At 36.9% G+C, this 144,179-nt stretch overlaps 1 pseudogene; it reads right to left on the bottom strand.

The window, feature by feature from the left end:
* Positions 1-40,485: 40,485 nt before the first annotated feature.
* Positions 40,486-109,622, bottom strand: LOC127235093 (60S ribosomal protein L9-like; annotated as a pseudogene).
* Positions 109,623-144,179: the final 34,557 nt, after the last annotated feature.

Genomic DNA, 144,179 nt, shown 5'->3' with positions numbered 1-144,179 from the left:
AGATGTTGTTCAATGGTGCCATTTTCTCTTTCTTGAGAAAGAAGAAAGAAAAGAATCCTTTATTTGTAAAAGTCATGAATTATCTGGGCAGTCATGGCACACATCTCTAATCTCAGCACTAGGGAGGCAAAGGAAGGCAGATCTCTGTGAGTTTGAGGTACATTTAATCTACAGAATGAGTTCCTGTACAGCAAACTCTATACATTTATACAGAGAAACATTATCTCAAAACACTACAAAGGAAATTTTAAAAAAAAATATCATAAATATTTAAGAAATGAATTATCTATGAATGGAAACAAAATAGATTTGAACATAATGCTTTTCTTTCCATACAGAACCATCCATTAAAATAGGAGAAGTGATTCAGATACTCTAGGCCACTGATGGATATATTAGATTTACAGCATCTCCAAAGAAGTTTAGAGATCCTGAATTTGATGAAAAACAATCATGTTGTAGTCACTAATGCACTTGTTCACTCATTTACTTGCCCCTTACTCAGTCCATTCATTAGAAATGCTTTATGAGAAGATACAGTAAAACATTCCAATAGGCTCTGGTAGTTGTTTGTTTGTTTATTTGTTTTTGTCATCTGTATTCATATATATGAAGAGAGAATCTAAACTGAGGTATCACATCCATCTGATCTACCTATAGGCATCTTTATGTGGATTTTATCTTATTTTATTATTTATGTTTAATGTTTGGTATCTGGTGACTTGAGTGAGAATAATCCTCATAGGCTCATATATTTGATTGCAAAATCCCTGCGGTATGGAACTGTTTGAAGATTAGAAGGATTAGGAGCTCTGTCCTTGGTAGTGTAGGTGTGACTTAATACAGGAAAAGTGACTGGGGATATACTTCGAGGTTTAAAATTCCATGTCAAGTCCAGTGTAGCTCTCTGACTTCTGCCTCAGGGTAAGGATTTTAAGTACCATCCAAGATAATCATGGATTAACTCTCTATAACCCTAAGCAATCCCCCAATTGATATTATTAATAAATGCTACCTTGGTCATGGTTTCTCTTCACAGCAATAAAACAGTAACTAACACAGGGATCTAGTTCACCTGAACAGGTAATCCTTGCCTGTAGAAGAGGCAGGCTGTGTAAACCATTGAGGACAAGCCAATAATCAGCACTCTTCCATGGCTTCTACTTCATTTCCTGCCTCCAGATTCCTGCCTTGAGTTCATGCCCTGATTTTCCCCAATGGATTGTGACTGTGAATATGTAAGACAAATAAGCCATTTCCTCCTCAAATTTCTTTCAGTCATGGTGTTTTATTACAATAGAAAACAAACTAAAACAAGACTTTAATGAAAATGATAAGTACTTAAAAAAAGAATAAGGAAGTCTGAAAATGAGAAGCAAAAGAAAGAGAAAATACATACTGGAGAATATTTAAGTGTGTACATTTCTGGTCTTGTAAAGTCTTTGAGAAATTCCTTTGTGTCTGATAGGTCTTTGTACTTTAAAACTCTTAGCTCATTTATTCATAATAAGTGTATTTGCTTTTATGAAATAAATTATGAAAGATGCTCGGTAAATTATGGGCTAGAATGTGATGGGTTCAGGATTGTCACCTGGGTTCCTCTGAAGTTGATATGCTAAGTTTACAATTGCCAGCTTATACATGTTAGACAAGTAAAAGGGAGGGTATACTTTCTCCCCAACCAAGACAAAGTTATTTGCATTTATTTTACAATCTGCATTTGCAGGATACAAGATGGCAGATGATATGTGTGAGCTATAGTGGGAGAGCCTAAGGGGCTCCATGAAATAAGATTGGGTGTTAAAGGTAAAGTTTGCCAGTGTACTGATATCAAATACAGTTATCCTGTACTCCCTTTTCACTCATTTGCCTCCATTCTGCAGGACTCACCCTTGAGCTATAGTTGGTAAATTACTACTCACCACTCACTCAGGTTCTGAACAGATTCCCTGGATAACTAGCATTCTTGTATATTTAGTTCCTTTGGATGACATTTTAAGAAAAATAAATGCAGGCTAATGTCAAGCATGAAGGCTGAAAGACCAGGTGTGTATAGCAGTTCATAGAGACATGGGAATGAAGGTGAGAACTTCAAACATCTTGTTTATCATCATACCTTAGGTTACTGGCCTGGCAGTGAGAATTCTGGCTCAAATTCCAGAAGAAGAAATTTTTGTTGAAAATACAGTTTACAAGATGTTTTCAAGTTTTGTCTTATGGTTATGTGAGAGCCTTCATCATTGTCATCACGATTGCTTTCTCCAAGAAAGGAACCTAAGCAACCTGTCTGGCCTGGGGTTTAATTAACTGAGGAGAAAAGACCAAGGCCAGATAGCAAGTCTTCTCCAATAAATTTGCTGACCACTTTCCTTTTGAATATCCATTTTGTTCTGGACTTCCCTCCTCCATTAAATATACCTGCTATACTCATAACTCCAGTTCATAAATTAGTTGACACTTCTTGGAGGCATCTGTTGAATAGTGATACTCTCTCAGATGATCTCTTTATTCTCCTTTCTCTTGGTTGAAGATTCCACAATTTACAGAGAGACTTGGAGATATACATAAAGAAGGGTTCCCTAGTATGATACTAGTACTGCAGGAACATCTGTTACTCATTAGTCACACAAGTGAGTTCACCTGGCCGCACCATCCTCCCTTGATTAATGATGGCTGCTCATTCTATTCCCCAATCAGGATAAATTGAGAATGAGCATCTGCCAATTAGAAAAGACAATGGACATGCACAGAAGATATGGGCTGTCTCTTGAGAATAATCTTCAGAACTAGGTGACAGATGAGGTTGAGGCAGGAATACAAGAGACGGAATGATCAGAATGAAATTTCAGATAATAAAGAAGGGAAGATGAGTTTGGGAGCATCTTAAACTGTGCCACCAAGAATAGAATCTATCTCTTATTTCTAAATATATTTGGAAACAAATCATCTAGAACCCAATCAGTGAAATGAGTTCAATTTTCTGTCATTGATGAATTTACTTTGTGTCTTTGTTCTATGTTGAATTCAGTTTTATTTAGGCTGGAAGCCCACTGAACCGAGACAGGCATCACCCAACTACCATGCAGAGCTGAGTGTACTGTCACCTGCATAAATCGCCTCCTTTGTCAGGATAATAACAATATAGATCTTCTGTGTCTTGTTGATGGCAGATCTCATATACATTTATAACATCTTGGACATCTAATTTAGTCTGAATGTTCATATTTAAATCCTTTTGCTTTTATAATTGCAGTGATAATAAACTAAGATGCAACACATAATTCACATATGGGTTAGGAGCTCAGAAATTCTAGGAGACTTTCATTCTGACTTCTGTACTGCGCACTGAATCTACTACTTTTATGGGTTGCTGAATGGTTATTGCTTATTTTAACCAACTGTTGTTGTTACTTATCTATTTGGAGGGAAAGGGTCTAATTAAATTCTCAAATTCAGTTTGGTGTATCATGTCTCTGTGTGTGCTAAAAATGTTACTAGAGAAGTTCCTTGAGTCTCAAAATAACTCTTATTTTTGAAGTCTTGCTAATACCCTCAGGTTGTTTGATTCCTTGGATTATATTGAAAGTCACCAAGGATCCCTGTGTATAAAAACATTGTGATGTAAATGGTATTGTTATTTTCTTTATCTTAGCAATACACAACTCCTTTGTGAACTACTGCAAAGTGTTTGAATCAGCAAATATTAAATGCATAAATTTGTGTCTTTATGAAATCAGAAGTCTGTTGAAGAAGCCTTGTGATTGATGACTAAATATCAAATAGTTATAAACAACCACTCCAGCTGTTTTGCTGTTTTATTGAATCAAGTGATGGTTTCAGTAATACATGATGTTGGAATGGAGTCACTCTGAGGGTCTTAAGTAATATTGTCTTGAAGGAATATGTTCTAAATTTCCAGGACATTCTGTAAAAGATCAAATTACCAGAGGATGATGTTGGAAGCACTAAAAATCTATGCATACATCAGAATATGTATGTATGCATATACCAATGGTTTTAGGAGGAAATTGCCACAATTATTACTATAATTGTTTGTATTACATATGTGAGAAATTGATATGAAAATTGATTGATAATAACAAAACTTAAGTAGGTTTAAGTTTTCTGAATGATTTTGTCTTTTCCCCATCCGTAATACTAAGAAAGAATGCCAATTTGGAAAACTAAACCAAATTGTTTTCTTTCCCTCATTTTGAGAATTAAATCAAATATGTATATATATATATATATACATCACAAACACACACACACACACACACACACACACATATATATATATATATGTACTTTAATAAGTAAAGATAAAATGTATTGAGGCACATCTAAGAAATTACAATGAGGAGATATTATGTGTAGATTTCTGAATCCAGATTCAGCATTATAAATTTTCATTTAATTTCCATTAGAGAGAAATAATTGTTCTCTTTTATTTTCCATAAAAAAGTTAAGTTCTGTTATATACAGAGTCATGGACAGAACATCACATTGCATGAGCAGGGCCACCTTAATGCACGATGTTGTCAGTTTATAAAATTACATTTGGCATAGTCTCACCAATGACAGTAAAAAGAATGGAATCCTTATTGTCTCCAATGATTTTCCTTTCTATTTTTATTTTAAATCTTCCTGTGAAAGGGAGTAGAGTAGGAAGAAGGACACCTGGCTCCATATGACACAAACTTACTTATTGGACACATGGCTTTATGGCATGGCTATGGGAAGGAACTTTTATATTTTGAAAATTAGAAGAGGTAAACACTTAAACACCATTTATTTATCTATTATCTTTTAGGTATCTAAATATCATATTTATTTCAATCATATATAAATCTATCCATAATTTCCTCACCATCTTTTTCTCATCTATCACCCATTTCCCATTTATCATCAATCACTCAGTATCTATATATTGCCTGTCTAATGCCTCTATCTATCTATCTGTCTGTCTGTCTGTCTGTCTGTCTGTCTGTCTATCTATCTATCTATCTATCTATCTATCTATGTATGTATCTATCATCTATCCATCAATTGTCTTTTAATTTACCTAAATATCAACTGAGAGAAACTCAGTGGAGGAACATGTTAGCTGCTTTAGATCTTGGCATGTAGGTTCATTTCTGAGGTATGAAAGGAGACACTACCATATTTATTTTTGTGTAATCATGGTGCCTGAATTGCCTAGGAATTTAGAAACACAGGTTGACAGAGTAGTCTATTGAGAAAACTGCTGGGAGTTAGTTCAGCTTTGTTTTCTGCTTTTCTGCCTAGAAATGCCAAGAGGTACTGGATGATCTGTCAAGTAGCCAATAACCTCACAAAATGTGGAGAGATTTTCCCATTTTCAAAGTGATTCTTCCTTTCCTGACACCTAGCAAATTTTAATGTTTCCCCCAAAAATGATACTTTTGATACTGTTTAGTTTGATACTGTATATTTTTGAAAACTGTTGGCATAAAATAAACATATATGTTGTCAATAGTAACAACTGATTATCTATTAAATACTCTGGGAATTGATATGTGGATCAGACACCTGAATAACTTTGGTGCCAGAAGTGCTTTTGTTCTACATACAAGAATATGTAATGAAGCTTTATACTTTCTATTGGTATTCACACAGCTATGGTGTATATATTAATATGTATGCATTAATTTGTGTACATATTAGTTTGTATGTATTAATTTGTAAATGAAGAAGTATGCATAATTCTTTATTTATGAACATATTATAGAAATAAGTTCAGCCTTTTATTTTCCTTGAACACAGGGATCACAATTGGTGACTTTCAAGGTACCAATGACAGACAAGAAAACCAGAATTCTGGGGCTGGAAGTGATTTACATACAATTAATTGTCTAAGATCAAATTTCTTAACCAGTTTTGGAGATGGGTAGGCAACTGGTCTACATATAGAGAATAAGCTAGTATAGGAAGCTCAGCATTAAATAGGTCATCTATATGACACTCCTACACTCAAGACTAAGGGAACTTTAGGAAAGGTTAGCCAGAAGTTGTATCACAACAAGGAATCTAGAGTGATCATGGTGGCACACAGCTCTAATCCAAGTACAGGCAAGGAATTTCTATAAGTTTGAAGCCAATTTACATAGTGAGTTATAGTAGAGTCAGAGCTACATAATGAAGACCTGTCATAGAATACAAACAAGACAAACAGACAAACAAAAACAAGCATAACAACAATAGCAAAAAAAAAAAAAAAAAAAAAAAAACCAAATGATTGGTATTTTCTAGATACATAAGGCAACAGCCATGTAAACTCACAAAGACTGTAATAGAAGGCACAAGACCTTTCCAAACTCTAGCAAAACAAAAAGCACAGCATTGAGGAAAGAAGGTGAATATCAAGTTCCACCCTAGCAGAGGTGAGGGCAATAATGATTTTTTTTTTTACTGCTCTTACTCATGATAAGTTGGCCACAGGCCAGAATAGGCTCCATTCTCAAGACTAGATGAACAACATAAACAAGACTCAAAGGAGATGGGAAATTGAAAAAGAAACAACAAAACAAAGAAAGAGAAATAATATCAAAGTTTGTTGGGAAGGTACACTAGCATGGAAAGAATGGTTGGGGGATGTGTTGAGGAGGAATGTATTCAAAAAACACTGCACAAAATTCTCGAACAATTAATGAAATATTGCTAAAAATCAATTCCTCTCTTATTCTGTTTTTCTCCAGGTTTTCTGTTGCCATAAACATTAGGGTGTATTTAGATAGAGAATTAACTTAGCTTTCTGAGTCTCACCATAGTATCCAGTCTCCTCAATAAAGACTTCTGAATAGAATAGCCAGTGATATCAGTAAAGTACCCACCTGGGATACAAACTTTGATGCTTAGGACCCAATTAAAAATACACAAAGATGAGGATTGATGAGTAGACTCCATCAGGAAAGTGATTGCCTTGCATACATAAGGAACTAAGCACCCATATGAAGCCTCATGCTTGGCAATATGTACTCCAATTCTTACTGGTGTATGTTGGAGAGAGGAGGATTCCTGTGCTCACTGACCAAACCATCTAGCAAAGTTATTGACCTCCACGTTTCAATGAGACTGCTGTCTAAAAAGACAAAATGTTGTATGGCTCTCAAAGCAGTACTCCAAAGGCTGACATATCCTCGACATGTATGTGCATATATATACAAAAAATTATACACAGAGGTGTACTCACATATATCCACATGCACACAGGTGCACCCACATACATATGCCTGTGCACACAGTTGCACTCACATACATCCACTTGCACACACGGGTGAACTCATATGAACACACCTGTGTACACACAGAGAAACTAAAATTATAAAAAAAATAATAAAATGACATGCAAAAAATAAACTCTGTGTAACAGTTGTTCCCGAATATTTGGGTATGATCAGACAGTAAGATCAAGAAAAAGAAGATACCACTTCCAGGCATCCTCAGTTTTAGATCCTCTTTGTTCCCCTGTGGTGTTGATCTCCCATGTCTGCTTTCTTGTTGAATGTTGTCAAGGATGTCTAGTCTGTGTGCTGAGTGAAGGAAACCACAGCCTAGAGATTATAAGACGGTTATGTATTGGACTGTGTCAGTTCCTTTCATAAGTGAGCTTGAAAAAGGCCACAAGGAATCCAAGGGGAATCTGTAGCCTATCTCCCCTTACAAAAGTTACAGGATGTTCTTATAGTAAAGCCTGCTGTCCTGAATGGTCACTCCTTAGGTTCCCCCCACCCCCAAGTCAGATCAAGGAGTGACCCTTGATCTCTGTAATCTGCTGCGGTTAAACACAGTCACTCAAGACATTGAATGTACAAACCTGGAAGTTTTCAGGCCAAGGTGACTACAGCAGACAGTAACACTTGTCACCATGGAGGCATCATACCATCCTCCCTAGCAGCCATAATCCACTCCTTCCATGTGAGCTTCTGTTTGCCTATTTCCACTAAGAAGTCAGATGCATTCCTCCCAACTCCTTTCCTTTCTCTTGACAAGAAAATATACTAAAGGGCCGTGCCAGTCCAAATCCACTTACTAGTCATCTTGGAAGGCAGAAATTGTCAAAACATCTGGGGCCTAGATATTTTAAAAGGTTTTAGAACTATTAAAACTAAATCTGTTAATTGGTTATATTTAAAATGTCATAGCAAAATATTGTTATTCTTTTGTGATATTAAAAATACACATTTACAATGTGAGAATGCTTTTAAACTGTTGAGCATATACATGCTAGACTTTCTTTGTGGCTAATTATTTCAAGTATTGTAGGTGTCAAAGGATCTTGTGCTCTTAACATCAGTTGTCTATAGAGTGGCCTTGATAATCCAATGTAGTCTTATCTCAGCAGTATGTTTCCTTCATCAAACAAGCCCCAAGACCTACACTGCTTTAGAACACTCAACTGGTGAAGAGCTCATATTTGTTCTTTTCTTCATTTTCCCCAACATACACACACACACACACACACACACACACACACACACACACACACACACACACACACACTCAAATGATTGGCCTTTCTAAATGGCCACAATGGAATGACAGGAGACAGAAATGTTCCTGAATGGCAACAAGCATTCTGCTAATTCCTCAATGACAAGAAAGCTGATTATTAGACCATGCAGTTGGGAAGCAGTCCAGGGGCTAAACACCCTGAAGTTGTGGGCTTTCCCATTTGAAGCAGATGACTTCCTATAACGTTCAATTCCCTGACACACTGCCTGAATTCGTGGGTCAGGTGAGGGTGTCATCTATGTCAAAGCTCACTGATACCCTTAGCAGGTGACTGCCTACTCTGATATCAGCTCCCATTCAAACAAACAAGGACTCCAGCGCATCTTGAGCTCAGCATGACCACAGTGCTTCAATTCTCCTCGGCAAGCATTCCTTCCATATGTTCACACTATCTGTGCATAGGTGACCTCTGTACCTTTGTTTCTTGACATCAGCAAGTGTGGTTCCTGACAACTCAGCCATAGCATACCCTGTAGCCTCCTGACTTGAACAGGAGTGGCCACTTTCATTGTGTTTATATAGAGAGAGCTCTGAATCTCTGTGAAGATTACAGTGTGGAACTGAAACCAATGAAGCAGGCAGAGGTAAAGACTAGGAGCCAAACCTAGAGATTCCCAGGGTGTGACGGAGCCCATTTGAAGCTTTAGTGTATCTCTATACATTAGTGTTTCATTAATCAGAGAAGGTCAGGAAGAAATGCAGCAGAAAATCGGATGTTGTGATAAAGCCTATTTTCCTAAAATTGGCTAATTACAAGAAGAAAAAACACACTGAAGTTTCAGTTCATGTGCTAGAATTACTAGCCTGAGGTTTATTACATATCAGGCAGGAAAATCACACAGGGAAATTGAAATGTTCATGATCAACACTGACAAGGTTTGAAATTTATACTTCATTTAATGTTTGTTTGTTTGTGTGTGTGTGTGTGTGTGTGTGTGTGATGTTTAGAAATGTACCCAATTCACATGCTCTTTTCCCTATTCTGTGTAAAAATTTTCTATGAGGAAGGAGATGGCTTTCAACTTGTTGTTTTGTGTTTTGTTGAATAGATACGTAGAGCCAAGAACTACACAAAAATGCAGGCACAACAGAGCTAAAAGACACTTAGACAATGTCATCATTGAGAGCCCTGCCATAACTTTTCGGGAATATCGGTCTTGTTTACATGTCAAAACATAAAGGAACGCGATTTAACTTTCTACTTCTTAGCCACCAAGCCTAGAGTATACAAAAAATTCTTGGAGAAATGGCTAAGGGGGCGTAAAAAAAGAACCTTTATTATATCTGGAAGCATGTATACTTGCTACTCTGGGCAGCTCAACCTACTCATCAGAGGAGCATTTCACGTATCTAGACTCTTAGAATATTATCCAGGCCATGAGTGCCACATGTTTCCCATTCCCAGATGTCAGCCTTCTCACAGATTTGGAACAGTCTTGAGGGGTTCATTTGATCAATTCTCAAATTTATTCACTTGTCTCCTCCAGTACTTCCATGGAAGTGTAAGTCCCTATGCCTCTTATGCCTCTCATGCAGCTCTTTCTATATTCTGGCCTTGGATTACTTTTTATTGTCTCCTAAATTCACAGTCTCCTCTTCTAGGCTTAAGTGATAGGTTCTATGTCACTAAGAACTGGAGGCAGAAATAACTCTTTGTATAGATCTTGAAGGGTAAAATCATTCCCAGATCCCTTGAACAAAATCAGAGTTTCCACAAATCTTTCTGTGTATTAATAGAAACCACTGACTACTTTCCTAGCTCACAGCTCATAGTACAAGGGTCAGCATGTTTGGTCAAGAGAAAGAAATCTGCTATCCCCACTCTCCTACCAATTCTTGAAAGAATATACAGTTACTTAATCTCTTTCTTATAAAACCAAATGCATTTACATCATCTGTATTTTCTCTCTCCATACCAATCCTGGATGGTAGTTTCAAAAATACCATGAATGAATTCCACAGTGCCTGCTTCACTGTTTTCTCAAATTTTCACTAACTCTTCACTACTCTCAGATTCTCACCAAGATTTCTACAGAACAGCATACATAGCATTTCTCTCCTACACAGAGATGGCTGGTCCAGTTCCCTGCCTTGACTCATATTCCTCTCACACACTTTCCCCATCCCTCACTTTGTTCTGGCCAAATGGAATTCCAACACTTCTTAAAAGAGAGTGAATTATTTCCTACTCCAGGGCCTTAGCAGACACTCATTAAGGAATATGCATTCTCTATTCACTGGTTTTGTTTTTATTTTTTTCATGTCAAGTAATGATAATAACAACTCTTTCTCCCACCATATATTTCAGACTTTTTTTGGAACTGCCACATCCACCAGAACCTGCTCCCTGCATTTTTCTCCCCTATACTATTACTTAGCATTACATTTATTGTTCCCATCTGCATACTCAGTAGGAACAGACTCATTGGTTCTTTAGTGTTATGCCATCTCCGAATAACACTTGACCAGTTATACTATACAAGCATTCAGTTAAAGGGGCATGGGTGACTGAACGGACACAATTAAAATATAGTTGTATTTGTGAAATATTTATCTGGTTATCTCTTAATCTGTATAATGCCTTCTTTTATTCTTTACATTTCTAAAACAAAATATAACATTATCCTAAGCTGATTCTCCAAGCTATACACCTTTGATAATTCATCTGAAAAACCTCTCTCATAAGATTTCATACCTTCCAATGCTTTGTGTATGCATTATTAGTTCTGAGTACATGGCTTGACTAATTAGTATAGTATATTTTGTCTATATATAATAATTATAAAACATTAAAGTTCCCTTTCTCAGGTGTCTCATTTACAGAGAAATAACTCAGAGGCCAGAGCAATGAGACAAATTATTTTTCAACATTGTGTGTGTGTGTGTGTGTGTTGAGTAGGAAAATTGATCTTTATGGGTTTTTTCAAAGATAAAATGTGTATTATAATTCACAACCATATATAAAATATGTGCTGTACATTTGGCTCCTTATCAATCATGTATTTTCTTCCAGATACATAGATGAGCCTGTATACTATAACATGAAGGTGAAGAGGAAAAGGAGATGACAGAAGAATGGGAAGAGAAGAAAAAGGTTGCTTCTTAACAAATTCTCCATTTAAAATCCTAACTGAGGGGTATTTTTTCTCAAAGCAGTGCTTGGCTGTGGGATTTTATCAGCACCTACCTCCTTGAATTTTTTAATAAGTCAAGTGAAAATATTGAATAAACAGTGACTGATACACCCGAATCCCTGTTCTACTGTGAGACACATTGCTGAATTATCAAACCTGGAAAATGCTTTTTTTCTGACAAAATCTTGATATCACTCACACCATGAAACATCATTGAGGTTAAGGAAGGGAACGATTTTCAGGTGGTGACTCATCTCATTCTTCATTTCCTTCCTGACCTTAGTTCCTTCTCAGCTGTTTGTATGTAACTACAATCTAATTTGTTATCCCCAGTTTCACAGCTGTTTCATGTATAGAACACATGACTCACCAAAGAGATGTTTTTGATAGTGCTAGCTAAACTTCTTAAGAAGCCATATACTTAAACACGTGGGTGCACCAACATTGACCACCAGTCAGATTTCACAACTAAGTGATTTACTTGGAAATTCCTACTGGAGTGGTAAAGAAATGGTTTTAAAAGTCTGGTGACCATACATGCAAATATGTCTGAGAGACTGTTGTAACTTATACTTTTAGTATCTCTTAGTAGTCTTTTGAACAGGGAAACACTTAAGAGTGGCATTGCAGGGATAAGACATGCTGTCATTCATTTACAATGTTTAATTCAAAGTCTGTGTTTGTACTTTATCTGTTATTCTTGGACCCCAGGGACACTGGGCACTGTGAGGTTCTAAGTCACAATTCCATTCACTAAATGTGTGCTCGAGCTTGTAATGAGTTTGTTTAAAGCCTCCACACCTTTGCTTTCCATAGAAGGTTAATTTACCTTTCTGAAACAGAACAGAGCTGTTTTTAGATTTCCCTGATTTCCACAGACAAGTCACTCCTGGGAGCCTGATGTAGAAAATGTTCGTTAAGACACATTCTTAGCTGACTGGCTGATGGGTGAATAGGGAAAACCAGCCAAAAAGCCTGTGTCCTCTGTGCTTCATCCCAGCCTAGGCGTTATTAATTGTACATCATAGCATTCTCTTTCCTCTAAATACATGTCTGAGTCCTTTATTAAAACTTCATACTAATTACTTCAATCCCATCCCTCAACGGGTGATTCCATATGCAATGTATTAATTACTCTGTCTGCAAAGGCTCTCACATAAATTCCTCTGGTACCTGTCCCTTATTGCTTCTCAAAATCATGTCCCTTCACTCCTTTATGTGGTGATAACTTATTCTAGTTGATTTCAAGCTTCTCTACCTTCTGCTGATTGCAGCAATATCATTGTTGAGAGATAATTATCATAGTCCAAAAAAAAAAGAGATTCTATATACTTTCAAATATCTTTTGTTTTGAATTTGACAAATTCTGAGCTCTTTACAATTTTGTGGATGGGTTACTATCTTTCCTGGCCTTTTAAAGCATGGAGACTGACTGCATTGGTAAAATCTAGATAAGCCTTATCTAGCCCCCTTTTCCAGCAGTGAAGAAAGAAAGAAGGTTAAGGTTTTATGTGTCTTTAGAAGAGAAGATCTCCCTGATAACTAGTCTCTTATGTTACCTTATTGAGTCAAGAAATAGCTAAGAAAATCTATGGCATTTCAGCAGCCTCCTGTACCAGGACACATGCTACCTGACCAGGATGATGATGATGAGGATGATGATGATGATGATGATGATGATGATGACGTGAACTGGAACATACAGAGTTAGTGAGGACCAGATCTATTTCCAGAGCTTCAGACAAAGGTCATCTCTGTGAGGCAATTCAAGTCCTTAACACTTGAAGATGTTCTTGGATTCTGATTTGGGTAAAATTATAGAGGTGAGCTAAGCTGATTTATTACTTTGATTATGTATCAATATTCATTTGAAAACAGGAAGGATGAGCTGACTTTTAACCTTTATTGATGCCATGTAGAAATGTGACACTGTATTTTATATTTGGAGAATTGAGATTGTTCTCAACAGTATTTTGCTGAAGACTCAACTGTTGTTTTAACTCCTGGCAATACATATAGAGTTGTAAATATTGTGCTAAGAAACAAATCATACATGTTGTTAAGCATATAGTTAAATAGCCCAGTGGTTAGTCTGCCAAGGTTATTGTATAGAATAAATCACACCTGATAAAAATATGTTGATTATAGATTACGTATACTATCACCACTCATTGCTGTAGAGAGCTGAGATGGGAAGAGAAGTATGGAAAGCTGCTTAGTATAAACACCTGAGTTAACTCTTTCAAATTTATAACCTTTAAAATTAAAAAGATACAACAAAACCTGATTCTTTACAGTTCTTGCTTTTCAGACATATTTTAAGTGTGTGACAATTCTTTGGCCTTAACTTTGCCTCACCTATTGTTTGCTTACTTGACCTCTGCTCATTGTACGAAGCACTAAGGTTTCTAAAGACTCTTTCATGCAATAATATGCAACACACATTGACATCAAATATTTATGATCACAAAGATTTAGCACTTAGGAGGTAAACGATTATCACTGTTGTTTGCATTGATCTAACTAGGCACCACCTACTTACAGGTTAATCTGATATCTGTCCCCTTCTCTTTTCTTTTTATCTTGACCGCATTGTTGCAAATTGTTTAGTTCCAAAAAAAAAAAAAATCAATTCTTTGAATCTTATTCTAATCTATTTTACTTTATATTTACTTGACAAGATAACTAATCTCAAGCCTATAAATTAATTCTGATAATCCTAGAAGTGTTTTTGAAAGAACCATGATGATCACATTTAATTACATGGGATGTTTTCCTAGCAAACCCTCTGAAATAACCACATTGAACCCCCCCCCCCGAGCTACCTTTCAAAACATGGTATTGCCTTACAGGAGCCCTTCATAAGAACTTTTGGCTAGAAATGGGATCTCCATTGCTTTATTGACGTTATATGCCCAAGGCAGCCTTCCAGGGAGCTTTTCCATGTTGTATTTCATTATTATAACTCCATCATGGTCAATTAGCAAGACATACTCTGGGCTTTTATGCTTGAAAATGAGGCTTCCTGATTATTTATGTTGCTAAGATGTTATTGAGTAATTCAACTTAGTAAAGACCTTCAATGTGTACCATCCCCGTGACTGTAAATCCAGGTGTTAATACCCTCTGATGACTCATCATCTCACTAGAGATGCCTAATAAAGCAGCCATTAACTGAAGGGATATGGTGATGTAAACTATACTGCTGGCTGAATTTCCTATTATCAAGAGTACCACTGTGGTGGTAGAGAACATTACCTAAGTAGAGACAAACCATGATCTTAATGAAACCACAGAAACAAAGATGTTACCTTTAAAAGCAAGAGGGAGACTGCAGACAACAGTAAAGGTGAAGAAAGATTTCAACCAATGCCTCTAAAAAGTAAAGGGATAAACTATTCTCACACTACAGACAAGAAATAGGCATGGATTTCAACCACTTCTAAAACTGCTGGTCCAACAGCCTTGAGTTTGCTTTGAGGCAAATCTAGTATCACAGATGAGTGAAAATCTGATGCTCAAAACACAGGGCACTTGTGCTTCTGTGAGTAAGCATACTTGAGAGACCTTAATTAACCTGGTAAATATTTGCAACTAAAATTAACATTTGGATAGTGTCTTCTGGGGAAGGAGAGGTATTTCCTTTTTAGTATATGTGTTAGTATGTTGGCCACACTCTTGTAGATAATCTCTCACTCATATTTCTTTAATAATTCTAGTACAATTCCCTGAGTCATTGTAGGAGAAAGGACATGAGGGTAGTAGAACACCTAATTGGGAAGTAGAATGGGACAAGTAGAGAAAGAAAGGACAATGGAGTGAATGTGGCCCATACTCATTCTCTACAAATATGTAAACATAATTAATATACTCCAATAATAATAAAGAAAAACGTTGTTATTTGGTTTTCTATATTTCAGGCAGAGAAGAACCTTGTTATCTTATACTCATTTGCATGTGGGATGTTGGGTTGGGAACAAAGGTGAGCCTCTGACCCTGTACCCTATGTTTGTTCTTCTTTGCTCCAGTTCTGTGACTCATCTCTTTACTCTGAATCTGTCTCTTTCAGTTAAAGAAAGATAGCAAAGAAAGTTGAAGTAGACAAAGCTACTCTTGCATTACTTCTGCACTAGGGAAGTCAGTATCAATCAAGTTATTTAAAAGTGGATCTCAGAGGTATATCTCAGTACTCTAACACTATCTACTTCATAGATAGAGCTCCATCTAGCTATGGGATTAGAATTGCAGAAGGTGATGAGCTCACTGAGCTCTACTAGATATACGTGATTTTATCATATCTATAGACTGCCCAGTTCCCAGTATTTGTGGTTGAAAAATTCAATCTTCCAGAATACATAAGGAAACAGTGATTTTCTAATAGTGTTGAGTTTATGACCCAATAACCAGGTAGGGAAAATCTTGCAGTCTGGCTGACTAGCAGGAAGAGTTCTTCTTTATACAGAATTCAGTAAGTAGGGATACATTCATGTTGTTCCAAAACATAGATCATATCACTTTTGTTATTAAACATATGTTTAATTTCCTCTTGATCATCTTTCTCCTGTCATTAATAAACTATAAAAGAACAGAGTTATCATTTCCAATCATTTTCTTTTAAGTTTTGACATCATTGATAACATTATCTTTCATGACCATTTTTACTCATCAACCACATAGCACAATTTTTAAGAATCTAGACATGTAACATCCTAATCTCAGGCTGGTAGCTGACCAAAATGATCTTCAAGACATCCCAGGCATATTGCCATGTCCCTAGCAGGGTATTATGGTCAAAGTGCCCAAGAAAAATCCTCAGGCCAAAGCTGCTACTGTTATTGTTAAAATTCTGGTATAACTCAGTTTTCATATTTTATATAATTATAGAATCATTTTATCATCCTTCTGTGTCATTCTTTGCCCATCAGTATAAGTCTCTTTGTAGGACAGAGGTAACATCAGCTAGTCTGACTTTACTGCTGTTTATGCAGCCTGAGTGTATAGTGGGAAGAAGCTGGCAATCTGATCTGTGGCCAACTCCTCTAGCTCTAGCCCATCAAATCTTGTTGACCTTTTTGGGTTACTTTGTTTTGAATATCTTGTACATGTGTAACTACAGGGACATAGAATCAGATGTTTCAAGAGTGTCTCATAGCCTCATAAATAGACTTATGGCACCATTATGTGTGTCACAATATCCAAGGCTTCAGGAATACCTTCAATATATCACTAAAGCAGCAGGGCGTGGGGGTAGTAATTTCAGAACTTTCCTAGGGAAGCTTAAAAGCAATGCACCCAGGAGAAAGCATAAATTATTCATAGGAAAATTTTCAGCACACTAATATCCCTAAATTATACAAATATTAGGAGTCTCCCAAGTTTGCAACAGGTGGAGATGAACACCAAAGGTGGACTGGCAGACATCATGTGGCTCAGTTTTGCTGGATCTTTGTCAAACAGCTGTGCTGGCCTTATGACTTTTGTTACTCTCATCAGGCATGGCTGTGTCATGTAGACCTCTAGGCAGTAACCACCCATTACTTTTCTTTTCCTCCGAAACTTCCATTTCTTTAAAAATAATTTCTCATGGCACTATAGAGTAATAGCTAATATTTTTGATCCAGAAAAAAGCACATTATTTTAATTTACCCTAGAGAAGAATATAGTGTATTATATTGAGGAGTCTGAAATATTTTAATATGCTTTGTCACTAAGTAGCTTTTCTAATCGTCTAACCATCAAATCATACATTAAAATCATACATTAAACAGAGTGGGAAGTAGAGTCAGCTGGAAACATGGGCTATGCCTTACAGGATTTTATATTTAGGTAGAAGATCAAAAATTATATCCAAAACAACCCCAAGGCAAGATAAAGTACTGTAACAATACACAGTCTTTCAAGTAGCATCCACCTTGCACATTGACAGATTAATCTTCCACAAGCATAGCTTTTATCATCTTTCTGCCTCTGGACAACATTCTCAGCCTTATTTCTTCTCACATTAAGTCCAAACTCTTTGGAATTTACAGGATGCCTTACATAGGGTACCACCTGATTTATCCAAATTTATGAACTTCTTCATGTCCACCAAGCAAGACTGTCTCTGAATCTATTATCCTGATGCCTTTCTAAGCTTGTTTGTTAGCAAGTTGAGTTCCAACACAAACACACCTCAGTAATGCTACCCACCATTGTGTATTTCCACTTTTTTTTTTTTTTTTTTTTTTTACATAGCAAGCACAGTTCCAACTCCCCCCTCTCCACCTCCCTTCTTCTCACTCCTCAGAAGGGGCAAGTCCTCCCTTGGAGAACTAACAAACTATCAAGGTTGAGTAAGGTATTCCATTGTAGGGAATTAGCTCCAAAGAGCCTGGTCCCGAACCCTGGGTAAGTTGTGGTCCCACTTCCAGGGCTTCCCTACCCAAATTATCAGGCCACATAACTTTCATCCACATTTAGAGGGTATAGTTCAGTCCGATGCAGATTCTCCAGCTGTCATTCTAAATTCAATAACATTCCACAGCATTTTGTCAACTATCTCTGTGGTTATCATTATCATGATCTTTACCCCTTTGCTCATATGTTCCCTACTTCTTTTCTTCAACCAGGAGCACAGTCCAGTGCTTGTCTGTAGGTCAGTGCATCAGCTTTCAACAGTTACTGGTTTTATGTGTTAGAGAAATTTCCAAAAATCCACAAGAATAACTCCAGCAAAGGCCCTAGCAATAGTGGGGAAGGTGCCTGAAATGGCCTTTCCCTGTAATCAGATTAGTGACTACCCTAATTCTCAGCATGTATTTCTTATGGTTAAATCGGCTTTTTTCCTGAAAAAACAATTTGATGATGTATATCGTATTATTATTTAACTTATCTGAAACCAGAATGGTACCTATAAACTTTTAAATATTTTTTTTCTCTTTTACAATTATTTTTCTTATTTTACATATAGATCGCAGTACTCCCTTTGATCCTTCCACCCTTCTCCCCCTGCCCACAAAAAAAAAAAAAAAAAAAAAACCCTTCCATCCATCCACACCACAAAAAGGGTGAGACCTTCCAGAAGAGATCATCTAATATGTCCAGTCATTTGGGGTAGGGACTAGGCCCTACCTCCTTTCTCTAGGTAAAGGGAGAATCCCTCCATGGGGAATATATATCTGGAAATCCATTCATGCACTAGGGTTACATCCTGGTTCCACTGTCTCAAGTTCCATAGACTGCCCAGGCCTTCTAAGTGAGATCCGAGTTCAGGGAGTCTGAGTCAGTACTATGCTGGTTTCCCAGCTGTAGTCTGGGGTCCATGAGCTCCCCCTTGTTCAGGTCAGCTGTCTCTGTGAGTGTCTAATGCCTGGTCTTGACTCTTACTCATCACTCCTCCCTCTCTATAACTGGATTCCAGGAGTTCTGCTTAGTATTTATCTGTGGGTGTGTGCTTCTGTTTTAATCAACTACTAGATGAGGGCTCTAGAATGGCATATAAGGTAGTTATCAATCTCATTATCAGGGGAGAGCATTTAAGGTAGCCTCTCCACTATTGCTCAGATTGTTCCTTGGGATCATCCTTGTAGGTGTCTGGACTTTTCTCTAGTGCCAGTTTTCTCTTCAAAACATTAATGGCTCCCTCTATTATCATATCTCTTTTCTTGCTCTCAACTATTCGTCCCCTTACTCAATCTCCTTGGTCCCTCATGTTCTCTCCCCTCTTCTTCTACCCTCCTCTCCTCCCCTTCCCTTTCACCTAACTTCCTCTCCACTCACTGCCCCACCCCATTCCCAATATGCTAAGGAGACCTTATCCCTTTCCCTTTCTGTGAGGGACCTTGTATGATGCTCTTAGGGTTCTCCTTATTTTCTAGCATCTCTATGGGCTGGTGATTCTTTGTTCTACCTCTAAAATCCATGTAAAAGTGAGTGCATACAATGTTCACATTTTTATGACTGAGTTATTTAACTCAGTTTGGTTTCTTCTAGTTCCATCCATTTGCCTTTGAATTTCCAGATTCCATTTTTTTGTTGTTGTTGTTTGTTTGTTTGTTTGTTGTTGTTATTGTTGTTTTCCACTGAGTAGTATTCCATTGTATAAATTGTCTTTATTCGTTCTTTAATTGTGAGGCATTTGGATTGTTTCCAGGTTCTAGCTATTATAAATAATGCTGATATGAACATAGTTGAACAGATGTCTTTATTGCACGGAAAGTGCATCTTTTGGGTATATGCCTAAGAATGGAGTTGCCAGATCTTGATGTACACTTATTGACATTTTCCTGAGGAACAGACATTTTGGACTCCAAAATGCTATAGAAGTTTGCACTCCCACCAGAAGTGGAAAAGATTTCCCCTCTACACATCCTCTCCAGCATAAACTGTCATTGGTGTTTCTGATTTTAGCCATTCTGACAGGAGTGAGATGGTATCTCAGAGTTTCCTTGATTTGCATTTCCTTGATGGTGGTTTCTCAGTTGTTTTGGTTTGTATTTCCCCGATAGCTAAGGATGTTGATCACTTTCTTAACTGTCTTTCAGCCATTTTGGATTCCTCTATTGAGAATTCTCTATTCAGTTCTGTACCCCACTTTTTAATTAGATTATTTGGTGTTTTGGTAACTAGCTTCTTGAATTCTTTGTATATTTTGGAGAACAGTCCTCTGTCAGAATTGGCTTTGTGAAGATCTGTTCCTACTGTGTGGGCTGAGTTTTGTCTTGTTTACTGTGTCATTCTCCATACAGAAGCTTCTCCTTTTCAGGAGGTCTCATGAATTAATTGTCGAACTCAGTGTCTGTGATTCTGGTGTTATGTTCAGAAAGTGGTTTCCTGCACCAAGTCCTTCAAGGGCACCTTCAACTTTCTCTTCCAAGAGGATCCTTGTGGCTGAAATTATGTTGAGGTCTTTGACCCACTTGAACTTAAATTTTGTGCATGGTGATGGACATGGATCTATCTGTAGTATTCTACATACCAGTATAAATTATTGCCAGAACCATTTGTTGAAGATGATATGATGATTTCCTCCTTCTACTATATAATATAATGTCAGTTTTTCTGTTTTTTTTTTTTTTTCAAAAACCAAGTGTTCCCAGGTGTGTGGGTTAATATCAGGATTTTCAATTTTATTCCATTGGTCTACCTGTCTATTTCCCTGTCAATACCAAGCTGTTTTCAGGACTATGCCTCTATAGTAGAGCTTGAAGTAAGACATGGTAATGCCTCTGGATGTTCCTTTATTGTACAGGGCTGTTTTGGCTATCCTGGGTCTTTACTTTTTCTTTATAAAGTAGAATAGTATCCTTTCAAGGTAAATGAAGAATTGTTCTGGGATTTTGATGGGGATTGCATTGAATCTGTAGATAGATTTTTGAAAGATTGCCATTTTTACTATATTTATCCTACCTATCCAAGAGCATGGGAGATCTTTCCATTATCTGGTATCTTCTTTTAATTTCTCTCTTTAAAGACACAAAGTTCTTATTATATAGGTCTTTCACGTTATGTTGTTTGTGGCTATTATAAAGGGTGATGCTTCTCTGATTTCTTTCTTAGCCCCTCAGACCTTTTATTGTCTGTATACAGTAGGGCTATTTTTTTTTTATTTTTTATTTTTATTTATTTATTTATTTTAGTTAATCATGTAAGCATGTATCCAGCCTTATGGGAGATGTCATTCTGTATATGTTTCTTATACTGGTTAATGAATAAAGCACTTTTGGCCAATAGGAAAGCAAGATAGGCGGGACTAGGAGACAAGGAGGAAAGAGAAAGTAGTAAGAAGGAGAGCGAAGATGGAGAGTCGGGAGAAAGCAGTATGCTGACCGGCTCCCTGGTAAGAGAAATACATATATCAGCAGAAATGGTTTAATACTTAAGGCAGAGCTAGCCGATAAGAAACTAGTACTGGGCCAACAGAATTATATCGAATACAGAGTCTCTGTGTGTTAATTGGGGCTGGCGTGGTGGCGGGACAAGACCAGGCAGCAGGCAGAAAAACCATACTTCTAACACCAGCCACTTTGCTGAAGGTATTTATCAGCTGTAGGAGATCCCTGGTAGAGTTTTAGAGTTTTATGCATCACATATGTAAACGATCATATCATCTGAAAATAGTGAAAGTTTGACTTCATCCTTTCCAATTTGTATCCCTTTGATCCCCTTTTGTTGTCTGTTGCTCTAGCTAGAATTTCAAGTACAACATTCAAGAGATATGGAGAGAGTGGAAAGTCTTTTCTTATTCCTGATTTTAGAGGAATTGCATTAAGTTTCTCTGCATTTAATTTGATGAGGTTGATTCCAGTTCCCTCTCCCTACCTTCCTCCCTCTCTTCCTTCTTTCCTCCCTCCCTCCCTCCCTCCTTCCATCCCTTTTACCCTCTCTGCCCTCTCACATGCACTCTAACCACCCTCCCCTCCCATCCCCCCACCCTATTCCATATGTAGGGGAATGCCATCCAGTTGGGGTCATGTAGATCTGACAGGTCATATGAAGTAAGGGACTAGGGCTTCTCTCCTGTCTCTAGATTAAAGCAGTTATCCTTCCATGGGGGATGTGTTTGCAGTCCTTTTGTGCACCAGGGATACATCCTGGCTCCACTGTCTGAGGTTGCTTAGACTGCTCAGTCCTTCTGGCTGAGACCCACATTCGGGGGGGGGGGGCTGAGTCAGTCCCATGCTGGCTTCCCAGCTATCAGTCTAGTGGCCATTAGCTCCTCCTTGTTCAGGTAAGCTGTCTCTATGTGTTTCTGCTACCTGGTCTTGTCCTCTCCATCTTCATCTGGGTTCTAGTTCAACTCAGTGTTTACGTATGGGTGTTTGATCCTGTTTCCAACAGGCATTAGTTGAAGGCTCCATGGATAAGTTAGTTGTTGATCTCACTCCCCAGGAAGGGCATTTATGATAGCTCAAATTGTTAGTTGGGAGCAGTCTTGTAGTTCTGTAGACTTTTTCTTTGTGTTCAATTTTATCGTCAAACCAATAATGGCTCCCTCTTTTATGTTCTCTCTCTCTGTCTCTGTCTCTGTCTCTGTCTCTCTCTCTCTTTCCTGTCTTCTATTCCTAACCAGGCTCAATCTTCCTGGTCACACATGTTTTCCTTTCCTCCCCCTCGTTTTCACCTGCTTCTCTTTACATTCGCTGTCCCCCCACTTTCCCTGATCTCTGGGGGACTTGTCCCTTCCCAGTTCTGCAAGGGACTTTATATGAATCTCTTAGAATACACCTTGTATCCTAGTTCCTCTGGTGGTGTAAATTATAGGCTGGTGATCCTTTGATCTAGGTCTAAAATCCATATATGAGTGAGTACATATTGTGTTCCTCTTTTTGTGACTGGGTTACCTCATTCAGGATGGTTTCTTCAAGTGCCATCCACTTGCCTGCGAATTTCAAGATACCATTATTTTTTTTTCTGCATAGTAGTATTTCATTGTGTAGATCTTCTTTATCCATTCTTTAATTGAGGGGCATCTAGGTTGCTTCCAGGTTCTTGCTATTACAAATAGTGCTGCTATGAACATAGTTGAACAGATGTCTTTGTTGCATGGATGATGGATGATGGTTTACTCTATATTACTTTTATTATGTTTGTGTATGTACCTGTTATGCCTGATCTCTCCATGACCCTAACCCTAATCCTAGTGGACATTGATGCAAACGAACTTAATAAAATACTGGCAAATAGAATCTAAGAACACATCAGAGAAATCATTCACCCTGACCAAGTAGGCTTTATCCTAGGGATTCAGAAATGTTTCAACATACAAAAATGTACCAAGGAAATCCACCATATAAACAAATAGAAAAAGAAAAACTACATGATCATCACACTAGATGCTGAAAATGTCTTTGACAAAATCCAACACCCCTTCATGATAAAGGTCTTGGAGAGATCATGGATTATAGGAACATCATACATAAATATAATAAAAGCAATATACAGTAAACCAATATCCAAAATTAAATTAAATGGAGAGAAACTTAATGTGAGTCCTCTAAAATCAGGAACAAGACAACGGCGTCCACTCTCTCCATATCTCTTCAAAATTGTACTTGAAGTTCTAGCTAGAGCTATAGGCAACAAAAGGGGATCAAAGGAATATAAATTGGAAAGGAGGAAGTCAAACTTTCACTATTCCAGGACGTTTTGTCTTTCAGAGTTTCCATGGAGGAGTCAGGTATAATTTTGATAGATTCACCTTTATGTGTTACCTGGCCTTTTTCCTTTGCTGCTCTTAATATTCTTTCTTTATTCTGTATCTTAGGTGTTTTGATTATTATGTTGGGAGATAACTTTTCTTTTTTTAAAATTTTGTTCCAGTGTATTTAGTGTTCTTCTTGAACTTGCATTTGTAGTTACTGATTGTTTACCCAGTTTTTCTATTTTCATCATTCCCACAGTTTGTGTTTACTGTCTCTATTTCAATTTTCTGGTCTTGAACTGTTTGAATTGTTTGCTTTATCTGTTTGTTTTTTCTTGGCTTTCCTTGCTTTATTTAAGAGATTTGTTCATTTCTTGCTTTTTTTTTGTTTTTGTTTTTGTTTTTGTTTTGTTTTTGGCTTGGTATTTTCTTCTCTTTCTTCTAATTTTTTGTTTGTTTTTTTCTTCCATTTCTTTAAGGGATTTTTTCATATCATCTTTAAGGGCCTCTATCATTTTAATGAAGTTATTTTTCATTTTTTGGTGTGTTCAGTACTAGTTGGTGTAGAGTCTCTAGATTCTGGTGGTGTATCAGTGGTCTTTTATTGTTGAGTGTTTTCTTGTATTGCTTTCTTCTCTTCACTTCTTCCAGTGGGTGGAGGTGGGGGTCTCTCTCTCTCTCCCCACTCCTTTCTTGGTGGGTATATGTGGGTCAGGACTTCAGCTCTCTTGGAGGTCTCCCAAGCAGAGACCACAGCAGTGTCAATGATGTGGGGAAGGCAGGCTTTGGATGGTCTCAAGCACTCTGGTAGAAGGCAGACAAAGGGGTCCAAAGTTCAGGTGAGGGCAGGATCCAGATGGTCCTGTGTAGAGAAGTGGGTCCAGTATTGCAGAGATAATCCAGGAATTTCCAAGGAGAGGGTGGGTGTGTTGGACCCTAGCTCTGGCCAAACACCTGGAACAGTGGGCCCAGCAGGGCCAAGGAGGAGGAGAAGACAGGCTCTGGATGATCTAGCATGCCTGGGCTGTTAAATTATATTTTTGAAATGTGAAAATTTTCCCTTATTATCTGAATGACAGTAAATTGTAAATGCCTCATTCCTAGGACTGGTTACTTATTAACCACAATGCAGAGGCCTTACAGAATTACTGTGATGGCTAGCTACAGCACACTTTAAAAAAAACTGAGAATAGCATTAGACTAGTTGCCTTTCAAATATTACCTTGAACATAAAGGGATCTGAAGAATAAGGTTGTCCAAAATCTTCACAGTTTTAGACCATGAATAAGATAATATAAACCATAGACTTAGGAGAGGCATATACACACATATAAATGTGTACAGACATATGTGTGCCTGGATATCAGAATGCACATATTTATATATTCAGCTGATATTCTATCTATTTTTATTAGCTCTTTGAGAATTTTGTACTATATAATCTGACCATATTGATGCTTAAAGATCAGCAATTATTTAAAGATATAGAAGGCTCTGCTCTAGAAGAGGTTCTTAATTTCAGGTTCTAGCCCTTCTCTGTACCATCCTCAAAGTCTTTGCTACCTTCTCAACATCTTTGAGTTTCTCCATCTATAACATAGAAACGAGAGTATTATACAGATTGTGATGTAATAGTTCTAAACCTTTGTTATTTTTAGTCCTTAATATATTCAGACTGTTTGCTATCATTCTATGTGATGATATGTTTCATAACATCTTTTATGATACTTGTAATAATAAATGATGAATTCAGAAATACATGGAAACTAGAATACTAGCCAATGTCTATTTAAATATATGCAAGAATGCATTGGCCCAAAATAGAGTAAGATTTTCTGTGAACATTAATAGTTACTTGAGGAATAAAATTGGAGAGATAAACTCTGCAGAAAATTGTGTGTAAAGGCTGTGTGAAATGTGTTCTTCTATTTCCCATTTTTTTGGGGAGAAGCATCCATTCCTACTTCCTTTCTGTTGTCTAGAGATCAGACAGAATTTTGTCTGAATAAACTCCAAGTGTCAAGGAGCTTCTCAGGAAAAGTTGCCAGTCAGATTACAGCTATAGCTCCTTCACTTGCAAAGTTGCATAGAACGCAGAGAACTTTGGGTTCAGTCCCTATTATTGCAGAAAATCAACCTGATTATACACACCTGATATGGCAGTACTCAGGAAATGGATGCAGAAGGATAAAAAAATTCAGCATAACATAATTTTCTGAAGCAAAGTGAGTCTGGGACAAAGTGAGTATATATATATATATATATATATATATATATATATATATCCATACATATATATATATAGAGAGAGTATCTTATATACACACATATGTAGTATCTTAATCCAGCAAAAAATAATAACAATAATAATAATAATAATAATAATAGAAACTGCCAATTGCCCTCAAAATGAAGCATTTTACTATAGCTACTGGGCGGCCTCTCTCTCTCTCTCTCTCTCTCTCTCTCTCTCTCTCTCTCTCTCTCTCTGCCTCCCTTTTCTGCCTCTTTCCTTGTCAATCTTCTTCCCTCTGCCTCCGATTACCACATTTCTGGAAACAAGCACTTTATTTTCTCTTCTCTAGTCTTTTAATTATTTACTTTTTATAGCTATGCTTGTTCATTCTTTTCTATGACAAGTTGACTGCCTCAAGATGTTATATCCATTCTCTGTTGTGTATTAATGCTTCCTTACTATCATTTAATGAAACAGTAGAATGGAGTACCAGGCACTAAGAAATACTCGTGTGGCTTATTCATCAAGACATCAATGTGGCTGTTAATTCTTGACTTTCATCCCCTAAGCATTAACAATGTCTAGAGTGACAGGATCACAGATATCAACATAGACTTCAACCCAGCATGGCTAGTACACTGACTCCTAATATATTGGTTCCTGGATAGACTCTGGCTTCTGAAAGTTTGATTTTGAAAGGGGTCATAGAAATCCTGAACACTGAAGACAGATTTGACATTCACTGTGCAGTGCATTTAACTTAAATGGTTGCTTCATTAGAAGAAGCAACAGATTTTTATAAAGCATTTTTGATAAACTTTGTGTCACTCTGACTAAATATGAGATAAAAAACAACTTCATGAAAGAAATATTTGTTTTGGCTCACAGTGTAGAGAGTTTAATTCATAGATTTTCAGTCCCAAGCATTATAGCATATTACAAAAGCAGCTATTCATGTCTCAAAGGACAGAAACAAAAACAGAGGGACACTGTGTGATGCATGTACCCATGTATCTGGACAACAATCAGAGGAATAGTTAATAGCAGAGGAGAGGCAGGAATGAATTTACTGAATTAACTTTTTAGATGTTTTTCTTAATCCAAAGATGAAAATCAGAACTATCCATCAAAAATGTACTGAAGAATTACAAATAATGACGGAGTGCAAAGCATCATAGAAAAATCTAAGAAAATAAATTGAGCTTGATTACAAAGACCCTTACTTCTACCTACTTCCTTATTCTCCATCTCATTTCTAATTTCTGCACTCCTATTTTTGCTATAGTTCTTCCAACTGGTTAAAAAATATTTTCAACAGTATTATTGTTGTATGTGTGATATGTGTGGGCAAGCATGCCACAGTGCACATGTCAAGACCAGAGCTGATTATCTCTATCCAACAATGCATGGGTTCTGAGGATTGACTAGGCTTCTGTGCAGAATATCTTTATCTGATCAGGCATTTCTTCAGCCTTGTAGTCATTTATCATTTGGCAATCAATTTTTTAGGGTTCTGTCACATTAGTCTGAAGAAATACACATCTACTCAGTCTGGTTGCTGACTTTGGAAGACATCTAGATAAGTAGAATTTCTCATATTTAGGTTTAATTATTTTACTTTTAGAAATTACTTACAGGAAAAACCTGAAAGCTCATCTAGTTCTTAGAGTGCTTAACAGTTCATAAATGAGCTTTTTCAAACTAGGAAGTATCACAAAATTCAAAGAAGATGGGAGTATCTAGCAACTACTTTGCCAAATTACTTTCATGTTTTCCCTAACTCATATGAATTCCCACAGAGAAATGTAGAGAAAGTACAGGTTATTTTATCTTTTATAATGATGCATATCTTCCCGGAAAATACCAAGATGATATAAGCATGCCTCCACCCATGTTTCACATAGGCAACATAAAATGGCCTGTGTCACCTGGTATCTAACTCAAGTCTTCAAGTCTTCCTGAAGCTCAGGAGAAATTTCTATCATATTTCTATGATGCAATGATTTTCAGAGAAACATGGACAGTTCAGACAATCCTCATCATTTCACCAACTGTGCCAACATAGTAAGAAATACCACAAACCATTAACAGGAGTGATGGGAGGATGGAACATACCCCTCTGTTCTTCCCAGTTAGATTAATTATCAGAAACAATGCAGCTTTCACTCTGCATTTCTTTAATCAACTCAGTTACTAAAAAAGTATTCCAAAGCTACAATTGCACTCATTGTTTGCTTTCTGCTATTAGAAGGGTGTATTATAGACATACCCTCATAAAACTGAAGGCAGATAACATCAAAAATAAATCTTGTTCCTGTATTAAGTGCCTTATTTACAGAAATTTTCCCCACAACCCTGTTACTGTCCCTTTGAAGGTCTGAAAGAATGTCTACTTTCTACTTGTGCTGTGCCTTGTGCCAAGGAAAAAGTTTTTAAAAATAGACAAATACAGTTCTTGCTTGAGAGCATATATACGATGTGAAGCAAGTACACAAGATGCCTACTGGTTTAGTTGGGAGCTATAGATCTATACTATTTGATTTTGATTTGAACTAACTTTTATGGTTCAATAAATTTGGGGTATGTTAATAAATCTATGATAGAAATTAAAATTCATTTGTAAATATTGATTCACAGTCTATTATATTGGGATTATCTACAGATTAAAAGTGAAAATGCTCTCAAAATAAAATTAAAAGGTTAGATTCATATCTCTGCCTGTTCTAAATCACTTTCAAACTGCAGTGTAGCAAGAACCAAACTAAGTCATTATTTTAGTTGAGGAATTAAAAAAGCAAATAATTTATCATCATGGTAATATATCCATCCAAGTAGGGTTCTCTGATTATACTTTTTTCTTTTCTAATCAACTCCAGATATTTGCATTGTAGAAGAAGAATACATTTCCTGAACCAGAGCATCCCAGCTCTAGAGTCATAGACCAAGAACAAAGCCACATATGTTCCCCTGAATGGATGGACTTTGTTATTGTTAACAGACATAAATGGAATTTGTAAGATAGGGACATGGTCACAGGTGTCTATGATTTTGAATTTCAGTCACCATTCACTGAGCCTTAGATTTCTAGTCTTTTCTAGTCTAACTTTTTGCTTATGGTTAGTAAAGATATGACAATGTTGTGTCAACTAGAGAAATTATAGGTTGTGGGTACCAATGCCTGGTTCTTATAAAGCATCTTAGGATTTGAAAAGAGAGTCAGCAGTGCCATTCAGATGATCCCACAGTGTTTCCCTGTGACACGTGGGACTGTTTTTAGCACATGTTATACATGCATGTTAATAGAGTAAAAAGGAGGAAAAGACACACTCTCTCAACACGACTTTCACCAGAAGTACCTTCCTCTTTCCATATCACTACATTTATCAGAAAGGCACTTTCAAAGGTCTATTCTTTACCTGAGAACCTAAAGAATATGTTTTCATTAAAATGTAAAAGTTTATGAGTAAATATGAAACCAAGTCAATATTATCCTGGTGACAACTGATGATATCAGATGGAGAAGACCTCATGACTGTAAGTCCCTAGAGAATGGTTCTTATGGAATCTATGTATGTGTTTAAACAAGGCTTTGTAAACGATATTCATTAGCTGAATCATGCACAATGTGTTGTGGACATGTGTATGCATTATGAAATGAAAGGATAGTGATAATGTAGTAAAAACGCAAGGGAATGTGAATTAACTAAAAATAAAAACAGAGATATGAAACTGGTAGGAAAATAGAAGAACTGGAAAAATGTTATATTAACTGAAGCAAATTAATATCACATGTTCTCTTTCATATCAGATCCAAGATCTTAATTTTTATATGTATTCATTTGCATGTGAATAAAAGTAGAGTTCAATAAACTAGAAAGGGGACCATGAGAGGGAAAGAGAAGTCTTTATGGAAAAGGGAAGATGAAGAGCATGAAAGAACACATACAACATGTTAGTAAAACGGGGAATACTGGAGGCAAAAGATTTGAGAAGGCAGGAAGTATAAAGGTTATCTGGGTGGGATGACCAATCAATCTGTGTGTATGAAATTTTCACCGTGAGACATTTTACACTGTATTCTAATTAAAGCCTATGTAATTAAAAATTTTAAAATGTTAAAAACTAAATGAAAAAGAGTGAGAAGAAAAGGAGTGAGTGGATACCTAGGAGAATGAGCTGGAGATGGCAGCAGATGAAAGCTGTGCGTCATGGAATTGTGCCCAGGCTTCCCTATTAGGAGAGGAAACTGGCATCTGACACTTTGAAGGCAGAGTTGTCCATGTGGATGCACAATGATTTCCAAGAGTTTAATTTAAACATTGCTCAAAATTCACAAGTTCAGAGCAAAGTAGCACCCTCCCTCCCTGATATTCACTCTGGCTTGCCTGTGGCAAAATGCTACTTTATATAGTAGGTTAGAGGGGAAAAGATTTTTCAAAGTATGACTGAAAATGCCCAAGAGCTCTTGAATATCAAATAGTTCCATTAAACAACATGCTTGATTGAAGTGTAAATGAATAAAAATATGTTATTTTCATTTTCTTTACATTAAACTTCACTTTCAAAATTACCAAGAAAATATTATTGTCTGAAAAGTATTCTGAAATATTTGATGAACTAAGCCAAAGTATGCTTATCTATGCAAAAAAATGAATGGGCTTATATCAAAGGACATCGACACATGCATAGAGACAGAACTGGGTTTGTATCTGTTTAATAGCCTGAGAGGGGTGGATAGTAAAATAATTTGTGACAAATATTGATAGAATGGGGGCGATTTGTTCTACTGTCCTGCATCAGCTGTGAAAAACAAAACATAATTTTCATTTTTGTTGTTGTAAATAGTGTCAGCCATGTTATTATCATGAATGCCTTCCATTTAACTATTCAACATATGTCTTGCTGATAGAGTGGACACAATAGACTACTGGATTTAGAGTTCTTTTCATAGGATTAAAGCTTTGTCCACATGATACAGGATAAACATGACATAATGTAAATGTGCATACCTTCAAATGTCCACAAATACTAAAGTATGTTACAAAAGCACAGTAATTAGATGGTAAATCCAGCATCCTTTTGAGAAATAGAATTTTGCAAAGAACTTTTAGTATCTTTAGTATCTAACATGAGATATTAATTTTCAGCACCCAACTTTAAATTGTTTGTTTGGTTTTTCTTTATAGCTACGTTTCTTTACAATTATAACTTTTAAGCATGGTAGAGGGCAGAAAACTGTGAATAGACTTAACTCAATGGATTTTCAAATTCAGCTTTTGACTTAGCTGTTTTCAATAATTTCTTGATCACAGCTCCTAAGATTGACATGTATAAACTTTGGCCCCCTATTATCCCTCTAAAATAAACTGAGCTTTAATCTACTTATTTCCATCAGGGTCAGCATGGAGGCATTTCAACAGTGTTTATGGATATTGCTGTCCTCACTATGAAGGGATTGAATGACATCCATTACATGCAGTTGGGTGTACTGCCTGAAATATGATCAGCTACTCTTTGCCAGAAAGTATTTGTGCATTTCATGTTATTTTCAAAAGTCTGACTAGATATTCATGTAGATCTTTTAAAGAGTTTATATTTGATAAAAACACATGACTGTTTAACTCCTTTACATTTAAAACTAGCATGAATTACTGAGCAGGGAGGTAGTTCACTCGATAAAGTATTTACCTTGGATTTATGATTGTCATGAGGATTTGGGTTTGGATTGATCTTCATCAGTGGAAAGAGCTCTACTTCTCTTCCCCAAGCTTTATGACCACACAGCCTGGACAAATGACTGAGCTCTAGTTTCAGTGAGAGAACTTGACTCAATGGATTCACATGGAAAGCAACTAAGGAATAGCCCTGATGTAGTCCTCAAGTGTCCACACAAACATAAATGAATATGTACTCAATCTCTTATGTGTTTATTTACATATATAACACACAAGATACTATAAGAAAATGTAATAAAAATTCTTAGTGGTAATATGAATAAAAACTTCCAAATTGAAACTTTTTGATTTTTTTTTTAAATTTCAGAATAATATGGCTTTGCTTTGTTAAGAACTCTACCAAAAGCTGTCACTATCTTGCAGAATTCATTACAAGCAACACTGAATAGAGCTGCTTGAACTTTTCAGAAAATGTAAGCTTATCAGCTGTCCCCTGAAGCAGCCACCAGAATCACATGCCTGACCTCTCATTGTGACTTCTAGACTTACTATGAGTGAAAATTCATACATGAAAATAATAAGGTATTTAAATACTTTTCTCTTTAGAGATTGCTTCTATTTCATATACATGCTATTTTTAATGTTTTAGTCATTACAGGATAACTTACCTATGGCTTTTGCTACAGTTTAAAGAAAGAAAAAAACATAAAACATGAATCATAAAAACATGTCATTGAGTCTGATTAGAGATTGGCTTACCATATTAAAAAGCACATCTTTTATGGAGAATGAGAATTTCCCAGTTGTCCGACATCATTTTGGAATTCTTTCTCATCTCTAAGATTTGCCAAGAGCAAGGGCCAAAGGTCAAAAGAAGTCCCTGTTTTTCTCTTTCCCTAATTCTCCCTCCATTCTCTACAGCCTCATGTTATTTACTTAAATTACTGCTTCTTTTGTCAGACTGTTGCAATTCACAAACCCATGGGCTCCTTTTGGTCTTTTCTTAAATACAGTAGATCCTGCTACACTGAAGTTGTATCTAATTCACTGATGTTCTCCTATGCTGAAGCACAGTATCAACAGGATGACTCCTGAAACCCTGTCCTATAGGTTTTGCAGTCCCTGTTCCTCATTGGTCTATGATCTCATTTAGACTGAATAATGGTGGCCAAAGTCTCACAAGTCATCCTCACCTACCAGCTACCATGACTTCTATGGCCTCCCTTAGAATGACTCCCTTCCTTTTGATATACCTTTCATTGTTATAGATTCCATATCCACTCTTTCCATTCTTTTAATTACCTTTGTATTTATTTAGATAAATTTCAAAGAACTTTTATGTGTATGTATATGCTCATGGAGGCTAAAATTGGGTTTCAAGTTCCCCTGGAGCTGGTATTGTAGGCATATGGGAGCCAACTAAGATAATTGTTGGGACAGAAACTGGGGACCTCTGCAACAGCAAGAAACTCTTGTAAGTGCTCAACTCTCTCCAGATTCATCTTTCTACTCATTTGTCATTAGTCTCTGGAGTAACTAGGTGTGTACACCCTGCCTCATTTGACAGGTTTCTTTACCTATGTTTGTTTTCTTGTAATCTTACTTCCACCTGGCATACCTCTGTATATTATCCTGATAGAATAGTGAGAATAGTGAAAACACATTTAAATTAAATTTAAGTAGAGCAAAATAAAAGACAGGGCCCAATACAGAAAACCATATGTGAAGCCCAGTTCCAATGGATACCTCCACACACCACTCCCATGACTAAGGCTCGGGGATGAATGCAGAAGTAGTAGCAGAGGAATTGTAAAAGACAGCATATCAGGGATTTTGCCTTATGATTGTGTTTCTTAGTAAGATCAAAATCTATACCCATGAAGTCTCATCAACATGACCTCCCAGAAGTGACCTGAGAAATTATGAAACAAATAGACATGCCAAACTGAATGGAGGAAAGGGCATTAGGCCTCAACCTTACATAAAGTACTGTAGAAAACTTGGGAGCAGGAGACATTGCCTTTCTCAAGGAAGAACAAGCCTGTCAGTTATTCAGTACCAAATGCTGAGCTCTGAAAACATATATAATAGTAACGGTACATGGACTGAACATGTAATATTTGTAAGTGTGTGTGTGTGTGTGTATGACAGAGAGGAAGGAAACACAAACTCACACACACTCACACACACACACACACAGAGAGAGAGAGAGAGAGAGAAGGGGGAGAACTTAACCAAATATTCCAGACATTATAGGAAGTTTCAATTGATACATGGAGTTGTTAAAGATAGCTGCCTTACTGCCATGTTTAAATGCAATCTCCTCCCAAGCATATTCATGTCTTTCAAAGCAATACTCCTTAACGAAGAACAAACAAACAGACACCTTAATGAAGATGGAATGAAAGTTGAGATGTTCCCCCTCTTATCGATGCTGTACATTCTATGATCTATATAACATCAATTAATTTTTATGAATTGCTATTGTTTGTATCTCTCTAAGCATCCCTTTATTGTATTTTACAGCATAAATTGGGCATAAAGTGGCACATTACTTAATGCTTTATATATTGTATATACTGTATAATAAAATATAATCTTTATAATTATATTGTTATTTGGAGAAATGTCTGCAGAGGCATAATGAAAAAGTTGGAATGAGTAGAGTAGAGGGTATGAGTCAAACCAAACAACATGAATCAAGGCAGACATCTCAAGCTGGTCCCTACAAGAAGAATGTTTCTAAGAAAACTACCAAATCTCACCATTCTATTGGGTAGAAAGCTCACACTAATGCTATAGAATCAAGATTGAGACATTTGTCACAAAAAGGGTGCTTTACTTCAAGGGTCAAGGAGATGCAGACAATTAGACAATTAGCCAGTAATAGAAGTCATAGTAAACTGAAAATTGAATGTTATAGGGAATGCAATTTAGGTCAAACTCAAGGCAATGAATCAGGCACCATCTCTGTGGTCATGAAGCTAGAAACCACATGAGTACATTACACTGTGGGTGGAAACATAGTGAATATACATGGCTGTCCCTTCCACATGTCCTGAGAGGAAAAACACATTTCCCAACAGGATTATCAACATTTTTTGGTAATGGTATAACACTAAGCTTCTAAGATGCCAATTTTAAAACAAGAAAGGATGGACAGGACAAATAATAGCTACAAAGAGTTCATGACAATCATACAGGCATTATAACTAAGTTTGACTTGAGTCACAGTCATCCAGAATCAGTCTCAAGAATAGATAATATAAATTTAGAATAATGAACAGAAATTACAAAGGGTTAGGGCATGTAGGTAAAAGAATTCAGGTTTTTCAGGTGGAGAACAGTATATATACACATTTGTCTAAAACACAATTTGAATACAGAGCCGGCATGGTCATGATTTTAAAATGGAGAGAAACCTGATCTGGTGAGGAAAAACGTGGAAACTGCTAACATATTGGACCCAGGCTTTGTCTCTCTGACTGGGACTTCCCCTGCTTGGGAAGGCAAATAAAAGCTCCTGGGGTAAACTCATGCACTATCATTAGAAGCTGAACTGCTTCCCTGGGGAGGCTTTGTAATATATAGTGTCTGAGCTTCTCCAGTATCCTTATGCGATAAGGTGCCTTATAAATGTTATTAGCTTCAGGTTTTATGGCAAATTTTATGCCATTTTGATTATGATGCTGCTGTATGACAGCTAGTTTACGTTGCTTAAATATCCTGTGTATCTAATGCCGAAAGGAAGCTAATTAGCTATAACCATGAAAATGGCTGTCGTGTGAAAAGGAAGCTGTGTGGAGTAAATTTCTTTACGCTAGGATTGAGAACATGGCACAATGATTGCCTTCAGCTTAAAATATTTACACAAGCTAAAACTCATAGAGAAGAAATTCAAAAATGAAAATGAATAAACTGTTCTTTTTAAAATCCATGCTTTTGTAGGAACCATCTACAACCCCAATTCTTTAATAGTTTACAGCCCCATGAATCAGATTTCCTTGGTCACCAGCTCCATGCGTTTATATCTTTATTAATGTTTCCTGATGGATCATCATTCCATATTTCTTGGGAACATCCTAGATAACATGTTCCCAACATTATTTAAGACTCATTATTCACTGAAATAAAGCATGCAAAAGCACAAGTTGGGTAGTGGGGATATTTTATTAGTGTGTGATGTATTCTAAGTCCCTAATCAGCATAAAATACTGTAAAGAGTCTATAAATCTCATTAAGAGTATTAGAATAAGAAAAGCACTGCTTGTTCAGTTAGTAGAGCCAAGCCTCCAGAAGCAAAATTCTAATTTGCAGACATAAATGGCTCCTGGAAAACCTTTTTTTTTTTTTTTTTTTACTTTTTAACACTGAATTGAGTGGACCTATTTATTACACAACCAGCAGGGAGAAAAGATCAACTCCTCTGTTTTGATGTATCTGAAATTTTATCTAAAAGAAGGTGACATCTGGAGGTCAGAGACTTTATTGTTTTCATATAATTTTTAATTTAAATTAGAAATAAGTTTGGTTTATATATGAATCCCAGTTCCAGCACCCTTCCCTCCTCCCCTGTCTCCTCCCCCACAACCAAACCCTATCTCATACCCTCGCTGCTCCCCAGGGAGGGTGAGGCCTTCCATGGGGAGTCTTCAAAGTCTGCCATACCATTTGAAGCATGGCCCAGGCCCTCACCTATATGTGGAATGGGCTTCAGAATTCCATTCCTATACTAGGGATAAATATTGATCCGCTACCAGAGGCCCCATAGACTGCCCAGTCCTCCAAACTAACACTACATTCAAGGAATCTGAGTCAGTCCTATGCTGGTTTCCTAGCTATCAGATTGGAGTCCATGAGCTCCCACTTGTCCAGGTCAGCACTTTCTGTGGGTTTCTCCAGCCTGGTCTTGACTCTTTGCTCATCACTCCTCTCTGTCTGCATCTAGATTCCAAGTGTTCGACTCAGTGTTTAGTTGTGGGTGTCTGCTTCTGCTTCCATCAGCTACTAGAAGAAGGCTCTAGGATGCCATATAAGATAGACATCAATTTAATTATCAGGGAAGGGCTTGCTTTAATTAAGGGGATTCCATGCATTAGTTAGGAAAACACTTTCCTCTGTGTACAGGAGAGGAAACAGAGCTATGGAGTGGGAGGGACCAAAACAGGGAAGGCACAGGAAGAATATGAGCTAGACCATGATGTAAGAAGTACAACTAACAGGGGGTCTGAGTCAGTTCCATGGTGGATTCCTAGCTATCAATTTGGGGGGCCCTGAGCAGTGTAAGAAACCTCGGACAGTGGAACAAGGATGTATTCCTGGAGCACAAAAGGACTTTGGGGGGCACATCCCCCACGGAGGGATACTCCCTCAAGCTAGAGACAGGAGAGAAGGCCAGGTACATACTCCAAATGACTTGACAGATTTATATGACCCCTCCTGGAGGGCATCACCCTACAAGTGGAGTATGGGGGGTTGGAGGGGAGGGTGGAAGGGGGGCATGAGAGGATGAGAGAGGGAAAGAGGAAGGAAGGGAGGAAGGGAGGGAGGGAGGGAGGGAGGGAGGGAGGGAGAGAGAGGGAACTGGGATCTATATGTAAAATAAAAAAAATTAAAATAAAAAAGTATAAGTAACAGAAGAAAGCCAAGTCTTTAAGAAAGAAACTATCATATCACAAATTAAACTGAAAATCACAGATGGCAATTCAGTCTTTCCAGAGGTTTATGGTTCACAGACACAGTTTATTGACACCCAGATACTTTTAAGCTAATATTTGAAATGGGACATTTCACATTAAAACCCTACATCTGGCTTCTTTCGAATTTTGGCAACATAGCACCTGTGTTCCTATGTAGCAACTGCTCTCTCTAGGTAAGGTTTCCTGCTGTACAGTCAGGTGAGGCAGTCCCCTGTACTCATCCCCAGAAGGTTTGAAGCTTAGCTTCAGGAACTTTCTGATCTTGAACTAACTCTTCCTTCTAGAAAAGAAATATCTGAGATATGTATCTGATAGTGGTATGAGAAGAGTCACATAAATCCTATTAACAGTGAATATTGTTTACTAGTGACTCTCCAACTTTTCACATAGGAGGAAATTTGAAAATGTCTTTCAAAAGACAAATACTATGAACAATAGTGTTCTCTCTTCCACAGAGTCATCCCTGAATTCTTTGTCAGTATCAGGACCAGTAAATACAATCATCAAATATCTCCATACTTCCTTACTCTGGACACAATGTCCTGTTTAAGGGTGACTGAACTAGAAATAGCTTGCATCCAGCTGCTTTAATTTGTTTTAGAGATGTACACTTTAAAATGTCTTTACATAGCATATTGGAATGAGAAATGAGATTCCATACAATGTAATGAATACCTGTAGATTAATAACCCATCCTGGCTAAAAGGAACATTCCCCCAAGAATGAACATCTTTTTCTGCTTCTTTCTGGTATATCTCTCTTGAAGAGAGAAAGAATGAATTTGGGAAATGTTGCCTAGGGGAAAGAGTGGGAGTAACCAAGTAAAAGATCTTTAAGAGAAGACTAGGTGTTACGAAGAACAGTGAGTAGACTTGAAGCTTCCCATCCCCTTGTTGGAAGGGTTATTAACATTCATTAAGAACTAATTACCATCCTATCCCTCACCTACTAGGATCTCAGTTAGATTGATGTAGATGCATCCAGCAGTCGGCTCATGGAAGATATTTATACCACCTTATTTTCACAGAGCAAATTATAGTAAAGAACATTATACACCTTTGCATCAAGATTTGTCTCTGCCACAACAGACACAAATAAGTCATTAAGTGAACACTTTTGCTGAAAAGTATCAATAAAAATGCTAAACCACATTTCATTAAAAGGTTTCACTGATTCTATTTATTTACTGACACATCTTGATTTATCTATAAAAAAAGAATGTTGACGAATGAAGAAGCAAAAAAAAAAAAAAAAAAAAAAAAAGAAAGAAAGAAAGAAAGAAAGGAAACACACACAATTAAATTTTTTCAAGCTTTGCTTTATTTTCATTTATGTGTGTGGGTATTCATTTAGGAGTACAGGCATCTGCAGAGGCCAGATAGAGCATCAAATTTCCTGGAGCTTGAGTTACAGCTGCCTGTGAACTGCCCAAAGGGAGTTGGAAACCAAGCTTGGGTTCTTTGCAAGAGGAAGAAGCACTTTTTTTTTTTTTTTTTTTTTTTACTGCTGAGCCTCCATTCTTTCCAATATATAGCTTTGTATAATGTCTAGAGAAGTAGTAAGAAACTAAACCAATAAAGTTATTTATTTATTTTGGAATTTGACTGCCAATTGTGATTACTTTCCCCAACAGAGAAGTTGTTTGTTTTGGAATCATGCACAAATATATCTTGATTTTTCTTTCATTTACTTATTCTGTGAAGCATGTACTGATAAGCACAGAGGGGCATTCAGAAATGGCTTAAGGTGCCTGCCATCAAGTAACACACTGTATATTGCTGAAAATAAACCCTTGAGCCATAGAATCAAGGGAGAATACACCAAATGTTTAATGTTTCATTCAAATATAGAGGTAGATTATTATATGGGAAGAGCGAGTTAACTACATACAATATCTGACTCAGCAGAATTACTACAAATATGTGTTGGAGAAATAAAGGTGTGAGAGAATGAAAAAAACATTATTTTGAAATGGGTTAATCAGATTATGTAACATGGAGTGGGTGAAACTGAGACAGAGTAAATGAGAAGACATTCCATAGGCAAGGAAAAGTAGAAATGTATGAAAAAACATTAAGAATTTCAGTAATATTTGGCCAGGGTGAATTGGATAAATTTGTTAAAACAAGGAACCTGGGGGAAAAATATTTGACTGATTAGGTCTATGAAAGGGAGACACGTTGAAAAATTTTGGATAAAATAGTTTCATTAATTCAAAGAAAGACAAGTTGAATTGAATTAAAAACTTTGGTTTATATGAACTATGTTCTAAACAATTTGATAGCTGCATGCCAAGGGAGACATCTAAATATGCTTTGAGATTTTAAAAAAAGGATATCTGCATTTGTTTCCAAAATTACTGGATGAAGGCTCTGTGATGATAGCTGGGGTATTCAACAATCTAATTACAGGAGATGTTCCGTTTGCGCACCTTCTCTGATCATTTCTAGGAGTTCCAGGAATGCATTGATAAGAGGGAAGAAGGAACACATGAGCAAGGGAGGTCAAGATCATGATGGAGAAATCTATAGAAACAGCTGAACCAAGTTTGTGAAAATTAATGAACTCTATCTAGACCGAGAGAAGTAGAGCATCTATAGGACCAAACTAGCTCCTGCATATAGTGGAGACAGATGTGAAGCTTGGACTATCTGAGGGGAACCTGGAAGTAGAATCAGGATCTGTTCCTGTACATGAGCTAGCTTATTCCTACCCATTTCCAATGAAGGGATGCCAAGCTCAGCCTTAATGCAGTGGGGAGGAGCTTGGTCCTGTCCCAATTTAGTGTGTCAGACTTTGTTGACTCTCCATGGATGCCCTTATCTGTTGGGAAGAGTGGATGGGGGTATGCTGGGGGGAAGGCGAGAGAGGGAGGGGATAAGATGAAGGGTAGAAGTGAGAATTTTGCTTGAAATGTAAAAGGAAATTTAAAAACTAATAAAAAATGTTTATGGTGGGTTAGATAGGTGAATTTCTATGCAAATGGCAGAACCAGAGTTTGGATCTGACATTCCACATAAAATCCTTTATGGAAGATCAACTTGACTATCTCTTTTCTGAGTAATGGAGGAAAAAAATGTGGTTCTCAGGCCATCAGCATATCTGCAGGGTCCACAGAGGACTCTATGTCAAAGAATAAGTCAGAGATTGTTAAAACAGAAACCCAGGTTCCTGACTCTGCCCTCTGCACATGCTCAGGTGTGCGTACCTGCACACAAGCAAGTACACAAACATCATATTAAACAAATAGACACATGGGGACATTCACATACACACAAGATAAAGAAAAAGACAACTACAGCTCTTTTCTTAGACATTGTCCTGCTGAACCCCACACAGGATAGGGCATGGGAGTGGAGTCAGCTTGAACGGGCCTATGGATAGACGTTTGTGCTATTGTAGGTAGGTATTACACACCGTTTACTACTGCATTTACTTATTTTAAAGTGCTAAATTCTGATTTAAGTGTTTTCATTCTACTATGTCATATCTCCAGCTTGTCCCAAATGATAAATATGAAATTGAACTAAGGATACTGTGTAGATATAATAAATTAATTCATGTGGAATCTTCTGACCTAATCAGAATATTGTCAGGTAGACATTCACACATAATGATCATTGACTATTTACAATAATTTCCTAAATTATATTTGAAAATGTTTTCCTTATGTGTTAATTCTATTATCCAATCTAAAAGTATTTAAAAACAATCATTCAAAAGGTTAGCTATTTAAATATGTCTTTGCAGTAGAAAATCTATTCTCGGAGTAATAAATAGAGAAGTAGGCAAGCAGAGGCAACAACATCACATTTTATGTCATTTAAGAACTCTCTAAATTTCTGGAAGTGTAGTAAGGAAGTTGAATAACACATCCCCATGAACCCCAATCTCTAAACACAATGAGTAAATGCCTTTCTCATCAGGGTAAGATTTGTAATATTCTAGAAGAGGGCTTGTCAGCTTCTGTTTGAAGGTTCTTCAGAAGAGGGTTTAATGGTTTCCTTTTCCAGGGCCCTAGTTAAACATGATTCCTCTGAGCCACTGTTGCAAGGGATCAGACATATTCAATGTTCAGGCCATTTGCTCTCTAATCCAGCATAGTAAACTCCTTGTTCATAAGTGCCCTAACCCTGTGAATGAAATGGTCGCTTGTTTCCTCTTGGGCATAGGGAAGAGGTAGTAACTTAATAATTGTATATTTTCCTAAGTTCTTACAACAGCAGAATATCTTCTCTAGTTTATATTAGTATTTTCCAGCATATAGATTTACCTGCTTTGAATTTATTAAATTATTTTACTCTCTTTACAGATATTTTCTCAAATAAAATAGATACAATTTTAAGTGAGGATACATTGTAATTAATAAATACATACATATGTATCTCTTTCTATTACTATATTTCCCTTTAGATTTAATTATTTGAGATGGAAATTCTGTTCTAAATGAATAGCAAACATGAGTCATTGAGGGATATCATCCTCCAAAAGGTGAATAAGAGTCTTGATTGTAATATGTCCATTAAAATATCCCCACAAACCTCTCCAGTCTAAATTATCTCAGGCTGCTGTGCCTTTCCAGCCTTATTGATGTGAAAAATAACAAACAAGTATAAATGACATTTACAGCTCTTAATTGGTGTCATTAGTGGTTCTTATTATTCCGCAGGACAAGCACTAACCCTTTATTGAGAATTCAGTGAGCCAGGTCTGTGCGGGACTCATCAGCCTTAAAGACAAGTAATAAAACAGTCCAATGACTGACTTAGAGCCCTGTTCATCAACACAGGCTACAGGCTGCTAGGCCCTATTTTCCCCTGATTTGTTTTATGCCATTTTCTAGACTTTAGGACGCAAACAAAAGGAAACAAAAAACTCCAAACAGTACAGGGGTTGAAATGATTTCCCCCACTACTCTCTAACACAGAATTTAGGATTTTTCTGATATTGTATGTTTGTTTGCTTAGCAATACCTTCCACAGTACACACGGATGCCAAAAGAAAGGCGACTCCCTGCCTTTTCTTGTTTTCCTCACATCTAGTCACCACAAACATCCAATGTGTCTATAGAAGAATAAAGGTTTTTCAGAAAATTTGCTTTTAACAGAACTCAGGATCTAACCTTACATTTACTGTGTCCAGCTCTTACTTAAAAATGCACTGGGAGACAAATGGCTTTCTTGGATCTTTAGTTGTATAAATGGATTTCAGCTGATCCAAATGTTGGCTTTTATTACAAGATTAGTTGTGTTTGGTCTTCTATTAAAAAATAAGTTACTGGACTTGGTTATATAAAATAAATAAAAAAATAAAATAAAATAAAAAATAAGTTACTTATTTAATTTTTTGAATATCATGATGTTTTTAAAGAAAATTTTAAAGATAATTTTTTATATTTATTATTTTTTCCTATTTTACAATTTTATCCCAGTTCTTCCCTCCCTCCCTGCCATGCCCCCAGTCTCCCCTTCCAGGAGGGATGCCTTCCAGGAGGGATCATCAAATTCTGTCAAGTCATTTGCTCCCCCCCCCCCAAATCCCAATATGATCAGGAGATCTTGTTCTTTTCCCCTTATGTGAGGGAACTTGTATGAATCTCTTAGGTTCCTCCTTGTATCTTAGCTGCTCTGGTGATGTGAATTATAGGCTGGTGGTCCTTTGTTTTATGTCTAAAATCCATTATGAGTGATTACATACCATATTCCTCTTTTTGTGACTAGGTTACTTCATTCAGGATGCTTTCTTCAAGTTCCATTCATTTGCTTGCAAATTTGCAATGAGTGGAGAGGGAGTTAGGAGAAAGAGAGGGGGAGGAAAGGAGAACATGTGGGACCAAGAAGATTGAGTTGGTGGGGGGAATGGACAAGAGTGAACAAAAGAGATACCATAATAGATGGAGTCATTATACATTAAATGAGAAATCTGACTCTAGAGAAATGTCCAGAGACTTACAAGTATGACCACAATTAACAATGTCAGCAACAGTAGAAAGGCTACCTTAAATCCCCCTCCCTGATAATGAGATTCATAACTAACTTATATGCCATCATAGAGCCCTCATTTAATATCTGATGGAAACAGAAGCAGACACCCACAGCTAAACACTGAGCCAAACTCCTGGAATCCAGTTGCAGAGAAGGAAGATTGGTAAGAAAACAGGTCAAAACCAGGCTACAGAAACCCACAGAGAGAGTTGACCTGAACAAGGGGGAACTCATGGACTCCCAGACTGATAAAGATCAATTTTTTAAAGAACATTTTTCCTTTTCCTCCCTCCAAAAGCACATTTTGCTCTTTTACACACACACGCGCGCACACACACACACACACACACACACACACACACACAAACACACACACGCACATACACGCGCACGCGGCTAAATACATAAATATAGCCTACTTAGTGTGCATAATGATACTTGTGGAGTATTAGTTTTCTTTGAGAACGTATCTCCTAGTAAAAGAAGAAGTTACAGGCATGAAGTCTCACCAACATGACTTCTCATACTTGAGCTGAACAATGGCAATAGCCAAGCTAATATGCAAAGGAAGAAATCCCTAAAGAACTCAACTTTATAGAAAACTACAGACGAATAAATACTGATGGTGGGAGAAATATCCTTCTCCAGGGAAAAAAACATACCAATTACCTATCTAACATCAGTGGTCAGTTATATTCTTTGTTTTTAGACATGTGCAATGAAGGACAGCAGAGATTTCCTTGGTTTTTCAAGACAGCTTTGTTACCTCCCTTGGTTTTCAGAGGTTACTAGCCAATTCAGTCATCTATTGCTCTCATATCCTTGCCTCTTTTGATTGTCTTTAGTTGTAATTTGGTCTCAGCATTTGTTCAAGTAATTAGATATGTTGTCTTGGATATCAATCACTCAGGGTTTGTTTTTTTTTTTTTTTTTTAATGTTTCATAGTAACTGCAATGTGATTTTACTTTGGTAGTTAGGTTGCTGTGTCTTGTTTTGTTAAAAAAAAAAAAAAAGAAGTAAAAGCAATTATTCACCCTTCTATATCTGTGACATTGACTAAATCCTTGAACACAAGTAGCCGTGCATGCAAATTTAATCATCTATAACTTTGTTTCCTTATAAATGAAATTCAAAATCCACATGTGGGAGGTTATCGCTTTTAATTTAGTAATTTATTTGCTGATGGGAAATTCATTGGAAATGTAGTATCTGATTCTCACCCACAACATGCTTACTGCCTCATTGCATAAGCTCAATATGTGAAACAGAGAATAGGCCAAGGAATGCACACTGAGCAAGCAGCTGCTTCTTCACATTCTTCCTTAGCACCTTTCCTACCAGGAGAAACAGTGCAAGGTTCAACTTTGCTTTATGCTTTTCATTGTGGCAATTTACAATCAACTCACTGTATTCCATTCAGATTAATGTCCAGGGAATTATGAAAAATACATAACATACAGAAAGCAGGGTAAAGTTAATTATCTGATTCTCCATACCGTTTGAAAGATGAGTAAAAAAGTCTGCGTTTGTGATTAGTAACTTAATACATTGGTTTTCTTGCAAATATGACAGTCTGGTTTTTGCTCTGCCTAAGGTATTCTAAATCCATATAGAAATGTGGAAACTTTTGTTTATATTTGTCTTTTAAATTTTCTGGAAAAGCCAACCTTATGTCTCTGTGTTCTATGGTGGGATCAGTATTGTAACAAACCCCATCAGTAGTCTGGAAGTGATGCAGACAAGCAGATATATCCTTCTTACTGAAAATTAGTGAGCATCCAAGATGTTTTACTTCTACTATTGGTCTTAGTCAACAAAGGACAGCATCTCTCCATTAGGAGGCTTTGTTGGCCAAGGTCTTATCTCTTCTGTACTCACAGTTGGCATGGGTCAAAGAGCCAAAGTCAGAAATATGAGGTTGGAAGAGAGGATGACAAGTGAAGCTGCTGATATTCCAAGTTGGTTTCCCAAATGTGCCATAAAGTAAGAGACTAAAGGTAGCCCAGTAGAACTAAAGAAAGGGGTGATAGGAAAAGAATATTTAAAGCTATGAAATTTTTGTTTCTATTTTTAGATACTGATGGTCAGCTACTTGATTTTCCTAATGTAACTTCTGAAAAATAAATACAAGGTTTTCATTTTTCCTGTTTTTTTTATTTAAATTTGAGCTTGTTTTCCATGTCAAGCCCTGTTTCTGCACTCTTCTGCCCTCCCCTATAACCCCCACCAAACCCCATCCCATAACTCTCTGCTCCCCAGGGAGGGTGATGACTTCCATGGGGAGTCTTTAAAGTCTGTCATATCATTTGGAGCAGAGCCCAGGGCTCTCCCCCATGTGTCTAGGAAGAGAGTATCTCTCTATGTGGAATGGTATAAAGACTGATCCACTACCAGAGGCCCCATTGACTGCCCAGTCCTCCAAACTAATACCACATTCAGGGAATCTGAGACAGTAATATACTGGTTTCCCAGCTATCAGATTGGGGTCCATGATCTCCCCCACTTGTTCAAGTCAGCACTTTCTGTGGGTTTATCCATCCTTGAAAGACAAGGTTTTCAATAACCACTAATTCATGATAGATAGTTATATTTTTATCATCTTGCAATGAAACTGCGTTATTGTCCAGAAAACAAGTTTTGTGTTTGAACACTAGCCTTGCATCTAGAAAAAAACTCATAAAATTTTCATAAGGCCAAAGCTGACACATAAGGTCTATTCATAGTCCTGTTTCTGGTCACCCATCTCTATGGATAGATATTCAAGGAAGTTGTCTTCATCCTTAAGATAAAGCTGAGTGGTTTTCTCATCATGAGATATTTAAGCATCTACTCAGTATTAATAATAACTGGCCACAAAGTCCTCAGGGGGCATGGAACAACATCTTCTTCTGTTAAGAGATAGTTTGTAGTATCAACATTGGCACATTCTCAATTCACCCAGCAAACAAGTTGAATTTTAGGAGCAATTACCCATCTATGAAATAATTTAAATGCTGGTTCTCACTGAATCTGTGAGTGGAGTAGAAAATAAGACAACCAAAGAAATAATATTTAAAAATTTGCCTCTTGTTTAGGGTCAAGAAAATCCTGACCTCAGAAGAAAGTATCATTTATCCAGTGGCATTTTAGTCAATGGTTTTGTAAAAAGATCATTCAATTTGGAATTCATAAAAACCTGGATTTTAAACTCATATTTCTTCAGAGTCACTGTGTGACCTTAAACTGTTTACTTAATATTTCAAGACTCCAGTTTTCTCTTCATAAATGAAAGAAGCAGAACAACTGATTTCTAATTTTCCTTCCAGCACCAACATTCTGAAAAATGTATTCTCTGGCAATAAAAACTTCAAATGAGCATCTGTTTGAGGGTACAATTGGTTTTACTTGCTGATATATATATATATATATATATATATATATATATATATATATATATATATATATATATATATATATATATATATATATGCAGAACCCAAAACTCCACTTAAGGATAGTAGAACCTGTTTCAGATACCATAGGCCTAAGAATGTTTAGTCATTTGAGACTGAGTAGGTTGCAAACTCTGATCTTTGCTTCAAATTCTGTGGGAATTGTGACTTAGTGGGAGAAGATGGGAGATGGCAAGCTAGGATGTTTATTTTATCAGGGAAATCTCATACAACTGGACTAACTGAGAAGCATTTCAGCACACAAGCATTAAATCCCAGGGTCACATTTTCTGGTATTATATAGCCAAAGTAACACAGAACAAAAATTTATAAACTAAAAAGTGCCCAGATTTTGCTATATTGTTAACTTCTCAGTAGTTAACTATGCTCTTTTAGACTTCTATTATTTAGGCCCAGATATGGTCCTAGAAGGCAGAGCTAGTCCTTGTCTGTATTATCTGATGTGCTCATGAATAAAAGAAATTACACTGAATGTGAGTGTGGACAACAGAGATTAACTCTTATAAAAGCTACCCATAGGACACATCACTTCTTATATTCTCAAATATTCTCTTTGAATAAACTAAGAACCTAGATTGAAAATATTTAAGGTTTATTTAATCTCCAAAATTCCAAAATTACAGTAGATAAATATAGATAGATGATGGATACATGATAATTGATGGAGTATAAATATTTAGAAACATGATATGTAAGAATGTAGTTAGGTAGATAGATGAGAGATAGACAAATACTTTTTTAATAGGCTATTTTTTTTTTCAGAACGTTTTGAGAGGGTGCAAGCAATAAGTCAAATTGAGTGATGGCCCCAAGTTCCCAGTTTTAGAGATTTTTTTTTGTCTGTTGTGGGAATAGATTAAACCAGAAAATTTCAAGTTATAAATATTTAAACTTCTTTAAAAAAAATACTCAGAGCTGGATGCAGAGGCGTGAAGCACTTTAAGACATAGATTGAAAAGAAATGTCATTATCTTGATTTTCTGAATTGATTTGCTTAATAACAACACTTAGCATTTATATAGCGTTCTGTATTTCCAAATTGCTTTATAATCATTAATCAGTTAATTCATACAACCTCTCTGTGAGGTCAAGATTATTATCCCAATTTTACACACAAAGAAATTGAGATGTGTAGAAATTAAATGACTTACCCAAGGTCGTCGAGGAAATGAGTGACAGGCTGTGGATTAAAACCTGGAGACCAAGTCCATACTGGTGAAATGAATTGTAGTGCTAACACAATCAATTGAATAATTAAAGGATAAACCACTATTATTTTTCAAATAGAAAATTTACAGAATATGGGTCCCTCACTGAGCTGGAGTTCTTAGAAAGCTGGTCTGTCAGCTATTAATTTGCATTTCTCACAAAGGACTCCCCCCCAGACACACTTGTAAACAAAGCCTTATTTATAATGTTTTGTTCTTCATATATGGCTACAGTCTTAATGATGTATAGGTGTTCTGAAATTTTTTTCTTCTAATATGTGTTAGAGAAGTTTTCAAAACAACCCAGTGATATGTTGATTTTGAATCCTTCTCCAGGTTCCCCTGCCCCATTTCAGGGAAGGAAACCAGAAAATGGGTAGATTCAAATAAAGAATATTTGACTTTCCTTTCAAGGTTCTCTGTATTAGACACCAAACCAAATCTGATGATTACTTCTTAGACATGATTATGCAGGCCAGATCCATTTCAACTAGTTTTTAAAAGATGACAGTAAATTAAGACAAAACAGATTTTATAAAGTTTTTGTTATTGTTGTTGTTTTTCTATCCAGGGGAACAAAGATGACCAAAGGAAGATGGAGTAATAAGAAACAGAGAAATCACCAGGATATGAGGGAATAAACTCAACATAAAATGTATGTTTGTATAAAAATCATTAAATATTTTCCTCCTTCTATTTTAGTTTTTTTTTTTTTTTTTTTTTTTTTTTTTTTTTTAGAGAGAAAACAAAAGTATGTTGATATTGAATCAAACAGTGGGGAAGGCCAGTATTGACACAGGAAGAAAGATTGCAGAAAACTGGCTGGGTTCCATCTTTCTCCAAGATGGCAGGAGGCAACAATTCATAACAAGGACCAGAACCATAATAAAAGGAACAGACCCATTCAGCATGCCATGAGCTTGAGTCAAAATAAGAAGACAATTTGGGTTGGAACAAGAACACATGTTGCTGTTGTTTCTCTCCCCTATATTAAGACCTCACAATGAAACTGAACATGAAAGAGACACCTACAAACTTACAGGGTTTCTTTTTATGCTTACTTCTGAAAAAGATGAACTTAGGATGAACAGAAAATAATAAACTTTGAGGAAATAACCAGGTCCCAATCATTGTCACCTGGAAAAGTCAACAAATGGCAAGACAGCTGTTGCTCCAATTTCCTGGTTTTCTGGCTCTGAGGCACTAGGGAAACATTTCCTGTGATTTGGAGACCAAATCAAACATTAGATCCACCAAAAGGACAGAGCAGCTAAATTCTACCAGAAAAGTAACAAAGACTGGCCCTATTAATTTTATATGATCTAATCAAGTTTCCCACTGAATGATGTGGTCCCGTGAAACTTTCTGAAGTTAAAAAAAATAAGGTATTTTCCTCTTTTACAGTGATGTCATCTTTCGGTGAAGCTATGTAGTGGTCTCATTTTTGTTTTTGTTTTTTTTTTTAATTTTCTGCATTCTGTCTAAGTTCTCTTGTCACAGAGGTCTGACTGGCATCACCTCAAGCTTTGGCAATGCAGGAGATAACTACTTCTATATTTCTAATTTTGGAACTCTGCTTTAGCTCTGCTCATGAGGGTAGAAAGGAAAGGGCTTTGAATTTAGACACATTAGCACTTTCCTATTAATACTAAGAATTCAGTTTCACCAATCATCTCTCTGATAAAAATCAAAGTAGAAATGTTTAAATCATTGCACAATTGAAGCAAATTTTCCTATTCCCTTACCTGTTTTGTCCTAAGTACTACTCACCAAGGCAGTGACTTCCTCTCCTCTGGATTTTCTTTCCTTTTTCTTTTTCTTTATTCTTTCATATAGATCCTTACCAAAGCATTCCCTCCTTCTAATTTCCTGACCCTCTGCTTCTGCTCACCCTCAGATCCATTGCTCTATGTCCCTTTAACAAATAGCAGTCCTCTCAGTGATATCAACTCGCAGGGCATAATAAGATGCAATAAGACTAAGAATGAACCCTCATGTCAAGGCTGGACACTGAAAACCAGTAGGAACAGTATCTGCATTAGGAAGACTGAACAAGCAATAGATAAAGTGGTTCAGGTCCAGAAACTTCTAAGTGGAGGATTTCATCTCAAATTTCAGCATTGACCAGGATATCCCCTGGTAAGAGACTTATTTCTCAAATTGTACCCTCTAAAAGCCATTCTTTCTAAAAGGTCTTTGCAATATTGATGTATTCATTGGTTTGGAAGAAGAAGAGGAAAGAAAAGAGAGTAGTTGCCCTACAGGACAAAGGTGTGTAGACTGCAGAGAATACCTTGTTTGTGAATTCTCTGTGGAATTTGAAAAGCTCAGATGAGAGATGTCATTCTGTAAATATGTTTCTCTTATTGGTTAATGAATAAAGCCATATTGATCAATAGGAAAGCAAGATGGGAAGGACTAGGAGACAAGGAGGATTCTGGTAGATGTAGTAAGGGAGAGTCAAGATATAGGGACTTGAGAGAAGATGTCCAGACCCTCTCTCCAGTAAGCCAAGACCACACTGAAACACTTAGTTTAATAGAAATGGGTTAATATTTAAGAGAGCGGTAGCCAATAACAAACATTAATAACAAGCCAATAGCTTTATATCTAATTCAGCATCTCTGTGTGCTATTTGGAACTGACACCGCTCTGGGAAAATTGCTCTTAACAGAGCTCCCCTGGTTCTCTGTTCCATTGCTATTTTATGACTGCCCCTTCTCTTCCTCTTGCTGTTTTTCTCTATCTTGCCTTTCTCTCCTTCTATTTTTTTTACTCTGTTCCTTTCTTCTGTTGTTGGTTGGCATATGCTTTGGGAATGTAAATTATCACTCTAGCATTAGACCAAAGCAAAACATAATTAGACAGAGAGATCAAAGATGCACCCTCTAATACATCTCAAGGCCAAGTATGAATGATTCCTGAATGATCTGCTGTTTTATTAAATCGCTACACATAAATAATCAAGAACTATGCCACCATATCTAATCTTCCATTAACCCCTGCATTTTCAGATGACTAGTATGAGCTCTCCAAGTTACTCTAATATTTACCTCATTGCAAAAGTATTCTTACTCAGGAGCATGAACAAAACAAAGATTCTTTAAAAGAACATCCAAAAAGAATAAAACTAAAAACAGTGTGTAAAATCCCTAATTCTCAGAATGCCTCTGGATTCTTTTTTGGTCTGTGAAAGGATGAGAGTTTGTATCCCAAGAGCAGGAAGCTGGGGTCATCTCTCTGATGCTTTGCTTGCCCTGGCATTCCCACTTTGTTGAGAGATGTTTGCTTAAAGTATGATTTCTATTGACGGTAAACTCAGCGCTCCACAGCCTCTCATTCTCTGTACCTTGATCAGTTGTGGGTCTCTGTGATAGTTGCTATTTACTATAATAGAAGCTTCTCTGAAGACATTTGGAAAAAATGCATTGCACTCCTCTCAAGGCTCAAGGATCACTGTGGTAGATAAGGATAGAAAGACTGTAAGAGCCACAGGCAGGAGAAAACTAAAAGAAAATAATGTTTTATGGAGACATCAGGGCAGTTGCTCATATGAACTCTCCGTGGTTTTGACACCATCCACAAGACATATGAAAGCTCAAGTGAGAAAACTTAATACATGGAGAGGAGGTGGACACAAAGGACAGCTTCTGGAAGAAGAATCAGTTTTCTTTATAGGTGTGGCCATTTCTAGGCTCAACCAGTTGCTGGATGGTCACATACTGAAGAGTATATGGTCAACACTAATAGGAATTAATATATATAAAAGAATAACATATGGGGAGACATATATGGGCTGGACCTGTGAGATGATGATGGAGGGGGATTAAATATGTTCAAACTATAGTATATGAGGTATGCAAATACTTTAGACATATTTGTGTGTGCAAAGATTTTGATCCATAGGAAAAGACAATAAAATCATATACCTATTTAAGTAATGATACATGGGAAATTAGGGAAACATTTTGCATGACCTTACAATATGAGGTAGAAGCAAACAAAAAATGGATAACCAGCTAGAACTCAATAAATTATCCCATATTACTAAGAAGTAATGATGTCCCATAGGAGTGAAGGAGGTATATCAGGGTAATGCCATATTTTGAGTTGTCAAAAATGCTGCAAAAAAACTGACCTTTATGAATTTTGAGGGGTCTCTTCTTTCAATGCCTCACAATGATAAACAAAGCACAGATAGAAGTAGTATCGATTGTAAGAGGTGTTTTAAGAGATGTAGATATATTTCTTTTAGAAAAGCTTTTGGAAGTATACATACATCTAAGTAGGCTGGCTCATGTCTCAGAATTATGCAAGGAAGTGAAGTTGAATAGATGTTTTCTAGATTAGGCTTTCGCTCCAATGCATCCCTGTGATATTCCTTTCAGAAGTGGCTTAGTCCACACCTCAAAGAATTCCAAGATCATCATTCATGATGATTCCTATTATGCAAGGCAAATTTCCCTGAAATATCTACCCACTGGAGATGAGAGGAAAGTCTGATGTGTAGACAGTTTACCACCCAACCTGGCATCAGTATGTTGACTTGTTATTATTCCTGAAGCTATTGTGGCTGAGAGAGATGCCTTGCAGAAAGTTTCCAACACCTTAGGGGTGACTCTTATCTTACCATCTGTTCCAGTGATGTGGATGAGTTATAAGCATGAGTTTTAAAGGAGGTTCATTTTCAAAGCTGCTCAGTCAAAAGGCATGGTGGTACATGACAATGACCAGGCAATGTCTTATTCACAATTTGGAGAACTTGTAAATCAATGAAAGTGTTAGCATAGTCAAGGAGTCCTTTAATCTGATTATAACTGAGCCTGGCTATGAAGTTTTTACTTGGCTGGTAGTTATCCCAGGCAGAGGTCATTAAAAGCTGACTTAATTTTTGTCTCTTTAAAAAGTCTAGTTTAGTTTTCATTATTAGCAAAATGTTTACACTGGTTAAACTTTCTTCGTGTGTATTTATGACTATTTACTTGGCCAAAATTGTCTATTTGGTTTTATGGCTTCAGTTAGTTTAGGATCTGTTCAGGCTTCAGAGGTTACTTAGAAATTGGGTAGCCCTCCTGATTTCCTTTAGATATTTGTCAGTTAAGTTTTTTTTTTTTTTTAATCTGTGAGATATGTCAGTCAATCTGATCTTGATTTCCCTTTGAAGCCTGGGGATTATGTTCCTAAGTGCCCAACCTCAGGCTCTGTGTCTCTATTTTCTTTCTTATCAAGAGGATACATGACTTTCTTTAGCTATAGGGTTCTTTAAAATGCTCCATAGTCCCCTGTGACATAACTCACCTCAGGTTAGTAGCTAAAACTTGCTTCTCTTGACCCTTTATTAACATCTGTGTAGGCCCTCCAAAAACAGCTGTTGTTTACCCAGAAGATCCATTGGAACAATCTGAAAGAAAAGTTTATATATGACACATATGATTGCCTTTGCATTTTACAAAGCAAATTTATCTGAAGTTGCTATTGAAGTTTATATTAATTTGAAAAATTATATAAGGTTAACTTTTTAATTTAAGGTTTAGATATTTTTATTATGGAGAATTTTTATGAGAAGTGAATCAATATGAATATAAATGGTAAAGGTATTGAGAAGTTCCAGAATGACTTCATGAGTAGAGGCTAGATCTTCTGGATTCCTGAAGGTCAAGATCCACCCACTGCTAGGCAATTACCTAGCATGCACCATTGAAGTCTAAAATACTTTTAGTTCGTAAAGAAAAAGGCTCACGGCTATCTTGGATTGAGGTGACTTGCTCTCCCCAACTCTTGAGATCCATCACTTAGCAACAACTTAGACTTCTTACTAGCAAAGAGCAGAACCCACAAATTTCCTTTATAGGCAATGATCAAGCTTATTTGTCTTTAACACAAATGCAAAGATATGCCACCAGTTTCTTTTGGTGAGTATGGAGTATTAGAAATGATCATGAAGATCATGAAAAAACAATAAGATCCTCTTTTTCTGGCAAAATGGATTAGCATGGAGCCAAAAGGCAATCTAGAATTCCCTGCAGAAGTGGATACATTAGGTAAAGAATGTTTCAGAGGTAGAAGAAGGTTCCTTGCTAATGACACAGGAAATGCATTGAAATACATTGACTTCATCACATAGCAACAAAGACACACAGGAAACAGGAAAAAAATCATTATTTTTTTTTTAAAAAAAGCATGGCATATTGACATGGAGATAGTAGTAAACATAGGTGTGCTTGGGGTAGAGCTAGGGACCTGTGTCATGCTATCTGAAAGTTGGTCTGGTAACCAGGCAGAAAGCATGTATTCAGAAAAGAGATGTAAGAAGAATGGAGAAAAAAATATCAAGGCATCTATCCAAGAGAGTGGATCCAAACCTTTACATGAAGAAAACAGAAAAATTCCATATGAGGGCAGAAACACAACAATATATCACTTTCTTTTCATCTTCTTTTGGTTCCTCGGTCTGCTGAGACAGGAGCCAACTGAAGAACTGGGAAGAAGGAAAGATTGTGCCCCACATAATTCAGTACTGTTGCCTTGTGCACACACTTGTAAACTGGGAAGGAAAAAGCCTTTCACAGTGTAAACTTTGTCTGGTAGTTCTTTGTGAGGAGGGCATGGGCAGAGGAATACCAGAGGTTCTTTACCTCTCTCCATAATGGTACCACAGTCAAACAAGTGTCACACAAATAATGTTGTTAATTGTGTCTGAGTATGCTTGGATCCCACCTTTACATCCATTTAAGGTAAGGAACATAAGCAGATATAGAAGCCTGAAGCATCCAATGCTCTGTTTATGAAAAATTTTCAACCAACCACTAGGATTCTTCCCCAGAGAGTGTGTTACATGTAATCCAGAATAAACATGACTAATAATAATGAATGTTCAAGAAAATAATTTGCTTCAAAACTTATCATAAATAAAAGTAATGACCTGTCTGACAAACAAAAAACAAACAAAAATTTCATTGTTTGGACTTTCAAGTTTGAAGGTGAAACTATTGCTGGATCCTGAAGGGCTCCTAGTATTTATATTCAAGAACATGAGTTAAGACATCAACCAAGGACTGATAATGATGAAGATCCTAATGATGACAAAATGATAGAATATGCCCTTTCTGAAAACTTCATTAAATTATATATTTTATTCATTTAACATTTATAAAGTACCCATGTGCACCACTAACATACCAAGGAAGGCAATGTGGAGAAGAATATGAATCTCAAGGTCAGAATTCAGTCTTTCCTAAATTTGTCTCTGGCTTTACGTCCTTATGTGTACAGCTTAATTTCTATGAATCCATTTCATTGGTTTGTCTACAAAATGGGCATTATAAGCACTGTTCTACAAAATCACTTTAAGGTTTAATTAAATTAAATCATGCATCTCAGTGCCTGGCATATTTAATACATCTTCACAGTTTTCTTTTACCTTAAGTTTTAAAGGAGGGTAGTTATGTCATAAGTCTTAAAACAGTTTTGAAAATGTAACTAGTGAAGGTATCATGAGCATGTCAAGTTTAGAAAAGTTACTGAATGGTGAACTGAGAAAGAACTTCATTCTGTTTAAGGTGGTCACAGCCATGATCCCACATCAGAGTTCAAATCTATTAAATCTTTTACCCAATGGAAGTGATTATCGGACACTGTAATGGTTCAAGCTGCCTGTTCACAAAATGAAAAAATGATAACCCTCTTCCTCTGCTAGGACAATTACAAGCTATTGCATATAGTTAGCAGATAAGAGAATTAATATCTCTATGTTTCTCTGCATGTGAAAATGGGAGGAAAGGGCAATTTGTGCAGGACTCCATATTTTAATAAATTCTTCAGAAGATGGATGAATGGAGAGGATGTGTGTGTGTGTGTGTGTGTGTGTGTGTGTGTGTGTGTGTGTGTGTGTGTGTGTGTGTGTGTGTGTGTGTTTATCCCATCTACCAACAGGATACCCAAAAGACAGACAAACATTGAAGCTGAAGTAATTCTGTTTGATGCCCGTATGCTTAGGATATTGAAAATCTGACAGATTAAAACAGCATAATAGACTCTCAGGCTTTGCAAAACATCATGGAATGTTTCTGGGGTTAAAATCGGCAATTTTGAATTCTGGACAGCAGCAAATATTGTTTGGGCAGACTTTTTAATATTTCTGGTCCTCAGAAACCTAATCTTTTCCCATTTGGTGTGACAGTGACCTTAAATCAGCTATTCACAATATGTTGGCAAGTGAAATCAAAATATATGCTTAGACAAACTTTTTTCCACATCTTCACAGAGAGAAAAATAATCAAAGGAGTTCTCAGGCGGGAATATAAACTATGCTGACTGTTCACCCATCCTACCTAGATATTCCCTGCTAAAAGCTATTGGAGGGGAGGAATACAATACTAAGTTCACTTTATGCATGGAGAAGAATTAATTGCATAACAAATATATCTTCATATGTCATGATCTACTGAACGATAGTGGCCTTTAATGTCTATTTAGCTGGTAGAAAATTTTCAGACATAAGTTTTAATTCCCAGAAATAAGGGTATTAAAACTAACTTAACAGTTACATAGTGACCTTGTACTCATTTGGTGACTGTGATCAACTGCCAAGGATGACCTTGAAGTTGGACATTCCTCTCTGCTCAATATTTTTCAGAAAGCAAGCCTTTTAGCTGGTTGACCAAGGGGGGAAAAAACAATAAACATCTACTGTTTGCTACTCTCAAAATGACATTACAGTGTCTCTTCACCAAGTGGGGGGTGAAGAGCATTGTATATAAAAAGTCTTTCATTGTGTAATAATGTGAACACTGGCAGTAGTAATTATAAAATCAATAAATTGTAATAAATATGTCCTCCTTATATAATTACTAAATGATTGAAAAACCAATAATATACACTGGTTAGAATGGAAAAGATTCCAGTTAAAGACTTTCTATAGCATTCATCATGGTTTGCATCTTAAAAACTCTTGGTCAAATGAAGCAAAGCTTTATCCTCATCAGGATTAAAACTAAATACCATTTCTTTCAAGCCACTAAAAACTTTATTGATCAACATGAAACTAATTATTGGATTAAAATATCTATCATCAACATGGGTGGGTATGTAGTAGTTGTACTGTGTGCAGTATTTTATGTTGAATATTATTGTGATTTTTTTTTTACTCATAGAAAGTCTAAATATCCCTATTGCTCGATTACTTAAATTAATCTCATTGACATTTTCATGATATAATAAATTCCAGTCACCTGGAAAATTGTGGTATGCTGTCTTATGTAAGCTGGAAATACAAGGGCTTCTCTTGCTAAGAAGGGAAAGTAGTTTGTGGTCTTTGACAGGCTCACTTTGAAATTGTTCATAAACCCCAGAAACTACTGATGGCTATCTCTGTTTAATATTACTCTTCCCAGTCAGTGCTCATGTCTCAACACCCATCTGTGGAAGTATGCATGTTATAACCCAGCCATTATGGCATCAGCAGACATGCAAGCTAGCATTCTGTGTGTCTGCTCTTCAGCCTCTTGCCTCTTCTTCACTCTCTTCTTCACCCTCTTCACTTCTTTGCATTTTAAGTCAATAAATAGTAAGAAAAGTTGATTCAATTTCATTCTATTCATTGAATTTCTTTACTTTAAAAAAGTTTGACAAGTCACACCTATGCCAAATGGACTATGAGCATATTTATTACCCATCACCAGTTCTTACAGGCCCCATTCCCTCTTACCCCCATATTCATATTCTCAACTAGCTCTACCTCTTACCTTCATAGGTTTTCTCCCCAGTTTTTATAAATATGATATTTAAATGGGAAACCTTATAACTCAAAATATATTTATTTGAAAAATAATTCAATCATTTGAAAAACATTTAGAGTACGGAAGCTGCTTCTACCCACATCTGACACTAGAAATGTGTGTTTCAGAATATCCTGGAATCTCTCCCTGTTCATAGTCTCAGAATCTTTGTAGATTCCTGTAGGTAATATGTCTGTATGTGTTTACTAAAGTAGAAAAATACTATTTAAGTTCTTTTCTGTTTCCCTTTGAGGCTTAACCATATGTCAGAGATAGCTACATGGTCCAAACAGGATGTTTAAAAATTAAAGAAAAAATAAAACAGCATATAAAGAAACAGAACAGACATTAACTTCATCTTCTTAACTGTTCCTCACCCTAATCATATCCTTATTCAGGGATGGACCCTGGCACTCCAGCCTATAAACCTGCTAATGTACTCACATGGGCCAAACCCTTCAACTCTCTTCAACTATATCTATCTAAAATTTCCCCCATTCTTTCAGACTATATACAATTTCACAACTAAACAGAACTTATATATTATATACACTAAATTTTAAAAGAAAGTTATGGAATACAGAGTTTAATTATTCTTATGCAAATGGTGCTTTGCTATCACCAATAATTGCACTATGTTTTTTATTAGGACATTTATTGTTATAGAAATAATAATATTAGTGATTTGGGGTTTAAAATTTTCAATATATTTAAAATTCTTCTTACAGCTGTTCTATGTTCATCAAGAGTTTTCTACAAATCCTTATGTACCATATATTTTCTTTCTTCCTTTCTCCCTTTCCTTCTCCATCCAAACTGATGTCCTTCCTCCTGGAATCTTAGGACACCCAAAAGACTCAGGGAGCTCAGAAAGTCATGACCCAGATTTCAAGCAATCTGAGAGAGTAGAGATGTCTGAGCCTATATGTTATGTGAGGTTCTCCAGGGATGCAAATTCATGAGCCATCATCATCTGTACTGGTTTGTTATTTTTGATAATACAGCTTGATCTGAAACTTGGGTAGTCTTATGATATATCCCTTATAAAATTAATGTTCATCATGCTAAGCTTAGTTGGAGTTACATCTCTCATCTGCCATTAATGTAGTGAGATAACAGATGTTTGTATATATCTCCAGAGAAAAGTCAAACAATATTCCTTCTCTTACTCTCTCCTTTCTTCCTTTTACTCATTCTATAAATGTGCATATATGGTTAAATTCATCTATACAATATTATCTATCAATCTGTTTATCCATATACTTATAATTTCCCTCTAGGACTTGTTCTATCACCTATCTACCTAGCTATAAGCAATCTGTTCTATTAATCTGTCATTTATCATCATTGCTATTGCCTAAGTATCTATATATTCACCTAGCAACTTTCATTTTGTGTTCTTAGTCTATCTATCTATATCCATCTATCTACCTATCTATCTAGTTTTCCTATTATCTTTCCATCCTTTTTCTATATACCATCTACATTTTCTATATATTTATCTATCCTCTCCCTATTTTATCTATCTGTCTGTCTGTCTATTTACCTACCTACATATCTCCTACCTATATACTTATCTACTTGCCCATCTATCTACTTATCCTCTTTAGACCGGAAACAGTCATTGTACTTGTGATATTGAGGAGCAATATGCCTTTAGGGAACTGATTTATTTATTTTCTGGAGACATCTGTTTGTTGTTTAACCTTTTTAGACAGCCAGCTTTATTTCTTCCTTCTCATCCCTGTATACTTCATTGCCCCCCCCCCCAACTTCTTTCAGCAGCGTCCTAAGGTATTTAAAATCCTATGTGAATGGTATCTTCTCATGTCTTAAAATAATTCTTACTACTGAGAATGTAAAATCATGTACAATACTTTTTGGTCCTCATAGGCCTCTCTACACTTCCTGCCAATTTCTAGTGTTGTTTCTGAAATAACAAGTTTTATCCTTGTTTAAATGACTTCACTCACTTTTGTTGTATAATAATATATCAGCATTATTTTTTATTGAACTAATATCAAATGCTTCTTGAGAAAAGTTGTTATATTCTATAACTGGAAATGTATTAGATTGTGATATTTCTAAAATAATTTCCATTTTAACAAAACAACACAGTTTAGAGTAACTGTTTACAGAATTTTGATATGTGAAAGTTTTGAAATATATTATAAAGAGATATAGATATGGAAACCACTTATAAATGGGCCAGTCTTTAGGGGATGTTTAACATGCCATTTGCAACATGTTGACTTGGAGCTGTCTGTGAGATTTACTGGGAGAGATTCAAAATAGTTATTTAGTGGGAGAGGAGTATGAACTAGAAAGATAAACTTTTGAATTAGCACATATATGGTTTTAAAACTGAGCCAGGATGTTATCGCCAAAGGAATCAATGTAGCTTAAGAATAAAAGAGGATTAAGGTCTGGGCCCTGGGGCATTACAATAATAAGGGATCAGGAAGAAGTAAAACACCAGACTGGGAAGAGGCAGCTAGTGAAATAAGGGGAAATGAAGCATGTGTAGCCATGGAAGAAAACTAAACAATATACAGAGAAAAAGATATTGTTTCATGTGTTGAGTGTCACTGGTAGTTGAAGCAAGGTAAGGACAGAAACTTGACCATTGATTCATCCACATAGGGATGAGCAAAAGGATAAGGCTAGAAACCATGCAAAAAATTCCCAAAATAATGGGGGAAGGGAAGTTGAGAAATGAGTAGTATCAGCAATGAAACTAGGACCAAGACAGTATTTGCGTCTGCATTTTCTTTATATTACAAGAGAGTTAAGAGCAAATATGTGCTGTGAATGTCAAAGTGGTTCAATAAAAGCAAAATTGTAGAATATAATTCATTAATGAAAGAGGGATTTAAAACACCCTTCAAAGTAGAGTCAAAGACACACATAGTGATATGATACCAACTCTATTCCTTCATTCCGATTATTTGCGATTTTGATTTCTACATGCTGTAAAGTGTGAAATTTACTAGCTTTTTCACCAATGTGGCAAGTAATATAGAAAGCTTCCTTGATAAATATTCACTGGAGTACAAAGTGTCCAGATGTTGCTCAAAGTCCTTGCTTACACTTCTTGATATCCTTCATAACATCAAGTAAAATCTTTTGATATAGTAGCTATGAAGTAACTTTTTAAAAATATAGTAATACATTGTTCTGATTTTTTTCAGAGCACTAAGATGTGTTTCTCCTCTTCCTGACAATAAGCATTGTTTTTTCCATAAGTTTCTCCATCTTCTTGAGATTGTTTATATACTTCTTCCAATGGCCTCTTCTTCATTCATGATTATTTGCACGAAAATGTCTTAGAAATCAAGAAGGAATTATATTCCTGTTCAAGCATTTATTAAACTGAATACATGAGATGGGATTACTATGTAGGGCAAGTTATAAATTCACTAACTCCCATTCCCTTTCAAGTCTACCACCTTTCCTATTGTTGAGTTCACTTCCTAGAAATTCCAGAATCTCCTTTCTTTGGGGAGGTTTAACAAAAGGTTTTCTGTTAGCCTTGGTCAAAAATTAACTCAATCTTCACCCAGTTTTCTATTTCACTCATATTGGGCCTGGAACTGGGCATTTTAGGATTTTGTCATTCTCAAAATTAGCCTCCATTCTAAAGGGGTTTTAGAACCTGCCCTAATGTGTGTCCATCACTCAAAAAATTTCTAAGGGATATAGCTGCATTCTGTCAGTTATTAAGGGCAAAGATAAAGACACAAATTTCTTACCATGTTGTAGAGAGAATTCTAATTGGTTTTAATAATAAAAACCTAGAGTCAACTATAGGGGTTAAGGCTAAACAATCAGGGAAGCAGAACAGGCAGCCACAAGTTCTTACCTCTACTGAATCCTCAGACCAAAGGGGCAATCCTGTCCCTATGAGTCCTCAGATTGAATACACTGAACTCCTCTCTCTTCCTGCCTTATAGTCCTCTCTCTGCCCAGCCATATCACTCCTGTATCTACCACCCTAGCTCAGAGATTAAAAGCATGTGTTCCCAAGTGCTGGGATCAAAGGTGTGAGCTGTGTTTCTCTTTCAGTCTGGACCAAGCTAGTGTATCTCAGTGTGGCCTTGAACTCACAGTGTTCCCCTGCCTCTGCCTCCCATATGCTGGGATTAAAAGTGTGAGCCACCACTTCCTGGCCTCTGTTGCTAACTAGTGGCTTAGCTCCTCACTCTAATCTTCAGGCAAGCTTTATTTGTTACATCACAAACAAAATGTCATCACACCATGTCACATCAGCTACTTCCCTTAGTGAACATAAGACAAGCTGTGTTTTGATGATGGGAAATCTACTTGTCAGTGGAGAGACAGAGAAACCAATGTTATACAGGCTATAAGAAAGGTAGTATCTATCTAATGAACAAAGTGTGCTTGGGAAGTTAAAACTCACTGTGCCATTGTGCTTCTATAAGTCTTTTTCAGTCTTCAAAGTGAATAAAACACAATACAGTAAGTAAACAAACAAGTAAATAAAATCCACAATAAAATCTTTATTACTCTGTTCTGTTTGAAATACTACACATGATATATCTTTCATTGTTGATTTTTATTTTGTCCTAGTCAGTAAAATCATTTCCTCAATCACAAAATGATCTATGAATGAATCTAAAATACTTTATTTTGGTGGCATATTATTCACTTTTAAGAAAATAATTACTAAGAAAAGAGATAAGTATCTACTTAGGTTAGATTTCTCTGGCTGAGATGAATGAAACTTGGACCACACACTTGGTAAAAACATGTAACCAATGGTTACCCTGTTTGGGAGGTTACTTTTTGTTGCAGCTGAGTAAATTGAACTACTTACTGATTAATTAAAAATAAAATTGTTGACAAAAAATGGAAATTGATTGGCTATTTCATTATGAAGATCATGGAGTTATGGTTCCAGCTGCATGAACAAATGAATGAGTTCATTTTTTAAAAATTCCTCTAAATAGTTAAGCATGTGTTTGTTGAAATATGAAAACCTGCATTGAAAGATCTCTTCCAGACTTAAAAATGTATCATTCTTTCTGAATAGTAAAATAATTTCTATAAATATAACTTTCATTAAGTTTTCCCTTTTTACCTATTTAATAGAGTGTATTTACAAGGTTTGACTGGGCTGCACCACTATCTATGAGAATTAATCATTTTTATATTAAATTTGCAGATTGTCACTTATTTACTGGCCTGGGGCAAGGTGTGCTTTACTCTTCTTATCCAAATATTAAAGAACTCCCCTACAGAAAATGACTTTCTAATATTAGATAGTCTAGAGAAGGAAAGGGAAAGCCAATCTTTGAACTGGAACATAAATGGTTTATGTATGTGAGGCTGTGCTGAATTACACTCTGATAGAAATCAGAAAACTTAGCTGGTAAGAAGATTCTCTGTAGCAAGTAACAGGATTTACACAAAATGAACTATGTGAGTTTCTTGGATGGAGAGATACTAGGAAAAAGAAACATACTGTTCATGTTCTCTAGATTCTGTTAAAATGTCTTTGCTCACTGCACATTCTGTCTCTTAAGGATAGTGATATGTGTGTTTTGCCTGTGGTATGTATATGTAATGAGTGTTATGTGTGATGTATATATATTATATGCACATGAAAGGATATACTACATTCATCTGTGTGCTGAAAGAGTGGATATGTGTAGAGCATATATGGTATAAATGGAGTTTATAGGTGTTGTATGTATGTGTGGATTTGTATATGTTATATCTGTGTGATATACACTTGTGTGTGTATCGAGGTATGTGGTACATATATGTAGTGTGTATCATGTATGAATTGTGTGTCTTTGTGGTCTGTGTAATAGTGTGTGAGAGTGTGCCTGTGTGTTTGTACATGTGTGTATGGTATGAATGTGAGTGTATGTAGAGATTTGGTAGAAACGTGTGTGCGCGCACGGCGCATGTACTTCTGTATGTGCATGCATGTAGGTGTGCTTGTGTATGTGCATGTGTTCATGTGGACATATCTATGTATATTTCCGTATGTACACACATTCATCTATTTCTGTGTATGTGTATAGGTATATGTGCTCATGAACATGACAATGTCATGGTATGCCTACAAAAGTCAGAGATCAACTAAGAGAAGAAGGCCTTCTCCTCACTCTATGTGGCATCCATGGACCAAACTCAAGTTATCAGGCATGGCGGCAGATGTCTTTATAAGCAAGCCCTACTGTGGCCTTTTAGACTTCTACTTCATTTCTTTCTGGCATTATAGAATATTTCACAGGCCAGAGACATAGTTCAGTGGTTAAAGTATTACTTTTCTTGAAGAGGACCAGGTTTAAGTTGCCAATATCCATGTGATGGCAAATAGTAATCTGTAACTTCAGTTCCACAGGATCCTAGATATTCTTCCTCTGTATATACCAGGCATACATGTAGTACACATACATACAAACATACATACATACAGCCAAACACTCATATACACAAAACAAAACTTATTTTTGTTATTTAAGATGTTATTATACCCACCTTATACTAGCACAGTACATTAATATTTACCTCAAGTATATACACATATTCATATATTTTCATATATAAAAATTCATATCTAAGTTAAATATCTCACTGCATGTCCAGTACTATTTTGTCATTATATGTATAATATTGCCACATTCTCTAAATCTATCCATAAACCTTTTCTAGTCAATCTGATTACATGCATTCTTAATCAAATTATTTCACTATTCAGCTCAATTTCTTTTTTAAAAAATATATATTTTAATATTCTTACATATCAATCACAGTTCCCTTTCCCTCCCTCTCATTCTCTGGACACCCCTTCTATCCCATTCTCCACTCACTCAATAGGGAAGGTGAGGCCTTCCAGGAGGGATCCTCAAAATCTGTCAAGACATTTGGAGTAGGGTCTGGGACATCCCTCCCATCTCTGGCCTAAGGCAATGTGTTCCCAAAGTCCTTTCATTCACCAGGCTATTACGAGTAGGTATTTTTCCCCCAGCAGCCTGGTCCTACCTTCTCGCCAGCCCCAAATAACACAATGAGACTCTGTATTAGATATAAAGCTGTAGGCCAGTTACTAGTTTCTTATTTGATGGTTCTGTCTTAAATATTAACCCATTTCTATTAATCTAAGTATTTCCTCATAGTCTCATCTTACCAGAGAGATGGGCTGGCATTCTCTGTCTCAGTCCTCCATCTTGGATCTCCTCCCTATTACTTCCTCTCTTCTCCTAGTCTCTTAGTCCTGCCTATCTTGTTTTCCTATTGGCCAACAGTGCTTTATTCATTAACCAATAAGAGAAACATATTTACAGAATGACATCTCCCATCATCTCTTCATCTCTTTTGTGTCTAAAGTAAAAAGAAGGGTTTTTACCTTAACGTAGCAAAATATAAACAAAACAGTTACAAATAAGAATCACAGTTAACCATATTTAGTCCATTAACATTTAGCAATACTTAAGGAACATATTCCAAAATCTATCCTATCTTTGTGAGTCTGATGCCCTATATGTAACTTATCTTTAACCCCAACTAAGGAAAACTATAACCATAACTATCTATCTTCAACTCCTTCAAAGACCACAGAAGGATAATATATAAACTTAATATATAAACTCTAGAAATGACAGAGACAACTTGCCAGGCCATAGTGTGTCTGGCAGAATCCACAGCAAAGCAGAAATTGAAATTGTACTCTGTATTGGCAGTTTGTCAGTCACTTTTCTCTATGTCCTGCAGACTGTTTGGCAGACTCTTCCATGAAGCAGGAAACCTGTAGTAATGTCCATCTTATATCAGCAGTAACTTTCCTGTGGGTCCTGCATGTCCAGTTTATACAGCATAAAAGTCAAACAGTCCAGACAAGAGAAGTGTCTTACTTAAATGGCAAGTCTTGCCATATCGAAAGTAAACCCAATAATGAGTTTCTTTAATGTCCATCATCCTTTCTGATGCAGGTGGTGTTGCCAGGAGTAGTTATGTCTCACTGTCAAGAAAAACCCTAAACCATTTTAAATACCATATTCTGTAGGTCTTTGAAATTTTGAAGAATGCCTATCCATCTCAAATACATTTTGAAAACCTAACTAACTTAACTCTAAGTTTTGATATCATAGATAACTATCTATAATCTGTACTAAATTATACATTACATTTCTAAATGAGCTACATAAACACAATACCTGAACAAGAGGAGAAATATACACATCACAAAATTGACCTTAAATTTGTATCAATAAATAAAAATCCATTCCAAAACAAAGTATTAACAACTATAACATAATCCCCTTTTTACCTTTGAAAAGAGGTTTATTGTGGCCATTAACCATTTATAACCAACCCCATTTAAATAAAAACAAGCACTTATAGACAATATTTGAGTATTTGGGTGTTACTAATTTCTTATCAGCTAGCTCTGATTTAAATATTAAGCCATTTCTATTAATCTAAATACTTCCACATGGTCTTATCTTACCGGAGAGAGAATATGGTGTTCTTTTCTCTTCGTCCTCCAACATGGATCTCCTCCCTATTACTTCCTCTCTCCTCCTAGTCTCCTAGTCTCACCTATCTTGCTATCCTATTGGCCAACAGTGCTTTATTCATTAACCAATAAGAAAAACATATTTACAAAATGAAATCTCTCATCACCAGGGATACTTCCTGGTTCTACTCTCAAAGATCCTATAGATTGCCTCGACCTTCTAACTGAGACCCACATTCAGGGGGTCTGAGTTGCTCCAATGCTGGTTTCCCAGCTCTCACTCTTGGGGTCCATGAGCTCCCACTTGTTCAGGTCAGCTGTCTTTGTGGGTTTCTGTAGCATGGTATTGAACCATTTTCTTATCACTTCTCCCTCTCTCCATCTAAATTCCAAGAGTCTGGCTCCATGTTTAGCAGTGGGTGTCTGCTTCTGATTCCATCAGCGACTGTTTGAGGGCTCTGGGATATTATATAAGTTAGTCATCAATCTCATTATCAGGGAAGGGCATTTAAGGTAACCTCTTCACTGTCGCTAGTTGGGTCATTCTTGTAGGTCTCTGGATATTTCTCTAGAGTCTCTGGATATTTCTCTAGAGTCAGTTTTCTTGTCAAACCTGTATTGGTTCCCTCTATTACACTATGTCTTTTTTCCTCTCTCTCTCACTCTCTCTCTCTCTCTCTCTCTCTCCTCTATTAGTCCCACAACTGAATCTTCCTCTTCCCATATATTCTCCTCTCCTCCCCTTCTCTTTCTCCTGACTCCCTCTGCATTCACTGCCATCCCCCAATCCCAATATGTTCAGGAGATCTTGTCCCATTCCCCTTCTGTGAGGGACTTGGTATGAATTCCTTAGTTTCCTTCTTGGATCTGAGTTTCTCTGGTGGTGTGAATTGTAGGCTGGTGATCCTATTCTTTACGTCTAAAATCTATATATGAGTTAGTTACCTCACTCAGAATGGTTTTTTCAAGCTCCATCCATTCGCCTGTGAATTTCAAGATTCCATTTTTTATTTGTTTGTTTCGTTTTTGTTTGTTTTTTTTTTCTGCTGAGTAGTATTCCATTGTGTAAATATACCAGATTGTCTTTATCCAATCTTCAGTTGAGGGACATCTAGGTTGCTTGTACATGCTTGCTGTTATAAATAATGCTGCTATGAACATAGTTGAACAGATGTCTTTCTTGCATGGATGTGGATCATTTGGGTATATGCCTAAAAGTGTGCTCCTTTGTCCACATCTTGTCCAGTAAAAACTGTCATTGGTGTTCCTGATTGTAGTCATTCTGATAGGAGTAAGACTGTATGTCAGAGTTGGTTTGATTTGCATTTCCCTAATGGCTAAGGATGCCAAGCAATTTCTTAAGAGTCTTTCAGCCATTTTGGATTCCTCTATTGAGAATTCTCTATTCAGTTCTGTACCCCACTTTTTAATAGGCTTATTTCGTGTTTTGGTGACTAGTTTCTTGAATTCTTTGTATATTTTGGAGATCAGTCCTCTATCTAATGTGGGGTTGGTGAAGATCTTTTCCCAGTCTATGGGCTACCATGTGGTCTTTTCAACTGTGTCCTTTGCCTTACAGAAGCTTCTCAGTTTCAGGAGGTCCCATTTATTATCTGTCAATCTCAGTGTCTGTGCTAATGGTGTTATGTTCAGGAAGCATTCTCCTGTACCAATCCATTCCAATGTAGCTCCCACTTTCTCTTCTAAGAGGTTCAGTGTGGCTGGACTTATGTTGAGGTGTTTGATTCATTTGGACTTAAATTATGTGCATGGCAATAGACATGGGTCTATCTGCAATTTTCTGCACACTATCATCCATTTGTGTCAGCACCATTTGTTAAAGATGCTTTCTTCCTTCCATTGTATAATTTTAGCTATTTTGTCAATAATTAGGTGTTTGTAGGCATGTGGGTTAATACCAGGAATCTTGATTGGATTCTATTGATCTACCTGTCCATTTTTGTGCCAATATCCAGTTCTCTTCAGGACTATAGCTCTATAGTAGAGCTTAGTCAGGGATGGTGATGCCTCCTGAAGTTCTTTTATTGTATAGGTTTATTTTGGCTATCCTGTATCTTTTATTATTCCATCTAAAGTTATGTATTATTCCTTCAAGGTCAGTGCAAAATTGTTCAGCTCAATTTATTAAACACTTCCTTTAATGAATGATGTTGGAACCAGAAGTAGAATGTTCTTGCTTTTTGAACTCAAGACCTTGTACTTTAGAGGCCAACACTCCCAACTCAATATATCCACAGTCTTAAAACTAATCATTTTTTAGACCCCTCACTTACCATTAAAGCATAAACAAACAAAAGGAAACATAACTAACTTTTCTAACTAGCACAGTGAACTGGTTTGCCTTTCACTTTTAAACTATCACTGCATTTCTGTAGCCACTTAAGTCAGAAAATCCCTGCTGAGGGCGTTTCGAAAGGTCTCACCTGCATTTGTAATAATTGCATTCCTTATCGCCCTGGGCCTTCTGACATCTGGTTCCTCTGACTACAGACTCATTGTTGTGACATGTATTCTGTGTTAGTTCCTTTTCTTGTTGCTCTGAAGAAATATTCTCACAAAACAAATTTAGGCTTGCAGTTCCAATAGGATGCAGTCCATGAAGACAGGGGAGGCAGAACCCAGAGGAAGGAATGGTTGCATGAGCATGAGACAGTTTGATCATAGTGCAACTTTGGGCAGAAGTAGCAAGCACACAGAAAGTTGGGACAAGTTATGCAGCTTCAGGACCCACCCCCCCAGTGACTTCCCAAAAGGTCCCAAAACCTTATTGGCCTATGGGTGACATAACACTTCCTTGTCTTAACTCCTGCTATAAAGTTGGATGGGTTTTGTCAAATTGGTCTTGTGATACAGACACATTCTGGACGTGGAAAGAGTGGTTTCCCTCCCTATCATATAATAATGGTAATTCCACTCTTTATTTACCATGTTTTATATAGTCTGTGATAGTTATTTTTTAATTTTTTACTGGATTGGATCTTAAACCAACTAAGAGATATTCCTCTTGGTGTATTTAGGAGATAATTCTCTGGAAGAATTAACCAAGGGGTAGAGGAACCTCCTCGAGAGTGAATGCCATTTTGCATCATGGGCACAGATATAATGTCAAAGGAAAATGCAGTTTTGCTTGCCTTTGCTTTTTACAGTTGAGAATTCAATCTCTCCTGCTGGTGCTGTTCTCATTCCAGAATCTCTAGATTCCAGAGTCACTAAACAGCTGTGACACTGGAGATATTTTCTAGGCCTTTAGCACCTGTTTGTGACTGATAAGGATTCTGTTTTGTGGACCAATAAGTTAGTAGTTTCTCATCCTTTCTAGCATGCAGACTTCCAGATGGTCATTGTTAGAATATCCAGTCTCTATTGGTTGTAATTATATTTTATGCATATGTTTTATCTATTCTGTTCCAAAAAGTTCTGACCCACAGGGCTACCTTTTGGAAAAATTTAATATTTTTAATTATATAGCATATAACATTTTTTGGTTTGTTTTCTTGCCATGAAAGTTTGCACATGGAATATATCCTTCTACTTTAAAAAATACTAGTTCGTTTTATGGCAATGAATTATTTCTGCCATGGTATGAACATACATGTATCAACCCACTTAGTGAATGTTTAGATGCCAGTTTGCCTTATTATTTTTAGATCATTTGTATACCACTTTCCATTTGTACTTAAGTTCTCAGATCAATTGCATCAGAGAGCAAGTATGGGGAAAGAAGATTTCCAGGCAAACCACAGAGAAGTATCTGGGAGCAGGAATGCATTATAAGACTCCAGTTACCTTTTCAATGAACTGCTCAAGTACTTTCAAAATCAGTTCTACTGTAGACAGTAATAAGCATGGGTATCACCAGTCTTCTTTCCAGCATCATATTTTCATTTTCACTTTTCCCATTCTGGTGAGTGTGTGTCAGCATCCCCCTGATGGTTCAATTTGCAATTCCCTAATAGCAAGTATTATGGAACATTCTCACTTGATACAATCTGCATCTGTTGTCATATGCATTTTCACATTTTAAAATCAGGTTGTTTGTTTTACTATAATTGATTTTTAAGTATTATTTCTGTATTATGGGAAACAGTGAATAATCAGATATGTATTTTGCAAAATTCCAAATCATCCTTGAATAGTCATTTCATTGTTTCAGCAGTGTCTCATATTGCAGAAGATCTTAAATTTAGTCAATTGTCTTACCAAGCTGTTCTTTCATTTGTCTTATGTCTGCAGTTAGACAGTTAGAGCTTATTACTGCACTTGCATTTGTATTTACTTGTAGAGATTTTATAGTTTTCCATTTTAGAGTTAAATTCTGAGAGGTCTAGTTTTATCTTGTTTCACTTAAAAGCTATGGACTCAACCTCTGCAATCTGCTCTCTGCAATTCATGGGCTACTTCTTACCCATGAAGCAACGTTTGGAGATGATGTCTTTAACAGGATTAGGTAATGGGAGTCTGCCTTTATGAATTTGTTATCACAAGTGTGTGTGTGTGTGTGTGTGTGTGTGTGTGTGTGTGTGTGTGCGTGTGTTGTATGTGTGAGAGTATAAAAATAATTGAAGAAAGTGAGATGCTGAATTTGAGAGGGAGGATACAAGGGAGGTGGAGGTTGAAAACAAAGATACTTCTCATTTCACCAAATCTATGACAGCTATGCTAAGACCCAAACACAAAAGAGTGATGAACATTAAGTTTACTTTATAGTTCATTAATAAGCCATTTGAAAATTAAAATACTGCAAATGTATGAAATCATTTCAACATCACTTGGGAGTTATTGTATAGAATAAGGAAGAACATTAAGATAAAATCAAGAAGCAGTAGCAACATAAATTCCTATGAACTAATCTATAAAATTAACCCATTAATGCTGGTTGTATTTTTATTAAAGTGAAATATTCAGGCATATATCTCTGTTATAAATACAAGGTGCTATCTCTAAAATACTATTAATCTGAAAGCATTGAAAGAAAATGTGAGCCAGTCTCTTCACTCATGTCTTATTCAAAGAAAACTCAGGAGACAGAAAGAAGTACATGCTGAAATTACCATGGGGTATGGACAACAAAGTCCCAGGGCTTTTGACTCTACCAAGAAAAACCTGAAGGAAAAACACCTGAACACCTGTTACTCTCAAGAAGCTGCTCCCACCTTGGCACTTGAACTGGGTAATGAAATTTGATACCTTAATTTGTTACAAGTAGTTTTTCCAGCCTGGACCCACTGTGGCACCAGCCCCAAATATCATACCCAGACATTGTATTTAATATAATGCTGCTGGCCAGTTACTTGTTTCTTATCAGCTAGCTCTGTCTTAAGTATTAACCCATTTCTATTAATCTAAGTACTTCCATGTGGTCTCATCTTACCAGAGAGTGGGACAAGACCTCTGTTCTCTCCCGTCTCCCCATGCTGACTCCTCCTTACTACTTCCTCAAATCCTCCTTGTCTCCTAGTCCTGCCTATCTTGCTTTCCTATTGGTCAACAGTGCTTTATTCATTAACCATTATGAGAAACATATTTACAGAATGACATTCCCCCTCATCTCCTCTTTTCTGTCTAAATAAAAAGAAGGGTTTTAACCATAACATAGCAAAATATATCATACAACAGTTATCAAATAAGAATCAGTTAACAATATTTAGTCCATTAATATTTAGTAAGATTTAAGAAAATATTCCATCATCTATTCTATCTTTGTGAGTCTAAAGTCCTTATCTTTAAGCCTACCTAAGGAAAACTATAACCATAACTATCTGTCTTCAACTCCTTCAAAGACCACAGAAGGATAATATATACTCTAGAAATGACAGAGACAACTCACTGCCTGGTCAGTCACCCAAAGTTCTTCTGCAATCTTCCATCTTCAGCCTATAGGCCATAGTATGTCTGGCAGACTCCTCAGCAAAGGAGCAAACTAAACTGTCCACCTGTATTGGCAGTTTGTCAATCATTTTTCTCTGTGTCCAGCAGACTGTCTGGAAGACTCTTCCATGAAGCAGGAATCCTTTAGCAATGTCCATCTTGAATCAGCAGTCACTTTCCTGTGGGTCCGGCATGTCCAGTTTATTCAGCATAAAGTCAAACAGTCCAGACAAGTACAGTATCTAACCCAAATGGCTAGTTTTGTCATACTGGAAGCAAACTCCATATGTGTTTCTTTGATGTCCATCTTCCTGTCTGACACAGGTGGTGTTGCCAGGAGCAGTTATGTCTTACTGTCAAGAAAAACCCTAAAACATTTTAAATGCCATATTCTGAAGGTCTTTGAAAAGTTTGAAGAATGCCTATTTATCTCAAATACAGGTCTGTATATCTAGAAATCTTAACTAACTTAAGTATAAGATCTGAATATCATAGATATTATCTATAATCTGTATTGAATTTGAATTATACATTATATTTCTACACAATAACTAAACAAGAGGAGAAATATACATATCATAAAATTGACCTTAAATTGTATCAATAAATGAAAATTCATTTCAAAACAAAGTATTCATAGCTATACCCTAATCCTCTTTTTACATTTAAAAAAAATTTGTTGTGGTCGTTAACCATTTAAACCACACCTTTAAATGAAAACAAACATTTATAGACATTATTTGGGAATGTGGGCGCCATTCTTTCCAAACTGCTTCCTACTGGTAGGGGGCGTTGTCTTGGGGATTCTAAGAAGGCTCAGAAATCCTTGGCTACTCCAAGGCTGCTATGTCCCAACTAGTTTGAATGTTGGCTCACCTGCGACTCTGTTTCAGGGGGTCTGGCTTGATCAAACCACATTAGTCTGGAAGGAATCCACAGCTTTTCATTTTCTGTGGAAACAAAAGTAGAAATCCTTTTCCCAAGTAACTTTTCATGGACTTAAATTTTGAAGTCAAAGCATTTTTAAAATATATAAATTGGATTGATCCAGCAGCATTTGTTTTAACAGTTGTTATTTCCTTAGCAGTCAAAAGATACAAAGACAATATAAGACCGTACAGTATCCAGATTCTCTCTGAGCCTTTCATCTTTACATGGCTTTATTATTACTCTCTTTCCTCTTCTATTTTTTTCATTTTTTTGAGGCAGCGTTTCACTGTACAACTCTTATCTATCCTGTAATTCACTCTGCATACCAGGTTTACTTTGCAATCACAGAGATCTGCTTGCCTCAGTCTCCAGAGTGCTAGGATTAAAGGCGTGTGCCACTACACCCAGATCCTCACTCTCTTTTTAAAACCGTTTTATTTCTTTTCTCTTCCAAGCCTACATATATTTTAGAACATACTGTAAACCTTTAGTACTTTTACTTAATGTGAATCTGTCTTTATTGTAAATCTTTATCTTTTTCTGGCCACGAGTCTTTATCTGATAATCAACAACATTGCTAAAATGAAAGTCATAGTTGTTTCTGCCAAGGTCTAGCCAAGATGGCGCTGGGTACCTTACAGCCAGCAGTGAGAGCTGTGTTCACTGCCTTGGGCTACGCTGAACCCAGCAGCATGTTGTCAGCTTGGAGATGTGGTCACTGCCATTGCCAGCTCTTGTATATATCAATGAATTGTTAGCAGAATTTCTTAAAAGCTATGTGTTTTTTTGCCACTTCTGCTGAGTCAGGAAATCTCCCTTAAATGAGCCACACAAATCTCTGCTTGAATCTAGCAAAACAGAGTCCAACCGAGAAAAATGATGCTACCAAGAAGCCTTGTTTTTTTTTTTTCTGTTTTTTTGTTTGTTTGTTTGTTTTTGTTTTTGTTTTGTTTCTAAAACCCCTTTTAAGCTTCTGTTAAGTTTTAAATTGAAGTTCTTATTAGACATGTTGCGGCACCATAATTTTACGAGTAAGGTTTTCCCTGCCGACCTGGGCCCAGTGCTGTGCCAGCCCCAAATAACACACAGAGACTCTGTATTTGATATAAGGCTGTTGGCCAGTTATTTGTTTCTTATCAGCTAGCTCTGTCTTAAGTATTAACCAATTTCTATTAATCTAATTATTTCCACGTGGTCTCATCTTACTGGAGAATGAGGCTGGCGTCTGTTCTCCTCAATCTCTACATGCTGACTCCTCCTTACTCTTTCCTAGAATCCTCCTTGTCTCCTACTCCCACATTTCTTGCTCTCCTATAGGCCAACAGTGCATTATTCAATAACCAATATGAGAAACATATTGATAGAATGACTTCTCCCATCATTAATTGATGGTACTTTTAAGAGTTTTAGATGAAATGACAGATGTCTTGGATTTTCAGAAGTTTTCTTGGTTTATGCCCATGTAAGAAGCTGGTTTGGTGACAATTTGGCTGTGACTTAATCACAGTGACTAATGAATTCACTACATTAATCTATACATCAAAAAATAAGACCAAAAGGATTAAATGGAACCACCACCAACAATAACAAAACACCCTTTCACTGATTGAGATAATATTAATTGCTGACTTTCTGCAACTTCCAGTACACTTAGCTTAGGAGGTAAAATATGTTGCATGGAGTGTCAATCCTGAACTCTGAACTATTAGCTATTTGAAAGGAATAAGCAAGAATCACACTATATCCTTCACAACAAGATGTTGTCTGAAATACGTAACAACATACACAGCCCCTTTGTCTGTTTAATAACCTTCATTGTCCTCACTTGAGAGTGTGGACATAGTGACTAATCTCTGGCCCAACTCATTGTACAATTCCTAGGATAAAATATGTATGTTTCTTCCTAAACACAAGTAATCTTCTTTAAAACATCAAAATGCAACTATAGTATTATTTTCTTTTCCCTGTACATATTTCTGCCTTTGAAAAAAATAATACTGGTTGCTTCAGAATGAGTACCTTAGCTATAACACACTCCTGGCTGCTTTCATTAGGTATTGGATTCAAATATTTCTGAATTATAAGAGACCTCTAAGCAGTTATCAGTATTTCTGGAATATTTAGTGTTTGCTTGTAATGACATTTTAAAAATCAATAATAACTAATTGCAAAAATGAATGAATAAAAGGAATGAAGTTCAGTAGAGCAATGGCTCTGAACTGAGAACTCTGACACTCAAACAGTTTCAACTTACAGGGCCATTATTTAGTCCTTCCGATGCTATATTCATCTGGGTTAATTTTTTAAATAACAAAAGTTAGGTATTTATTTATTTACAATTGATTGTAAACAATTAAAATGATAGATTCTCTACCTTCTTACTGCCTATTTCCTTCTAGTCTTCTGCAAACCCAAATCGCAAACTGCTTTCAATAGTAATTCAGATGTAGCTTATGTAAACCAATTTTTAGTAATTCAGTCTTATAAAACTCTATCAGGTTTATATTAGGATGCAGTAAATCCCTACTCAGTTTTTATGATATAAATTTACCTTAACTCATTCTACATTACAATTTTGAATTCCACATGGTCGTGTGATTCTTTTGAGAGAAATCACCTGAAAAATATTATCTGACAAAGTACACATGGCAAAATCCAAGCCCCATGTTCATGCTCATCAAACTCTGTATCATTCTTTCTTTTGCAAGCTCTTACATGTAGGCAAACTTCTCTACACCAGTAAAACTTAATTTTAACTTATTGATGTAATACTTTCCCTAACAATTTATCTTACTCTGAGAACTTCCATCACTTATATGTCTTATTGTGTAAAACTGACTCATGAGCTCATCTTTTTCTTTCTTCATCAACAAGAAATTCTCTGTTTATTCCACCAATTTTTTGTTATGGAATTTAATTTCTTCAAATAAATCAATTTTGCTTTGTGTTTTGTGGTTCTTGTCATATTGTGTAACTCTTAAGATGCCATTTAAATGCTCATGCCATTTTCAACTCCAAAAGGCAGGTTGTAGTTTGATTTGTCACAATTGCATATGCCTATTTTAAAGCATGGAGTATTTCAGCTCACAGTATCTGAATGATCAAGTTAGTAGGCCTGGGAACACTGCAAAGACAGACCAATTCCTAAGGTAGAAAATAAGACAGATAATGAAAGAAGTGAATTTATAACACACCCAGAAGGCTGAAGGAGATGAAGAGAGGTGGGGAAAAACTGCCTTTCCTTCAAAGGGGGAAGGGACAAGTCTCCAAGAAAACATGGGAAGTGGGGGGGGGGGCACTGAATGGATGGAGAGGGAACTAGGAGAACGAGATGGGGAGGAGAGGAAAGCACGTGGGACTAGGAAAATTGAGTCAGGGTAGGAATAGAACACAGGAGAGAGAGAGAGAGAGAGAGAGAGAGAGAGAGAGAGAGAGAGAGAGAGAGAGCATAAAACAGGGGCCACTATAGGTTTGATGAGAAAACTGAACCTAAAGAAATGTCTAGAGACCTATAAGACTGACTCCAACTAACAATTTGAGCAACAGTGGAAAGGCTTCCATAAATGCTCTTCCCTGATAATGAGATCAAAACTAACTTGTCCACCATCATGGAGCCCTCATCTAGTACCTGTTGGAAACAGAAGCAAACTCCCATAACTAAACTCTGAGTCAAAATAGAAACCAGATGCAAAGAGAGAGGACAAGAACAGATTGCAGAAACCCATAGAGACAGCTGACCTGAACAAGGGCTCCCAGACTGACAGCTGGGAATCCAGCATGGGACTGACTCAGACCCCCTGAACGTGGGTCTGAGCTAGAAGGACTGAGCAGTCTAAGGGACCTCAGACAGTTGAACTAGGATTTATTCCTGGTGCACAAAATGACCTTGCGGACACATCCCCCATGGAGGGATACTCCATTAACCTAGAGACAGGAGAGAAGTCCTAGTCCTTACTTCATATGATTTGTCAGATTTACATGAACCTACCTGGATGGCATAGCCCTACATGTGGAGTGGGTGGGGGGTATGCGAAGGAAGGGTGGTCAGGGTGTATGTGATGGGGGATAGAGGGTAAGAGAAGGGAAGAAGGAAGAGAGGGAGGGAGAGGGAACTGGAATCGATGTGTAAAATAAAAATTAATTAATTTAAAAAAACTCAAGGAAATTTAAATTTCACTGATAAAACTGGCTTAAGTTTGGTGGTGAAACAGAAAATTATAAGTAAAATAGAGATTGAAAATAAACCTTAACTATAAAATATTAGAAAACAGATTTTTCCAAAAGCCATAAAATAACTTACCATTTTGATAATTTTAGCCAAAAATTTCTCTGATTATCTTCTTATCCTTTAAAACATTTAATTAGTATTTCCTATGAGCATTGCAACATTTCAGGCATGGTGTCATGCATGAGTCTGCAAAACATGAATTCAGTGCACAGGGTCCAGTGGTTTCCTATAAGCTGCCAGTATTCGCTGGAAATTTTTGTCAATTCCTAGACAACATTAATTTTGTTTCCTGCATCTGTATTCTTAGGAGATATTAAGAAGTTGACTAAATGAGCTTTTTACTTCAACATTCTACAACTGGATGAGACAAAGTGCTAATGTCTTAAGATATTTCTGAATATATATGTGTAAGGATTCAGGCATTATTCTGGCCTGCCCCTGCCACTTGGCAGAATGTATTCAGGCAGTACCCTGGTCTGTCCAAGGTTCCATGGTTGCATAGCCTGCACACAAGTACAAAGGACCCCTTTAAAAGACAGACACCCATCTACTTACCACTGTTTCCTGCTCTTTTTCTGTCCTCTTCCCCAGGGCTTCCCAGGAGCAAACAAGGGTTTTCCTATCTTCCTCTTCTCTTAGGTCCTCTGTGTCTCTTTACATCTAAAAACAAACAAACAAAAAAAAAAAAAAAAACACAAACAAAACTTAAGTTTTATCTGCCTGGCATGTTTGACCCCCACCTCAGTCACCCTTGCCTGCCATGGAATCCATCATGATCTTCAAATCAACATTTCCCCTCAAGCTTTATCATAACAATATGACCAACATCACTGTTATAGAACAAGTCCATAATATGAACCTGAATCTATGAACATCTACTGTCAAGAAGAAAGGAAATCTTTGGAAAGCTAATTGTGGGTCTGGCATTCTTCAGATTTAGGCAAATGGAAAATGAGTGGATGCCCAATAGGAGTTGAAGCTCCGGGTTAAAGTGTTTTGGAAATTCAAGTGTCTTGGAAGCTGCCAACAGCAGCCTGAAGTGAAACAGCAGGAGGGAAACTTAAGGAAAAAAGCCTCAGTGAAAAGAAAATCCTAACCATAGGTGAGTAGAGGTATATGTATCTGAAAAGTGTGAAAGGAGGGAACAGACACAGGGATGAAGGTGCGCCTGTAAGATTTCACGTCACCATCTGACGTTTTCCTCAGTAGTGAAGTATAAACAAAATCTCTTCTGTATGTAGCATGAAGTATTAAGCATCACCTCTACAGGTTCTATGGGTCATTTATCTTTTTAGCTCTCACAGTGACTATTTCCCAAAGTTACAGTTGTCAAGCTCAGGTACACAAAGATATATGGAAGGAAATAATTTCTGTAGGCCTCCCTTGTTCACATTAAACCCACTCACTTACCTGCTACACAAAACAGACAGTCTTCTCTAACTAAGAAATGACAGGAAAGTCTCACTTTCTATGTTCTGTCTGTATTAGGTAGGGTTACTCTTGATGTGAAGAGACACCATGATCATAGCAACTCTTATAAAGGTAAACATTTAATTGGGGCTGGCATACAGTTCCAAGTTCATTGTGAGAAGCATGGAGCACATAGGTAGACATGGTTGGAGAAGTAGTTGTGAGTTCTACATCTGGATTGGCAGGCAGCAGGAAGTGTATGCGATAATGGGCCTGACTTAAGCTTCTGAAAGCCCAAACCCCACCCTAAGGCACAGACTTCCTCCCACAAGGCCACATCTATTTCACAAGGCCACACCTCCTAATAGTGAAATTTCCTATGACCCTATGGGGGCTGTATTCATTAAAACCACAACAGTGTTCTATCCTTTGTCATGAGTCTAAGCATACAAGACAAAATTACTGAAGTGTTATATACAACTTTTTTACTGTCATCTTTTAATTTTTTAATTTTTAATTTTTTCATTTTTTATTAGCTGATACTTCATATTTTGTGCGACTTTTTGGTTTGCTTGTAGATAGCTAGTTCATAAGAATCTTGAGGGGAGACATTGTGTTATTTTCCTTTGTTTCACCAACTTCCTTTATCTGGAGTAATGCTAGACTCTAAAATAACACTATTGAAGAAAGGCATTGTTGGCTTGATTTCCTCAGTTAAAAATTGAAAGCATACTACTCTAGGGAGTTTTATGTTTGATCGACTGCCAGAAAATATACTGGACAGATTTTAATGATGTCAAGTCATTGATAAAGGTTTACAAAGGTCTAGGTTAACCTTTTTTCATTCTTTTAAAAGGGCATATTACCTCACAGGCCATGGTGCAAATGTCAATGCTCACTGCAAGGAACTGGGTCCAGTCGGCGCATGGCTTAATCATTAACTCCAGAGAGTGATAATGAAATATTGATCCCAATATAACACTCTTTGGGAAAGTGTGTAAGTTAGTATCTGCCCCCTAATTCGTGTGGATATATTAAGATCATTGGGCTGTGAAATGTGCAGACATGGAAGTTCAGGACTCTCTTTAGTCTTGTGAAAACTGTTTGTCCAGTGTGGTTGACTTAGATTTGGTAGATTTAAGCATACTGAGAAGATTGGAAAACTTCATGTGAAACCAGTCCTTCATGTGACTCTGGTAACATTGGACACAAAGACATTTATACTTCCAGAAAGAAGAGGGTTATGTGGTGCCAGTTAGGAGGTATAGACCTCTAACAGTGGTACCAGTATTTATCCCTAGTGTACAAATGGACTTTGGGAGCCCATTCCCTGTGGAAGGATACTATTTCAGCTCAGAGACATGGAGGAGGACCTAGGCCCTCCCACAAATGATGTGATAGACTTTGATGATCCCCCATGGAGGGCCTCAGTATCCATGAAGAATGGATGGGAATGGTTTGGGGGTGTTAGTGGCGGGTCTGGGAGGATGGGAGGAAGAGGAAACAGGGGACTGATCTATAAATTAAGATTGTTTCTAAATAAAAAATTTAAAAAAAGAAGAGGATCAACCTAGTTACTGAACTTAGTGGCTAACTAAAAGATGATCTGGAAGAAGCTTTCATAAAATAGAGGCTCCAAAGTTGATGTTGTCAGGTACTCAAGTGAACCTTTGGCAGGTTTTCTCACTTTACATCTTATAGCCTATAAAAACAGTTTCATATTAAAATCAAACATTTAATGGAACATGTCCATTGAGAGGTTGAATTTGCACTCTACAAAGAATGACTGGACTTTGAAATGGAAATATTAAGTCAGCAATTCCCTTTACTTGATCATTCTTACCAATCTTTCTCTTGAGCTAAAACTATCTACCAATTGAACAAAACAACAAACATCTGAAAAGAAACCCTTGGACATCTAAGCAAACATTTAATCCATACTGTAAATAAATAATACAACCCAGTGAAGTACTTGACAATTCCAGGTCCTTCAACTTATATTTGTGTGAGTGTTCTACTGATCTAAATGCACAGGAAGGACATTCCTGTGACAGTTGGTCTAATGCCTGTGCTCACGCATCATTCTCTGTTTTCTTATTGAGATATTGTTAATGTTAGAAGAGGTACAATATAGGCATTAATGACCTCAAATCTAAGAACAAGTGTTTATTGTCATGATTGCCCAGGTTCACTAATATATCCCAGAAATGTGGCTAAATGCAAAATGTCACAAATTAATAGTGTACATATATTTTTTTCAAAGAAATGGAATAGGAATTGTAGAAGGATGGGAGACATCTCACAATATAGGATTAGTATTAGGAATGAATCTAGATTGTGCTAATATATCTGATTAAAAACATTGTGCACTAGTCATGAAAATTCTGAAGCTATATGCTCTTGCTGAATCATATAATTTTTTTCATGCAATCCCACTTATTACCATCAAATTGTGCTGATACCAAAAAGAAAATCAGTGCTAATCTATGTCAGTCTGTAACCCTGGTATACTGTAGTATGCCCTACTTTAACAAGCGTGACTTTGACAGTTAAATGACCAGATTTTAAATAAATAGCTTAATTGCAAAATTCCCACTTCCAAACTGAGTGATCTAGAACGAATTTCTTTTGCATTTTGTCTTTGGTTTTATAATTTCTAAATTGCAGAGATAATAGTGAAAGTGTTAAAGAGGTAAAATTGTATGATATGGTTGAAGTACATGATACAGTATGTAAAAATTAACTAAATTTGTGAGTTGTTAGATACAATTGACACCTTTAAAATTCCCATGGTTTTCTTGGGGTCTGGCCCCACTGTGTACATCTAGTCCAATCAAGTACTGCTGCTTTGAGATCACATACTTTTTAACACACACACACACACACAAAAAAAAAAAAAAAAAAAAAAAAAACCAGCAGATTGCTCTAGGCGGCTTCCAGAATGTTTGATTCAGTCACTACATTACTACATTCATTGTAATCTGACTTTTTTGTGTTTTTTTGTATGGCTCTGCATGCTGTTGGTTTATGTTTTTAAATAACTGAAATGATGAAGCAACATGGAGAGATTGTCTATTTTGTAGTAGGGAATAAATTCACCCTTGTCCTAAATCAATGTTCCCAAAAGTAAACTTGGAAAAGAGAAACCCTCAAATCAAGAATGAAAATTTGAAAATTAGGGCTTTGATAAATAAAAAGGGGGAATTTAGTGTATTTTATTATTATTTGAAGGGTTAAAACAGTATAGAAATGCTTTTTACTGATAAAACCTACTTAATCTGGCATGAAAAATAGCTGTGAATACTTATGGCTTTAAATTAATTTTTCTGGATAAGGATGTTGTACAGCTTTTGTGATTGGACAACAAAGATGGTATGGTCCTGACCCTATGGTGTTAGTACCAAAGATAGTCTTTAAGTGTCTGCTGATAGAGGATTTTAACATTGTGAATGCTCCCTTGGAGGCTGTAGCCATTAGTGATATTGTTATTGATATTAGCAGAATCAGCCCATTTATTCAAAACTGTTACCTGTGAACTCCTACTCTTTAATTTTTTAGCATGATGTCTGGAACTATAAGGCTTTCTTGTTGGAATCTGTTCTTGAATGAGCCACACAGCCCAGTGTTTAAAAGTAAACACTCCTAACTCAGAAGTTAAGATGTGGTTCTAGTGACTCAGAGTCTTAAAGTGGGAAAAACGTAATTAGCACTTTTCAGCTTCAAAGGAGATTGTAAACACTGGCTAATTAAACTTCCCAACACCTCCCTGGTACAAACGTATCGTTTCCCCCCTTTCTGGACAGGTTAGGGTATCTATTTAAAGAAAGAACATACAGCTGCTCTTCTCCTGCAGGGCAGCAATGAAATCTCTCTCCACTCCGCAGGGGTTTAGACAGAGTTAAGTTTAATCAAACATTTAATCACCATCATTTTATTTACCAAAAAAAAAAAAAAAGTGTGCCTTGCTTTGTGTTCTATGGCTGCAGGGGAGAAGAGTGTCTGACTCTCAGGAGCTCCTGTCTTCAGAGAGTTTAAAACATGAACAGACAAGACATGAAAAGCTTGGATTAAAATGTTGCAAATGAGAATGTAATAGGGAGAGAAATGTCCCTGTCTCAGGTTAGTTCTTTGTCCTCCATGGAAGCATTCTAACAAGATCTTTCTGGAACGCAAATCCAATCACATTAGCCTTCTGATCATATTACTCTTATGATTTATATGAGCTAAAGGGTTAATTCTGAATAATTTACTAACCTTTTTGATACTGGCTACCATCTACCTGTCTGGGTAGTGCCCTCTCATGCATCCCTTCTTCAATGAGCCACTGTCTCCGTAAAGGGGTAGCAGATAGACTCTTTGTTGTGATTTTGCTCTTACAACACCCCTACTCATCTTATTGCCCTATACTTGGCCAGACTGTTTTGATTCCCCATTCTCATGAGTTTGTTGTCATTCTTTAAGAACATGTTGTATGTCCCCTGACATTTTCTAGTCCCATCCTTCTGTCACTCCTACTTTCCCTAAATTCAAAAGCAATTAAAAAACTAAAATATAAAATGATTATAATCAAATACTTGCTCTAGGCAGACACCAGAATGACTTCTAGATTCAGTTATTAATTCATATATATATATATATATATATATAGTGAATAAAGTCATAAAAGACAGAAAATAAGGTTTTGCCACCATCCCAAACAAATTCTCGCCATTCCTGGGCCCTGATTGCTTTCTACATGTTTCCTCACAGCTCTCCATCTTCTTTGGACTCAGCTCTTTCTGATACACTTGTCATTACCAGGCCTTTACGCTTAGTGTTTTTTTTTTCAGCCTGGGACTTTTACTTTATTTCCATGTTCCCAGGAACAATACTCACTCAGCTTCTGAGACAAAATAACCTGCCATGTTGAATGGGGTCCCTGGAATAGATTGTCATTGTCATTCACATAATGGTTATCTACGTGGACCTATTCTTTGCATTGTCTTCCCTTCCTGTCTGAGCCACTGAATGGTGAACTTGTTCACATGAGTTATTGTTTTTACTAATTTTCACCAGAAAATTAGTTCACAATGTCTTTATGACTGGTAGTTTATAGTTGATTTAACACAAGCTAGTAGAAATAATCAATGATATAGTCACATTAGTTTTGATAGTCTGATAGGAGAAATGTGTTGAACTGTTATTTGACAAATGGGAAGCTGGTAGGGCAAAGAAGTGGAGATCAGGTTCCAACTGGGAAAATAAACCACAGAGGCAATACAGTTGGTAAAAGCATCCCCGCTGACTTTGGCTTACCTCTACAAGGGATGTTAGTTATTTCAGAAAATGTAAACAAGAGTATGATGAAGAAAGTTAAGTGGGCTAAGGAAGATATGTTTGTTTGTTAATTTAGGCAAATTCTCTTGTCTGCTTTTCTAAATTAAGCAAATGATTAGTCTTTACACAATCAAGGGTGTGACTCTTTTCTTTTACTTGCAATGTTTTTATGATAAAGTTTAAAACTAAATACCAAATAACAACAAAATTATCTTCCAAATTGGTCGTGATTCACAGAGGTCATCTTGGATTTAAGTTCTTTCATGCTAGAGGTACAGAATGTTTCACGAGGTCATCACTGTATGTTTCTGTATGTTTGGTTTCAGAAATGCTGAGTGATGTGTAAAAGAAAGGGGAGCAATATTAGAACCCAGCCTGGAGGATTTGAAAAGCACTCCCACTCATATTACAGTGCTTACAACGCAGCCATGTGAATGCATCCCAAGTGAGGCTGAGACACATTTCACCTGTGAAGTCTGGAGAGACTTCACAGTGCTGCAGTGCCTCCAATAAGTTTTGTTTCCTGTAATCTGGAATAAGAAATAATCATACTATTCTGGTGTACTTGTAGCAATGTGGAAGGGATGCTTGATGAAGATTAAAGTGCTGACAATGTTATAGAGGGAAAAGTGAAAGTAGCAAGGGAAGCAGAGAAGGAGAAATGCACGGTTTCTTCATGTGTATTAAATGCACTGCAGTATAACCCTTACATTGATAAGTTTATAAGAAAAGAAGGTATTATTCCAATTCTGAGTTTGACAAATCCTTCCTGCCCTTCTGCATTGTCTTTCAAGGCAAGATTAATGAATTTAATTAAAACACAAGTCACACCTGGAACCTCAGGAACTATACTAAGAGCAACACCACAACAATGACATTTTGGAGAGTTTACGATTTTGTTAATGTGTGTGGGCACACATATCAAGGTACTCACCTGAAAACTGCATGATAACATGTGAGAGTAACTTCTCTCCTTCCTCCATGTAAAGCAATGGATTAAACTCAAGACATCAGGCTTGATGTCAAGTGTCTTTACCCACTGAGCCCAATTGCCTGCAGTTTAGCATGTTTGTAATCTATTGATTTATACCATGAGTACAAAAGTGCAGATTATCCTATAAGCATACATGTTGGCAAGTCTGTTATATGCACTGTCAGCATGTATAAATTTTTGTTTTAAACTGTACAGAATTCCCATTCAGTGCATCCCCATGTGGTAGGAGTGCAGCAGGTGCATCGTAGAAGCCATCTCCGATGAAAGAGTTAATGATAATCTCTTATTAGATGTTCATAGTTATAACTGATTAATTATAATTGGCTTAAGACAAAACCTTATAATACTGATGCTTAACTCCATGTATGGTGCATTCTTTGGTCTACTGGTATACGCATTGTCATATTTAGATATGATGTGTTTCCATTTGATTTTGAAAAAAATCTAAATTTCAAAATTGGCTTCCTACTTGTTATCCAACTATAGATGACCTTAAACTCCTTATTCTCTGGATTCCAGCTCACAAATTCTGAGGTTACATATATGTATCATAATGCATGGATTATGAATTTATGTAATGCTCTGAATAAAACCTAGGTTTTATGTACACTGAGCTAGCACTACACCAACTGTACTTAATCCCCAGCTTCAGTTAACATTTTTATTGTTCTGGATTCTAGTTATTCTTTGGACTTCACCTTCATCATATTTCCTTCTAGTCACAGAATGGTCTTATTGGAAATGTACTCACTATGCAGAACCATATTTCTATCTGATTTGCAAATGTTGACATGCATTTCCCTGCAGTGTAAAGCTGCAAATGAGGATCCATGGAAGGATAAGTGTACAGTGATTGCAGACACAGGTAATACTTAGAGCAAGACTTGGGTTTGCCTTCCTTATTACTCCACTAGTGCAGATATACTTTCCATGCCTTAGTTCTCTTATTATAAGTCCCTAATAAAACTGGTGTTATGATCATAGGATTCAAGATGAATCAAACCTTGCTTCAAGGAAGACAAGCATAAGCTGATTCACAGTAAGTCATCTAATTTATCATGAGTCACAGTTATATAAATCCGTTAATTTTTGTAATACCTTCAACACTTGACTCTTCCTTGCAGGGAAGTGAACTATGCTGAGTTTTTAGTTGTTATGTTTAGAGACTCTCACAACTTAGCTGCCATTGAACAAAGCTAAAGTCTCCAAGGAACATGAGCAAGGACTCTATAGTACATGATAACAGGTCCTTCAGGATATGCCAATAAACATGGAAGTTGGAAAGTTATTGATATCTTGGAAAGAAGAATGTGGGCATTGTTCTTGTGGATTCTAATATTTGTGATTTCTGCAAACTTAGATGTGTAAAATAAAGTTTGTCTCTTGTGTTCTATTTTAGCCCAAAGGACACCAAAATCAGGACGTTATGGATAACTTGAATAAGGTTTAGAAATATGAGAAACCATGGAGATTCTTGCTGATTTTGAAGGAATATGACACAGGAGCTATAACTTGTACCACTTATTTGATTAAGCCACACTAGAAGCATTGGATGGGAGGAAGGTGATCTGCTACGTTCATATATGGAAAAAAAAAGTGAAAGGCCAAACGGATTTAATGCTTTTTAGATATTTAGTTCTCTTGCTAACATTTGTGCTTTGTTGTTTCTTTTTGCTATCCTTAGCCACTGATAAAATTTTCTCTCCCAGTCTCTTCACACCATCTTGAGCTTTGCAGAATATTCATAGTGTTTATTTAGAATGCCAGTGAGGTCTGTTGATGAGCAGAAAAATTGTTGCTACCCTGAGTAATTTAGTAATATACTGTCAGAAATAAAGCCAAGAGACTATGAGTATACCTCCATGATTTAACACTGATCTAGAATGTAAGGCACCCAGAATTCAGTTCCCAGTATTGTAAAGATAAACACGTGAATAAATGAATATTAAACTCTAGTCTCCTTTTTTGCCATTTCTGTAGCCCTATCGGAAACTAGTTTTCTTAAAAACACATCACTGAGTGAAGACATCTTTCCCCCTTCCATAAGTACAAATAATTCTATTCATGAAACATATGTCTTCTATTAAAATGATTCAGAGCCTCCTCCTTGAGGAATATTAAAGCCGGCATCCTTGTGTGAAAGAGCGTTTTGACTTATTATTGAGGCAGATTACATTTCAAAGGTCATCAAATTAGTGGGATGAACTTGGACCTATTTGAGCCACCTGGAATAATATCAACTAATCCCAAATATATTATCCTTGATCCTCAAATCTCTCCTGTGATAGAAAACGGAGTAAGAGGTGGGTCTTAGAATTAGCTTCCTTGCACCCACTCAGGGACAGAGCTTTGGGATATTAATGGCAAATTAGGTACTCATTATGACACGAGTCATTAATTCCCTGGAGGGTTTTAATACCGAGGAGTAGAGTCAAAGAAAATCCCAACCAGATGTAGTCTTTTGTACCAAACATCCTATCATCCTGTTGAAAACTTGTGTGGACCACATCAAGCCTTATATCTCTTGTTTGTAAGTAGTATAGCTATCAAATATGTCTTGCTATTAGCTGCATTCCTTACATTTGATTATAAATCAGATTCATTGGTTGAAGATGGAATGCCTTGAAAAATACATTTTCCTAGGATTTCAATCTCAGGAAACACACACACACACACACACACACACACACACACACACACACACACACACTTCTGAATATGTGGGATTGATTTCAAGAACATGCAATTTAATTAATGCCTAGGGGCCCTCTGAGGTTGATGACTACTGGATTATACTAGTCTCCATTGGATTTTAGATCTACAGTGGTATAAGAGAAACAAAGGCCAAGTCACACTAAGGTGGGGGGGGAGTTGAAAAAAACTTATTTGAATGCCAATCAATGTTCTAACCAACCACTGCCAGGCTACCACTGAGCTGACTCCTCCTCCTTCAGGTCCCCATCTTTTTCTGCTGCTATTTAACTGTTGATGGCAGCAGATCTTAGAGTAAAGAGATCCTGGTGAAAGGATCCAAGTTGTGTTGCGAGGTTGGAAACTGATTATGGAGGAGATGGCAACCCCCTGAGACTGATTTATGTTATCAATACCATGGAAGGTGGAAACTGCTGAAGGACTTTCAGTAACAAGAGGCTTATAATAAGTAACTCATTGAAACAGGTGACCTTCTTTTCTAGACTTTGTTGACTTCATAGTAATAACAACATTTGAATATTTCACTGTGTATGTTTTAATATCTGTGTAATAAGACTCTACATCCCTGTTGAATATAGAAACTTGAAAAATATTTATTTAAGTTTGAACTGCTACTGAGTTACATACTAAGATCTCATGTATAAAATTTCGCATGAACTATCTGTGGTTTCTCAGATTAACCTCAGTGGAGATGTTAAACCTTTACCATCAATAAATAACCATGTAAAATAAGGCTGTCTTTATCCAAATATGCTCACAAAAAAGAGGTACACAATCATGTAACCCAATCCTCATTACTGATTTCACCTGGATTCTATCAAAACATTTCTCTATTATACCTGAATCCTCCACATCACTAGGTAGAAGAAAAGAGACACCCATTTTCCTCTTATCATCTGGCCACATTTATCAGTTTATCAGTGTGGCTGAAGGTTATCTCTAGGCTTATATTTAATTTAATTTTATTTTTGTAACTTCCTGAACCTTCTCCAAATCCATGCAGATACCATTTGTACATATAAAAGTATAAAGGAAACCCATTTCTTTTGAATAGATCCCTAGTAGGCACTGTATTTTCACCCTTAAAGCAATTTAGCCTTAAGCTCCACATTCCTCAGCTGAGTGATCATCTTGATGACCTCCTTAGGGCTTGATCCCCAGAGAACTTCATTAAATCTAATTTTTTTTTAAAAATGTAGGATATGAAAAACTTGTTTACATAATTATCTGTATTAAGTATTATTTTCTCTACCTACATTTTAAAGACTAGACTAGTAATGCTCCTTTTAGGGGGGGGGGCTTTACCATGTTTGTCAGGATTTTAGGCTGTTCAACCCAGAAAATTCAACAGCAAGAAAGCATAGATTGTCTTCCTTCTTCCCATCCTTCTTTCTTCCTTTCCTTCCTTTCCCTCCCTTTCTTCTTTCCCTCCCTCCCTTCCTTACTTCCTCTCTTCCTTCTGTCCTTTCCTTCTCTCTTATTTTATCTTTTATTTTGAACTGAATTTAACCAAGGCTTCACATAACAGATACCAAGGTGGCTGTTTTGTGCCATGTAAGTTTAACAATTTCTCTTCCTAGACTACTGACACTTGTGTTATTAAATCATGCACAATGCTACATAACCAAGGGTTGGTTTCATCTGAAAATGCTTCTAAATTTCTGCCATGGCTTGTATTTAAAGTAGTATCATGCTGTTATTCCATATGAAGCAGTTATCTTAAGTTGGCTTTCCCCAGCCTGGAACCCAACCAGAAGCTTCCTTCTCACCTGCCACATTACAGGCATTGAAGTCAGAGCTCTGGACTCCTCACCTTTACTCACAGCAACTAAGCCACTCATCATCTGTGCTTCTCAACAGAAAAATCAGTGATCTGACACTAATCTGTCAAGAAGACTAAAATAAACAGGAATCACCTTCTTATCAAACAAACCCTTTCACAATCCCCCCATCATCCACAGTGACTATGTATAGTCCTGTAGAAGGCCTGTGGAGCGGGTAACTTTCAACCAATACTACTGGAATTTGTCCCCTAGAAGTTTGGTGAGATCCATTTTTTGCACATGCCTGTGAGTATATTTTCAGAAAGGAAATATTGAGAAAAGGAAAGACACACCTTGAGTGTGGGCGGCAGTAAAACTGGATATCCAGATGTAGCCACAGGAAGAAGAAATGTCCTCTGAGTTGGGTATGCCCTATTCTAGTTATTTCAGGCCTCAGTGTAAACTACTCTATGGTAGTGTTCTGCCATGCTGGGTTCTGCCCTGTGAAATTTTGCAAAGCCATTTTTTTTTTATTTCCAGAACTTTCTATAGGGCTGGTTTAGTTGATAATTATTGTTTAAATGGTTTCTTCCTCTACAGTGATTGAAATCTGTGCTGGATATACTAGTCTGGGTTGACATCTATAGTCTCTTAATGTTGGTAGGATATCTATCCAGGACCTTCTGATCTTCAGAGTTTACATGGAGAAGTCAGATGTACTTCTGATAGGTTTGCCTTTATATGTTACTTGGTCTTTTTCCTGTGCTGCTCTTAATATTCTTTCTTTATTCTGTACATTTGGTGTTTTGAATATTATGTGGCAAGGGAACTTTTTTTTTTTTTTTTTTTTTTTTGGTCCACTCTATTTGGTGTTCTGTAAGCTTCTTTACTTTCATTGGCATGTCTTTCTTTAGGTTGGGAAAGTTTCCTTCCAACTGTTCAGTTGGTTATGCCTAATATTTTTGTCACCAAAGCATGGTATTTGAATCATATAACTTTCGGGAAAGATAGAGTTAGGAAATTTTCAGGAGAGGATAGAAGATACAAATTTTGTAAGCCTGTGGTATTTGACAGTGAATTCTTCACATTCTCACATTGCAGAATATCACAGAACCACAAAAGACACAGAACATAAATGTTTTTCTCTTCTCTCTGATACCAGAGAAATGTCTCACTTTGTGTAGAGAAACTAAAGTAAAAATACTTATGGACAGAAAAATTTCCTGTGTCCAACTATAAAAGTAAGTCTGCTTCCTGGATATACACTCCAAGTTATCTTACAAAACAACCATAATAGATTTTTTTATTGTTATCAAAACCATGGCAGATGACTAAGGAATGATAGAAACAGCAATATTTGAAGAAACCCTGCTTGTAAATACTCTAGTGAGCAAAGGACTATGCATTCTTGCTTAAGCGTTGCCTTTTCATTTCTTACAGTTCAGTGGTCCATGCAGTTTGCCTTGCCCTGGAGTCATATCATTGGCATCAGGTACTTGAGAAATACTACTGCAGTATTCTCAGTATATTCACTAACACTATTCAACTGCCAGTTTGTTAACAATTCTATTCAATACTATGGTATCCCTGTCAAATGTTCTTCCATTCCACTAGAGATCACCTGCCCCAGAACCAAAACTCCATTTCTATCATGATGGTGTATTTTCCCTATCTCTTCCTAGGTGCTAACTTACTAACTTCAGTTGGTAGATTCCACTAGGCAGTAAGAATTTCTTTGCTCACTGGTGACTATCTTTGAGGGCATTTTGATCCTATCAGCTACTGTGATTTTCCATATTCTAATGGTTTCCTGAAACAACTGTAATATGTTGCCAACACAATTCACATTTATAATGCAGGGTTATGTGTAAGATACCTTTTAGTGAGATATAGTTAATTTTCAAGAGTTCATGGTTAGCTTCACTTTCCAAGTTGCTCAACATCTTATGAACAAATGATGTTAGATTTTGGTAATCAGTCAGAGTGTATTTTTCAATTTGTTTTTTATTTTTATTTTATATATCAATCCCACTTCACTCTCCCACCCTTCCTCTTCCCCTCTCTCCCACCCTTCCATTCCCCTAGACTACAGTCCCCTCCCATTCTCCCCCCATTCCAGGTAGGGCTATGCTATCCAGGTGGGGTCATGTAAATCTGTCAAGTCATTTGAAGTAGGGACTAGGACTTCTCTCCTGTCTCTAGGTTAAGGGAGTATCCCTCCATGGGGGAGGTGTCCACAAGGTCTTTTTGTTCACCAGGAATACATTCTGGTTCCACAGCCTGAGGTCCCTTCTATCTGAGAACCATGTTCAGGGGGTCTGAGTCAGTGCCCTGCTGGATTCCCAGCCATTAGTCTGGGGACCCACTAGCTCCCCCTTGTTCAGGATAGCTGTCTCTATGTGTTTGTAGAGCCTGATCTTGTCCTCCCTCTCTGCATCTAGATTTCATTTCAGCTCAGTGTTTAGTTATGGGAGTTTGCTTCTGGTTCCATCAGCTAGTAGATGAGGGCTCCATGATGTTGGATAAGTTAGTCATTGATCTCATGATCAGGGAAGGGCATTTATGGTAGCCTTTCCACTATTTCTCAAATTGGTATTTGGGGTGAGTCTTGTAGGTCTCTGTACATTTCTCTAGATTCAGTTTTCTCTTAAAACCTATAATGGCTCCCTCTATTATGGTCTCTTTCTCTCTCTCTTTCTCTCTCTCCCCTCTCTCTCACTCTTTCTTCTCTTTTCTTGTCTATTCCTCCCCTGACCCAATCTCCCTAGTTCCACGTGCTTTCCTCTCTTCCCCTTCTCTTTCTCCTAGTTCCCTCTCCACTCATTGCCCCCCACTCCCCATATGCTCTGTAAATCTTGTCCTTTTCCCCTTCTCTGAGGGACCTTATATGAATCTCTTAGAATCCTCCTTGTATCCTAGTTTCTCTGGCAGTGTGAATTATAGGGCAGTTCCTCAGGAAAATGGAAATCAGTCTACCACAGAATGCAGCAATCTCCCCCTTAGGCATATATCCAAATGATCCACATCCATGAAACAAAGACATGTACTCAATTATGTTCATAGCAGCATTATTTGTAATAGCAAAAACCTGGAAGCAACCTAGATATCCCTCAACTGAAGAATGGATAAAGAAGATGTGGCACATTTACACAATGGAATAGTACTCTGTGGAAAAAAAAACAAGGGAACCTTGAAATTCACAGGCAAGTGTATGACACTTGAAGAAACCATCCTGAATGAGGTAACCCAGTCACAAAAAAGAGGAACATGGTATGTACTTGCTCATATATGGATTTTAGACAAATGTACTTCTTTGATAGGAACACATGATGCTTTCTTGTGGAATCAGGGAATTCAGAGTGAGTCTGTCCAGCATCTAGTTTCACTCCTTCACTGAGTAACTATAGAACTTTAAATTAACCACCTGATATTTTTTTTAATTTCTTTGTTTTTTTTTTTTAATCTGTAAATTTGGGAATGTATAGACCTTAAAGGGCATCTTCAGCATCTTATGAAAAAATATCTATAAAAGATAATTCTGGCTAATGGCTAACTAAATAACTGGTATTGTTATTATTAACTGGGTTTCCCTGAAGCATTTTATGAGCTTGTTTCTGCTCCAATGCAGACTTCCTGCTGGAAAAACAGGAAGACAAGATAGACATTCCTAACAAAGCTCTCGCCTATGAGTTGGAGTTCCATGGGGCAAGAAACAAGATAGTGTGAGTAGGAAAGCTTTTTCTTCAAGGAATAAATGTTAGTGGGGGAAATCTGTGACTCTGGTCAGTTGGGTTTTAATAACATTGCTGATGTGATCCCTAGAAGCTTTACCTGAGTAAGCTCAGCCTCAGAATCCAATTAGCCCTCAGCCACCCCATCACACCAGCCAGCATGGAAATGGGCCATTTTATTATAAACTAATTACTATTCACTTTTTATCAGCCAACAAATCGATTTGTGCAGTACCTTTTAAAATTCAGGAACTGCTGTATGAATTTGTTGAAACAAAGAGGGTCATTACCAAGTCCTATCACCCATCCTCTGCTCTCTCTTGGGTTTTAATTATTCCAGGCACAAGGAGATAGTGAATAAGAACGCAGGTCACTGAGGTCTCCCCAGTTTGAGCCCTCTATGTTTGGTTTCCCTAATCCTCTGTCAACCATGTGGCCTTCCTTCCTCTAAGATAGAGCAGTGATGGCAGGAGACCAGGAGATGCTCTTCTCCAGTCATCCTCAATTAACCATGCTGTACTCTCCTCTGTGTAGCTTGCAGAGTCAGTGAACCCCTTGGACTAGATGCATTACTCTAGGTCCAGCTGAAATTCCCTCCCAATAACCTCTGAAGACAGAACTTTGGGCTTGTACTTCTGTTTGACACCAACAGAAACAGACGCCAGTTCCACCAGCCAACTAGGTTAGTGTAAATAAACCAGTAAGTGTTAATATGTCATGCCCCAGTATACTGCCTAACTTTTTTATTGTGATTCCTATTCATTCTGCTTCATTTGTAGCCAATTTATAAACACAAAAGTATACGTACCTTTCTTGTATTTTCTGAAACTTTTAAATACCTGTAAGAGTGCCAAAGACTATAGTTTTGTTAAAACCACAAATATTGTTCTTATGAATACGTACTCCCCCACTTTTCCAAAAAAATCAAGCTTTTTAGTTAGTTCCTCCTGTCCAGTTTGCAATTCTCTGGCTTTTTATCTTTGTACTCTTTATTCAAATATCAATATAATAATGAAATATCCCAATAATATTTGTCCATAGCACAGACAGACCACAAATCATAAGGGACAATATTCTGCATTTTTATTAACCTTTACATTTTTTAGCTGTTTGCCTTTTACTTAATTTCAGTTACTTTGATTTATAATTATAGTATTGATACATGCCTATTTGTATTTCACTTATATTTTTTCATTATCTTACTATTAAATATATAAATATAGCTGTCTCTTAGGTAAAGATCCTTACTAAACATGTTTTTTTTAAAGTAACAATAGATTAGTTTTGAGACCTTATATTTATCATAGTAAGTTGTTGAAATAAAATTAATTTCTCAAATTGAACTTACTAGATTTCTCAAGTGCTTAAAATTATTATTTCAAATTACAGCTGTTATGACCAATTTAGACCATTCATGAGTTCTTAGAAATCTACTGTCCTTACATTCTGGACCTGCCACATATTTTACTTTGAAGCAAGTATAATCAGGTACCTTCATTTGTGTAATGGGTGGGTCCCTTTACAAAATTCTGTGGGAATTTTTTGAGTGGATTGGTACCAGAAAGTGGTCCCAGGACATAGGAGAGTTGTGGTTTAGATTGATTGTGACAAGCCTAACAATCCTGAATGACTCAGACACCTTCTACTTAATTTCACATCTCATGCAATTTGTGAATGAAGTGTAACTTGGTACTTTTGAAGTTTGGAATTAATGGAAAAGGAATGTGAGCCTGCCTGTCAGTAAGAATCTTGTGTAATGGCTGGGTTTATAAGCCATCTGGGATTGTGTGTGTTTCCTATGAACCAGCAAGACATTAAAGGTTCTAGACCATCATCACCTTTCTGTCCAGTGTCTCATGACTTATACTGTTACTAGTCATTTGTGTTTTCTTTCTGTTACTATGATAAAATGCCAAGGGACTCAATTTATAAGTAGTAAATGTGCACTTTAGCTGATAGTGTAGATTTAGTCTGTGGTTTTCTGCCCCATTGGTGTTGGGGCTTGTGAGCCAAAAGAGCAAGGGGTAGTTATGTTGTAAAGCTAAATTCAAGGAATGGCCCCCTACTGGGCCTCCACTCCACCCTGAATTCTGAAGCCTCCACCACATTCCAACACTGCAATAGGCAGGAAACCAAGTCTGTTATGCCTGGGAGACAGTCCTAAACCAAAGAACAGAACAGAACAGGCTTTATTGGGGTGGTAGGGAGCTAGCCCCTGGCATGTTGAATTAATTAACCCTTTTTTCATGTTTGAGTTTGTGGTACAGCTGATACTTTTTAATGTTTCCCTAAAGTTTGTACTCATGCCTCTGGTAACATTGAGTCCCTTAGCTTTTCACATTTTTTAATTGTTTCTAAAAGTCGAGAGGAAGAACAAGAAATAGGTAGAGAATATAGTGAGTTGTGGGCTTTCTCATAGTGTGAGCATGGGGCCTTTAGACCTGTGAGGAGTTAAGTGGTGTATGATGACTGTAAGTCAGGAACACAGAAGATTTTGACCATAAACTGCTAGGACAGATTTGAAAGCAAAAGGTAGTGTTTGCCATTCATGTTACAGTCACTGTAGGTTATATTTTTCTCTCTTGGGTCTTTGTGGGTCATTGGCTTTAGGGAAGAAACTGTTCTTTAACCTCAACAAAGAACTTCAAGAATCATTCATTTTCTTTTGTGAGATAAGTTTTATGGTTCTATTTTATTGAAAATCTCCATGCATACTTCTCTATATAAACCTTAAAAATATTATATTAGATATTAACTGAATATCTGTGTTGTGCTAGATTCTGTGCTAGCTACATTGTGTTGAATATAATAGAATACAATTATATTTATTTGTTTTATAATGGAAATATTTTCAAGTCTATATTACTTATACTAAAAATGTATATGATAAATATTGTGTTTCTTTTCTTTTCTTATTTTTTAATCAACTTGCCATAAACTAAAGTCATCAGGTATGTGAAACCTCAACTGAGAAAATACCACAATCAGATTTCATGTAATTAAGGTAGTTTATGGGGTATTTTCTCTTAATGTTGATTGATAAAGGGGAGAGGTATCTCACTGTGACCACTGCTGTCCTTGGACTGGTGGCCCTGAGTTTTATAAGAAATTAAGCAGAACAACCCATGAGGAGCAACCCTTAAATAGCATTTCCCATTGCCTTTGATTCTGTCCTCACTTCCAGGAACCAATGCTTGAGAGTAATATCTGTCTTTGAAATTGAGGTATGTTTCTGGTATGCAACAGAAGGATGGAGCTTATTTTTCTATCCATCTGTGAGCCTGTATCTTTTCATTGGTGAATTGAGTCCATTGATATTAAGAGATATTAATGACAAGTAATTGTTAATTTGTGATATTTTTTATTTTGGTGGTGGTGGTGGTACTGTGTGTGAGTGTTTCCATTCTTTGAGTTTTTCAGGTGTGAGATTGTCCATTTTCTCTGTGTTCATGGGTGTAGCTACCTTTCTTGGGTTGCAGTTTTCCTTCTAGTACTGTCTGTAGGACTGGATTTGTGGATAGGCATTGCTTGAATCTGATTTTGTTATGAAATATTATATTGTTTTCTGTGTCTATGGTGATTGAAAATTTTACTGAGCACAGTAGTTTGTGCTGGCATCCATAGTTTCTTTCTGTCTGTAAAATGTTTGTCAGGGACCTTCTGGCTGTTAGAGTCTATATTGAGAATTTGGGTGTAATTCTGATAGTTCTGGTTTATGTGCTAATTTGCCTTTATCTTTGCAGCTCTTATTAATCTTTGTTTATTATGTATGTTTAGTGTTTTGATTATTATGTGGCAGGAAGGGAACTTCATTTTTTTTTGTTTTGTTTTTGTTTCGTTTGTTTGTTTTTTTTTTTTTTTTTTTTTTTTTTTTGTTCATTCTATCTGGTGTTCTGTATACTTTTTGTAGCTTTATAGCCATGTCCTTCTTTAGGTTGGAAAAGTTTTCTTCTATGATTTTGTTGAATACATTTTCTGTGACTTTGAGCTGGGATTTTTATCCTTCTATTCCTATGGTTCTTAGGTTTTTGCCTTTTCATGATGTCTCAGATCTCCTGGATATTTTGTGTTAAGAATTTTTTGGATATAACATTTCCTTTGACCAATGAATATATTTCTTCTATTGTAGTTTCCACACCTGAGATTCTCTCTTCTGACTCCTGTATGTTGGTGATGATGCTTTTATCTGTAGTTCCTGTTCACCTACCCAGATTTTCCATTTCCATAATTCCTTTGGTTTGCATTTCCTTTATTGCTTATATTTCAATTTTCAAGCCTTGAATCATTTCATTCATCCTTTTGATTATATATATATATATATACATATATATATATATATATATATATATATATATATATATCTTTGTCCTTTCACTGTGCTGGAATATTTAGGTCTTAACTGTTATAGGATCACTAGGTTATGGTTGTGCCATGTTGTGCTTTCTGTTATTAAATATATTCTTACACTGGCATTTACATATCTGGGCTTGGGATGATTATAGGTCTCGTTGTTAATTAATGTATTGTCTTTGGATGAGTATTTTGTTCCTTTATTATCTATTTTCTTTATTGTCTTCTGGCCTGAATGGCCAAGGGTTCTGATGATTGGCAAGTTTTTGGGTTCAGTAGGGTGTCTTAACTGAGATTTGTGGGCATTCGGAACCGAGATTCAGCATATTTTCCTGTTCTTTTGATTGGGGCTATCTTGCCTGTGCTTGTGGGCTCTAGTCTTCCAACCAATGTGGATTGTACATGTGTCTATGAAATTTGCTGGAGTCATGACTAAGGCTTGGGCATGGAGAGGATGATGAGGTGGGCCGGGTTAGGTTGTGAGTGGTTCTTGGGGAAATAGAATCCAGTGGGTGGTGGTGGGGGTCCAGCCTGCAGGCCGGTCCCTCAGCTGTTGGCCATCTGGTGAAGACAGGGCCAGTGCAGTGGAGTTCTGCTAGAATTGAGGGAAAGGTTCAGCTGCCTTGCTGGCACTAATATGGGAGGGGATGAGGCATGTAATATGTCCTGGACCTTAGGGAGTAGAGGTTGAGGCCGTTCAGCTGGGAGACTAGCCACTCACTTGTTCTTACAATTGGTATGGGGTGTATCTGTGCCTATGGAGACTGCTGGAATTGCAGAGAAGGGTTGGCCAAGCAAGAATGGTGAGGTGGTTGATACTGGGATTAGAAGGCAGAATGTGTCTTGGGGGCACAGAATGCAGTGGGTGGCAGCAGTGACGGTGCAGCCTGAAGTCATTTCTCTCACCTGCTGGCCAGCCTGTGACATTTTTGCTTTCCTGTTATGCTCAGGTCTATTTCTCTACTATTACACAGTCTAGTCTAGTTACTACTCATAGTGGGATAACACTTCTCATATAAGTTAAACTTAAGGAAATTCTCCCATTGACATATGCACAGAAAAATCTAATAGATTTCTGTCCAGGTAATTGTGCATTGTGTCATGTTAGCAATAAAACCTAACCATCACGGTTTGATTACGCTAAACTCCGCAAAATTGAAGCTTGTCTCTGTGTTATAAATGTATGGTTCTTTGAAACAGTCTCAAGATATTAAACTAAACATAAGGAGGTTCTATTTCCCACCTACCTTGGCAATGCTGTGAACACTAGCCTTAGTACCAAAGCTGGATACTTTTCTTGGTTAACAAACCCACTGAGTTTTGAAGTCCATGTCAAGATGAACACTGTTCACTTCTGGGACACTTAGAAACTGCTCTAGTTCCTTACATATTATTAGACAGTCACATTATTTGGGGACAAGTGACAACCTGGTGGAGAGCATCATGATTAGTTAAGTAAGTTTTGGAAGAGGCTGAAGATCCATTAATTATTAGCTTCCTCCTCCCACAAAACACAGTTTCAATAAAATAGATGCATCAGCACAGGTTCATAGTTTATATTAAGGAGCTATTTATTTATAAGTAGTTGGAATACAGTTCAGTTCTGCAGTAGAGTAGCAAATTTCTTCCTGAGACTTTCTTTCTTGTCTATTTGGTTGTTTACATTTTTGGCTTTCAGAAGAAAAACACTGTCAAAATAAAACAAAAGGGGAACACATTTGTCTCTAAAATACACACATTTGTAACTTTGTCTTACTTATTCAGAACAGGTTGACTGCCAATGTTCAGGAACCTGCTTCATCTTCATACAGGCCTTCAGCATTTCATTTTATCTTTGACATCACAGTGAACTCAGAAGAACCCCTTATTTGTTTTAATGTGATTTTAAACACTGCTGTACTCAGCATCTAAATCTCTATCAATCAGATGATCAGAGAGAAAGTCTTAGCTCAGAAACAAGTGCACACATATACATATCTATTTGTCTATCTGTCTGTTATCTATCTGTTTGCCTGTCTGTTATCTATCTATCTATCTATCTATCTATCTATCTATCTATCTATCATCTCCACAGGCACATACACGCATACATGTCTCTATTTATATACACTCTTGCACATACAAACATGCACCTATATCATCGTATACAAATACATAAGAGCATATATATCCACATACACACATAGTAGGTATACATATATACCTACTTGCACAAATTCATGTATATTATATAAACATAATCTCTTCAACAATATATAAATGTACATATATAAGCATACTAAAAATACATACACAGACATGTGCACATAGATTCACATATACAACTACACAGTACATACATAGACACGTGTATACACATAGAACATATCCACACATACAATATATGTATGTATATATGTATATATATGTACACATAGACAAGTATATATATTTATATATATACTTACAGATCCACTTATATATGTAAATATATATATATATATATATATACACACACACACAGACATCAAATATGCATATTTACATGTATAATATACATTCACACACAGATATATATATATATACATGCATATATGTATGTATATTTCACTTGTGTTAAACAACTATTTGTTAATGTGAGAAAATACTGGAGAAATATCAGTTTAAAAGAATGATTTATTTTGTATCACAGATCACCAGTCCTTTATTTGTATTTTTCATTCTTTTTTATTTAAAATATATTTTTCGTTTTATATATCAACTTCAGTTCCCTCCCCCTTCCTTTCTCCTACCCCTCCACCACCTCCCAGAGTTCCTACCTCCCATCCATTCCTCATAGCAGGTAAGGCCTTCCTTGGGAAGTCAACAAAGTCTGGCATACCAAATTGAGGTAGGATCAAGCCCCTCTCCCTGTATCAAGGCTGAGCAAGGTATCCACCATTAGCACTAGGCTCCAAAAAGCTAGTTCACACACCTGGGATAAGTCCTGGTGCCACTGACAACACCCCCCCCCCATAACAGATCCTATCACATAAATTTACCCAGGAGATATTGAGTATTTTCCTTTCCTGGGGCCTTCCATGTGTGTTCTTCTTATGATCCCCATTTTTACCATTATAAGCTGGTTATCCTTTGTTTAAAATCTAATATCCACTTTTGAGTAAATACATACCATGTTTGTCTTTCTGGATCTGTGTTATCATATTCTGGATTGTTTTTTCTATTTGCCTGCAAAGTTCTAATTTTTTGTTTGTTTGTTTGTTTTTCAACTGAGCTATACTTCATTGTGTAAATGTACCATATTTCCTTTTTTCCATTCTTCAACTCATGGGTATCTAGGCTGCTTCCAAGTTCTAGCTATTACAAATAACACTGCTAGCAACATAGTTGAGCAAATGTCACATTGTGGTATGATTGTGTATCCTTTGGGTTTATGCCCAAGAGAATTAGAGCTGAGTCTTGAGGTAGATTGATTCTCAATTTCCTGCTAAACAGCCACATTGATTTCCAAAGTATTTGTACAAGTCTACCTACCAGCAATGGAGGCGTGTTCCTCTTTCTTCACATCCTCTCCATCATGAGCTGCCATCAGTGTTTTTGAACTTAGACATTTTGATAAGTAAAAGGTAGTATTCCTGTGTTGTTTTGATTTGCATTTCCCATGGCTAAGCATGTTGAGGAATTTCTTAAATGTTTTAGTTAATGAGTTTCTTTTGTGAATTTTTTGTCTATTTCTGTACCCCAGTTTTTAAATTGGATTATTTAGTATTTCTGTGTCTAGTTTCTTGAGTTCTTTATATATTTTAGAGATCAGCAGCCCTCTGTCAGTTGTGGGGTTGGTGAAGATCTTTTACCATTCTGTAAGCTGCTGTTTTGTTTTATTGACCATATCTTTTGCCTTACAGAAGTGACTCAGTTTCAGCAGGTCTGATGTATTGATTTTTGCTCTCAGAGTCTGTGTACTGGTGTATCTGAGGCAGGGCTTCTCTATGTGGCCCTGAGTGTCCTGGAACTCAGTCTGTAGGCCAAGCTGACCTTAGGCTTGGAGATCTGTCTGGTCTGTATTCTGAGTGCTGAGATTAAAGGGGTGCCGCCATGTCTATAACTCTGCTATTCTGAATACACCTAATGTCATCAGATTCAGATTTTTGAGACATAGTGGCTTCTCTGAATTTCTTTCAGTCCTCTGGTAACAAAGAAACATCTTGTCAGAATAAAATAAAATGGTTCATAAATGCTGAGTACCCCATAAAGGTCAGTAGTGAGAGAGGGAGAAAGAACAAGAGGGGGCAGCGAAGAGAAACAGAAAGACAAAGTGAGGGACAAAGGCTGAGGAGCAGAGACAGCACATGACTAAAAGGCATATACTCAGTATCCCTTATTCCAGCAACACCAGTCTTTCTTACATTCCACTCAGCTACAAATTCACCAAGAATGAGTTTGCTACTATCTTTGTGGTCCAACAGCCTTCAATTATCTGTATCAGCTGGACACTAGGCTTTCTACATGTGAGCCTTTCACATACAAATTTAATACTACACAATGATATGATGTGAGCTGTGTTCAAAGCATCTTGTAGAAATAGTCACTTTGCTCACAAACAAACAAACAAACAAAAAAAGTTCTACCAAGGGGTGACCCTGAGCCTGGCCTGCAAATGACTTCAGACAAACTGACCCTTCCTGTTTGGATGTGGCTATGAATGAACTCATGCCGGTTTTCAGTTGAGCAGGGACAAAGACTGAAATATTTCACACAAACTTTGTCTTGCTGATTTTTACTTCAAAGCTTTCTTATTAAGATAGTCATCTTCACACTTTCAAGTAGTGTTGTTTTTCTGAATGCTTGTTTTAAGCCATGCCTGGAAGGTCTCTGGGACAACATACAAATTGTTATTTTCCTTTCCCAGTTTCTTCATCCTTACAGATTCTTTCACTCTGGATTCGTGTCACACTTTTGGCATACGTGTGTGTGTGTGTGTGTGTGTGTGTTTATATCCATATATTTCTTAATTTTCCTTCCAAAAACATCTTTCTTTCTCTGGCACTACCACTATGTAATGTGTCCACATAGTCTTTACAGACAACAGTGTTCACAGAAATGTCAGAGAACTTGAGAAATATTTCATAGCTGGCACATCAAACAGAGAAACAAGAACTTGTATAACTTTTGTACATTAAAAATTATAATACCTGGCAATTTCCACCTTTTGAATAGAAAGTTTTCTGTGATTTTTAAATTAATGTTGGGGCCCCTCCATGACCATCCGGAGCCTGCCTTCAACTGACATTTGGGCCCTTTTACTTGCCTTCTGCTAGGTGAGTCTGGGACCAGGCCAGGTTGATCCTCCCCCTCCCCCACATCCTTTCCTTGGAACTTCCTGGGTCAGCTCTGCATCTTCAACCCCCTACACCATTGGACTGAGTAGCCCTCACCTGGTACACCAGACCATCCAGAGGCTGCCTTCCCCTCAACCCTGGCCCTGCTGTGTCCCCTGCTTGCCTGCTTGGGATGAGTGTTTAGCAGGAGCTTGGGTCCAACACACCCATCCTCTCCTGGGAACTTCCTGGGTGAGCTCTGTGCATACTAGATTCTCCAAGTTGGAGCATCTGGAGCCTGCCCTTTCCTGACCCTTGAACCCCTTTGCCTTCTGCTTGAGACCATTCAGAGTCTGACTTCCCCACATCCTTGACCCTACTGCAGCTACTTCTTGAGAAACCTCTAAGAGAGCTCAGGTCAGCGTTACTGACATCTAAGTCCTGATCCACCTACACACACCAGGAGAGGAGGGAAGAGAGAGAGAGACCCCCCACCTGCACACACTGGAAGAAGTGATGGGAAGACCATAGTACAAGAAAACACTCAGCAATAGAAAGACCACATGACACCATCAAAATCTCAGGACTCTACAAGATATTTCATAACAAAATCAGATTGACACAATATATATCCACAAATCTAGCCAAACAGAAAATTCTGAAAGGAAAACTCCGACCCAAGGAAGTATATCACTCTCACAAAGACATAGGCAATAGATAATCCTACTTTACCAGAACCCACAAGAAAAAGCAGGGCAATTATGCTCACAATACCACTGCCAACAACAAATCCAAAACAAACAAGAATTAGCAACCAATGGTCCTTACTTTCCTCAATATTATATTAATAGTTTGGGTTAACAGAAGGGATACAAACACAGAATCCATGCTTCTGCTACATACAAAAAAAAAAAAAAAAAAAAAAAAAAAAAAACTCTCTACCTTGAAGCTTGAAGTAAAGGGTTCAGAAAAGATCTGCTAAGAAGCAAGCACATGTAGCTATTCTAATATCTAACAATTTAGACTTCAAACCAAAATCAATCAAAAGAAATGAAGAAGGTCATTTCATATACATCACAGAAAAATCCATCAGTACAGTCTCAATTCTGAACATCTATGTCCCAAATACAAAGGCACCCATATTATTAAACATTACAAAACTCAAATCTCTCATAATATTCTTATAATGGGAGGCTTCAACACCAACTCTCACCCCAGACTCACCACTAGACAGGCCCACCAGACAGAAACATAACAAAAAAACAAAAGAATTAATAGAAGTTATGTTCCAAATTTCTTAACAGACATGTATAGAACATTCCATCCAAACACAAAAGAATATACTTCTTCTCAGCTCCACATGTAACCTTCTTTAAAACTGATCACATATCTGCAACATATCAAATCTCAGCAGATAAAAAGATATTGGAATAGCCCCATGTATATTATCAGACCACCATGCTTTAAAGGTAGCATTCAACAACAACACAAGTTACAGAAAATCAATAAACTCTTTGAAACTGACTAAGGTGCAATTGCACCATTCCTGGGTCAAGGAAGAAATAAAGAAAGAAATTAAAGAGTTGCTAGAATTCAATGAGAACGAAGATAGAACATACCCAAACTTATGGGACACCTGTTAAGCAGTGCAAATTGGAAAGTTCTTTGTACTAAATGCCCATATGAAGAAAACAGAGGATAGTAACATTAGAGGATTAAAAGCAAAACTGAAAGCCCTGGGAAAAAAAAGAGAAGCAAACTCATCCCTGAGGAGTAGATGCCAGGAAATAATCAATTTGAGAGCTGAAATTAATAAAGTAGAAACTAGAAAAATAATACAAAGAATCAATGTAAAAATCAACAAAATAGACAAATCTTTATCTAAACTAAACAAAAAACAGAGAGAGAACATGCAAATTAGCAAAATCAGAAATGAAAAAGGGACACAACAATGAACACTGAAGAAATCCAGAGACTCTTCAGTTCATACTTTGAAAACATATACTCCACATAATTCAAAAATTCAAAAAAAAATGGACAAATTTCTGGATAGGTATCACTTACCCAAATTAAATCAAGAATAGATAAACAATACAAATAGACCTAAACCCCTAATGAAATAGAAGCACTCATCAAAATCTTCCAACCAAAAAAAAAAAAAAAAAAAAAAGATCAGGGTCAGATGGCTTCAGTGCAGAATTATACTGGAAATTGAAAGAAAAACTAATACCAATACTCCTCAAATGGTTCCACACAACAAAAGCAGAAGGTTCACTGCCAAATTCTTTTCATGAGGTACATTATATTGGTGCCCGAGCCACACAGAGACACCACTAAGAAAGAGAACTACAGAACAATGTCCCTCATGAACATAGATGTAAAATACTCAATAAAATACTGGCAAATCGAACAAAGAGCACATCAGAGAAATTATCCCCCAGGACAAAGTAGGCTTACTCCCAGGTATTCAGGTATGGTTTGACATACAAAAATCTATCAAGGTAATCAACCATATAAACAAACTGAAAAAGAAAAATCATATGATCATCTCACTAGATGCTGAAAAAGCCTTTGATAAAATCCAATACCCTTTCATCCTAAAGGTCTTGGAAAGATCAGGGACTACAGGAACATAGCTAAAAATGATAAAGGCAATATAGAGTAAACCAACAGCCAACAGAAAACTAAATAGAGAGCAACTTAATGTGATTCTTCTAAAATCAGGAACAAGACAAGGCTCTCCACTCTGTCCAAATCTTTTCAACATTGTACTTGAAGTTCTAGATAGATCAATAAGACGACAAAAGGAGGTCAAGGGGATACAAATTGGAAAGGAAAGAGTCAAACTTGATATGATAGATTACATAAGTGACCTGACAAACTCTACCAAGGAACAACTATAGCTGAGAAATACCTTCAGCAAAGTGGCCAGATACAAGGTTAACTGAAGAAAAAAAAAAAATAAAATCAGTAGGCCAACTATATACAAGAAATAAAGGGGCTGAGAAAGAAATCAGAGAAACATCCCCCTTTACATTAGCCACAAACAACATAAAATATCTTGGGTAATGCTAACTAACAAGTGAAAGACCTGCATTGTAAGAACTTTGCATCTTTAAAGAAAGAAATTAAAGAAGATGCCAGAATATGGAAAAAATCTCCAATGATCTTGGGTAGACAGGATCAATACAGCAGAAATGGAAGTCTTGCCAAAAGCAATCTACAGATTCAGTGCAATCCATATCAAAATCCCAGCACAATTCTCAACTGACCTTGAAAGGAAAATATTCAACTTTATATGGGAAAACAAAAGACCCAGGACAGCCAAAACAACCCTGTATAATAAAGGAAATTCAGGAGGTACCACATCCCCGACTACAAGCTCTACTATGGAGCTGTAATCCTGAAAACAGCTTGGTACTGGCACATAAACAGACAGGTAGAACAGTGGAATCAAATTGAAAATCTTGATATTAACATAGATACCTAGGAACACCTGATTTTGACAAAACAGCTAAAATTATACAACGGAAAGAGGAAAGCATCTTCAACAAATGGCATAACTGGATGCTGGTGTATAGAAGACTACAGACAGATTCATGGCCATTGTCATACACAAATCTTAATTCCAAATGGATCAAAGACCTCAACAAAATTCCAGCTACACAGACCCTCTTAGAGGAGAAAGTGAGAGGTCCCCCTGAACACATTGATACAGAATACTGCTTCCTGAACATAACACCAGTAGCATAGACACTGATATCAACAATTAATAAATGGGACCTCCTGAAACTGAGAAGCTTCTGTTAGGCAAAAGAAACAGTCAACAAGACAAAACAGCAGACCACACAATGGGCATAGATCTTCACCAACCCCACATTTGACAGAGGACTGATCTCCAAAATACAGAAAAAACTCAAAAAGCTAGTCACCAAAACACCAAATAAACAAATGAAAAAGTGGGGACACAGAACTGGATAGAGAATTCCTAACAGAGGAATCCAAAATGGATGAAAGACAATTATGAAAGTGCTCAACATCCTTAGCCATCAAGGAAATGCAAACCAAGGAAACACTGAGATATGATCTTACTCCTGTCAGAAACAGTGATGGCAGTTCTGCTAGAAAGGATGTGGAGAGAGTGCTGGTGGGAGTGCAAACTTGTACAGTCATTTTGGAGACCAGTATGTGGGTTCCTCAGGAGAATGGGAATCAGTCTACCACAGGATCTGGCAATTCCGTTCTTAGGCATAAACCCAAAAGATGCACATCCCTGCAACAAAGACACCTGTTCAACCATGTTCATAGCAGCATTATTTATAATAGCTAGAACCTGGAAACAACTTAGATTCCCCACAACTGAAGAATGGATTAAAAAAAAATGTTCTCATTTACAAAGTGATTTTTCCCTCAGAGGGAAAAAAATGAATGGAAACTTGAAATTCCCAGCCAAATTGATTGAGTGAGGTAACCCAGTCACAAAAAGGTGAACATGTTATGTACTCTCTCATATATGGATTTTATACGTAGAGCAAAGAATCACCAGCCTTTACAATTCACACCACTGGAGAAGCTAGGATACAAGGAGGACCCTAGAAACACATACAAGGTCCCCTACAGAAGGGGGAGAGAGCACAAGATCTCCTTATCATATTGGGAGCTGAGGGGGTGGGCAATGAGTGGAGAAGGGGTTAAAAGAAACAGAAGGGAGAATGGGAGGGGAGTGGAGAACATGAGGCACCAGGAAGACTGAGTCGGAGGAGGAATAGAGAAGAACAAGAAAAGAGATACTATGATAGAGGGAGCCATTTTAGTTTTGAAGAGAAAACTTGCACTAGGGAAATGTCCAGAGGCCTACAAGGATGACCCCCCAACTAACAATCTGAGCAATAGTGAAGAGGCTACCTTAAATGCCTTCCCTGATAATGAGATTTATAACTATCTTATATGTCATCTTAGAGATCTCATAAAGTAGCTGATGGAAGCAGAAGCAGACACCAACAGCTAAACACTGAGCTGAACTTCTGGAATCCAGTTGCAGAGAGAGAAGATTGATGAGCAAAGGGGTCAAGACCTTGCTGCAGAAAACCACAGAGAGAGAACTAACCTGAACAACGGGGGAGGTCAGAGACTGATAGCTGGGAAACCAGCATAGTACCAATTCAGACTCCCTGAATGTTACAGGGGATGGGCAGTCGAAGAGACCTCTGACAGTGGAACCAGGATTATCTCTGGTATAGGAAAGGACTTCAGGAGCCCATTACCCATGGAGGGATACTCCCTTAACCTAGAGACACGAGGGAGGGCCTAGGCCCTACTCCAAATGAATTGACAGATTTTGATGGTATTTCCTGAAAGGCCTCACCCTCCCTATTGACTGGGTGGGGAATGGGAAGGGAGAGGGCTTGGGAGATCATGGGATGGTGTTAGGGAGAGGGAACTGGGATCCATATGTAAAAGTAAAAAAAAAATAATAATAAAAAAAATGTTAGAATTGTAACAATATACAGGTAAATAAAGTGTATGAACATAATATCCAGTAATAACTACTATTTCCATAGGAAGATTTATCTAATATAAAAGCTTTGTCACAGATTTTTATATATTCTTTATTTTTCTAGAATATAAAAATTGATTCCAAGATATCCTTCAGTAGTGTATTTATGGCATCAGAGTTTTCATTTTAAACATCTATTGTCTTGTTTATTTATGTGTTTGCATCTTCATGCGTTTATGGGCACCGTATGTGTGTAGCGTCCACAGGGGTCAGAAGGATGCATCCAATAAATTCTCTGGACCTGGCATTACAAGTGGTTGTAAGCCACCATATGTGTGGCTGCTGGGAACAAAACATGCAAGAGCAGCAAGTGCTCTTAACTGGTGAGCCCTTGCTCCAGATAATTTGTTTCTAAGAAATTAAAGATAAGGTTAAGAAATTTCCTTTATAATGTATAGGGTAGATTTTTTTAACTTTAATTGGGAAACTACAGTGGTAGGCAGTCGTTTTTGATGTTGTTTTGGGTTTTTTGTTTGTTTGTTTGTTTTCTATCAATACAAGCCTTTTATTGTCCCAAAAGCCACACAAAATAATACTTAAATTCAGGATCTTCTTTCTGGAGCTGGGTAACTTAGATCCTATTACCCTGCTGCACGGTTCCTTTTCAGACACATAGATACCATTCAAAAACTTCCTAAAATCTTTGTTTTTAGCTGTTGTGTCTTGCTGAATCAGAGCTGCTGAATTTGAAACAAGTTCAATATCATTTCCTTCAAGGACTAATTCAGCCTTCTGGGCTTGAGAGACAGAACAAGCAATACTTGTCCTCATCTGAACCCTGTGGCTATATTTTTCACCAAGAAATTTCGGATTTCAACCAAAGACCCGTTCTCGTAAATAACATCATTGATGGGGAAGTGAGCATACACAGACCTCACCTTGTAGAAGAAGCCCAGTGTGACACCCTTGATCATGTTCTGAACATGACTGCTGATGGTTCAGACAGTGGCAAGTTCCTTTCTGTTACCCTACCATTTGTCAATCTTCCCATGGAGACTCAGCTCTATGTTGATGTGATTGAAATCCCTCTGGAGGGTTCCTCTGGGGCCTTTCACAATGACTGTGAGCCCCTTTAGAGTGATGTACACATTTTCTGGAATGTTGATGTTTTGATTGCTGAGAATGGTCTTCATTCTCGCAGTAGATGGGACAAAGAGAGCGATGGTAGGCAGTTTTAAGCAAATATGTGAAATGTAGATTTGTTACTTTCCATTTTTAGGATCAGTGTTATCAATCCTGAACAGGTTAAGAAGCACCGTTTGGCCTCAAATTCTAGATGCTAGCACCACAATGTCTTTAATCCTGGGACTATCAATATAGTCTAATCAGCCTGTCACATATATTTTTAGTTTTGCCAGATGTTGGAATGATATTAACTTTCATGATTGATCATATTCTTTGTGTCTTTTGAGTCAAAATCTTATCCCTGATTTACATGTGTCTTAAATAAATATGTGCTAATAATATCATGTTCCATCTGTCATCATAAGTAAGATTTTCAATCTTTCTATCCCAGGTTACATTCTTTGTTAGATTTATTTTTAATATTTTTATTATAAGACATACAATTTCATTCATTCAACTTTTTCATCATGTGCATATCATAAAATCATCACTACAAAAAAAAAGTGTATATCCCACACCCAAAGTTACTACAACCTACCCTACTTCATACTTGCCTTACCTTTTTTCTTTGAAAATTAAAAAAATACATATAATTATGTGTATGTGTATACATACATATAAAACACATACCTACAATTATGTATGTATAGGTGAATATGTGTATAGGATTTCAAGTGGCTGATGATGCCTGAGGCATCAGATGTCCTAGAGCTCAACTTACAGGTAATTCTGTGTAGTTAAAACTGAACTTTGTTGTTCTAAAGGAGCAACAACTCTCTTTAATCACTGAGGTTTTATATCTGTGGGTCTTTTGATTAACAAAACTATTCTGAGATGTATTATATCTTTGAGTATCCCAATAATTTATATTTGTTCTTAGGAGTATCTGCATTTTGATTAATCATGCAGTCTTTGAGTGACCTTTGCATTGCTTCTATATTTTAGGATATTAAAATAAAATATACTGAACATTTGTGTGCCATGACTTTAAATAGGTACACTTTAATTACTTTGGAGAAATTCATGGGAGTGAAGTATGAAATTCACATAGTACTTGCTCATGGAAAAATTAACACTTGTCACTCTTTTCCAGTATGATCACAGCATGTCCCTTTCTCCATAGTGGTGTAACTGGGTGGCATGGCTCCTAAATCTTTTCTACCACTAGAATGTCTGCCTTTTCCATTTTATCCATTTTGTAGATGCCACCTAGTAACTCACTCTAATTTTCAATCATGAAATGACCAATTTCAGTTAGTCACTGGTTCATTTGACCCTTGAGCATGGAGAAATGCACATGTTTGAAGAACAGGAGAAAGAAAATAATTTTAGGATGCTGTGAAAGAAAGATTCAGAGCTACTGAAGATAAAAAGCATTCCTGGACACAATAGCTAGTATTGATAAGAAGCAAGACTACACAGAAACAAGCTAGGTGCTAACTGTTAAGGAGTTATTGCACTGGGAAAAATAGATTTCTAACTTCAGAGTAGTACCTGATAATCAAAACTATCTCAGATGAAATGCATGCCAGACATCATCTTTCATTTACCGATCCAGGAACCAAAATGGGTAAAATTACCAAATTAAAACCGAAAGAGAACTGAGAATATTAAAAGTTGTTTTTCCTTTATAAGAGTTTTGCATGCATCTATATTTGTAGAAAGAGAATGAAGGATCTTGAGGTGCTATTCAGCTACTAATAGATAAGAATTTCTAACTGGATAGATAATGATAAAATTATACTCATGCCATGAGAAGACTATCCTTACCATTTGAGAATTATGGGCAAAGAGGTAAATGCAAAGAGAGAAAAATATGTCAAAGGTGCAAAGAAGAAAGTCACTCACAGAGAAAAGGGAGCATCAAGTAAGCAAATTAAATTACCAGGAGAAAGAATGGGTACTTTCCTCACATGGAAAAACCTTAGACTTGAATTTATGTCTTCTTGGCCAGCTCATCTAAGGTGTTGCCTTGTTGAGGTACACCACAGCTGATTAGAGAGCACTTGCTCATGGAAGCCAAAGAGTGTCTGTGATCTCTCTGAACATTTCCTATATTCTGTCGCCTGTGTAACCCACTGTGCTCTTGGAGTCACCTCTAGTTTATTGACTTGCTGTCACATTTACAGTGAAGCTAGTTATTATTTTTTTAATTATTTTCTTGTTTTTAGGCTTTTTTTTAAATGACAGAATAGAAACACACAAAAATTTCACAAAGCCATGAAAGATTCTATTTTTCAGCCAAACTCCTCCTTTTTTTTCCAGGCAGGACACATAAAGTTTAATTTCCTGACCTCTTCTACTGATGTATAGCAGTCATTTTTCCACAACATTAGACTAGGTAATCTATTCTTAGGGGAACCTTGTCAAGCCTGACTGATATTCTGCATTTTTCTTTCTTTTTTTTCAATTTTATTTTTTTGCTCTTTTCCCTCCTTCATAGTTTCTGCTATGGAAATATGGCAATAATAATACAATATCTATAGAAAATGGAATGCATTTGCCAACCCATGATGCTAAGATGAAGCAGAAGAGAGAAAGGTCAGGCTTGAAAATGAAATAAAATCATACATTTGCATCTTGAGAAACATCCACAGACCTGCTGACGACGTTCCCATCTCTAGAATGTTTTGAGTCTAATTTTCTTCTTTGAGATGAATTTTACTGTTAGAGAAAAGTGCTGGCACTGGCAGCCACAGAGACCAGGGCTTATACAGAAAAGACTTTGAGATACAGGTGGGTTTCCAGTCTCCTGAGAGAAAACTCACCACACTTGTTTTGGGGGACCATGTGAAGTCTGTCTCATTTCCTCAGGGATGAGCACAGTGCCAAACAGAAACTAGGTGCAAGCTTGATTGTTCCAACAATGTTTGGCACTTCCTGTTTTCCTCACTTGTCATCCAGTGGTACATCAGAAAACGGAGAGAATTCGACATGGTCTTATTTTCTCTCTGGACAAACAAGACACTGGACATCTGTCAGATTGAAAAACCTTCTACTCGCAATCAATTTATGTGTGATTTGAACAACTAACCTGGAAAAGCAAGGAAAAAAGTGCGAGTTGGCTGCAGGAGGCCTGAGCCAGATCAGGCCAGAGAGTAGTGAGCTGACTCAGCTAACTTTTACAGAGTGTCTCTCCTACTAGGACTTGATAAGCAAAGCAGATATAATGACCCTTTATGTTTGGCCCATTTTTACAATAACTCAGAGTATGACTGGAGTACTTTTCAACGTAAAGAGAGACCTTCTTACAAAACTTGAAACAAGCTAGGCAGTGGTGGCATTGCCTTTCATGCCAGCACTTGTGAGGCAGAGGCAAGCAGATCTCTGTGAGTTCGAGGCCAGCTTAGTCTACAAAGTGAGTTAATGAAGGCGCTCTAAGGAGAACACACTGCACACCTGCCCCCACTGCAATCGCAAAGGACCACAGTGAAGCCACAGGAACAACTACAGGTTTCAGTAGGCAAGTCCCTCTCCCCACTCTATGCATTTCCCAATTTTGTGAAGGCATATGCTGGTAAATATATTTCCAAATCACTTCTATTGACACAGGTGAAATTTTAACCTCAATGTGGGTTTAGTTATATTTGGAAGAGTTGGGTTAAAAGAGCCAGAATGGTTTTTCTGTCAGACGTAAGTGATGTACTGCCTTTTCGTGTGTTATTTTTCCTCTAAGTATCTTTTTTTAATTTGAATATATAACCCTAAATAACCCAGTCATATGTAAACTTCAGGTACATTTATTATTTTATTAGGTGAATATAATTATAGTAATTAAATTTATTTTCATGAAGCCTCAGATTAAAAAACCCTGAGATGCTCACTGCATGATATATGGCTCTGGCAAAAATATTTGGGTTTTAAGCATAAGTTCAGATACAAATATTAAAATTCACTTAATCAAATAATAGACAATATTTTACCATATTATACAAATAGGTACAAAGCCCCTTTTCCTGTTGTCCTTAAGCCATGCTGTTTTACCTATTTATAATATAGCTGAATTGAATGTTTCCTCACAGTTAATAATCATCCTAAGTTAACTCTCCCTCCTTTCCTGAGATACCTTAGCAGAAACAGCAGCCACGTGCTCATGACTACACCTGGGTTTTGATGTGTTAAGATATGTGTTTGGTACTTCTAGGAAACAACCATCTGAAACAACAAAATAATCATAAAGCTAACATCCTCTGTTTTGGCCCAAAAACATGCTTTCCTGATGCAGATAATTCCTAACTTGTTTTGATACTTTTGTTCCACGTGTGTGTGACTTGTTTCTGCCAGTTTTCATCTTTTTTTCTTTTTTCTTAAAAGTAAATTATTTTCTTATACAATACATCCCAACTGTAGTTTCCTTCCTCCCACTTTTCTTTGATCCTTCCAACTCTCCTTTCCTCAAGATCCACCCATCTTCTGTTTCCTTTACAAAAAAACAATAGGCCTCCAAACCATGATAAACTAACTGGACAATACAAGATAGAATAAGACAAAAGCCCTAACACTGAGGCCAGGCCTGACAATACAATAGGAAAGAAAGAGTCTCAGAATCAAGTAAAATAGATTGATTCAGACTCTGTGAACCCAGGTGAGCCTGTTTAGTTGATTTAGTGATGATATTCTTCTCCTGGTGTCCCATATCCACTCTGATAGTACACTCTTTCCTCCGTGTATTCTGCATGGTTCCTCCATCTCCAAAGGATACAAGACACCCCTACATATAAATATTCTCACTATCACAAAGCTGTTCTAATCACTTTTATCTAGGGCTTGATTTTGTCCTTCTTTCAGTCTTTCCACTGTTCATTCTTTACTTTTTCCTTCTCTCTTTTCCTTCTTTCTTCTTCTTTATATAGGGACTCTCTGTATAGATCTGGCTGGGCCAGAAACTCACTAAACTGTATGGGTTGCCATAAAACAAACCACAATCACCCTGCCTCTGCCTGCTGTCTGCTAGGATCTCTAAGCTCAGTGATGCTTTAGACCAGGTACTGGTGAAATTGAATCTGAATCTTTGCATACACTCATAAAGTGCCTTATTTAAAGTTTTAAAGGAAGGTTCATTGTGTAGGCAGAACTGACAAACTCATTTGTCATGGATGACCAACTCATTTTCTTGTCTCTCTAATAACGGCAAAGATGAGAAGGCTACAACTGGTTCATCTTAGAGTTATTGCTCTATCATCCAGCTTCATGCTTTATACCTCAACTCTTTATGTAAAGACCAGGTATGGGTATGATAGAGGGGAATTAGCCTCGAATTAGATAAAGGATGTCTGTTTCTTTCTAATACTCATGAAGTTACAATCATTTTAAAAGCTCCATGCCAAGTACAATGAACTAAGACCTAATTCCTATTATACATATCACAGTGTTGGATGGATCAACAAATGCCATTTTTGATCTCCTTTCCTTCCCTATCTTTTCATTCACTTCCCTGCCCTCTTCTTTCATTTCCTTTTGTTCTTCCCTCCCTTTCTTTCTATTCTCCCTTCATTTTCTGTTCTTCCTCTTTCCCCTGTTCCCTTCCTTTCCTCCATTCCCTTCTCATTTAGTTTCTTTCCTCCTTTCTTTCATTTTGTTTCTTACGTCTTTTCCTGCTTTTCATTTTCATTCCCAGGTACCAAGAAGTAGATATCTTGGAAAATCAAGGAAATTTTTTAACTCAGTTCTATTTACATGTCTATTTATCCACATCCTGACATAATTAATGACCAAAGGCTACCGTTCAGGAAAAGATAAGCTCAAAGTGAAGAAAAATTAACTGAAAATTAGAAATATAAATGTTTTCTCATTTGAAACGTACTAAATTATGATCATTACTGAAATAAATGCCTGACTCATCTCAACATCAATGTGAAACCAAAAATGCACACTGCATGCTCTATTAAAGGTGTTTAGTAATACTTGTTAAATTGTTAAATAAATGAATGAACAACTGAAATCTATCTACAGCCCAATTTTAATTAATTTATCTTGGTCCAGGACCCTAAATAACTTCAGGGTTCTTCGAAATCAGCTTAATGTCAGCACTGTGTCTCAATGCAGCCAGTAATTAAAATTGTCAGCCAACACATTGTCTGAAAAGACATTGAAGAAACTGATACTAACAATGTTTGGATAGCAATATATTGTCTTCAGTTCCATATAAAGAGCTTTCTTGTCATCTCTAATAAATTTCATCTACTGAATAAACTAACCAAATAGCAGGCATCAACCAAATATGAAACCATATTGGTTAGTATGGCTATCAATTTAATAGGTTTAATATCACCGAAGAGAAAAGGAGTTGATCCTGTTTGTGAGGGAGTTTCTATATTAGCTTACTTGAGATAAAGTGATTCATGTTAACTATGGATGTCATCCCATGGGCTGGAGCTTAATGTGAACAGGTTACAGAAATAAAAAGAGCTGAGCAGCATGATTGACATTTCTCTAATTTCAGACTCATGTACAACATAAACTTCTACCTACTTCAAGTTGCTGCCACTATGACTACCCATACATAATGCAGGTGCCCCCAAACTGTGAGCCAAACTGTCTTCTTGTGATACTTCTGTCAGATATTTTTCACAGCAATGGAATGTTACTAATACAGATGCATTGATGAAGAACACACTAAATGATTATTTATTTATTTATTTATTTGTATTTAAGCCTGTGTGCAGCAGCAACAAGCTCATATAAGGAAAAATAAAATGGGAAGATTGTCTCCTGGAATAATTAACTGTTTTGGAGTTTAGATTTAACTCAATGTGTCTTGTGTTGAGACTTCAACAGGACATGAACTCTGACATACCCCCAGCTTTAACTGGGAGGAATTATAATTCCGTCTGTTGTGAGAGAGAGAGAGAGAGAGAGAGAGAGAGAGAGATGTGAAATCCACAATTGTCTCTAGCTTCTATGGTTTTCTATTAGTAGCAGGAACATATTCTTTTTACAGAGACATAGACACTACTCTCCAAGACTACCGCTGTGCTATTCTGCATGTAGGATGATTCACTCATTCGGAGTGAGGCAAAGGTGGTTAGAGACTGTTTTAGCACTTTATTTGTCCCAATTATCTTCTCTGACTATTAGGGTGAATGGAACATCACAGACATTGCTTATCACAGGCTTTGTATTCCCTAATAACATTGTTGTTTATTACAGCAAGCATGCTGCATGCAGTCAGCTCTGCTTCTGTTAATCCCCATGGCTCCAACTTCTCTTTTTCCTTTATCTTTTTTTCTCTATCCAAAACAAATTAGATCTCACTGAACCAGCCAGGTTTCCCACAGCTTGTTACTCTTAGTATGCCTTCTTGAATTTGGCTTGGAGTTGATTGGTTTCAGACTGAAAGCCCTAAAGAGTATAACAGGGCATACCCACCTGCAAGACTGTCTCCTAGTAATATTTCAATGGCAAGTGTCTACCTGGTCTCTTCCTACCAGGTGCCAGCAATCTGAACTGCACCATCAGAGAACAGAATGCTGCAAATAGTTGCTATTGCACCATTTAGACTTCCCAAAAGTCCTCTTTCTCTGCATACTATTTTCAAGAAGCATGTTCACAGAGTCTACAGGGCCTGGCACCTGCTGAATACACTTTTAAAAATGACCCTCATTTGGAATTGTAGGAAATACACTACCCTGTAGTCTGTTATGACTAAACCACATGGAACTCTGAGAGTTTCTGTCTGAGTCCTCTTTCCTGTATGTGCTTAATGAAACCCTGTGCCCTTAGTTTTATTTAATAATGGTGATGGTAGCTTTCCAACATCAAAAGAGAAGAGAAATAGCTTAGTTATGTACAGTTCATCTACTATCTCGGACCAATCAAACCCTTCCCTTATGGGGCATTTGAAATCCTGCCTATTCAGAGACATATGGATTCTGGGGTAAAGTATAATATTAACTGCAGATTCTGTTCAGATTAGAAAAAGCCAAAGGAAATGTCTTGAGGAAAAGTAGGTACTAATTCACTACTGAGGGTCAATGGAATTTATGAATTTATGTTTCAAACTGTACCAAAACCGAGGATATCAGGAGCACTAAGGACACCCCATATGCATCCCAGATTTGTTTGCTGCAGATAGAGAGAACCTAATAGAGGTAGAAAAATAATCCGGTCTTTGGAATCATGAAGGCTAGCCTTTTCAGTTTACAATCTTCCTTCTTGTTTAAATTTTACCTGTAAACGTATTTACTCTGTATGTGTGTGTATGCCAGTATGTACATAGTCATGTGTGATGGTGTACACATTTATGTGGAGGCCAGAGGACAATCTTTGATGTCATCTGGAAAATGCTACCCACTTTTTTGTAAGACAAGGCTTATGGCTGGCTGGCTGACAAGTGAGCATCAGGGATCTTGTCTCTATTTCCACCAAAAAATAGGATTACAAGCACTAGTCAACATACAGGTTATTGTTTATTTTTTCCTTGTAATGTAAGTTTCAGGGATCAAAGTTTAGTTCTATAAGCTTGTGAAGCCTGTGAGATAGTATTTAACTGACTGAGCTATCTTCCCAGCCTTCACTACTCTCTGTGTTACAGTTTCCTTAATATTAAAAGTAGAGACCTATGTATTATATAAATAATGGCTAGAGATGTCAATATTGAAGCCATAGTAGCACCCTTCTGTGGACCCTACCATTTTTCCACACTAGAAACAGAGGGTGGAAACTCAGAACATATATCTAGTCTACCAGTGATGGGTTTTAACTGGGAAACAACACTGTGTTCAAATGCCCTCTGCTTTACTTGTCTGACATTGTAAGTATGGAAAATAGAAAAGCTCAGGCTTATAGTAGAGCACGATGAAGTCTTTATTGACAAAAAGAAACTACACAAAAAGGATATAAGAATATTATATAAAATCCCAAATGCACAGGGGTGTGGCTTGAATAATTGGGGAGACCTCCAGGAAGGACAGAATTCCAGGTGACCTCACCCAGACAGCAGTGATAAAATATAAAAATGTTGTATCTATTCAGGCATTTGGAGAAATCATCTCATGACATCAATCTGGCCTCAATCTTCCTATTTAAGAGGATAGCCTTGGACTTTAGACTCCTCACAGCCCCCACCTCGACCAACCACATGCTGGGAGCACAGACATGCACCACTATATCCAACTCTATTGGTGTCATGGGTCACATACATTGCTTTGGGGATGCCACGGAAGCACTTGGAAACTGAGCTACATTATTAGTCCCAGAAAACGTATTTTAAAAACAGCCATACACAGGAATTGAAGTTGAGTAACTCGAAATCTTCACTGCAGCAGGTTGAGGCCCTAGTGGCACTGTGTCTGTTTTCTCAGCACTAGTAGAACCTGCACCATTGAAAATTGAGATATGGAATACTTCAGATATTGGAGTACAGAGATTGAGGCTGGCAGAAAAGTTCAGCAGTTAGCAGTGGATTTTTTTTGGCTCAAGAGCTGAAGGAATGTGTCTCAAAATACTAATATAAAAATCTGTCTAAAATTTCAGGTGATACTGTGCCTTCAGGGGAGCAGGGGATTGATTTGCCAGGGAGTTCTAGGAAAGGAAGGAGTGAGTAACCATGAAACAGCTCAAAAAAGAGAGCTGAATTCTAAAATTGTCATGGATTTTAACAAGAAAAACGTGTTTCAAGGAAAATCACATGATTCAAAAACCTATAAATAATGTACAGTATGTAAAATGAGAAGTACAAAAGTTTTCTCCATAAACAGGAGACATGAACATGTAAAGAGCATGAGAGAATGACACATTGATTATTATATTTAGAATTAATTCAATAGAAATTAATTTTATAAATAACAGATAAGATCATCAAAAATTATATTAAGTCACAATCTTACTATGTCTAAAGTTTTAAAACGTCTCTGTGTGTGTCCATGTGTTTCTATGTCTCTCTGTGTGCATACATAAATGGAAATCATCAGTATTGGAATAGAAAGTAAAAAATACAGAAAAGTCAAGGCTGAAAATACAGTAACTTAACATATTTTCTGGTTGAGATAAGCAAATTTAGAATAGAAAAGTTTTGGGGTGAGATGAAGGAAATAACTTTAAACACATACAGAACAGAATGAGAGAACTGGCTCGGTTAACACATGTTGCTCTGTTAGAGGACTGAGGTTTGATGCACAGATCCCACATGCTGCTTCATACCCATCTTCAACACCAGTTTTGAGGGATGTAATGCCTTCTTCTGACCTCTGAAGGCACCAAGTAATTTAGTTGTAGACTTACGCAAATGCAAGCCAAACATACATGCACACATACTAATATAAGTAAATCTTTTAAATATAAAACTGAAAACTGATGCTCTCTTTCCCAGCAGGTAGATATTGCAAGTAGATCCTTAGTTAGGGACTTGAATATGCACCACCTTTTCAGTTGTAGGATTTTGTGTGGCTTGAATCTATGCAGATCCAATGCATGCTGGCACGGTGTCTGTGAGTTCAAATGTGTAGAAGTTCTGTTGTATATTAAGTACATTTTTCCCTATAATAATTCTGCCTCTTTGTTGGAACAGATTCCTAAACTTTGAGTATGGGGATTTGGTAAAGATGGCCCATTTAGGGCTGAGTGCACAATGTGGCAGCTTAAATAAGAATGGCCACCAAAAGCTCATGTGTTTGGAGGTTTGTATCAGTTAGAAGAACTATTTGGGAAGAATTAGGAGTTGTGGTCATGTTTGGGGAAGTGTGCCCCAGCGGTAACACACTTTCAAAAGCCTATGTGATTCCCAGTTAGCTCACTCTCTGTCTCTTGCTTGTGGATCAAGCTATCCACTGTCAGCTACTGCTCCAATGACATGCCTGTCTGCCTGCTGCCATTCTCCCTGCCCTGATGTTCGAGCACTCACCTTCTGATTGGTGAAAGTCCAGCCACAAGTTGAGTCACTGCTGTGGATCAGGCTGGCCTCTTTCTCACTGCAGGCCCCCAGGTGCATGATATTTTTAGGAGGCCTCACTGGTGGCTGGACCTGAGATGCCTCCATCATTCTGACAACAGGTCAGGAAGAGAAAGTTACATCTGTCAGACCTGAAAAATATCTGAAAATTCCAGTGGCAGTGACTCATCCTGTGGCTGTACTGTCATCAAAAGTAGTTTGCAAAACAAAATGAAGTCCTTGGGACAATTTTTATTATTTCTTTCATATTTTAATATTATAATACAATCTCACCATGCCTCCCTTCCTTTTTCTCCATTTTTGTGGGACATTCGTTTTTATATGGAATAGTTTGACTTGTTAGGTTTTTTTTTTTTGATTATTTTATTTATTTTGTTTTATTCATTGGTTTTTGGTCGAGGGAGCAGAGAAGGAAAATAAAAACAGAAATTTTGTAATCAGCCCCGAAAATTGACAATCCATAGAGAAAATGAATGATTATCAACCATCATTAATTTTAAAGACAAGAAAAGATGAAGTAACTTGATGATGAAGCAATGACATATGAAAGAAAAGTAACCATAATAGCATTCTATACCAAAAGAAAATGTCCTTTTAAATGAGAATGAAGTTAGGCATCTTTTCATGTAAGTCAACATATACACCTCACATAAGACAGAAAAATAGAGGTATATTAGGAATATTGCAGAGATATAAATTCAAGTCTTGAAGAAACCTCAAGAATCAAAGAGAGTGATAAGAACTTTCTTTAGAATTAGAATTCTTTATATTCTTTTCCTAAATTACTTGATATTACCTGCCTACTTTTACAAACAATATGACAATAAATTGTAGGGTTCAAAACACTGTTATTGTGTCAATGTGTGGCAGCTCTACATGGAATTATGCTTTGTAAATTATGCATGTAAAAAATGCTTTCAAATTTCACACAGATTATGTTTATTCTCAAAGATTAATTGTAAATGTATAATACTCACTTGAATTTTAGAACAACCACTTAAAACCCCCAAAGGCCTTAAGAGCTATAGGTTCAACAAACCTATTATTGCTCACTTTGAAAGCTTTCTATTTTCATGTCTTCAAGCTTCTTTCTTCAACAGTGTCTGTTCTACTGCTTACAACGGCAATGTTTTTTTTTTCCATGCTGTATATTTTACCCATTAGTGTCATTAAAATTCATTTGGGGTAGCTTAAATTCTTTATATGTAGCCATACCTTCTTTTGTCTCCACATTCTGAAGTTCTGCCTGCAACATGCCTTGTTATCCCTTGTTCAAAGCCAGATAAGCTGTACTATGTTAAAAATATTACTATAGCAAGCCTTTTAATAATAAGGTCATAAGGGTATTGGCCACGGATATGATCCGCCATCCCATGTCTAAGTCTTGGTCCTTTAATATGCTTAAGTCCAGTAATGTTAACTACAATTAGCTTTAAACAGTATTGCAGCCTAGAATCGATATGAAATAACAGAATCTATTTTCTACAATGGCATGATAAGGAATAAAATGATGATTACAATAAAAGCATATTAGACAAACTTAAAGGCCTTTTATGACAATGCTTGGGTGGCTTAATTTAACATTAAAAGACAACAGCATCATCAAAAATACTCCTCATAATATACATTGCATCATTCTCTTCAATTAAAATAATTATTTTAAAATATGCATAGATAAAACATGTTTGCAAATTAAAAGAAAAGCAAAATTGTTTCTAGAAAGTGTAGGATCATTTATATTTGCAACTGATTAACCTAACCACTTTGTCATTAAATATTGCCTTTCGGAGAAATGAGCATATTTGCAGGAGAGGCTATAAATTAATATTGGTTATATATCAGGAGGTTAGAAGGAGGGAAAAGGATACAAGGGATCCTAGAATTCATGTTAATTTTCACAAAAGAAAACAAGAACGGGACTTTACAGTGACCAGGAAAACACCGAAAAATGCTTGAGAAGTTCACTATGTGTGCTGCTTCTCTGATATATTTTGTATCATATTTTATTTTTCACTCTGAAGATTTAGACCTGGTGATGAGCTTCTCTACAGAGCTTCATCACCAACCTTGTTGCTCTAAATCTTTACAAAGAATTCATGCTTTCAAATGAGGTAGGCCTGGCTGGTGAGCTGCATTGTAATCTTAGTAAACTTGTGGGTAATTTAGTAGACTTTGGCAGAATAAAGGTTTTAGAAGTGCGCAGAGAATTAAGCCACCACTCCACTCGCATCACCATACAGCACTATGATGGAGATGTTAAATATCACAGATTTTATAAACTAGAAGAGAGGTAGTTTGGGAGTGATCTTCGCCTTTCCGGCATTTTATGTGCTGCTAATAGAAACCATTCCATTTGACCTCAAAAAGAAAAGCCAGTCTATATTTAGCCTGTTTCATTTTCTAAAATGATTTATTTCATTTATCTTTAATTGTAAGTGTATGTGAGTATGTGTATGCATGTGAGTGCAGATACCAATAAAAGGAGGAGGTAGGTTCCCAGGACCTGATGTTAGAGGGTGTTGTGAGCCACCCAAAATGGGTGTTAGAGCTAATTTCTGGTCCCTGAAGGAGCAGCAAGAACTTTTAACCACTCGGTGCATATTTTGTTTCACCAAATGCCATTGATTATGTTGTAGAGCAAGCAAGTGGCAAATAATTCTCTGTAAACAAGGTATAAACCACCTTGGGTTATGAAAATGATCACTTAATTAATACTTTGCTGGTTTCTGTATTGTTCACCACAAAACAGAATGTTATGCTTGTCTTTAACATCTACACTTCTAAGACAGAGCAGAGGTTTCTCAGAAGTTCTCCCTGCTATATGTCAGCAAAGGAAGCAGAGGTGTTGCACTAATGACTAAACTGAGGGTGTTTGTAGTGGTGGTGTGATATATATGTGATAAGACATGTATATGATGAGTATGTAACTTCTCTGGTTCAATTCAAAAAGACACTTTGATTCTAGTTTAATAAAAGAAGAATTTCAATAAGGCTTAATATGTAACATTGTTCCTTTAATGGGAATTGTTTCTTTAAGCGGTTTCAACTGTCATATAGTTTGAATGAACTCTATCAATCAGGTGGAAGTGGACAGTAAATACTTGGTTTGGTGGATGCCAGAAGAAAGAGAGAGATCTTCACACAATCTACCAAGTCTGTAATCTTCTTTTGAGTCATTCAACATGTTTTCTTCCAATAATCTCAGTGTTTAGAGAAGAGACAGGAAGAACACAGTCATTTTAACATTACTGATGAAATGAAGGGACACAGTGTACCAATGATGCAAAACCTTGATGTAAGATGCCTTTGAACTTCTAGTAGTTCTTTTAATGGCTATATATGGCTGTGGATAGGTACCGAAAATTAATCTACTAAGTACTGAACTAATAAATGTGATTTGACATTGAAATGTAGAGCTACTTTCTTTGTGCAAAGAGTAATATGCTAGTAAGTAAATTAATGATCCATGAGTTTGACTACAATTCTGCAAGTAGACCTTCTGAGTTGGTGATGTATTCTGTATGCTTGGCTAGTAGAAGAGTGATTCTGACTATTTTATTTAAAATGGCTATCCCTAGCAATGTATTATATATGCTGCAGCTCCTGAAAATAAAATTCCAGAATATGGGAATATAGATGTGGCCAATTTAGCATGAAGAACCCTGAACTAATTCAACACTTAGGACAAGGACAGTTCTGATGTCCACCAGGCACAAGCACATGGACATCTGAAGAATCACACTTAAACATTGTAAAGAGTTGGGACCCACATAATCTTCAAGTTGGCCAGCTCTAATACCTTGTTATTTCTCACAATATTGTTAACTATACTGACCTCAGCAAAAGACTGCAAAGTGACTACTCATTGACTAGTATGCTTCAAAAGAATGCCTGGGAGCTCCTCCTTCTTACTACTCCCAAATACTTTGAAGTAGAGACAAATTATAAGACCCTGCTGGCATCTTTGTATAAATAATATAGACATGACTACTGTATCTTATTCACAAGGCATGCCATGTCTAATTGGGAAGGACCACAAGGGAATCCATTCCAGAAGTAAATCAGAAATATGATAACTATAGAAGTCACTTTTGTTATTTTTAAGATTTTGAATGGTTGTTAGTTTCTTTTTCTGTTGTAATAAAATATTCTAACAAAATTAACATAGTGGACCATGAGTTAATTTTAGTTCTCAATTCAAAGTACTATTTCTCATGATAGCATATGATAATGTCATATTCACTATTACAAAACATATGGTATACTTAATTCATTTTGTAGACTGTATAAAAGAAGGCACATCTTTACTCTTAACATAATCCAAACAATCCTTACCAGGCATGTGCTAAGGCCAGTCACTAAGATGATTTTAGATTCTGCCAAGATGCCAACACTAACCATCACAACTCCACCTCTAATGAACTTGACACCCACATACATCACATTTAAGTTATAACAAATCATTCTTTATTTGGATAGGCACATGACTATATTATAATATATTATATTTAATCTAAACTTAAAAATAATAATGTAGTGCATTTAGATTTTATAAATTTCAAAATTTAGAACATCAAACCTCTTAACTCCGAGAGTCTACACCATCAGAAACTTGTTACATAGTTTGAAGTTATGATGGCAAACATAAGCCTAAAATGAAAGAACTGGGAAGTAGAATGAAATGACTAGACCAAATCAAAAGCAAATTCCAGCAGGGAAAATAGGAAACACTGCTGTTCTATGTCCATGACTGGATGGTGAAATTAACTGGGCTGCACAGCAGTTGGGCAATTTTCTGATTAAATTCAGATACTTTTTTTCTAGTGTATCTGTTTTTCCTTCTGTATGTAGATGATCTTAAGATCTTCTATGTTTCTGCAATTATTTAATTTGATAATGAGATAGATCTGTCTCTATGGTGATAGGCTATAGATTTGAGACCATAGTGACATTAAAAGGCTGCTTGAAGATATTTAAGTAGTACATCTCATGAACTAGTTTTGTCCAACAATCAGACTAATGCTGGTGTATCTTACCTAAGACCTTATTGCTATAGTAGAAAACAATGTCTGAATTATCTACAAGAATTCCATAATTCAGAATATACTTCACCTAAATTACTAAAATGGTAGTGTGTATGAACGTGTATCTTAGAAACAAATGTTGATTGTGTATTATATTAGAAAAAATACAGCAAAAAATGACCATTTAATGAGCTCCACGATGTATATATGGATTCAATCCTGTAGTCACTGATGTAGCTTTGATCATCTACAGAGTAATTCATATCAGTGCTGAATGCTATTGATATTTGTAGGCTGATATGTTATTCAATATGATCAGACAGTAAATTAGCTTGTAAAAACCCCAGTAGCAACTGTAAATGTTGATTGTTTGTACATAATAGCAAAGGTTATAAAATGTGAACAACATGAAAAGGAATAGGTTTAAAAATATATACAATATTAGATGAAAATTGTGTAATGGGTAAAATTACAACAAAAACAAAACAAATGAGCTCAATATTTGTTAGTACCATTTATAATAACAGTAGGTCAAGAGCTATATTCCTACTAGGGATTTGTGTGCAATTGCATCTACTTTTGAAATACTTGATGAAATATATGTATTTATACATTCCTATTCTACACTAGCATGTTATTTCATTGAAAACCATTGTTAATACTTGTTTGTTGTGAATGTTCCTTAGTTTGTATGAATGAGCAATTTTCTATAGTCAGGGAAAATGGGATATTTTTGCTATATGCCACATAAAGCACTGATCCAGCCTCTGTAGTACCACACAGTATCCACCTCCTGAAGAAGCTGGTTAAGATTAAATTTCATGTCTCTCCAGAACTGAGGGTACTACATGGCAACAAAAACAAACAAATACTAAAAAGGCATAATAAAAAAAATAAAAGCAGCGTTTTCTAACTAGAAGGCATAGAAGTCATCATGCTTCAAATAAATTTCAATAGATTTTATTTTTGCTTAAATTATAGGTTATTTAAGAAAAAATTTCATGGAAGAAATAACATTTTTAGAAAGGTGGTATAAATAATTCTCTGTAAATATTTGTCTTAATCTTTGGCCCAAAACATGCATAGTTAGTAAAAACTGTTAATATTTTTTTCTTGTTCTGTATTTGAAGGAGGGGATGCTATTATAATGAAAAATGTATAAGTATGTTTGGAAAAATCACTCATTACTGCTGCTATAAAAGCTTTTGGCCTGTTGATTCTAGGTGCTTTCCCTTGCATTGTGACTAGAATCACAATGACTGACTCCACACAATGAGCTGAGGGAAAAGTTCTCTCTCTGGCTCACTCTTTCTTGCCAATCAATATGCTGGCAGAAAATGTCACAGACTCCATTGAAAGTAATAGGTTTAGATCACCATTGTGTTTTCTATTCAATGAGCTGAGGCTGTTTGGGCCATTTCTGTTAGAAAATTCACCTGTTTGAAAAGATTCATTTTATTCAACCCAGTAGAAGGAAACAGTAGAGCCATGAGCCTACTACATCTCCAGTTCCTGCTGTCCCCTTTTTCTGTTGTGCATTCCTTCCCTTTGAAGAGATGCAAATGAAATCTAATTGAAACATATAGATATTTGAGAAGCAGAGCTATTTGCGACAGGTGTAACACACATATCAGGCAGACATTTCTATTGGTGACCTTCCTGCTGTTTGAGCACATTCATCTCAGGCAACTGAAACACATTATAGTGCTCCACCTAGGTCCACTCTCTCTGCAGGAGCCCCAGACCACAATCTTCAATATGCCATAAGCTGAAAGAGCCATGAACATACTGGGTGGTGAAATCATGACAAACATAGATTCAGATGCTTACAAAACTACTGGAGTGCTGGTTTATCACTTGAAGATAAGTTAACAGGTTAGCAAATCTCTGTCCTTTCCATAAGGCCATTCCTAAGGACACATGAAGAAAGTTCTACTTACTCCAAACAGAACCAAGAACAGACCAAAACAGGGAGAGCACTAAAGTACTATTTTGTAAACCAATGACCAAGTTGATGGTATAAGAATATACATGATGTGTTACTTACAGAATCAGAAAGGACTCAAAGATATCTGCACCACCAAAGTCCATGCATGGGTGACATTTCAAAGTCTTTAAACTTGAAGCACACTTCTTAGTCTGCCAGCAACTCAACAGGTTGGAAACTGTCCTTTTCAGGTATCAAAAGTGGTCGAGCCTCTTCCAGGAAGCTGGGTTGTTATTTGTTCCTTCCATGCACTATAACTTGTCCAACAATGTCTACCAGAAGTCCTCAGTATTTATATTTGCTTCAGAATAAGAGTTTTAGTGAATTTTGTCAGTTTTAGTGGCTTCCTGAGGATACTGAGTTATTTGTTTCCTGAGTTTAAGGTACTTCTAAACAGGATGGAATGTTTCCCATGCCCCTTGTCCATCCTGTTGTGTGACCTCCAACTTAGCACCTGTTCCTTAACAAGTTTTCCTCCAAGAAGAAAGGTTGTAATCACAGAGGAAATGTCTATACAACACCATTTTATCCTTAATGAATATTGTGTCTGATTTAGAGGATGCAATTTTAGGACAAGGGCATTATCTACTACATTTTTAAATTCATAAACAAAAACATTGATATTTTATTTCTGTGGGTTCATCTGAAGATGTTTTAGTCCAGAATGAACAAAACTAATTACATGTCTGATTTTCATCATCTATATATTCATGGTAATATGTCATTGTGGTGAACAACAGAAGTCAGTTGGAAGGTCCTGAATTTCAGCTTGCTGGCTTACTAGATATATAACATGGACAAAACTGGCCCTTATGCTCTTTCATCCACTCAGAAGATACACAGATGCACATTTAGGGACAAAATGCCTACTGCAGAGTCATTATACAGTTGGAAACAAAATATTGTCAACAAAGCATTTAACCAAGCTAGCAAATATTTCACCTTGTATATAACACGTGCATTGCTTTACTATACTGAAATAATTAATTAGTGGATCCAGCAACTAACACCTTTATGCAATCTGATGCATAGGACCCACTTTGCAGCTCGAAGTGCTATCATTATTGGGTACTGACAAAAGGGTGGGAATGTAGGACAATGTTCACAGACTCACAAACCCCTGTTGTCACCCAAGATAGACAGTAATAATATATATTTGGAAAACATACCAATCAGGAAAAAATGTCCCACATTTGCTCATTAAAACACATTTTTACTTTATCATCTATTGAGTGATGTTTATTCTAGGTGATAAATCATTAAAAGTTCAGACTCCAAAACTCTGGATAGCCTTGGGTCTTCAAATAATTTAGTCAAGCAAAGATAATTCTCATGCTAATGGGGGCAAAAAATTGGATTCCCCAGTTTACAGAGAACACCAAACTGAGCAAAATTGTCAGCATAACATTTAAATTACTTTTTTGATAAGCTTGGCTATTTACAAATCATCAGACAATTACATCTTCCAAAAACTATTTAGCATCAATTCACTCTGCTTTTTCAACAGTGCATTTGACTAATTCCAAATAAATTGAAAAAAATTACCTTGCAAATTGCAAGGAACTGACCAAAAACAATCACCAAGGCTTTAAATATTATATTCTTAAACAAGAAAAGTTTTATTTGCTTTAGCATATATGGTCCAGATATTAACTCTTTAGAAGACATAGAAAGACATAAACAATAGATCTCAGACCAGTCTCCTACTGTGAGGTTCCTGTGAAGTCACTGCCATTTCATTTTAGATGTTTCATTTAATGGTATGGTGTAAGGTCTATCTCTGTCATAAGTTATCCCTACAATTTTTTGTTGATTAGCCATGAACTCAAGTCAACCCAAACCTAATAAATAAAGTTGTAGTTAATGCAAACTGGTAACTAGTCAAACTGCTGAGAATAAGTAACTTCTGAGTGCACAGCCTTAAAGAGAATATCTATATCAACCCCCAGAAAGTCCCAGAGAAACCACAGCAGAACGAGAACAAAGGCAAGTCCTGTGAGAGACTGTCTTCTTTCTAAGGCACACCCTTGTAATCGCTAACTCATAGCAGCTATATTTGCAAATAGGAGATCTGAGCAAAATAGCAAAATAAGGTACAAGGACATCCCGTCAAGAATGAACAAGTAGTTTGTGAAACCTGAACCATAACTTAGAAGATATTGGCAGTGGAGTGTTGTTTGAGGGACTGGTGTCATTTTTGTTACGGGCATAGGCACTGGTAGTTGTATATGTTTTAGTAAATAGCCTCCTTACTGTGTTCATACAAGAGCTCTAATTAAATTCACAGTAGAGGCAGCAGATGATTGGTAATCCAGGATAACAAGGATCATTATACATTAAAGACAAATATGCAATTGTACAAAAATAAGGATATCCATATTCAGGGATCAAAGGCTAGTCCTCAACAGGCAAAATATTCTCTGTCCAATCAAACTTTCAAGGGAGATTCCTCTTCCAAGAGACTCTCAGATATTTCTCAGTACTTAAAATGTTGACTTGTAGTATGTGTCCTGAGTCTCAAATTTAAAAGAGAGTGATTATTCCTGAAATGGTAGGAGCTGGCTCAAGAATTTTACCCCTCCCCCCAGGCTTTCAGGTTAGTGAGAGTGCTGGCTGAAGTTCAAGACTGATCAAAATAATTTCAAGATCTTAGGCCTCAGATATATATGTAAAAATGTGTATGGGATATTTTCTATTCTAATGTAGACTACTTCTTTTATCCAAATATTTCTTGCTCCCCTCATCCAAACAGTAGTTACTCAGAGAAAGGTTTATTTATTATATAAACTTCAGAGTTCTTTAAGAAGAAAAAAATGAGACTATTAATTGTTGTGGAATATTACTTTAACTATATAAAGATGTTTTACATTTGTTTATGTTTCTGAATATAGCTATTTAAAGTTATGTTACATTTGTTTATGCTGTATTTCTATAATTATGCAAAGATGTGTTGCTGTTTCATCTTGACTGTCTAAGGTACCTTATTGAGATAATAAAAGAGCTGAGCAGTCAATAGCTAGGTAATAGAGTGATAGGTGGGCTTGTGTTCATAAAGAATAAGTCAGAGAAGGCATCTAGGCTCAGAAAGTAATGAGAGAGAGAGAGAGAGAGAGAGAGAGAGAGAGAGAGAGAGAGAAAACAAGACTGAAATTGTGAGATGCCCATAGCTACCCAAGCAAGCAGCTAACTGCCTGACAGACAGACACAGAATAGGACATACAGAAGGTAAGAAAGGTAAAAAGCCCCAGTAGATAAAGAGAAATGGGTTAAGATGTAAGAACTACCAAGAAAGGAGCATAAGGCTGAGCATTCATAACTAATAATTTCTCCATGTCATAACTTGGGAGCTGGTTGGTGGCCCAAAATAAAGCCTGCTTCAAGTAACTTAAAAGTACATGGTCATCATTTGCAATTTCCGGCCTGGAAGCTTATAGAAAGGGAACACAAGTTGGATGACAGCTTGAGCTACATTGAGATAGCCTATCCCAAAAATAATAAATACATAATTTAATTCATATAGCAAGCTTTATGTTGGTCTAAAACAATCCTCTGGCACTCTCAATTACCTTCTTCTGTGTGTCACCTTGAAGCTCAAGTGCACTCTACTCATAAGGCATACAGAAAAAAGTACATAACCTGGCTCAGCTCTCATGCTACCATGGGTCCTCTGTGAGCAGTCTACCTCTTATGAGTTCCACCAAACTGTAGCAGCACTGAGTATAACATACCTATGCAATGAATTAGTCTTGATCAAATTGATGAGAATGACAGAAGTCTTGGTGGATGCCCTTCTTTTAAGGATGCGTGATACCCAGATAAAACATGAATTTCACAAGGAGCTTGGAGCAGAAAGGCATACAAAGTTGCCTCCAGTATCAACATTTATGGATACTGCTAGGCTCCCAAGGCAAAGGAGATTCGAGAGGTTGCTTGTCTTTGGTTGAGTGATACATAACTCTGTCTTCTTATAAATCAGGGTCTTGTGGGGACTTTTGGAAAGGTGAGGAGATTGCCATTGCATTACTTATCAGGGGATGGAATTACAGGACAGTGATTAAGAAAAGACATATTAACAGTGGCCAAAAATCCTCCACAAAGGAGAGTTTTGGGCAAAAAGTAATTAATTTGATTTACAACAGCTACTGCTCCTAGAATACACTGGAGCTGGCTGTCTCTCTGTAATTGTTGAGAGAGAATGTGTACTAAAGAGAGCAGAGGGCACAGAGCCAGGGTTAACCCTTCATTATTTGTATGGCTGTCTTCCTTATCTGAGAAGCTGTTGGATACACTATATGGTCTTAGGTTTAATTCCATCGAAAAGTCATAATGGCCCCTTCGCTGAGTGCGTATAACTGATCATTAATTTAGCTTCAGGGCATGAATACGAAAGGAAAAGGGATACCAATTAAATTTCAATTGGCTATTTTTTAAGGCTGCAAATGGCAGAATCTCCATTTCAGTTTAATTAACTGAGTGAGTAGAAAAAAAGAGTGTGCTTTCATATTTTGTGCTATACACACAATGCAAACTTTTCAAAGACATTTCTTTTTTAGGTTAACAGGAAATGAGCACAGAGAACAATGAGAAAACAGATAGTACTGACTACAGAAGACTATTATCGTTGCCCTTATTATAAACTTGTATTGTATTTCACTACAAACCAAAACAATAGTCTGGGTAATAAAAAGGTATACAGTATTTCCATTCGTTTTATTCTCCAGTCTCCTAGGTTAGCAGAGGTTCAACCATCCTATATAACTTGAAAAATCTGTGAAATAATCCCAGAGAGGAACTGGAAACTGACATTTTATGCAGTGCATAAAAGAGGCTATTTCTGAACAAAGAAAAGAGAAGGGATAAATTGGGGCGGTGATGCGGAGGTGAGGGGAAGGAATGGGAGGAGAGGAGGGAGGGGGAACTTCGGTTGGTATGTAAAATAAATGAATGAATTTAATTAAAATAAAAGGGGCTATTTCTTATAGAAGAACTACTACACCTTTCTTGATGAAATAGTGAACAGCTAGAGACAGGAAGACAACTAATACTGAGAACTATTTCCATTTAAGCTGTAGAATGCTCTCTTTCTATTTCAGTGTTTGTTCTTCTATGATGAAGCCAGCATCATCTTCTGGAGAATTTTCAAAGGTGACTTTTTTTTTTGGACCAGAAACAGTACTTTAACTCAGCCACTAGAGCTGTTCTTGAAGAATCCCTCAAATGTAAACTCTTCCCAGAAACACGAAATGCTAATGGCATTTAACACCAGCCACCTGATAGTATTTGTTGAAATGAGAGGTTGTTGTGCAGAGTATGAACAGTAAAACACATAGAGGATAGGCTACTGTTGTAGAGTGAGGACAAGAGGAGCTTTGAATTAGAGCTGTGGTATCATTCATGGAGTCCATGGGGCTGCGTGTAAATGTACACAGTGTGCAAACATTTCCTTATCTAATCTCTGAAGAAGATAACAAAGTTTCTGCTATGCTAGCATCAGCTTGGTACAAAATTGTGGGGGGGGGAATGAATAATAAAGATTGTATACCTATTCTCCACAATTCTAGACTGTGCCCATTTGTTAGAATTTCATTTTAAAGCAATAGGTTATTTATGATTTTTTTTTTTTATTTGCTTACTTCTGACAGGGTCTCACCACTCAGAAAGGCAATCAATGGTTCCATTCCCATACCTATGTGGCTGTGCTCAGGTCACCCTCAATGTTATCCAAGTCATACTTTCCTCATATTCTTGTCTTTTTTAATGCTTCTTAAACCTACTTTTGTGCTAGATTGGCCCTTAAATCTTCTGATACATAAGTGAACAACAGCAACAAATTCCCTGTTTCTAGAGGAGATACATGACCAATGAGTTAACCTTACATAGTAAAAAAGCTAGACACTGAAATTGGCTGCCTACCTCAGCTTGAAATCTCTTCTAGAGGCATTAACTCAGGCCTTCCTGACAAAGTTTGCTCTGAGCAGGGAATTAATGAAGGAGTGAAGGACTTGAAAGTATCACAATGTGTGCCTTGAACCCCTGATGCCTACAGTGGAAAAAAAATACCTTAAACCTTCAACAGTATGACCAAAGTTCAATTATCAATGAAGAGAGATAAGAACATAGGCAGAACAGGAAGGGTTGCAAACAGAGTGGGAAAGGTCTAATGATGGGGTGGGTATGAGAAATGACTGAATAGGGAGGGGGAAACCTAGAAGGGGAAGATTCAAGCTACCACACTGACTATGCTTTCACTATAAGATCTCTGCTATCACTAGGCACAAGGAGAGATACTTCAAGATTTCCCCTGGGAGACAATGGGCTATACTCATATCAGATATAATATGGATGATAACTGCTATAAAAATTAGATGAGAAAATGCCTGGAATGTCTGCATATAAATATTGTCAGGAAGCTCTATGAGAGCTTGTCATATCTGAATGTGTCAGGCACAAAGTATGTTTCTTAGGCTTTCATCCTCTCAAGGATTGCTCTATGTGATATCTAACAACCCCATAAATTCCTTAAAAATACTATTTCATAGCATTCTCCACATCCAATAACTTAATTGTGGGTATGATATTTCATTTAAGGTTCTTATGCATTAATAGCGAGTATAACTGTTGACTGCAATCAGCATTCTCCTTGTACTGAAGGATATCCAAGTAACATGGAAAAATGTCTTCATGAGGAATATTGGTTTCGCAAGCCTGGAACATTCACTAAATGTCTAACTCCTCATTCTCTGGAAAAAAAAAACTGGATATAATTTTAAGGAATATGGTGTAAATTGTTTAATGAAAAAGTCAGTGAAGAGAAGTGGCCTATGACACGTTTACATTCTGATAATCTTGGTGAACATATTCTTCTTGTTTGTCCTCATTTTAAAACCAAACTTTTCGAGTTTGTGTTAACCCGTGTATGCTCACGAGGGTGTCTACATGGTGTCTTCATCCTTAATTCTCTAACTTCTCTTTGACACAGAGACTTTCATTGATTCTGGTGCTGGCCATTTGAGGTAGACAGGCTGTACAGTGAGGTAATAACATCTGCTGCCTAACCCTAACCCTAACCCTCCTCCAGGATGGGATTATAAGTACACATTGATGCACCCAACTTTTCTGTATGTACTGCAGATCTAGACTCGGGTCCTTACATTGCTCAGCAATGTACTTGATCCCCTGAGTCTTCTCACTGCCCCCTAACTGATGTTTTCATCAGAAATGCCAGTTTCTGATTTATGTCAAAATAGGTTTTTGAGTGCTTATTGTGTGTTCATAAGGGCTGAGAGTCTGTGGAAGACCACTGTTTGTCATTAGCCTTTGTGCCATCATGGACAGGACAGTGGGTCTTATTGGAACTTCAACACTTGGGCAGCAAGACCTGAGAAGTGTTTCACTACCATATTGTTTCAATTACAGTTCATATATGTGTATTGGATCATAAGTCACAAGGATGCTGACAACCAACCAGGAAATACAGAAAGCCTCTTACATTCTCTGCATGTGTCATCTGGTTGCCAGTTAGAAACTATGTAATCACTTATAATTAGGTAAACAAATGTGAAGGCAGTGAATAATACTGTTTTATAGAAGAAGGAAATGATTAATATGTGCTGGGTGACCAGAGAAAACTGATTGCAGCAGAGTTTGAAGAGCACTGTGGGGACACAGCTGTCCTCTTCACAGGCTGGTGGCAGCTAACAGGCCTTTCCCCCAATGTTTATTGTTCACTTTGTAAAGAATGTACAAAATCATGAACTCCATTTACTGTACACCTGTATTTCATTTGTACTTCTGTTCTTAATCTTCCTTCCTGCCGTGTTCATGCTTCCCAGTGCTTCCTTCCACTCCCCCAAACAGCTCACTCCTTAGTTTTATTTTAATGTCTTGGTTTATCTTCATTTTTTTTTATCTTTCAATATCCAGATTTATATTATGTCCTCTTTGCTTTGGTAACTTAGTCAAGACAATCTTACTGGCGATACAACTTATTTCTTATACCCCACCATCAACTATCCAATTTCTAATTGTCCTCCTCATGGATTTCCCTTTACAAATTCAACCAGGGCTCTCAGCTTATGTGAGTCACCTCAGGTAGCCATTTTGCACTTCACGCTTCCCTCATTAATGTGCTGGGAATGTAGCTGATTGCCTCTGTGGCCCCTTAATTAAAGACAATTAAAAGTTGCTGAGTTTCCATGGGGATGACTGATTACCCAGCGGAGTTCACATTTGAGAAGATGAGCCCTCCATAGTCCTCTTGCATGAGAAGCAAGGACTCAGCCCTCAGGCCCCTTTATTTCATTCCCACAGTGCTTGCAAGTTAGCTGAGCTTTTATTAAAGTTGAGAAAGGGATCTTCACCTAATGGAGTCATATTACAAAACAATTCTTGGTGTCTCTTTTTTTTTCCTTTTCCAGACCTCTTATTGAATTTCTTATCTTCAAATTGTAGAGGAAAAAGGTCTTTATAAAGAGTAATTTGTTAAGAAAGTTAACATGTTTCATACTGCAGATGTGGGAACTAACTTGTTGTTTGCCAACTTGCTTTAAGACAGTCGGAATTAGCTAAGACCACAAATAATGCAAAACCCCTGACTCTCTGCAGCCTCAAATTGACAGTATGGTCACAGGACACGTGGATTGTTCCTTCTACACATGGTTGAGTTATACTTCATCTGATATATCCAGGAGCTTTGATAATTGGCCACAGCAGGGAGAAAAATGAAAAATGCAGAAAAGTTAATACTTAGTCTGATTCTTAAGAATATCAACAAGCATTTTGATTTTTCTATCCTCTTTTATACTAACCCATAATTCCCTTTTATTTTCCTTTAGGGATCACCTTACTATTATAACCAACTACCATTCCCTTCAAGACTTTCATGAAAAAGTACATTAAAAATCTCTATTGTAATTGTGCTTGAAAGTTTGCCAATACTCAGTTTGTAAAACTCTGAAGTGAATAATTTTGTAAAGCATGGTCTCTTGGTAGTGGGGGCAAGGTAGAGAAAAGTGGTTCCAAATTACAAACTGCCCCCATGAGGACAGGATTCAGAGGCATTTAGAAGATGAAGAAACCAATGGTCTGAGGTGTAGGGGAGGGTGACTGGAAGTAAAATAGCTGAAAAGCTATGTTCAGGAGTTGACTGTATTACCGCAATTTAAGAGTGGCTGTCTTGACCTCTGATGTAAACATATTATTCATTAAAAATATACACAGACCCCAGTAAAAAGGCAAGTGGCTGCAACCAGTTTGGGATGGGCATGTTGTAATTTAAATGTGAATTGCCCCAGTCCTCTAGAGGCTCTCTCATATTTGGAAGATTTAATTCCTAGCAGGTAGCAGATTAATTGGAGAGGCCACTAATTTGAGGAGTAGCTTTACCAGTGAACTGTCTGGTACTCAACCACCATTAAGAAAGCATTTCTGTCCTAACACATTTCTTACCATGATGTTCAGGCACACTATGGCTAGAACCAGGGGAGCCCTGACACCAGGAGCCTGAACAGATATTTCCTTGTTTAAATAAACTGTCTCAGGTCTTAGGTTCCAGTAGTACCCCCAAATCTCTACAAAAAGAAAAAGAAAAAAGAAAGAAAGAAAGCATTACCAAGAAGAGCGTGTGTTACCAGTGCTATCTACACCAGCGCCAACAGCACTGTTTTTTCTCATTGTAAGTGACAAAATCTACATTGATTACATTATGGACATTCAGTTGCAAACATAAGCCCTTGAGCTGACAATGCACTTACATGGTGTCTTATTTCCTACTGGGAACCATTTTCTCCACACTCTTTGGTACTCTCTGTGCTAAGTTTCACAATAGTGGAGGTCACTCTCTCCCTGGAATGCCAGTTCTGCCCCTTGCCCTGACTGCTACTCACTCATGACTATGGAACTTACTGCAGGGTACTGACTCACCATACCTAGAAAAAAGTTCCAATAAATTTTCAGATTCTTGCAGCTTCTGAAAAGGAGTTAAACTACTTACTCTCACCTTACAAAACAATGATGCCTATGAGCTTCTCTCACATCTGAACATGTCTTATTTCCTCTTTCATTCAAAGGCTATCAAAGGTTTCCTTCTTGCTGTGGTGAAAAGATACCACCACATATTGTTCTTTGTAGTTGATGTTATTTTCAGGAGTTTTGGGCTATATTTTGTCATTATTGTGATTGTCTAGAAAAACAATTGGTCAAGGTATTGGTCATGTATATTTCTGACACTTGTAACAAGATTAGACATTTATTAGAAAAACCTTCCTAAAAATCCTGGTCCTGTCATTGTTACAAAGAACAATCCCACACATAAGAAAAAAATCTAACCAGGCACTAAAATCTAAATCATGATTCTCTCTCTCTCTCTTCTTTTCAATCAGAATTTATTAATTTTTTAGAGTTCTTACCATCTGACATTTCCTATTTTGAGGGATATAAATAATGATTCACAATTATTTTTAATTCAAGGAGAAAGATTGCAATACGTGTTAAGTTCATTCCCTGTTCTTTTACCAACCATGTAAGTTATTCAGACATAGCACTTTGGGATTCTGAAAAGAAAACTGCTGTGCACCAGGGATAAATCCTAGTTCCACTGTCCGAGGTCTCTTAGACTGCCCAGGCCGTCTGAGACCCATGTTCAGGAGGTCTGTGTCCATCCAATGCTGGATTCACAGCTATCAGTCTGGGGGCCCACTGGCTCCTCCTTGTTCAGGTCAGCTGTCTTTGTGGGTTTCTGTAGCCTGGTCTTGTCCTCCCTCTCCACATCTGGATTCCAGTTTGGCTCAGTGTTTAGCTGTGAGTGTATGCTTCTGTTGCCATCAGCTACCAGATGAGGGCTCCATGATGGTGGATAAGTTAGTCATCAATCTCATTATCAGGGAAGGACATTTATGGTAGCCTTTCCATTGTTGTTCAAATTGTTTGTTGAGGTCAGTCTTGTAGGTCTCTGGACATTTCTCTAGAGTCAGTTTTCTCTTCAAACCTACAATGGCTCCCTCTTTTATGGTACCTCTCTCCCTTTTTTATCTTGTCTATTCCTCCCCTGACTCAATCTTCCTAGTCCCACATGCTTTCCTCTCCTCCCCTTCTCTTTCTCCTAGCACTTTCCCCATGGAGGGTTACTCCCTTAACCTAGAGGCAGGAAGGAGGGCCTAGTCCCTACTCCAAATGACTTGACAGATCTTGTTGACCCCTCCTGGAAGGCACCACCCTCCCTGTGGAGTTGGGAGGGGGGATGGGACAGGAGGGGAGTCGGGAATCAGCATGGGAGGGAAGGATAGAGAGAGGGAGAGAGAACTGGGATACATATGTAAAATTAGAAAAATAAATAAATGAGGAAAAAAAAAGACATTTAAAAAAAAAAGAAGAAAGAAACCAGCGTTTTATGACTGATGGCAAGTTTCTCTAGTATACCTTGCCTACAATTCTGGACATTCAGAATTGAGCAGCCACTTGAAATATGAAATAATCTTAATTTTTTGAAAGCAGTATCATGAACTAATTTCAAAAGCTGGTTTTGTAGTGATTCTACACAATGTACTTAGTGTTTTATTTGGATAATGGGGACATAATAGTTGTGAAAGGCTGACAATTTGGCCCTCGTGGGTGGCCAGAAGCAGGTCACTTGTGGGTCCAGTAGTCCTTTGTTCATGTGCACCACAGACAGGTTTCACGCAGTCCCTGGGTAAGAAGGCACCATGCCGTGCTATCTACAGGAGGGGAACCTGACCTATAGAGACCACCCCTGAGAGTATATGTAGTTCACTTTGCAGGATCCACTCTGTCCTTGATCTTCTTGCTGTGAGTGACATCAAGGTGACCAATTAGTGGGCACCGAGATGGTGTTTTCTGTGATGTTCTAAGGGCACAGAGGTCACAGGCGATTCAAGCCCAGTGGAATCCCAGGAGGCTACACAAAGCCAGGGCCTCTGAAGTCTGACTTCAACCCAGCATCCAGCAAATGAAGCTGGCTTATTTCTGAACTTGACCGGGAACCCTCTCACTGAGCAGGTGCAGACCAGGCAGCTGCTATAGCAATTCTGAATAGCAATGACTTGCACTGATTGCCAAAACCTGGCTTTATCCTGTGACAAGGTAAACTGGGTCATTCTCAAGGGGAGATAAAGGCAGAATAACTGGGAAGGAAAACAGAGTCATAGAGTCCAAGGTCCTTAGACTAAACTGTACATATACTCGGTAAGGGCACATTAACGTTTTCTCTTCACTACTTTTTCTACTACTAAATTTGTCCAGATTATCTTATACGCAGGTAACTGTTATGATGTCTTTGTTCTTACAAATTTGTGAGCAAAAAGATTGTCATTACCTACTTGATGAAACAAAGGATTTCTAGATGTTCAGGCATTGCTTTTTCATTGATATTTTCTGCTCCATTTAGTTGACAACATAACAGGATCAGAGCCCTAAACCCAGTATAAAGCAGTATAAAGAACATTCATTCCACGACAACCTATATCTGTATGTTCCCTTTTCTACCTGGTTGCAACTCTATCCTTCAGTTTGCAAATGAGCTATGAGCAATCAGTTACATTGCAAAGGCAACAGAATACAGCTTCGTATTGCTATGTCCCCAATATTGTTATATGTCATATATATGTATACTCAAAGATTCTCTCTATCTGTCCCTCCCTCCTTCCTCCTTCCCTACATCCCTCTGTCCCTTCTTTCGTGTGTGTGTGTGTGTGTGTGTGTGTGTGTGTGTTGTGTATTGATAGTCTGCCAAAATATTTTCAGCATACTTGGGATTGAAGATAAGGGTAAACAGAAATTCTGAAATGTTTGATAATGTTTTTTATCACTTAATGTTGATGACACAGTTCATATCTGATGTGTATGGAATAAAAAGGTATTAGTTTTTAAGATGGAACCTTCTTGGTATTTGAAATATAAATACTGAGGTATCTTGGGAAAGGATTTGACCATAAACATGCAATTCATTTAAGACCCACTTATCATTGAAATATAAATATAATATTTTTAATGACCTATATTTCAATAGCCACCTGTCCCATGAACTCTGAGGTGACATTGCCCACTTCTAGTTCTATGTATTCATGTAATTTCTTAATAAACTTCAGATTTTGAGGAATTTTTCTAACCATTTCTTCAGAGTAGAGATGTTTAACTTGTATTTCATTTGTTTCTTAGTCTATTTTCTTAATAAACACTACATAAAGAAACATAATCTATATGTTGTTATATATCAGTTATTGTAGTTGCAATGTGGTCAAAGCTAGTTTTATCATCTTCTGTTTCTTCTTTGCATGGCTAATCTTGCTAACCAACACTTTCACAGTTATTGTTGGACACACGACCCTCCATATAAGCTTTCACTGTACGTCACTCTGCCACCACACACACAGAGCTAAAATACACAGACTCACAGATATACAGCCAGACACAGATATAGGCACATGGGACATACAAAGACATAGAAGCACTCAGGCATACACAAACTTACAAAGGCATACAGGTCTACAAAGAGGCACAAAAAATACAGGCATACATAGTTACACACACAAAGGCACACATGCCAACACAAAAACACACTGTCACAGACACAAAGATACACACAGACATATATTTGCCATCTGTCCAAATCTACTATGCTGTTCAAATTGTTATAAAGTGTTTGAAGCAAATTCAATTTTCTAAATGATATTGACCTGATAAATGAGGTTGGGTAAAGGGCCAGCACACATGATCAGAGCCTTTTCTGAACTTACAGTCGTTATGGATCAGGTGTCAATGTTTTTTGTTTGTTTGTTTGTTCTGTTGTTGTTTTTCAGTTCAGCAATCTTAAAATCATATGGCAGCACAGATGAATCTACCCTCAGGGATTTTGCCGATCCTGACTGCAGAGCAATGGTCTTTGCTCTCTTGTGGAGACAATGTACAGATTGACCTGCCCTGTTTCATTGACCTGCATTATAAACTTTGACCTTGCAGTTTTGTCAGAATCAAGGCTGCCTCTTATGCCATCAGGATTTTTTTTGTTTTCGGTTTTTGTTTGTTTGTTTGTTATTGTTCTTAATGACTGCTCTAAGTTATCTCATTCTCTTCAGAAAAAAAAAAAAAGAATACTTGTTGGTACATGTGCCTCAAAGCAACACACACAAATCTGGTGATGTCATAAATATAGCCTCATGATTTTCAGATGAGAAAGACTATAAAATGTGCAAATGCCTAGTGTCATTACAATCACAGAGTTCATCTTTCTAAAGCTCATAATTTTCAGACATTTACAACAGCTCTGTCTGCCCCCGTGGAGATGAGTTATAATCAGATACAACTACAGGCCATTGTCTCTGAGCCAAACTCAAAGGCAACCTCCATTAAAAATACCAACATTATTCATTTGTCTTTATTTGTGCAGTGCTTGTGTCTAGGGAGCGAGACACAGGGCAGAACACTGTGTGGTTTTGTGAGGCTGCAGTGCTACTTTATTGTAATCCAAGCAACCAGCACCTTGATTGACATTTGTACACACAAAAGAACAATAGCCTTCTACAGCTGACGCCGTTCTCTCCCTCCCTATTTGCCATCTCTACTTTCTGGTTTTCTCTACTTAGATTTTTCTTCCTACATTGTCCTTCCCCTTGTCTTTGCACGTTAACCCCACCTCATTGTCTGTTGTCTCCTTTCCTCTGCAATTCTTACTTTCTAAAAACTCATGCTGTGACCATCATTGGTCATGTCAGAGAAGTGCTTTGAACTGATAACTAAACCCCAATGAATTCACCAGAGATCTGATTGATTTACATTCTGGGTTGTTTGGGTAGGATTTCAAACTTTATTGTCTAAAGCAGGGAAAACAAACCCATTAATTTCCTTTGTTTTCTCATTCTAGCTTGCTCTAGTTCTTTAAGCTATTTTTTTTTTTTCATCCTTTCTCAGAAATAGACTTTGAAAATACACTTCAGAACCAATAAAACTAATCTGATCAAGTGGTGTCAGGTGTAATTCTAAAATGTTCATGGTTTCAGTTCTGTCTGTGTTCCTGTCAGGTGGCCTGTCTGGTACCACCCATTCAGAGAAGAATTTCTGTGAAGGTGACACACCAATCATGCCTCAGACAGTGTCTGGCAGAAGATCCCTCAGTGGTCCCACCCTCATGTTTCTGCAATCTGAAAACTGGCACTCCCTTATGCTTGTCACCCAAAGACTAATTCTTACTCAGTAACACTATTATTCTCTTTCTATTGACTTATTTCCCTCAGTCTCCAGGTGCGAGACAATTTTAAGAGAAAAGGAGTCACAGAAAGCAGCCAACCTGTGGATGGTTTGATAACCACTGCAGTCAGTTGCCATATAGTTCTCTCTTTAGAGCAGAGCTTTGCAAAATGCTGCCCTTTTAACTTCTTTTATGCAAACTTGCATTTGTGCTGCAGGAAGGAGATAGTCATCCCAGAAAACTTAGTTTTGCCTTTGTCAGGATCCCTACTGAGTCTGTTCTAATCCCGATGCTTTCATCTGTGTGAATGTTTCTTAGAGCAGAAAGATGCATATGGGTGACATCAAGAGAAAAGATTCTTTTGGGAAAGAAAGTGTGTTTCAGCCATGATGAGCCAGGACTAAACTGAGTTGAGTAGAGGACTAAAATCATATTTACCCATGGTCTCTTCTAGTTCCACTGACAATTTAAACCACGGTTGAAGATTATAGAACTAGAAAAATTCAGATGCTAAAAGACCACCCTTCATGGAATTATTATGACTTTTGGGGATGTACTGAGGAATGGTGGGTGACAGTGTGGTCTTAGAGTTAACATCTTCCCACTGTAGACACTGACCATAGCAGCAGGGATAATGAAGGGGATAGGACTGGGGTGTACTGGTCACTTGCCAAAACACTTTTCCTTGTTTTTTTTTTCTGAGAGATGTTTGTAATCTACTGTTTTCCAAAACCAAACCCACTTCTTGAAATGTTGGCAACTGGGTTGACACTTGAAAACAAGATGCTACCTTCAGGGCTTCCAGCTTGTTAGGTAAACTTGTCTTAATGCATATAGCCCGGTGCTGTTTGACTACTTCATTCTCACTTTCACTGTTTCTTTGTGCCATTTCCTACTAACAGAGTTTTCACTGAGTCTAATGCCTTATGAGCAGAGAAAACAAATTCAAATGTGCAGATATTGGATCACAGACAAAAACCAAAGGGAATCTGAGTGTAGACTCTTTCTGAATCAATTTTTTGCATTGTTTTAGCAAATGTCCACAGATTAAGAAGTTTGAAAAGGCAAAAAGTTTTAGTCTTCATATTTCTTGAGGCACAACATAAAATAAGATTGCATTTGCACTGAAATTAAGTATTTGCACAAACTTTGAAAGGGAAAATCGTACATTCAAACAAGAGTGCCATGGGAATAGCACAAGAAGCCTTCTCCTGTTCAGACATTCAGCTTCTCTTGTCTACCTAGCAAAATCACCCCAACACATAGATTACATGTACTTTCATGCACTAGTCCTCCTGTCCTAAGTGTTATGAAAGGCCTCAAGATGATGTACTTACAAGGGAATGTTCTCTAATAATTACTTTCCTCAGATCAATCTCTCATCCTCTTAGGTACTATTGTTATAAATATCTACTTGGAACTGTCATTTAAATCCAGATTACTTACATCTTTCTCTTTTGCTAAGTTTAT

This window comes from Phodopus roborovskii, unplaced genomic scaffold, assembly GCF_943737965.1.
Source record: "Phodopus roborovskii unplaced genomic scaffold, PHOROB, whole genome shotgun sequence".
NCBI classification, from domain to species: Eukaryota; Metazoa; Chordata; class Mammalia; order Rodentia; family Cricetidae; genus Phodopus; species Phodopus roborovskii.
The sequence above is the reverse complement of the archived record's forward strand: the minus strand, read 5'-3'. Positions and strand labels throughout refer to the sequence as shown.